The 144,179-nt window shown below is 32.6% G+C and overlaps 12 protein-coding genes and 2 pseudogenes across 15 annotated transcripts; 9 read left to right on the top strand and 5 right to left on the bottom strand.

Annotated features, from left to right (window-relative positions):
- Window positions 1–13,621: 13,621 nt before the first annotated feature.
- Window positions 13,622–16,127, top strand: LOC132953266 (uncharacterized). The gene is made up of 3 exons (XM_061025787.1): window positions 13,622–13,752; window positions 13,840–14,152; window positions 15,309–16,127. Exons 1-3 carry the CDS (start codon window positions 13,622–13,624, stop codon window positions 16,125–16,127), a joined length of 1,263 nt encoding a protein of 420 aa, XP_060881770.1.
- Window positions 16,128–28,983: 12,856 nt separating this feature from the next.
- LOC132953289 (putative nuclease HARBI1) lies at window positions 28,984–29,854 on the top strand. Its single transcript, XM_061025812.1, has 3 exons — window positions 28,984–29,080; window positions 29,322–29,460; window positions 29,531–29,854. The coding sequence occupies exons 2-3, from the start codon at window positions 29,335–29,337 to the stop codon at window positions 29,852–29,854; spliced, it is 450 nt and encodes a 149-aa protein (XP_060881795.1). The 5' UTR covers window positions 28,984–29,080; window positions 29,322–29,334.
- Window positions 29,855–55,015: 25,161 nt separating this feature from the next.
- Window positions 55,016–56,610, bottom strand: LOC132953211 (uncharacterized). Its single transcript, XM_061025735.1, has 2 exons — window positions 56,040–56,610; window positions 55,016–55,957 (listed from the first exon to the last, which is right to left on the bottom strand). Exons 1-2 carry the CDS (start codon window positions 56,595–56,597, stop codon window positions 55,814–55,816), a joined length of 702 nt encoding a protein of 233 aa, XP_060881718.1. The 5' UTR covers window positions 56,598–56,610; the 3' UTR covers window positions 55,016–55,813.
- Window positions 56,611–60,420: 3,810 nt separating this feature from the next.
- On the top strand, window positions 60,421–62,056 carry LOC132953275 (uncharacterized). 4 transcript variants are annotated; one of them, XM_061025794.1, is made up of 5 exons: window positions 60,421–60,696; window positions 60,796–60,945; window positions 61,039–61,125; window positions 61,182–61,378; window positions 61,725–62,056. In XM_061025794.1, the coding sequence occupies exons 1-5, from the start codon at window positions 60,652–60,654 to the stop codon at window positions 61,873–61,875; spliced, it is 630 nt and encodes a 209-aa protein (XP_060881777.1). In that variant the 5' UTR covers window positions 60,421–60,651; the 3' UTR covers window positions 61,876–62,056. The 4 variants fall into 4 exon arrangements, with proteins under 4 accessions (XP_060881777.1, XP_060881779.1, XP_060881778.1 ...); XM_061025795.1 differs by having other exon boundaries at window positions 60,423–60,696; window positions 60,796–60,933; window positions 61,725–62,055; XM_061025796.1 differs by lacking the exon at window positions 61,039–61,125.
- A 5,091-nt stretch (window positions 62,057–67,147) lies between these two features.
- LOC132953267 (uncharacterized) lies at window positions 67,148–68,605 on the top strand. Its single transcript, XM_061025788.1, has 6 exons — window positions 67,148–67,167; window positions 67,250–67,484; window positions 67,766–67,951; window positions 68,038–68,131; window positions 68,209–68,439; window positions 68,508–68,605. Exons 1-6 carry the CDS (start codon window positions 67,148–67,150, stop codon window positions 68,603–68,605), a joined length of 864 nt encoding a protein of 287 aa, XP_060881771.1.
- A 1,116-nt stretch (window positions 68,606–69,721) lies between these two features.
- Window positions 69,722–71,392, bottom strand: LOC132953268 (putative nuclease HARBI1). Its single transcript, XM_061025789.1, has 4 exons — window positions 71,159–71,392; window positions 70,415–70,735; window positions 70,212–70,356; window positions 69,722–70,122 (listed from the first exon to the last, which is right to left on the bottom strand). Exons 1-4 carry the CDS (start codon window positions 71,390–71,392, stop codon window positions 69,722–69,724), a joined length of 1,101 nt encoding a protein of 366 aa, XP_060881772.1.
- A 1,158-nt stretch (window positions 71,393–72,550) lies between these two features.
- On the top strand, window positions 72,551–82,590 carry LOC132953188 (uncharacterized). Its single transcript, XM_061025715.1, has 7 exons — window positions 72,551–72,601; window positions 72,711–72,869; window positions 73,003–73,104; window positions 73,183–73,338; window positions 73,613–73,745; window positions 74,041–74,172; window positions 82,277–82,590. The coding sequence occupies exons 1-7, from the start codon at window positions 72,551–72,553 to the stop codon at window positions 82,588–82,590; spliced, it is 1,047 nt and encodes a 348-aa protein (XP_060881698.1).
- A 646-nt stretch (window positions 82,591–83,236) lies between these two features.
- LOC132953269 (putative nuclease HARBI1) lies at window positions 83,237–86,074 on the bottom strand. The gene is made up of 3 exons (XM_061025790.1): window positions 86,061–86,074; window positions 83,603–83,777; window positions 83,237–83,518 (listed from the first exon to the last, which is right to left on the bottom strand). The coding sequence occupies exons 1-3, from the start codon at window positions 86,072–86,074 to the stop codon at window positions 83,237–83,239; spliced, it is 471 nt and encodes a 156-aa protein (XP_060881773.1).
- Window positions 85,539–93,477, top strand: LOC132953286 (uncharacterized). Its single transcript, XM_061025810.1, has 12 exons — window positions 85,539–86,405; window positions 87,152–87,319; window positions 87,392–87,540; window positions 90,171–90,375; window positions 90,451–90,591; window positions 90,686–90,775; window positions 90,870–90,956; window positions 91,055–91,144; window positions 91,213–91,296; window positions 91,357–91,625; window positions 92,494–92,653; window positions 93,279–93,477. The coding sequence occupies exons 4-12, from the start codon at window positions 90,180–90,182 to the stop codon at window positions 93,398–93,400; spliced, it is 1,239 nt and encodes a 412-aa protein (XP_060881793.1). The 5' UTR covers window positions 85,539–86,405; window positions 87,152–87,319; window positions 87,392–87,540; window positions 90,171–90,179; the 3' UTR covers window positions 93,401–93,477.
- A 3,719-nt stretch (window positions 93,478–97,196) lies between these two features.
- LOC132953270 (uncharacterized) lies at window positions 97,197–106,257 on the bottom strand (annotated as a pseudogene).
- A 1,361-nt stretch (window positions 106,258–107,618) lies between these two features.
- Window positions 107,619–111,398, top strand: LOC132953271 (uncharacterized). Its single transcript, XM_061025791.1, has 5 exons — window positions 107,619–107,745; window positions 107,810–108,001; window positions 108,069–108,231; window positions 109,587–109,743; window positions 111,162–111,398. The coding sequence occupies exons 1-5, from the start codon at window positions 107,619–107,621 to the stop codon at window positions 111,396–111,398; spliced, it is 876 nt and encodes a 291-aa protein (XP_060881774.1).
- Window positions 111,399–126,688: 15,290 nt separating this feature from the next.
- LOC132953184 (uncharacterized) lies at window positions 126,689–131,857 on the top strand. Its single transcript, XM_061025712.1, has 2 exons — window positions 126,689–127,255; window positions 131,801–131,857. Exons 1-2 carry the CDS (start codon window positions 126,689–126,691, stop codon window positions 131,855–131,857), a joined length of 624 nt encoding a protein of 207 aa, XP_060881695.1.
- A 2,227-nt stretch (window positions 131,858–134,084) lies between these two features.
- On the bottom strand, window positions 134,085–141,068 carry LOC132953272 (uncharacterized). Its single transcript, XM_061025792.1, has 7 exons — window positions 141,035–141,068; window positions 139,749–139,820; window positions 139,616–139,660; window positions 139,448–139,543; window positions 139,308–139,346; window positions 139,059–139,115; window positions 134,085–134,248 (listed from the first exon to the last, which is right to left on the bottom strand). Exons 1-7 carry the CDS (start codon window positions 141,066–141,068, stop codon window positions 134,085–134,087), a joined length of 507 nt encoding a protein of 168 aa, XP_060881775.1.
- Window positions 141,069–142,030: 962 nt separating this feature from the next.
- LOC132953145 (uncharacterized) lies at window positions 142,031–142,871 on the top strand (annotated as a pseudogene).
- Window positions 142,872–144,179: the final 1,308 nt, after the last annotated feature.

Consider the following 144,179-nt stretch of genomic DNA (forward strand, 5'->3'; position numbering starts at 1 on the left):
TGTATTTCTTTATATGAAAAAAAAAAAATATTATTTTTGGAATGAGATTGTAGTTTTTTATTTTTATTTTATAAATTATGAAATGTACATAAAAAGTATTTATATACTTTTTAGTGAAGGATAAAAATATACATAATTCTAGATATGGTTTGATGTTTTAAGATAATAGATCAATTAATAATAATAAAAAAGTGAAGTGTGAGCGCCGCGCTCACAGTGTAACAATCATGTTACAAACTATATGTGTACCAACGACGGGTTAAACAGCATTAAGTAAATCATACATTTTTGAAGTATTATGTAGAATACTTACTTAATAAATTTAAATTATAAAAAAATATAAAATTGTTTACTTACTGCTGTTGCTGCTTTAAACATTTTGTTTATTCGTGATCTTTTCATTGTATGACTAATACAGGTAATGAGGTAAATATAATAAAATATAACAAAGCAATTATTTTAAATATTAAAAAGAGAATTATAAACTAACAATTAACTAGTAACTTCTAACTATAATAACTATAATGATTAATGAGGAATGACACAAGTCGATCAAATTTCTAATCAGTAATACAATTTTGGAGGGAAATGGTAACATATCTCACATTGTAATGAAGTTAGTAACGTGATTGATATATTTTATGAAAATTTGAAATACACAGAATTTTAAATAAACGCATGGCATAAATATAATTATTAGCAATTAAATTAAATTAACTTAAATTAAAATTAATTTTCTTAAAATTATAATTAAAAATCAAAAAACCGTTTTGGGAAAAAAACATTTAATGACTCAATACAAATGCGTAGGAAAAGGAACGTTTTGTTTCATTATGGAAATAGACCTTTTTGACAAAATATGAAGGAAATAGTCAGTTGTGCAGTGAAATTCTATGTATAGTACACTATTAACATTGGAAAAGGTATATTTTGAAGTAAAATGGAAAAAGATTGTTTTGTATTGAAGGATATCTTTGAAAAGGAACGTTTTGCAGAAAACGCAGTTTTTCTATCATCGTTTACTAAAGGAAAAAGTCCGTTTTGGCTTATAATAATGTGACCATTCGAATCCCCATATAATTTATCATAAGAATCGATGTATAACTCAATTTTCTTAAAAATGGAAAAAGTACGTTTTGCATTGAGGCCCCTCAATTGAGAATTAATACAGTGAATCCTCTCAGAGGAGGAACGTATCTAGATCTACCTGAATATATAAAAGATAAAAGAGCAATTATAAATGTAAAAAATAACGATGCTAAATGTTTTAAATATTCAATACTATCTAAGTTTGATAATCGATCGAATAAAACTTATTTGAATAAGAAATATTTTAAAATGTTAGAAACAAAAAGTGGTTTAGATTTTAAATGTATTGATTTTCCAACACCAATCAGTCAGATGAAAAAATTTGAACGTACAAACGATGTATCAATTAATATTTATAGTTTAAATCATAAAAAACATATTTTTCCTTTGTATATTTGTAATACTGAAAGAAAAAAACATTTCGATCTTTTTCTGTTCAATAATGATGAAACATCACATTACTGTTATATAAAAATTTTTTCAAGATTCGTTAGAAGTCAGAAAACTAAAAATTGTACGAAGCTAATTATCTGTAAAAGATGTTTTACTACTTTTGGGAACAAACCGTGTAAAAGCAAACTTTGGGGTATGAAAGGATTGATTGAACATCAACATAATTGTAGAAAGAACCAATTAGGGAAACCTATAATGTTTGAAGAGGGAGATGATGATTTTATTTATTTTAAAAGTTATAAAAAAACTCAAAGGATACCAATTGTTATTTATGCAGACTTCGAATGTATTTTAACTCCTAAAAAACCTGATGAATTCATTCAGAGTTGTAAAAAAAAAAAAACATATATTACACATTTACATGAAATTATGAGTTATGGAATTTATGTAAAAGTCGACTATGATATTATACCAAAAGAGTTAGTAAAACAGTTGAAGATTCCTAGAAAGGTGGTTATTTATAGAGGTGAAAATGCAGCAAAAAAATTTATGGAAAATATGATTGATATCGGAAATAATATCAAAACAATTTACGAAACTGCTACACCAATGGGTAAATTAACTGAAAAAGAAGAAAAACGTTTTCAAAGAATTAAAAGATGTGAAAAATGTTCAAAACATTTAAAAAAAAATAATTTAATTAAAGTTCGAGATCACTGTCATTTTACTGGTAAATATAGACAATGTCTTTGTCTCGAATGTAATTTTCAAATAACTAATCCATCATTCATTCCAATTTTCTTTCATAATTTATCGTACGATAGCCATTTCATAATTCGAGAGCTCGGTTGCGATGATCAAAATATTCACGTTATTCCTAATTCATCAGAAAAATATATATCCTTCAGCAAGGAAATCGCACCTAAATTTAGTAAAAAATTTGTTGATACATTCCGTTTTATGAGCGAGTCATTAAGTGAACTTGCGGAAAATTTATCTGAAGATAAGTCGAGATTTAGAGAATCTCTTAAAATATTTTCTGCGGAAGCACTAGATTTAGTTACACGAAAAGGAGTCTTCCCTTATGAATATGTCGATAATTGGAGTAAATTAGATGATACATTTCTGCCATCAAAGCTAGAATTTTATAACTCTTTAACAGACGAGAAAATTAGTGATGAAGATTATATACACGCTAAAAATGTATGGCATACATTTGATATAAAGACTTTAGGTGAATATAGCGATCTTTATTTAAAAACTGATGTTAGCATACTAGCCGATGTGTTCGAAAATTTTAGAGACTTATGTTTATCTACGCTCGAACTAGATCCTGCTCATTATATGACTGCTCCCGGGTTTGCTTTTGACTGTATGCTGAAGTATACCAAGGTCAAATTATCAAGGTTCAAGGAGTATAACATGTTGCTTTTCTTCGAAAAATCAATTAGAGGCGGGATATGCCAATCAACCAAAAGATATGTTAAGGCAAACATACCAAATATCGAAGGATTGGACTATAATACAAATGAACCGATCACATGGATTACATATCTCGATTGTGTGAATTTGTATGGGAAGTCTATGTTAACAGAATTACCTTTTAAAGATTTTGAATGGGTTGACGATCTCAACATAGATGTAACTAAAATTGCTGATGATTCAGAAGTCGGATATATATTAGAAGTTGATATCGAGTATCCTAAACATCTACATAAATATCATAATGATTTCCCGTTTTTACCGTTTAACGAATTTCCACCAAATTCGAAAGTTGAGAAATTGTTAACTACTTTATCACCGAAAAAAAACTATATTGTACATTACAAAAATTTAAAACAAGCAATTTCTCACGGTCTTAAAGTAGTAAAAATTCATCGAGCTATCCGTTTTTCTCAAAGTAAATGGATGGCATCATACATAAAATTATGTACATCTATGAGAGTACAAGCTAAAAACGAGTTTGAGAAGGATTTCTGGAAGTTGCTAATTAATAGCGTTTTTGGTAAATGTATGGAGAATGTTCGAGCAAGAACTTCTATAAAACTGGTTTCTTCAGAACAAAAAGCAAGGAAATTAATGGCGAAAACTAGTTTTAAAGACAGAACTATATATTCTAAGAATCTCATGGCCATTCATCAGCATAAGGAAACAATTAAATTCGACAAGGCAATTTATGTAGGATTTGCAATTTTAGACGTTTCGAAAACATTTATGTATGACTTCCATTATAATGTAATGAAGAAAAGGTATGGTACTAAAATTAGTTCTTTATATTCGGATACTGATTCCCTGATATATGCTATCCAAACAACAATTTTTTTTGACGATTTAAAAAATAGTTTATTACCATATTTTGACACATCTAATTATCCTAAAGACCATTGTTGCTTTAGTGAAATTCATAAAAATCAACCAGGGTTCTTTAAAGATGAAATGAAAGGAATTATTATTAAAGAATTCGTTTCATTAAGACCGAAATTATATGCTTATAAAACTATAGATGGCGCTGAGAAAAAAAAAGCAAAAGGCGTAAAGAAATATATAATTAAAAATCACATGCAATTTAACAATTATATGAATATACTAAACGCTTTTATAAACCATAAAACTCTCAAGGATGAATAAACTCATAGAAAAATGAATTTTATCCAATCAAATAAACATGTTGTTCATTCGAAAATAATGAGCAAACTTGTTCTAAGTGCAAACGATGGTAAACGTTATATAATGGATGACGGGATAAATACTTTAGCTTATGGTCACTATAAACTTAATGACTCAGTTTAAAAGCGTTATCTAGCGGAACAAAATACAGCAGTATTATTATTTTCATTGATTTATTTACCACTAGATGACGCTTTTTGTTTTTATCGATTGTAGATATATATATATATATTATATATATATAGTTTTCAAAACAGACTAATGAGGATCAGGAGATCATGTGAAATAATTAATTCGACTTAATAAAAAAAACTGATATTTTATTTTATTAAAAAATAAATAAATAAATAAATAAATATTATACATAAAAAAACATTATTTTAAAATATCTGATGATGTTATCCATGAATTTTGACTTGAATCAAAACCTAACCATTTAACAAACATTTTATTCCCAACTTTTTTTACAATATGTTCAATAAGAAAGGTGTTTGGAAAATCAGTTAATTTAATTTCCTGTTCATAAAAACCACCTAAAATTATACTGCCTGTTTCATCCTTTAATTAATAAGTTACTGGATTTGTCTGTAAAACTTTTGAAACTGTAAATATTTCCGTTGTCCAATTTGGTGTATATCCTTTAGTAAATATATGTTTATACTTAGATATTCGTACTTTATCGTTAACTTTAAATTTTGGTTTATACAATGTTTCAGAATTTATATATGTGTTAAATTTAATTCTGTTTGTATCCATTCGAGCTTCACTAGGTGTACATTTGATTGTTCTGTGTTTTGTGTTATTATAGTTATGTATAATTTTTGATATTGTATTGTACCAATTCCATGTGCCTGTTGCAGTAAAATGTCTATATATATTATTTTTAAGAGTTCGAATCACACGTTCCGCGATTGAACATTTGATAACACTGTATGAACTGTAATGTTTAATTTTATACTTTTTCATTAAATCTTGGAATTGGACATTGTAAAATTCTGTACCATTATCTGTCTGTAAAAATTTTGGTTTAGCTTTTTTCAATATATTAAACATTCCTTTTGTACATTCTTTACCTGATTTATTTTTCAGCGGTTCCACAAATACATATTTGCTATATGTGTCTATAACAATTAATATGAATTTAAAACCATAATTTTTTTTAGAATGAGATTGCATATCCATTAAATCAGCTTGCCAGAGGTCGTCAATAAACCGTGTTACCACACTACGTCTAGGAAATATTTTTCTCGCTGGTCGATGTAGCTCATTAGCTATACTCTCTAAGGTTGTCATTATACTATAATATTTCTCTCACGCAGTTCTTCTAAAATAGATATAATTTCATTATTGACACCAGTATTACCAACACTTTGTGATGATGTCAGAAGATTTAATCTAGTTACTAGCTCATTCGAAACGTCATAATAAACTAATTGTGTTTGAGGTAATACATCTTTATATAAACCTCTGCCTGTCTTAGGATCAGGTGATGAAGTAAAATTAATCATATCTGTAGACATGTGATCTGCAGGTGAAAAACTGCTTGCTGATTGATTAAAATCAAATGGTTCAATTTCTTGTGTTATTTTTCTACGTTTAGCGTTAAATAACCCAAAAGGAGTAGAAGGTAAAGTATTGTTAAATGATTTTAAGCTAATTCGAGGAGTTGTATTCTCATTAATTTTAGCTATTTCTTCGTTAAACTGTTTTTCCTCCATTTTCATTCGATCATACAACGGTTTTACAACAGTCATCCATTTATGGTACCTCGAGGTTCTAGGTTTTCCATCTGCTTTTAAATGGACTCCAGAAGTTTTCAAAATATTGTAATAAGATTCTATATCTTCTATAGTTGTTTTTTTTGGTTCCTTCTCACATAATAAAGACCATAGTCCTGGTGTAAATTTATAATATTTATTAAGCAGCAATAATTTACCGTGACTATAAGGTGCAGAGTGTTTTCCTATTTTATACGAATCACTATCTTTATCATAATGCAAACCATAGGATTTATCATAACGTGTTGATTTAGGACGGTTATTTAAAAAATTTTCAAATGGTGAATGTAATTCGTTATCATCATCATCTTCACTAGTACATGAGGTTTCTGATTTATTTTCTAGCTCAGTTGACTGTGTGTTCCATATTTCATTTTGTTTTGTATGTGTACTCAATGGTTCAATTATTGGCTTAAATGCTTCACGGAAATAGTTTTCAGAATCTATAACACCGCGTTTCATTTCCATTATTTTTCGTTTAATATTTTTTTTTGATGTTATTAAATTTTCCAACAAGACTTTTCTTTGTTCATTGTAAATAATAAATGTAATGTACCTGTATCGTGTGACTACCGATAACACTATGCAGATAATTACTTTGTGACGGTATATTTATATATGAGTATAAGCATATAAAATTATCTTATTTTAGTGAACGTATGAAAACCACATCTATACCTTCCTTCATTCATTTCCCGAGTTTTATCGATGACCATAAATCCATAATCACTATGATTCCAACATAAATGAGAAATTTTGCGAAATTCTGAGAAATCCATATCTGTAGATGAATGATCGTTGAATATATGTCGTAAATTTGTATCATCTTGTTTCAGTATTATTAAGAAGTTTGCGTTATCTCTTACTAGCTGTTTGGTTATTTTAGAATATGTCTGTGCTAAATAAAATACAGAGCTAGAGGGCGTGTTCAACTCGCAAGTGTAAGTCAGACAAGACTGGAAAAGGATTAGTAAACTCTCTTATAAATAGTCTCCCGTTCGAAGCCCATGTTTCAGGCTATCAGTATTGCGGCCCTGGTACAAAATTAAAAAAGAGACTAGATCGTGGTGATAAAGGAATAAACCCATTGGATGCTGCTTGTCGTGATCACGATATTGTGTATGCAACGAGTAAAAATTTAGACGATAGACATAAAGCTGATAGTGTTAGAAAATCGTGCTTGGGAGAGATTTTTATCAAAAGATACACCTAGAAAAGAGAAATTAGTTGCGTACGCAGTAACAAACGCAATGAAAGCTAAAAGAAAAATAGGTATGGGCTGTAAACGGAAACGTGCTATAAAAATAAATGGTATACTAGCAGCGAAAAAAAAAAGAATCTCAAAGAAAAAGAATGGTGGTAAAAGGCTGATTTTAGCACCGAGACAGTCAGGAGGTGTAATTCCCTTAATACCTATATTTGCAGGATTGTCGGCACTTGGTAGTTTGATGTCTGGAGGTGCTAGTGTGTATAATGCTGTTCAAAATTCAAAAAGAAAAAAAGGCAGTGGTTTGAAATCAAAAAAAAATAGGTTAAGAAAAAAAAACTGATGATCACGCTACCTACAGACCGCTTTCGTCTCAAGATATTATAAAATATGTCGGAAAGTTGAAAATCAATCATTTCCGTGGAGTCTTTTCACGTGATAACTTACCTAAAAAACCGCATACGATTGAATGTGGTGTATTAAACTTGGATATATCTTCAGGCGACGGAAGTCATTGGGTATCGTTTTATAAAAATAAGGACAAAGTTGTTTATTTCGATAGCTTTGGTGATTTACCACCACTAATTGAATTACAACATTATTTTCATGAGTTTAAAATAGTATATAACTATTCTAACTATCAAGATTTCAATACATTTAACTGCGGTCATTTATGTCTTGAATTTTTACAATGTATGAATCTGTTACATTAAGTTTGACTGGAAATACAACTATATTATCAACGAATTATTTTCCGTCCCTAAATGTTTACGAGGATTCAGAAATAGCTTTGTTATGTTTACAAACACGTAATTTATTTCCAAACATAAATTCTACTAATAACCGGCTGGAGATAGAGGTAATTCCTTCAACAAGTAATAGATTTATTCTAAAAACGTTTATCTTCATTTTGGAAGAAAGGTGTTATGAAATTGAAGATATTAACAACAAAATTAAAAAAAAGTTATTTCACTTTAATAATGAATTTAGAACACAGCTAACATTCAACGTATCTATTGATCCTGTTGATTTTAGAACATACATTAAATGTAATGGAATACTAATGTTGGATATTCCAAACAGTATAGCATCTTTTTTTGGGTTTGAAAAGAGAACCTATAAACCAATGTATGAAGCACATCGATCGGGAAAAGCTGCTAATTTAAACACAATTAACTCTATAAAAGTAATGTGTAATATAGCACATGGATCATTCAACAACCAACTTCTAAGTCATTCAATATATGAGTTTTTTCTTAGTGGGAGAACTGGATCGAAAGTAGTTCAGTCACCACCAAATTTGATATATTACAGATTAAACAAAACAGAGATTAATTCAATAACTGTGCAGCTAGTTGATCAAAACAATAATCCGATCGACAACTTTAATGAGACATTGTCAGTTGTTCTGCATATTAAACGTTACGAGTCTCATTATTAAATTTGTATCTCAGATATCAGGATGTACGAGTCAGTTACTTTAAGTTTAACTGGGAACACAACCATATTATCTACAAATTATTTTCCGGCTATAAACCTTTACGAAGACTCAGAAATAGCTTTGTTATGTTTACAGACATTTAATTTATTCCCGAATATTAACAAAGATAATAATAAATTTGCTATACAAGTAGTTGACTATAATAATAATAATAATGATCGTATGTGGTGTTATATTAAACTGGAAGAGGGATGTTATGAAATTAAAGATATTAAGCATCGAGTTATGGAACAAATAAATATTTATAATGAAAAATTCAAAACTAATTTAACATTTGACATTTCGGTTGATCCTAACGATTTTAGATCATATATAAAATGTAATGGAATACTACACTTTGAAATTTTACATAGCATAGCACCTGTATTGGGTTTTGAAAAACGAGAATATAAGCCAGAATATGAAACTCATAGATCAGAAAAAGCTGTGAATTTAAACACAATTAATTCTATAAAAGTAATGTGCAATATAGCTCAAGGATCATTCAACAACCATCTTCAAAGTCATTCGATTTATGAGTTTTTCCCTAGTGAAACGACAGGATCGAAAGTAGTACAGTCACCATCAAATTTAATATATTACAAATTGAATAAAACAAATATTGATACGATAACCGTTCAGTTAGTTGATCAAGATCATAATCTGATTGATAATTTTGGTGAGACATTGACAATTGTGTTACACATTAACTTTGCGGGTCTTGAGATGGGATTAAATTTCAATATAAGCTCACTACATCGGATCAGTACAACTAGTCATAAGACTAAAGTGCTACCAGTAACATCAAATAAAATAAAAAAATTGACAGTGAAGAATAAAAAAATTTTGCAAGCTCTGGGCTATCAATTAAAGCAAAATGCCTGAAAGTGATATTTTGGATATAACTTCACAGTACGAAACGGATTCTAAGATAACAAAAATTGAATATCATTCATACACACCGTATATAGCATCATTTAATAATAATGACGAAATACGTATATCAATCCAGCAAACAGATGTTTATCCATATCTACATGAAAGCTTTATTTTTTTGGAAGGAAAAATTACTGATGCCACCAAAGTGAAACTATCTAATAACGGTTACTCTTACCTCTTCGAGCAAATACGATTGGAAATCAATGGGATAGAAGTAGATAGTACACGTGTTCTTGGAATCACTAGCTCGTTGAAAGGTTACTTATCTGGTACACCAGACAACTACAATTGTTATGAAAATTCTGGATGGAATTTTAAAAATGCAACGCAATCGGAAAATGATAAAGGTGAATTTAGTGATTGCATTCCATTGAAATATTGGTTAGGTTTGTTTGAAGATTATAAAAGAATATTAGTGAATTCTAGATTGGAATTAATATTAACTCGAAGTCATAGCGATTTAAATGCTTTAAGTTTAAAAACTGGTGTAAGTGCTTCTGAAGGTAAAGTCGTTTTAAATAAAATAGCCTGGATGGTTCCACATATAACTGTTGACGATGAAGAAAGGTTAAAATTATTGAAACTTATAGAAAAAGAAAAAAGTTTGTTTATTCCTTTTAGATCTTTTGAAACTTTTGAATATCCTGAACTCGGAACCGCTAAAAAAGTTGTATGGAATTTGAAAACTGCTTCAAAATTAGAAAAACCACGATTTATCATAATTGGATTACAAAAAGGACGCAAAAATATGTTATCGAAAGATTGTAGTATATTTGACCATTGTAATTTAACAAACGTTAAAGTATTTCTGAACTCGATAGCTTATCCACACAATAATTTGAATTTAGATTTTACTAAAAATAATTTCACTTTATTATATAATATGTATACATCGTTTCAAGAATCGTACTATGAAAAAAGTATTCGTAACCCGATATTGAGTCCTTCTACTTTTCTGACAAACGCTCCAATTATAGTCATCGATACTTCGAAACAGAACGATTCAGCTACTGCCTCGGCAGTGGATGTTCAATTGGAAATTGAAGCTTCAGAATCGCTTGCAGGTGTAACTGCTTACTGTTTATTAATTCATGATCGTATTGTAGAATATGTACCTTTTACTAGAGAAGTAAGAAAACTTGTGTAAATATAATTAAGAATTAATTTTTAACAATAAAAACTATTATTTAATAATTTGTGTTCTTTACATGAAATAATTCTTTTAGTTTTAAGATTTGCTAAAAAATTTGCTACATGAAGACAAAATTTGGTAGAAAATCTCTGTTTTGTGTTACACAGTAAATCTGAGTGCTCCAAGGGGGACATTCCCACTTGAAAAAAAATTTTTACCGTGGAAAAGCTGGCTGTGAACATACAATGTTATTATGGTAAAAACTTTGACAAAGTCAAAGAAGTTATCGACACATTTAACCCAAATGATGCAAAGTCTATTCAAAATGCACAACAATTATTTAATGATAACTCGATCAAAAATGAACTTTCGATAATTCTATCAAATTTCCAATGCATAACAGACACTATTACGTGTCTAGAAAAATCGGGTGTCAATCTTGGAAAAAGTCTAGAATCGGTTCAAAATGTAGAGAATAAATTGAGTGAAGGAGGACGAGGTATTGAATTTGCTAAAGTTAAGCTATCGAAAGTATTATCAAAAAATCCCGGATTATCACTAATAAAAAAAATTTCTGAAATTATAAGAGGAGAAATAAGAAACGACAATGAAGACCTTGCAGAGTTGTCACCAGAAGATATTTCTTGTTTCAAATACGCACCAATTTTGTCAGCAGATGTGGAAAGAAGTTTTTCGAAATACAAGGTAATGCTACGCGACAATCGTAGAAGTTTTCAATTTGATAATTTAAAGGCACATTTTGTTACATCATGTTGGTATTCTTTCAATAATTAATACAAATTTTTATGCTTTATACACATTTTAAAAAATGATATTTAAATTGTATTTTTTTTTTTCACTTAATACTATATTTTTTAATTTTTAAATTTTGTATTTTTAAACAATAAATTTTTTTGCATATTGTAGTAAGCCAGTTACTACTTAACAACACCATTGTAATATAATAGTAATTATACTATACTATAGATTAGCTATACTGTAATTCGGCATATATCGGATAATAGAAACGGAAATAAGGGTTCCTTCTGTTTATTAAATAATATTACATTTTAATGTCTTGTTTGAGAAACGGATATTAGGAACTCATTGAACCATATAATTTCTCTGTATACCACAATGTTCAATATATAAAAATATGAAACAGTAGAATGATTATTTTGATTACAACACTGTACGCAACGATAGTCATTATAAAAAAATATTAAAATTATATTAAAAATGATTATATCAAATCGAATACACAGAATTATACTGGAAGTCATAAAATGCGTGGGCTGGAACGATGGTCACACAAATCACATCCGTGAGCCGAGATACAGTAGCTATAGGCAAGGGGTACGGGGAACTTCATATATAAGGGAGCCCGAATCGGCCTGTTTTCAGACGTGTACTACCACCCATTAGTGCAAGCACCTTCACGCCACTCTGTACGAGCATATTTTGGACTTAGAAAAATTATCAACAATATAATAAAATTCACAATAAAACAACAACTGTCTTTTATTTATTATCAACCACGACTACAACATCAAACAAATTGTCTGCGACCTGCAACTATAATATCTCGGCAGCCACTTATCTACTATTAGTACTACGATAGTAGGTACCAAGCTACCGAGAACATAACAATATTATTTGCATATTTTTGAATTTTTGAGTGCATATATATGTGCATATTTAACAAACATTTTTGCATAAAAATCCGGGCCCTACTAATAAGTAACCAGTTTCACTTTTAGGTGTTGCTACAGTTATTTCTGTGTTGTCTGAGTATGTGCTATTTGCCTCTGAAATTAAAATATAAAAAAAGAAAATTAAAATAAATCAAGTGCCTATGACTCTATAATATACAAAATTCAAATAACTCACTTCTATTGTCAAAACAAGTTCCACAATTGTATAGAGTGTTGTTGTTTTCAAAGTAGTGTCGACCATAGAATACTGTTATTTCTTCTCCTACATTAATATGTCTTGTTGTAACAACTCCTGTCCTCTTTTTGTTAATGCATTTTAACACGGCATTTGATCGGCATGCGTGGTTACAAAATGCAGCTGGCCCGAGGAAAAGCATATCCTTTTTTAATCGATTGCTGTACACTAGTGAAAAGTCATTCTCTCCTGGATAGATGTATTCATTTTCTATGAGGTATGTTGCACCTACCAATCCCGTTATGATAGTGCCTATAATCAAAAATTACAAGATGGTGGAAATTAATGGATGTGTGGTGATTACGACGCGTTATCACCACTTACGCTAGCGCGTCCGTTTTCTCTTTGTGCCTAACTTTGAATTATATATCTTTTGTTTTTTGTATTGTCTTTGGCCGCGCTACGACGCGCCGCCGCAACTCTGTCTCCTGCCTCGCACGCCGACTTTTTCGCCGTTACGGGCTCGAATTCGTTTTCACTCGCCTCGCTTTTCACTACTTTTTTCGCTCTCGACTCGACTCGAGCTGCCTAACGTCTCGGCTCTCCGATTCCGACGACTCGACGTAACGCGCGCTAAGTCCGTACCACCAACCTTTATATTGTTATTGTTTTATTTTTGTAAAAATAAACTGATTAATTACACATCGTGCATCTTGACTTGTATTGTTTTCTTACAAAAAAAACCTTCTGTAACGAGTAACGTAGTGTTTTACCGAAGTCCCGTACCACGTTACGACCACGGCGCAGCCGCACACGGTAACACCACATTGGTGACCTCAATTAAGCCGGTGCTACACGATGCGTCCAATACCTTCAAACGTTGGCTCCAACATTGGCGTGCAAACGTTGGCTGAACATTGGAACCAATGTTTGACTGACGGATGCAGCTACACGTTGTGACCAACGTTGGATCGAGTGTCATGTTGGAATGTTGGATTCATACGTATACTCTCTACAGTTCGGTGTGAAAAGTGAAATAGAAAAAAATGGACGACGTGGTTGCAGCTGCTGCTACTGTAATTGTTCTATCTTGTAGTCAATTATTAATTGCGAAAAAACAGAAAAAAAGACGTGAAAGAAGGTGGTGGATGACGTCGTTAAACAGAAGTAGAGAACGGTAAATAATAAAGTTGATTCTAAAATTGATATTTCTATCTATTTTATGCAGTGTTAGTTATGAAATCGTATAAATTAAATTTACTAGATATAATGCCTCAGATATGCTGTTGGCTCTACGGGCAGAACCATCGGGGAAATTCCAAAACTTCTGTCGAATGTCGTCAGAAGATTTTGAATTTATTCTTACTAAAATTGGGCCGAAAATCAGCAAACAAGACACTAACATGCGGAAGGCAATACCAATCCAAGAGCGTTTGGCAGTCACTCTCCGATTTCTGGCTACAGGTGATAGCTTTGTAAGCTTGGAATACCTATTTAGGATATCACATCAATCAATAAGCCGCATCGTACCGGAAGTTTGCCTAGCTATTATTGATGCACTAAAAGATCAAATAAAAGTAAGTACCTAATTAAATTAATATTATGATATTAATAAATAAATTTAACACATTAATCTGTTTTTATGTATTTATAATTTATTTAATGCATTTTACATTACAATATTATGCACAGGAAATACATATTTATTTATTATTTTCCTCCTGTCTGGTTACCATCCACAAATTGCTGAGAATTTGAATAATATTCAAGGACAGTACCTGATTGTGTTTGTGGGCCAGTTACGTTTTGTTGTTGTGATTGGGATGGTTGTATGTACTCGTTTTGTTGTTGTGATTGGGATGGTTGTATGTACTCGTTTTGTTGTTGTGATTGGGATGGTTGTATGTACTTGTTTTGTTGTTGTGATTGGGATGGTTGTATGTACTCATGATTAGCAGTGAGATGTGGTGTGTAAGATGTTCCAGGAGACTGTAATTCATGTGTTGAATATGTCGATCCAGTAGAAAGAAAACTTTCCAGCGATGAACAGGGAGATGAATCAGTATTAATAGTTATGGGAAAATGACCTTCTGTTTTTGAATCCATTTCCTGGATTAGTGCTTCAAAAACCATGTTATCAATTTTATGTTCCAGTAGTAGACGATTCCGGGGAGATAGTTGACGAAGTTTCTCGGCTAATAGCTGTGCATATAAGTCAGGGCCATCTTTATTTTGCTGTGAATTTGGCTTCTCAACCAAACCCTGCAAAACATCACTTGCTTGTTTCAAGTGTTTGCTTATTAATTGGCTATTATCAACACTTCTTTGTTTTCTCTTCATTAATGGACTTTGTGGGACTGAGAACATATTCCTGTTTTCTTGAGTGTTTTCTCTCCTCTCATTTTGAATTCCATTGTCTCCAAGTGAAGAAGCTTCTAAACCATCTTCTTCAAGATTACTATGATCTAAATCTCCTTCGTTTTGCATGAGATCCTCTATTTCATTAATTTTTCCATCGGCAACATCCTAAAAATCACATCATTTTTATTTGAAAATTTAAAAATTCTATGCTATTTAGTACAAAAATTGTTACAGATTTTTAATTTAATCCCTCTAAAACTAAAAACTTCTATAATTAGATAATAGCTGTGGTTTATTATGATGGGTTAAAAAAAACAGTGATTCAATAATAGGTTCAGTTTTATGTGAAGTATAAATATTTGTATTTTACAGCTGCCAAAATCACAGGAAGATTGGAAAACAATAGCAAATGGGTTTCAACGTGATTGGAATTTTCCACATTGTGTAGGAGCAGTTGATGGAAAACATGTACTATTGCAAGCTCCATTTAACAGTGAATCTGAGTTCTTCAACTACAAGAAGTCATTCAGCATTATACTCATGGCATTTGTTAACTCAGAATATTGTTTTACATTTGTTGATGTTGGTGCTCAAGGAAGAATGAACGATGCGGGTGTGTATGCTACCACGAGTGTTTATCGCAAAATAATTCGTAATGAACTTCTCCTTCCACCACCTGAGCCCTTATTAGGACGACTGAAGAAGGTTCCATATGTTTTTATAGGCGACGATGCATTTCCCATGAGTAATACTCTTCTAAAACCTTACGGAGGAAATCATCAAAAAGGTAGTTTAGAACGAATTTTCAATTATCGTTTGTGTCGTGCACGTAGAGTTGTGGAAAACGTTTTTGGTATTTATGCATCAGTTTTTCGAGTGTTCAGATCACCTATGTTACTACAACCAGATAAAGCTGCTTTAATATGCATGACATGCTGTTTACTTCATAATTTTCTACGGAGAAGCGCAACATCAAGAAAAATCTATGCCCCAACTGGTACTTTTGATTATGAAGAGGATGGAGAATTGATTCACGGAACATGGCGCAACGATATACAAGGGATGACATCTTTCAATCCACTGGTAAAAAAACCTAGGAAACCCTCCGAGAAAGCAAAGGACATTCGGCGAGAGTTTACAGAATACTGTATGACAAGTGGAGCAGTAGAATGGCAGAATTATATTGATTAGTGATTTATACTTATTTTTGTTTAGTTAACTTTGCATTTAAATTTGTATTAAAGATTTGTAAGGATGAATTCTTAATTAATATTATGAAATATACCAGATAATTATCTATTAAACTTACTTCTGAATTCAGTGAGGGTATCTTCGTATTTTGGACTCGAATAAACCTATCTATTGCATTATAGGCGAACCAAGACGGATAGTACACATCTTGTGACCCCGATCCAGTAGTCTCTGAATCCACTATTTTCTTCCTCAATGTCCTGTAGGTCGACATCAGTGACTCTTTCTTCTTTTTCAACGCAACAACTGGCATTGTAACACTTAACTCGTTAGCTACTTCAGTCCATGCATCCTGCAGGGTGTTTTTATTCTTATGTCCTGGATAAAGACTGTTCCACAGAACTGGATGTTTTTCATACGCTTCCAGGAATTCAAGCGTTAGTTCATTATTCCACTCCATTTTGTATAATGTAATGTTATAACTATAGAAAGATAGGGTATTTATTTACACACGAAAAATAAAGAATAAATAAATAAAAGTTGAGATTAAATTTAAATTGAATATTGTTATTGACGTTATTGTATATTCAGATATAATCATATTATAAAATATAAGATATAACTATATAAGAATTAAGTATAGTTTCCTATTTATTTCTATTTAAAAATTAAACATAAAAAACAGATACCCTAATACCAGTTCATTTTCATATAGGTACCCACAATTATTATATTTTTAAATTGCAACAAAATGACTTAAATCGTTATTCTTCGAATAAAATACCAAACAGAATATAATACTTATATATTATATAATACTGCTGTGAATCAGAAATTTTTATTCCGGGCAACAGAAAAGTTAAGATAAATGTTGAACAACATACACCAAATATTAAATAACGAATTGAACAAAGTTTGAGTCATATAGAGTTGGTACATTTAACGGGCAACGAAGTGTACGGGATCAGCTAGTATAAATATATATATATATATATATTACTTAAATATAATACTTACCAGTTACTTTAAAAAAGTAGTCTTGTAAATATTAAAAAAAAAAGTTACAACTATACTTATTTCACACGTCACGGTCACGACTCCAATTCAAGACTGGTCACAACAGGACTAGACATGTCACGCCGTGTAGCCGTATACCAAATGCTGGTTGCACCTTGCTTCCAACGTTGGACACTCCTATGACGCGTGTCAAAAATACAAACTTTCAGCGGGAATCCTTCCAACGCCAATGTTGGACCCAACATTTGTCACTTGAAATATACATTTTCGGCTACACGATGTGGCAAATTATCGTGTGGCCAACGTTTGAAGGTATTGGACGCATCGTGTAGCACCGGCTTTACACAATACCGCCCGTTGTTTTACCGACCGAAAGTCCGCCCGCCCGCGAGTGCGTCGACAGCCACCGATTTAGCCGCGTGCTCCGATTCTCGACCCGACTCGCGCAGTCAACCGACTTTTCTGTTTTACACCCGACTTTATCCGCGTGATCCCTCGACATGTCGTCTGACACCCCGGTAATTTCCGCACCGCTCACCATCGTCCCTACGACGAGCAGCACCACGTCGCTCACCGACACGACGACGCCGATCACCCTAACGACGAGCACGAGTCCGGAGATCTCGTCCGTCATGCACGTGAGACTCCCGGGTTTTTGGCACAACTCCCCGACCCAATGGTTCACGCACGCTGACGCCATGTTTGCGAACAAACGGATTCGTTCGGACTTGACGCGCGTGAACCACGTGCTGGAGGCATTGGACGAGGAAGGCGTGCGGACAATCACGGATTTGTTGGGGCCCGACGCAACGTACGACTCCATACGGCAACGACTGATCACGGCGTACGGCGTCCCACAGGCCACGCGTTTCCAGCGGATGATCCAGCCGGGCGGCATAAGCGACCGTACCCCATCACGCCTGTTACGGGACATGCGGTATGTTTACCCCGACGGGATGTCGGATAATTCTCTGGTTGCGTTTTGGTTGAGCAAGCTTCCACCACCCGTCCGCACCGTCATCGCCGTTACAGTCGCCGACCGATACCCGTTGCCACACCTACACGACTTCACGGCAAACCTCGCCGGGAAAACCGTTTTCACAAAGCTCGATCTGGTGCGGGCATATCACCAAGTTCCTATCGCCCCGAACGACGTACACAAGACCGCGGTCACGACACCGTTCGGTTTGTTCGAGTTTCCCGTCATGTGTTTTGGACTTCGCAACGCTGCGCAAACGTTTCAACGCGTTATCAACGATATACTGCGCGGACTGGATTTCGTGTTCGCGTATATCGACGACGTGTTAATCGCCTCACGCGATGAGGCCGAACACACCAATCACGTCCGTACCGTTCTCGAACTTTTTCAAAAATACGGTATCGCAATCAGTCCGGCGAAGTGCGTTTTCGCGACCGACACTATGTCATTTCTCGGACACGTTATCGACAAAGACGTTTGCCGACCGAACGCCGAACGCGTTACCGCGATACACGAGTGGACCCAACCGAACACAAAAAAAGAGCTCCAACGATTTTTGGGTTCGATAAATTTTTACCTCCGATTCATCCCGAACGCCGCCGAAATACAAGCCCCCCTGTATAGCCTCGCGTCGCAAATCAAAAGTCGCGACGGACCTTTGCGATGGACCGACGACACCCAAGCCGCGTTCAATACGTGTCGTCAAGCCCTCGCCGACACCGCGAAACTCGCGCATCTTGAACAGAACGCCCCCCTACGTCTCAACACCGACGCATCTAACGTGGCAGTGGGCGCCGTTCTTGAACAACACGTCAACAACCAGTGGCAGCCCCTCGGTTTTTTCTCAAAAAAGCTCTCACCCACCGAACAGAAATACAGTACGTACGACCGGGAACTGCTCGCTGCCTTTTTGGGCACACGTCACTTCATCCACATGATCGAGGGACGCAAAACAACGTTACGTACGGATCACAAGCCGCTTACGTACATGTTCACGCTCAAGTCCGAAAAAACGATCGACCGGCAAGTGCGTCAAATTTCGTTCCTGTCGCAGCACATACACGACGTCGTACACATTCAAGGCACTGATAACATTGTGCCAGACGCGCTATCACGGATCGAGATCGCCGAAACAGCTGACCCGCCGACGATGCAACAGTGGGCCGTTGATCAAGCCGCCGACCCGCAGCTGCAACAGCTTATCAGTGGTATCACGACGAGCTCACTACGCTTGCAACCGCGCGTATCAGTCGACGGCGTAATCTACGCGGATTATACGACCGGCAACGCGCGTTTGTTCGTACCGTCCGTACACCGCCTTCGAGTTTTTAACACGCTACATGGTTTAGCGCACGGCGGAAACCGCTCCACGCTACGTCTGATCAGATCTCGATATTGCTGGCCGGACATGCACAAAGACATCACACGATGGACCCGGTGCTGCGAACCGTGTCAACGAACTAAGGTACATAAACACACCGTTTCCCCGATCACGCCTTTCGCACCGCCCGAACGACGTTTTGGACACATTCATGTCGACCTCGTCGGACCTCTGCCGCCGTCCAACAATTTCAAATACCTGCTCACCGTCATCGACCGATTCACTCGCTGGCCAGAAGCCTGGCCACTCGAAAATATGTCAGCTCACGCAGTCGCACAGTCGCTGACCGTGAATTGGATCGCACGATTCGGCGTTCCCGACACCATCACCACCGACCAGGGAAGACAGTTCGAGTCCGACCTATGCCACTCTCTTTTTTCAACATTCGGTATTCAACACTCGAGGACTTCACCTTATCACCCTCATTCGAATGGTTTGGTCGAACGTTTTCACCGAACGCTTAAGTCCGCGCTCACTGCACACGAATCAACGCAGTGGTCAACGAAGTTGCCGATCGTCCTCCTTGCACTACGCAACACTGTGAAAGCCGGTTTCGAACACACTCCGGCCGAGTTGGTCTACGGCGCGACACTTCGACTTCCCGGAGAAATTTTTCACGCTGCACCCGCGGAACCTCCACCGCCCGAACTGGTAGCGACGCTCCGCAACTACATGGCTGAGTTACGTTTCACTCCAGGTACCAACCACAGCACACGACGCGCTACGTTCGTACCGAACGATCTGAGCCAGGTCAGTCACGTTTTCCTCCGAATCGACGCCGTCCAGCCGCCGCTCCAGCCACGATACGAGGGCCCGTTTGCAGTTTTGGAACGCCGTGAAAAAACATACAAGGTACAACGCCATCGATCAACGACGTGGATTTCCATCGACCGACTCAAGCCAGCATTCATCGCACGTGAAGATCCAACCGCCGACCATACGTACGCCGCGCGGTCGATCGAACGCCCCCCAAAAAAACGAGTCCGTTTTTTTCCCAACGTGAGGGAGTAATGTGGTGATTACGACGCGTATCACCACTTACGCTAGCGCGTCCGTTTTCTCTTTGTGCCTAACTTTGAATTATATATCTTTTGTTTTTTGTATTGTCTTTGCCCGCGCTACGACGCGCCGCCGCAACTCTGTCTCCCGCCTCGTACGCCGACTTTTTCGCCGTTACGGGCTCGAATTCGTTTTCACTCGCCTCGCTTGTCACTACTTTTTTCGCTCTCGACTCGACTCGAGCTGCCTAACGTCTCGGCTCTCCGATTCCGACGACTCGACGTAACGCGCGCTAAGTCCGTACCTCCAACCTTTATATTGTTATTGTTTTATTTTTGTAAAAATGATAAACGGAATAAAGAATAAAAATCATAGTATTGTTTTAAAACCAGAATTCCAATATGTAGCGATTACAAAGAATAGGGAACAATACACCACGTTCACAGAAACTCAGCTTTTACATTGTACGGAAACAGAAATATTCACAATATGTCCAGAATTTTCACCAGTCGTTCACTCGAACAACAAAAATCCATGTGAGATAGCTTTATTCAAAAATCCGGATGTCTTGCCAGAAACATGCGAGACGGGAGTCCTAGTATTATCGAAAGACATATTTTATAAATTAAAACATGCAAACACCTGGATATACACAACAAAGGGTGAAACATTGACTATTGCGTGTAGGGAAAACTCGGAACCATACATTACGAAAATACGGAAGCAAGGATTAATTTGGTTAAGCTCAAAATGCAGAGCGTACGGAAACGATATCATTTTAAATCCGACACAAGAAATAAAATCAAAACACTATCTTAACTTTATACCCGAAGTAGGACAGGGAAAAATATCATTTAAAGTATCCGATAGAATAAAGAGTATGAACCTACCTAAGATAATGGTTAACCAAGATTCACATAAACTCGAAAAAATACACGAAATAGCACAATCGTTAGATAAGGTGCAACAACAAATCGACAATGAAATATTAACACAATCAGGACAGTTAGAAGTAAGCGATACGCGTAACTATTTATTTTATTTAACATTGTGCTTGATAGTATTCTCGGTCATGTTAATCATTTTTATATACATAACGTATAAATGTAGGCTTACTTCGTTGCGACGTCCGCAATATGAAATGGTACGATTAGGTAGAAGTAAACTCTGTACGGATGATATCAAAGTTGAACAAAAGTTTAATAAGGTAGACGAACAAAATACACTCGGAGGGGAGGATGTACCACCTCAAATAAAATAACCTATGAAATAATATTTTATTAGAATATATATGGTTAGGTTAGGTTAGGTTGTTATATAATTAGAATATATATATGTAGAAAGTATTAGAAACTTTATAGAAAATATTTACACAAGTAGTTAGAAATAGTAAAATAGAATAAAACACATTAATTGGAAGTTAATAATGACATTAAATATATTATCGACTTTAAATTAGAAGGGAAGTCAAGTTCGTTGTCATGGATTTCGAATTCACCAATATGAGGAGAACAGACATTGTGCTAATATCAGGAGCAATCTCGAACAGCTTAAACAAGTGTAAAATTCGTAAGCTCGAGGGGAAGCCGCTTCTCTTGCCACTCCACGAACAGATAAGAATTATGACTGTTCGTGAAACACAGTTGGCAGAGAAATCGATAAGGTGGATTTTTCACAACAAAAAGGAAGTGGAGACGACCTGCTTAGCGCAACTTAACAAAAGTCTGAATTCACAATTAAATAACTTAAATAACACCAGAATCCATAAAAAATTATATTTTGCGTGGAGATAAGATAAATGTAGTGGTATTGTTTGGGGGATCATACGATAGGAATATCCTAAGTAGATTAGGGTTAGAACATATAGAAGTACTAAACATTAGATGCTATGATCTGAATTTCGATGAGGACTTCTACATGATATTAGAAAAATTCAGGGGAAAAATAACTGAGAGAATTTTCGAATTTAATGTAGGTAGAATCCAGAAAAACGGTAGGCTGTTGAATCTAACGGAAGCACATAGCGGCGTATGTACACAAAAACATAAAATAACATACGCTCACGACCCAAAGACGGATGTGAGATTTACCAAATGCATATTCAACAGAATGGTTAAGGAATATGGGTACCAAAATTTGGTGAAACAATTCCAACCTATATAGACAATACCACGTACCTAGCACCACGTTGTAAAATATAATTTTTGCGAATTCATAACTTTTATTATAGCAAATAACAAAATAGCTTAATTAACACACTAAAGTCAATATATATAGAAAAAAAAAGTAACGCTAGATATTAATAATTAACTAATATAATACCACAAATAGTAATTTTAAATGCATTAATTTCAGAAAAAAAAGAGAAAGAAATAACATTAGGAATCGGGCGGTAAATAATAGGGGCTTATTTTTGTCTATTTTTATTGGAGACTGACAAATGGTGCACTATTATGCACCGAACGGTTTGACCACTTAAGGGAAAATGTTGGAATTTGATCGTTTGGTGATTGGTTGGAAAAATCGTGTGAATAGCAGATTTTTTTAACGGGATCACCAAGGGACCAAATGGCCATAATAAATCACAATAAGAAATTACAAAATCTTATTAGTTTAGCCAGTGTCGCGGGAGGATGCTTTGATTTGCAGCACACTCTGGCGACATGGGTTCAATTAGCAAGATGAAATCATTACGAAAATAGAATAGAATAGAATCGATTTAATACTAGTCTTGATCATGTAATAAAACTTGAATACAATAGTTTATTGTTGGTCTGGGCCTGTAGTAAAAAGATATAATCTAATTACAGTATAGGGATAGTAATATTAACTAGACATAAAATATAATGATATAGCGATTAATAGAAAATATATATATAGAAGCAAACGTAAACGTAGAATGAATGAAAAGAAAAAAAGGAAGTTAGGAACATATTAGCATATATTGGCGTAATTAACATGGTGATGGAATAAGAATATACTAATCTAACTTATTTAAAATATAATTAACATGCTAATGGAAAATAAAAATATAGTAAACACCACTATTTTATCATATAAATATATTGCACAAAAAAAAAAAATATATTGTAATAGATTTTAAGAATTCATGTTATATTAAAATATTATTACACGTATTATATTAACACTAAGATAAGATTATTGATGTAAACAAAAACACAAAAAAAAAAGAATATATTGTTAATCACATAAGATACTAACCTAGATAATAAGCAAAATATATACTGTAATATTGTGAATTATAATCTGTATTCTGTCAATAATAATTAATATGGTGAAATGTACCATATAATTATAATGATGTATTTAATGTAAAACATAAAATGTAAACATGTAATAATTGAATGTAATGTAATAATTGATATATGTAAAATTTGTAATCATAGGAAAGTGCTTGAACTAATGGAGGAAGTTTGAGTTAATTTTTCTCATTTAGACGATAAAAATCAACTTTTAAAGGGGGAGATGTAGTAAGCAAGTTACTACTTAACAATAAAACAAATTACACAGGTACATAATTCTACTATACTATAATTTAGATACTGTAATTCGGCATAAATCGGATAATAGAAACGAAGTTAAGGGTTCTTTCTGTATATTACATTTTAATGTCTTGGGTAAGAGACGGTAGATATTAGGAACTCACTGAACCATAATTTGCTCTGTATACGACAGATGTTCAAATATAAAAATATATACTATATGATTATTTTGATTACAACGCTGTACGCTGTACGCGACGATAGTCATTATAAAAATATTAAAATTATATTAAAAAGATTATTTCAAATTTAATACACAGAATTATACTGGAAGTCATAATATGCGTGGGCTGGAACGATGTTCACACCAATCACATCCGTGAGCCGAGATACAGTATCTATAGGCAAGGGGTACGGGGAACTGCATATAAAAGGGAGCCCGAATCGGCCTGTTTTCAGACGTGTACTACCACCCATTAGTGCAAGCACCTTCACGCCACTCTGTACGAGCATATTTTGGACTTAGAAAAATTATCAACAATATAATAAAATTCACAATAAAACAACAACTGTCTTTTATTTATTATCAACCACGACTTCAACGTCAAACAAAGTGTCTGCGACCTGCATCTATAATATCTTGGCAGCCACTTATCTACTATCAGTACTACGATAGTAGGTACCAAGCTACCGAGTATATTACACAAGTATGCCGTGCAAATATATTCTGAATTAACTAATTAAATAGTGAATAGTTGTGCGATCGACTTGAAACCTGTACCATTAGAATACATACGTTCCCAAGTACTATACTTGCTATTTTCATGTATAACACTCTTAAATATCGTTGGCCAGTAACAGACGGCTGGAGGATGGCCGATCACCGTGTATTCATCCGGCAGTTATGCTTATTTCGATTTCAAAAATTAATTAAGAATCGAATAATTGAGCGATCGACTTGAAACCTGTACCATTAGATTACATACGTTCCCGACTACCATACCTGCTATTTTCATGTATAACACTCCAAAATCTCGTTGTCCAATATCGGACGGCTGGTGTGTGGCCGATCGCCGAGCAATCACACGTATGCCGTGCAAAAATATTCTGAATTAACTAATTAAGAATCGAATAATTGTGCGATCGACTTGAAACCTGTACCATTAGATTACATACGTTCCCGACTACCATACCTGCTATTTTCATGTATAACACTCTTAAATATCGTTGTCCAGTAACAGACGGCTGGAGGATGGCCGATCACCGTGTATTCATCCGGCAGTTATGCATATTTCGATTTCAAAAATTAATGTAGAATCGAATAATTGTGCGATCGACTTGAAACCTGTACCATTAGATTACAAACGTTTCAGACTACCATACCATACTGGGCCTAATGCATTGCATATTACGATGCCATTCACACATTCACGACACGGACGTACACACGGCACAGTCAATTCATTTTTTTTCTGTCATTCTGCATGTTGTACGAGCACATACAATACTAACAATTATTATGGATGTCGATTTATTAATCTCACTTGTAGACGTTCGTCCCAGTATTGTGGGATAAAACATATAATATATATAAAGACATGATTGAAACAAAGAATGCCTGGAAAGAAGTGTGAATGGAATTGAATAGTGATTTCAGTAATTACGACGATGAGCAAAAAAATGATTTTTGTAAGTTTACTTATTTAATTTGTAGCGAGCTGTGACTGTTTAACCATTTATATAAAAATAAAACCTATTAGGCGGTAGATCAAAGTGTAGATCAAAGTAATCGTATATAGTAAGCGCCGCGTAATAATTACGTTAATAATAAAACTAGTTACAGTACGCATCACGAAAACGTGCGGATGACCGCAGCGCGCTGTGTGTCGGTTTTTCAGTAAACCAGTGGGCCTCAATATTTGATCCATCACAGGTGCGAGCCACTGGCGCGACGGGTACTATACGTTTTGAAAAAAAACAACTAACCTGCACCTTTAAAAATGTCCCTGTCTTTTGTTGACTTTAATATCATTAAATACATACACATAATTTATTAATATAAAAATACGAGTTTTAAATTTTATATTTGGCACGAAACAGTTTGGCCACCACCAACGAGAAATTGCCACTGGGCGCGCGGCGGTCATCCGCACGTTTTCGTGATGCGTACTGTAGTACATTAGTAATAGTAATAGCGTCCGCGCTGCGTGTGTAGTAGTACAGCGAATAACGACCATGAACGGCGCGCGTCAATCTATATATGACTACTTATATAAATTACTCGCATAAAATGTCCATATAAATCGTGAGTGTTATGGAATAAAGCACCGCGCGTGTACAATAATCATCAAGGTGCAGGTTAGTTGTTTTTTTCAAAACGTATAGTACCCGTCGCGCCAGTGGCGTGCACCTGTGATGGATCAAATATTGAGGCCCACTGGTTTACTGAAAAACCGACACACGGCGCGCTGCGGTCATCCGCACGTTTTCATGATGCGTACTGTAGTCGTATATTATAGTACGCGCCGCGTAACATTAATAGTAATAGTAATAGCGTCCGCGCTGCGTGTGTAGTAGTACAAACGAATAACGATCGCGCGACCATGAACGGCGTGCGTCAATCTATATATGAATACTTATATAAATAACTCGCATAAAATGTCAATATAAATCGTGAGTGTTATGGAATAAAGCACCGCGCGTGTACAATAATAGCATATATGTATGTTCAACTTCGTGCCGGGTGCGAGCGCGTGCGAGGCCACAGATGACCATATACGGTTATCCAGAATAAGTAATGACAGGGACAGACCCATCGAGGAGAGCTCATGGACAAGCGTTCATCAGACGAGCAACCGACAAGCTTAGGAACAGTCATCAGTACTATTGTCAAATCTCGCTAGCTTCATTCATTATTTTTGGACTTAGAGTAATTTTGTTATAATCAGTCACAGTTGAATAAGTTAAATAAATCAAACATATTATACTAAAAACTCGAGATTTACATTTATTCCATCATCCTTCAATCCTATTGACTGGGGCACGTTACAAATTTATTTTATATAATCAAAAATATCAGTTTTGGGTAGTATAAAGTAAATATGGTATATCCAGGTACAATATTAAATGAGTTATACAAGGTTTTACTCTCGAAAATGTACAAGTTATTTAGTAGTTAAATACTGTAACGTCTCCTCTTCACCTGGGCTCTTACCCGTTCCGGTGTCGTTCTGTTTTTATTAACGAGGTCTCGGAGACTCGACCTCGGTGTGTGATATTATTACTAGGGATCAGGGTTACCTTATGTGAAGCAAAGTACTCAACGTTATGTATATATATATATATATATCTGTTATTGATGTATTATTATTATTTACTACAAGTTACAACATTGAAAGTATACTTATAAATTATAACTCCGGGCTACCGATCGGGCCATGGTGTGTCGTGGGTGCCGATGTCCAAATGTGGGTTGAGCTGGTCGTCCGCAGGTCCTCTTCAGGTCGTTGTCAGTCCTCGAGTTCCACTATCGACCACCGACCTTGACTCTTCATTCTTGACCATCCAACTATCAACCGCCGACTATATTCTATCGACTACCTCACTGTAGACTCTATCATAACTGACTCCCGCCAGGCGTCCAGTCCAGGTCGGTTATTTACACGATGTGAGCTAATGATGGCGTCAGCATAATATATATTTCATATATATATACACATTTGTCATTACTAACACTCAGCATATTAGCCGTGCTCAACGTAGGGAGTAATGTACGATGTCGATTACGATAATCGTTACAATACAAAGTATTTAATATTTATATGTTAGTTATTTTATTAATATCTAAAACAAAAAATATTTTGCATAATAGTTATATACTATATACAAACAGTATTAATTATATTTAAGTATAACGTCTACAGGGTGATTTTTTTTATCGAAGAACACTCATTATTTCTGAAAGTAGACTTTTTACCAAATTTTTTTTTCTAAAAATTTTAGTTACATACTTTTCTACATTTGTATAACACTTTAATTTTTTTCACCCTTATATTTATTGGTCAAACTATTATCAACTTTTGATTTTCAAATAGCAACCCATAATAAAAATGTTATAAAATAATAAAACAATTTTTTTTATGAATTATAACGTTAAAATTTTCATTTTTTGATAATCCATCAGCGAGATATAGTGCCTCAAAGTTTGTTGGTTTTTTCATAAGTAACTGTGCTACTGTTTATAAGTAGATAGTATTTTTCATTCGTAAAGACCAGAAGTTATAACTTATAACTAATAAATACGATATCGCTCAACCCAAGGTTTTTGTACCTGCTATTATCATAGAACAATATAGAAGCGACACTCGATCAGCTGATTGGGGTATTGGTTACCTATGATCTGAAGTCTGAACCTACGAGAAACATGAAATTGGTTCCACGCACCAACATGATGTTAGACCCATGGTTACCAATATTATGAAAACGGTTCCAAGACTATGGCGGGATACGTTACGCGGGGTCGACTTGTTTACCATTCCATTATATCTTAGTCCGTGGGCATAACAAATTAAGATTAGATAGGACACGCCCACGGACGCTTAAACTGACTACTAAGGGCGGGTTGCATAAACGTCTTGTAGTGACTTACCGAACCGTTATCGCACTGTTAACCGCTAACGGCTCTGTAAATAAAAGTGGGTGTTGCTTGAACGCCCGATAGCGGTAACGGCTCTGTAAACTATAGACTACTGGACCTGTAAAATACAGATCGGATTTTGGTTCTGTAACTTACAGATCGATTAATTATACGAATGTTATCAATGTTATTGGTGACAATTTTGATACTGAATTGTTTATTTAATTATTTGTTTTGACTCAATAATTAAATATTTTCATTTTTCATTGTTTCTTTTTAAAATTAATAATCAATGGATTCGTCGGCTTCATCTTCATCTAGTGATGATGGATTATTTATTATTAATGTTTTACAATTGCTACCAAGACCACGATTTTTTCGAGACAGGTCTAATCCACTGGCAGATTATGATGATGTAAATTTTAAACTAAGATTCAGGTACTTAATATCAAAATATTTTTTTATTTATTAAATAAATACCTTTGTACCTATAGTAAAACGTTTCATATATAATTAGGTACTGTCCCTACAAATATATTAACATAGTCTAACTATCATTGACTCCTAACGACAATTTTTCTTTTCTTAATAATATGTTAATAATATATTATAATTTATAATATGTTGCATTAAAATATAGTAGTTAAATATACCTACATTATATTCCTGTGTTTATTAGATTGTCAAAACTTATGTTCATGGATCTACTTGACATGATAAGCAACAATATAACTCAAAATACACTACGAAATGTGTCACTGTCACCAATACTACAGCTTCTAATAGCCCTGAGATATTATGCTACAGGTGCTTTTCAGGTTTGTCACGATTATGTATTTAATATTTATTTAAAATTAATTCTGTGTAATGATACACTTTATATTTTAGGCAGTTTTAGGTGATCATATACATGTCCACAAATCCACAGTTTACCGTGTCATTAAAAAAGTTTCTGAAGCTATTGCACTTCTAAAACCTAAATATATAAAAATGCCAAGATCACAAACTGAAATCAACTTAGCACAAGATGATTTCTTGTTAGCACGTAATTTTCCAAAAGTTATTGGTGCAATTGATTGCACGCACATAAAAATTCAGTCACCCAATAGTGACATCGGAGAGAAATTCCGAAATAGAAAAGGATTCTTTTCTATTAATGTACAGGCAGTGTGTAGTAGCCATATGCAATTTATAAATATTGTAGCTAGATGAGTAGTAGTGAAGTTGATTTATAAAATGAGTTGGTACCTGAAAAGTTATTGAATAGTATAAATACCCTTCATATCTTTTGTATGCATATAAATTTTTGTATGCACATTTTTATAGATGGCCTGGTTCAGTTCACGACTCAACAATTTTTGACAATTCATTATTACGAGCACAGTTTGAAAACAATGAATTTGGAAATTCCGTGCTCGTAGGAGATGGGGGTTACGCTTGTAGAAATTATATGATGACACCACTTGGAAATCCTACAAGTGAATCAGAACTACGATATCAGGTTAGCAAAAAATAAATACAATTAGTGATAAGTAATACAAATTAAAAAAATTGTAAAGGGGCTGGTATATTTTAAATAAAACATTTGCTTAATTTTGTTTTAGAAAGCTCAAATTGTACTAGGAATGTCATAGAGAGAACATTCGGTGTATGGAAGAGGCGGTTCCCAGTTTTATCTCTAGGAATACGAACACAAATACAGACTACTCTTACCACAATTATTGTTACCGCAGTGTTGCACAATATGTTAATTGCAGCAAATGAACCACTGGTTATAGACGATGAAACACTACTTACTGCTGATATGGTGGATCAAGTTCCAGTATTGCCTGTTCGACAAGCTGGTAATGCAGTACAAAGACATTTAATTGAAACTGTGTTCAATTGATTGTATTAACAAATATTTTGAGTAAAATTAATAATTTGATAGTAAAAACGACTTTATTTTTATAACCAGAAAAGAAACAAAATTAATAATTTTATAACAAGAAATAAACATAACTTTTGTTTTATAATCATAATTAAATAAAAAAAACAATTGTTTAATAACAGAAACAAAATTTATAATTTTATAATAAGAAATAAACATGACTTTTGTTTTATAATCATAATTAAATCAAAAAAACAATTGTTTAATAACAGAAACAAAATTTATAATTTTATAATAAGAAATAAACATCAATTTTTAACGCTATTCAATGTCTAGTAAATTGAACAATTACAAATATTATATCACAAACTAATAATAAACTACTATATATAAGTAGTATGAAATATTCAATTATTCAACATTTTATGTTTTTGTAAGTTTAATATTTCCTCTTGAAGTAGCATTTGGTTTTTTTAGATTCCATTTCTATTTGTTTGGTTAAAAGTTCTGTTTGTAGTATTTCTAAGGTTACCTCTGCTGATTGTAGCTCTAATTTGGACTTTTTTAGTTTAATGTCATCTAACTCTGATGAAATATGTCCCTTTTCTTGCACTTTCTTAATTTTATTTTGGGTCAACTCTTCTAAACCATCACAAATTTTTTTTTGAGATGATCGTTTTTTAGTGATGGTATCTTTTAATGGGGTGATTGATGAATGAGAATTATATGACTGGGTTTTAGCTGTATTTGTAGTGGCATTATTTGTAATTAATTGTGGTGAGATATTAGTTGTGTCATGAGTTATTGTTTCAGGACTGAGATTATCTGTAAACAACAAGATATTGTACAGATAAGTTTAGTTTAATACAAATAATATGGTTAAAAATATTATTTCTTACTCCAATTAATTCTAGTACTGCCAGTATAACCCAAACTATCAAAAGTAACATCAAGTGCCTCAACGTTTTCATCAAAATGTACAACTTCCACATCCACATTTTCTAAGTTGTGATGATCCTTGAGTGTATATTCAGCACTCTTTTGGCCTTTCATAATTAAAAATTGCAAATAATTTATAAGATTGATCATTTTTTAAAAGCAAAAGTATATTTATGATTTAAGTTTGTGAATGTAACCTGGCACCTAATTTGGTTTCTAGTTACACTATATTCATGGAATAACAGACTATACAACCGCATTAAAGATTAAAAAAAAATACTACCCAGCTTATCTAGAGATGTCCAAAGCATTCAACAGAGAACAATGGAATTCAAGCTAAACATTTTTACCTGCTCCATACCACCTCATACTTAAATCATACCTAGGTTTTGATTTTTTGCTATAAAACACGGGCAATCAATCTCAACCTATCAGAATATCAGGAGCCTTGTATTTAATTTTAACACTTATTTACATTTAAAGATCTTTAAAAAGAGAGAAAAATTAGGTATCAATGAAATAAGAGCAAAAAAGTTAATACACTAAAAAAAAGTGAGAATAGTGATATATAGTGAGTTCATAGAACCCTGTAAAGAAAAGGAAAGTTTAAATTTGTAACTATCCCAGTTACTAGTCAAAATTGTATTCAATCAAAACAAAATTAAGTCCTTAGTAATATGCAAAAAGTAGGTACAAGACAGACTACAATACTACATGGACTACAAACAATGTTCATTGAACAAAATTTAGCTTATAATATAATATAATTACATTGTATACCTACCTACTAAAATAATTAATATAATATTATAGATGATATTGTTTGATAAAATGTAATGAATACATTTAACCTAACTTACATGTACTTCTAATATCTGTAGTTATATAACTAACGTCATCATCAAATTTATTTACAAGAGGTTCAGTTCTTTCAGTAATAACTCCTAAAATCTGTTCGCTGATACTTGTCATACTTTTAGTATATGTTCCTCCACCAGTTTTATATCTTCCAATCTGTCATAGAACATAATTTATTCATTTTAAGAAATATTTACAGAGTTCCTTGAAAACTATTATTCAAAATTATAATCTAAATGTACTACCCACATTTTAAGATACTATGGATGCAACGGTGATGAGAGTATTAATTTTGAATTCATTGATATCAAATATACAAAACATAAAATACCATAAATTAACAGTTCTAGTTATAATGAATCTTACCTTATCGGTACTATTTTCAATCTTAGCGGCTTTAGTCAAATGATCAAAAATAAACTTCAATTCCTCCATTACCCTTGGCCCTGTGGTTTGATATAAATTATACGTTTCACAAATATTTATCCATGCTTCTTCTTGTTCATATGGTCTACCAGTAAACTATGTCATATAAATATTTTTATAAAATGTACAAAATTGTTTTATGTAGGTACTTATCATTCTTTATTTTACTTAAAAAAACTTACGAGTTCTGAATGATGCGATTGTACTAGGTCCACAATTAAACATTGCTCTTCATGAGTTATTTGTTTCATTATTTTGTACATTATCACCTATTACAAAACATTAATCATTTTAATTATTGACATTATGTTAGTAACAAATAAAGATTTACCTTTTCATTACTGAGATTCTTTTTGGTTTGTCTTTTGATCATATCATAAAGTGTTTTAAGCTGCTGTACAGTTCTACTCCCACTTTCTACTCGATCATTAAATTGTGATGTGACAACTGCCCAGGATTGGTTTTTTTGTTTTATATTAAAACCATCAGTCTAAAAGGAATATTTAATACACACCAATATTGAGTATAATGCTATATTAATTAAGGAACATTAGTGAAATACATACTTTAATGTTTTCAATAACATGTTTATAAGGCGTTATTAATGTTATTAACAATTGTTTCTCCTGTTCTGAAAAGTTTTTTGTTCGTGTACGCTTCATGTCTTGTTTCGTAGTCATTGTACAACTTAATTACAAAATATATATCTAAATATCAACGGACAACGGTACTATACTACTATTGTAGATACTCCAGTAGTGTACAGTGGAAATAGAGTAGTACTCATAAGTCATAATAATTGTTATGAAATCATAATAAATTAATAATATGTATAATGTATAAGTATAACATTTTTGTTATCATTATTCAAATTTATCAATACCCTGGCCCATACATTACATATTTTGTGTTATCATTATTCAAATTAATCAAATAAAATGTGGTTTAATTTATTTGGTAACCACGGTTATCAATAATTTAATATTTTTTTATGCAACCCATCTTATAGTCTACACAATCATTAAACCTTACCGGACCGGTAAATTACTGGGCCGGTAACGAATTTACAGACTAATCTTTATGCAACCCGCCCTAAGTACTGATGTATATCCGTGGCATGACTAATTACTAATTACTAAATAGATTTTCTATTTTGTCATGGTCAGTGGTATAAGATTTTATAAGAGTGAGGTCTATAAGATGGTCTTTGATTATTACAAATTTGAAATTAAAATATGTACGTTATTATCATTTACGTGTCATGGTGGTATGATATTGGTTAATAATGGTTATTGACTATTGTCATTGTCAATGGTTATTGTAGTTAAAAGTTAAAGATTATGAATATATTACACTTGTAGGTAACGTGCGACAATTTTGTACCTATGTATTAAATATACAGAACACGACATGACACGGTGGGGTGTGAATCCAGCAGCTGGATCTCATCACTCCTTTAACTGTGGTTTTAACTAGCTGCTAGTGCTAGCTGTTCGATGGTTTATTAATTTATTATAATTAATTTACTTGAGTTAACCATGCTGCGTACAACTTACCAATTTGTTGTAGGTACAAGAAATACTTATTTGTAAGTATACAAATTTACATTAACTAGTATTTTTAACAGACTGTTTATTTAATATGCAAAACATGCAAAATATATACAATTAATATACCTAATACATAATATAATATTATAATAATAATATAATTATTTATATACATATATTATAATAGTACATAATATAAAAAAAAGACAAATATTTATATATTTTTATATTTTATTTTGTGTTCAAATTGTTTGCCATTTTCGGCTAAACAAATATCCAGTCGCTTCATTACCTCAGTGGATGTAACTTTTTTTTAGTATTACATTTTTAATTTTGTTACAACAGTCTTTTATTTTTTGTTCGAGTTCATCTACACTGTTGACCTCTTCCTTGTATACTTCATTTTTTAGATAGCCCCAAAAAAAGAAGTCAAGAGCACTCAAATCCGGAGAACGAGCTGGCCATTGAATAATGGGGCTGTGGGTTCCAAACCAGTTGTTCCCATATATTTTATTTAAATATTTTCGTACAGAAAACGTATTATGTGCTGGTGCACCATCTTGCTGCCAAATCAATTTCAAACGATGTTGAAGCGGAATATTTTCCAACAGGATCGGTAAATCATTTTTCAAAAAATCAAGATATTTATTGCCATTAAGATTTCCATCAAAGAAATATGGATCAATCAAATACTCATCAGTAATTCCACGCCAAACATGTATAGGTACCCCAACGAACTTGTCTATTGGTTTCATTCATCCAGTGGGGATTTAAATCACTCCAATAGTGATTGTTGTGGTGGTTCACTTGTCCATTATTATGGAATTTTGCCTCATCAGTCCAAAGAACCCTCTTTAAAAATTCAGTATCCCTTATATTATTTGAAAATTTTATTTTATTATTTGAAAATTATTTAAAAATGAACAACTATCCAAAATCTTTGGAAACCCTACAACTCAAATATGAGACAATTCACACAGAGGGTGAACATTTAAAACAAAAAGATGTTGAATTGGTAAGATAAACATAACTAAGTCTAAAATATTAAAACTAATAGTAATAATACAACAAATATTTTACAACAGAAAAAGGACAAAGAAGAAATGGTAACTATAAACCAAATTGATGAACTGTTGAACACAAAACTGGCAAAACTGGAAAATAATATTTTAAAACAACTTGAATCCCATGTTTCTGTGTCTAAGAAGTTTCCCGAGGTAAATTCAACAAACCTCGTAAATGACGAAAAAATCCAGTGATCGTCCAAAAACCAACGGAAAAAACATTTAAAGTTGAATGTATGGAGTTAGTCAAACAGGTAAATTGTTTACATTAAATAAATATTAAAACACAATTATTACACTGTTCTGTAAGTTGTCCTTAGCCTATTAAAAAAAAAAAATAATTAATACCTATGTAGTAAAAATTTATTATTTAAAAAGCATACTTACATAATATTTTACTACAGTGCACAGAATGGTGGTGTCCAGTCCACTCTGATTTTAAGGCATTGGTAAAATTAGCTAAATCAACATCATACGAAGATGATTTAATTATTAAGCGGGCAAAATCAAGATTTGCCTACTGGCCAAGAGGAAACACAGCAATATTAGTTGGAGTATATTTTTAAACTCAATATTAAACATACATTTATTGAATAATTTTCCATAACAGGTTCGATGTTGTACTTCTGAGCCCCAAAAATGTTTGATTTACCATCATGCTGGCCCACATCCATGCCTGGAGACATACAAAAATTGACGGATAATTTTAATAATTTAAATTGTTAACTATTATACGTCATACATACTTAGTAATAAAACCTATAATATAATATACTTACTTGATATATACACGGTATCTCATATACACGGTAGGTACCTTTTCAAAAACTAAATTCACAGTTGTCTCTAATAATTCAATATTATCTATTGGCAATGCCTTGATGTTATTAATTTGTATTAATACCAACTCATTACAAACAGTAGTTTCCAAATGTTTACTTATCAAATATAAAAAACTTGGCCATTGCGATACTATTAGGTATTATATCGTTGTAAGGTACACCGTTTTCGTGCTGTTCGACAGGATATGTCAGTAACATTAATTGGTTATATTTGGTTAAATGCGCATTGTTTGATATTACGTAATATTATCTATTGGCAATGCCTTGAAACGGTCAGTTTAGTGAAGACAAATTATCAGGTGATATACGATGTTATTAATTTGTATTAATACCAATTCATTGGGTTTGAATTTTGTGTAGTTTCTCATACTCATGTGGTTTAAACTAGGTAGGGTAAAACAGTGGATTATGGCTCATGGCGATCACCACTTAAAAAAAAACGCACCATGTGCAATGGCCCCTTGGGCGGTGTAGAACGATTGCAAAAATCTTGTTATGGTTATAAGGTAAAAGTCAATAGTCCGATAGTGATACTTACCTTTACTTGTTCTTATTACAGTGGTGCTGAAGTCGAGCTGTTGGTGGTGCAGGATTACACTTATATTGAAGACGTCTTAATTGAAGCTCAATAAGCTTATCAATTATCAGCGTCCCCGTTACATCTTATACATTTTTCGTTAAAACTATTATTCCTGCTTCGCATGTTTGTGGTAATTTATCCGAATTTCTTAATAATGAAATTTCGCAAGACTGATTTTATGATTGTATTGTATAGGTTGAAATTCTGGACAAATTGTAAATATTTCTGTTTCTGTGCAGTGAAGTAATTGTGTTTCGGTGAACGTTGTGTATTGTCTACGGTTTTTAGTTATGCCTACGTTTTGGTATTCTGGTTTTAAGATAACACTATGTTTGTTGCCTATAGATCCATTTTTTCTTGTTGTGACCTGATGTGGTATAGGTAAAATTTTATATAAAGTTAATTCTAATTCTGTAATTAATGGAATTCTTATTAAAAATACGATTTGGTTTCCACTATAAAATACGGCCATTTTTGTAATTTTTTTTAATTCATATATTTCGCTTGAGTTGGTTGTAAATTTAAATTTATTGGTAATTTTAGTTTAATTTGTGTTCAATGTTTTGCGAGTTCGCGCGGCGTGAGTATGCTCGAGTGGATTCCTCCCCCCCCCCCTTTGCGGCTTCGATAATCGTAATTAATGAACTGGTTTCGAAAGCAAACTGACTTAAAAGTGCTGTAAAAATGTTATGTACCCTGTTTGATAAGTTTAAGGTTTCTATTGTGTATGTGTTATTAGCTAGCTCTTTTTAGCGTGTCGCAAATATTTCTTTGTCGGTGGCGGCACCGTCTATACTTTGTACTGCCGTTTTTACTACTGCCCAAGTAACACCAATTGTTCTAGTATTAATCCTTAAATGTTCCATTCCTTCTTTGATTATTCTGGATGTTCAAAAGGTAATTTATTCTGAAGAGTTTTTATTATTTCATGAATATTCTTAATAATTTATTATAATCACAATCAATTAAAAAATAATATCAATCCATTCTTATTATATTCTTATGAAATATTATATTTATACATTATATTATATTAAGAATATTCAATTCATAATATCAACGATTATTCCATATGAATAATCTTTTATTGACATATTATTGTGATTACCTACTTAATATTATCAACAACTATTTATAAACTAATAATAATTTATATGCCACCGCGCGCGACTATAGATGACCACAGTCATTACGTAATTCCATTTTCCAGTCATAACCAACCGGCTATTGAGTATTGACTTTAACCTTAAAATTAAGTGATTTGCAATTTACAAATATTTTGAAATCAAAGTATCAAACGTGTTTTCAATAATTAGACATATATTATGCACTTTTCCTTCTGTACCAAACATATTAATTAGTACCAATAGGTACATGAATATAATAATATATAATACTGCAGTATTCAAACGTGAAACGGTTTTGTACTTCGATACCATAATATAGTAAGTACCTATTTAATATGTTAAATGTATACACATGAATATACTTATATAAGTGAATAAAATGAGTACCTATATAAAAATTATATAAGTATATAATAGGTATATGTAACCTGTAACTACAATTAATACAACATGAATAAGAAACTAGGAACTAAATGGAAACTTAATAGGGCCATTCAAAATTAATTGAATAATTTAACAATATTAAGAACTAGTAATAATAATGCTACTAATTATAATTCTAATTTAGCAAATAATAATAATATAGTTGTTAATAACATTACACAGCCAGTTAATCCCGAACTAGAAAACTTAAACCATACTGTAGAACTTCCATGTGAACCAACTGAATTAAACACTATATATTATGATAATTTTATTAATAAAACTACAACAGAGCATCAAAATACATAAACTAACTTTATTAATACAGAAAATAATGACGAGCCTAGAAATAAATTATTTGACAATTTGTCATTAACTGAACAAGTTATACAGCACCTTAAACTTTGGGCTGTAAAAAACAGAATCACCCATTTAGCACTAAAATAATTGCTACAAATTATATGTTTGGTGCCTGAATTAAAAAATATTCCCAAGGATCCTAGAACATTTTAAAACACACCGCGAACAACGATTACGCGTCATGTTAATCCTGGGTCATATTTTCATTTGGGGATAACGAATGGTTTGAATAGTATGTTTAAACATATTGATTTAATAAATATTCCTAATATTATTGAAGTAAGTATAAACATTGATGGTTTACCACTTTTCAAATCTTCCTCTAGCCAGTTTTACCCTATTTTGTGTATAGTTAAAAATGTGAAAATTCAACCCAACATTTTTCCAATTGGTATTTATCATGGTTCAGAAAAACCTAACGATTTCAATGATATGTTAAGTGATTTTGTCAATGAATCTTTAAAATTAACCACTGATGGTTTAATTATTAAAAATAAACATACAAAGCTTAAAATTACTATGTTTTTATTTGATGCTGTGGCAAAGGCTAGTATTCTTTTTATCAAAGGACATTCTGGATACTCCTCATGTACTAAATGTTCCCAAGAAGGGGAATATTTTTGTGGCAGAGTATGTTTTCCTGAACTAAATTTTACTAAAAAAACTGATTTTCTAGCAAAAATTCACTAATCATCACACAGGTACATCCATTTTAGAAAAAATTCCTGGTTTTCGTCTAGTTACTGATGTATCTTTGGACTACATGCATTTAATATGTCTTGGAGTTGTGAAGATATTTGTAGTTAACACTTGGTGTTTTGGTCGGCCCCCTCATAAGCTTGCTGCAAGAGAAATTAACATAATGAGTGATACATTAATTTCATTTACTAAGTTTGTACCTGTAGAATTTGCAAGGGTTCCAAGATCGTTAAAAGAAAGCAAACGCTGGAAAGCAACTGAATTTCGACAATTCCTTCTCTATACCGGGCCAATTGTGCTAAAAAGAGTTCTGCATAACACTAAATATGATCACTTTATAAGTTTGCATATAGCTTCTATTATATTACTATCTGAAAAATACCAACTTTACACTGATTATGCAGAAGAATTATTAACCCACTTTGTACTATCTACCAAGCATTTATATGGTCCAGAATTTCTAACACATAATATTCATAACTTGTTGCATATAACTTCGGATGTAAAAGAATTTGGAAATATGAATTTGTTTAGTAATTTCCCTGCAGAAAACTACATACAAAAGTTAAAAAAGTTGGTTAGAAATTCACATCATGTTTTACCGCAAGTCATAAGAAGGTTATCAGAAGAAAACGCTCAACAAACATATTTAATTAATGATAACGAGCAGACATTAAATAGTTATAAGTTAGTAACAGAAAATATAAACAATGATGGTATACTAATCTCTGGTACAAATAATCCTCAATTTAAGATGGCAATATTTTCAAATTTTAAGTTAACACTAAACAAAAAAAATTCGTGTTGCAAGTTATTTTGTAATTAATCGTAGAAATTTACAATTTTGCATTCAGTCCTTCTCTAAATAAAAATGTAATAATTGGAAAATAATATAATATTGCAGTTGACTTTTATGAAAAGCCATGTAAAATATCATTGTTTGCTATTTATTATGTAGATAATTTAAATGATGAATTTACTTATTGGCCTATGTAGTGATAAAAAACTTAAGCAAAGTTAAAATTTCTTGTAATTGGATAGCTTATTGGGCTATTCCTAGGCGTCAGAGGATATTCGATTATGTCGATTGCTCTAGGTGCGGTGGCTAAGCTTTGGTTTTCTTCATTTTGGTCGATGTCGTCCGTGCTCGTTTTTTTGTAGAATTGTAATTTTTTACATTTTGATAAGTATATTATTACAATTGCCATAAAAATAATACTCGTAATTACGTAAAGTACGTAATCATTTAGTTGTTGTGTATTTTTTAGTTCGTCGATCTTGTAGTCGACCTTGCGTTGTTTTTCAAGTTGTTTCTTCGAACCTGACACTGTATGTAGGTCGTCCATGTTGTTTGTTTTAACATGGTAATCTTCCATTAAGTTGTTATTGTCGGTGTACGGCATATCCATGACTCGTTCTATGGTTGACTTTGGGTTGAAATCCATGTAGTCGGATTTGTAGTCAACTTTCCCAGGTATGAGTACGTCTCTGCTGGCGTATCCTTTGCAAGTTTCGTTGAGGCGTAAAATGCCTACTCCCTTTAGTGTGTGTTTGGTTGATTCTTTGTCTTCGTCACATGTAATAAATACTACGTCGTAGTTAGTAACGTATATCCATTCGTTCTTGAATCGTTTTTTATGGAAGATGGAGGTTCCGATTTGAACGTGCATGATCTCGCAGCTTGTTGGAACTTTCATTGGTTCTTGTAGAAGTTGTACTTCACATATTGGTCTACTCGTACGTGGATGTAAAGGATTACCTTCAGGACATAAAAGGAAGTCTCTAGCGTGCTTACAATGGGTATAGTAAAATTCATCATACATGGCGTAGTGCTCGTTATTTTTACTTATAGCTAAATACTTATTACTAGGTTTTGTATAAACACAATCGTTTTCGGTGCACACTGGCACAGGTATTAAATTATATAAGATAAAATTATTTTGATAAATTAACGGTAAAGAAATTATAAACACTAAGTTGTCATTTGCATAAAATATAGTAAGGTCTGAGAGCTTTACTAATTCATAAATGTTTTGTTGTCTAAGTCCGTATTATATAAATAACCCATTCCTATGTATATAAGATAAATAATAATAATAATAATCTTGTCCCCATTAATAATAAAAAGAAATACGAATAATCAACCCGATTAATATATATATAATAATAATAATAATATTAATAATAATTATAATGTAATAATAACCCGTCTCCAAAATAAAATGAATATAATTGTATGACTTAATGTATCCTACAAATAAATGAAATTGTACTATTTTTTTTTTATTTGCTGTCGTTATCGTCGTAATAACGTTTTACGTTATTTTTATGTATACGATACTCGCGATTTCCTTTTTGGATTGTAATATTTTCGTTATCGTGTACTAATAGTACCTCAAAAGGTCCTTGCCAATTTAAGCTAAGCGCATTTTTCTTATTGTGCTCTCTAATGAGTACTTTATCTCCTACGTGTAATTTGACGATATTTAAAGTGCGGTCATAGTAAGTTTTATTAGATTCTTTTTTCTTGATTAGGTTATCCCTCGCTATTCTGTGTGCTTCCTGCATAAGGCGTTTAAGGTCGAAAACATAGTTATCATAATTATACTGTGGTTCGGGATTTTTGTTAAACGCGGAAGGAATGTTCGGTTTTCTTCCGAATACTAGTTCATAGGGTGTAAAATTAGTCGAGGTATGAACTGTGGTGTTATAACAGAAAGTTGCGAAGCATAATAGTTTATCCCAATTACTGTCTTTGTCAACAAAACTCCGTAAATAGGTTTTTAATGTTTTGTGCGAACGTTCTAGAAAAGCATTTCCTTGTGGATGCCAAGGCGTAGTTTTCGATTTCTTTATGTCTAAAAGTTTGCAAATGCTTTTGAATACGTCGGATAGAAAATTTGTTCCGCAATCCGTCAAAATCGATTCGGGGATACCGTATATACACACGAAACATTCTACGAAAGCTTGTGCTACCGTTTGCGCGTCCGTGGCGGATAACGCTACGGCTAGTGAAAAACGACTTAATTCGTCTTGCAAGGTGAGTATATACATGTTCCCTGCTAATGTTTTTGGTAAAGGTCCTACTATATCTAGGCAGACTCTTTCGAAAGGTTTTACTACTGTGCTAGTAATTAACATAGGTTGTTTGGTTTTAACATGTGATTTGTTTTTCTGACATAATTCGCAATGTTTAATATAATGTTTGACGTCTTTTTTCATGAGGCGCCAATTATAATTAAGTTTTAATCTTTTTACCGTGCGCGATACACCTGCATGTCCCCCTAACGGTGAGTTATGGTGCTCGTAAATTATTAATTTCTTTTCGTCTTCGGTTAATTGCTGACCCGTGTAAATTTTTACTACAATGTCGGTTGCTTTAAAAATATGCCGAAACATTGTTCGAATACGTAAGTAACTGGTGAGTGAGGTAGGCCCGTCTAATTTATTTGTAGAAAACGAGTTAATTTTATTTGTTATGCAAAAGGTTTTTAAATTGTTTATGGCTTGGTAAATGACCTCGGCTTCGAGTGGTGTTGTATACGTAGGCTTAAAGCCATAAATTATTAATAAATTCGGGTCTCTTTGGATAGTATAAAACTTGTTTTCATCGGAAAACTGTATTTGACCTACGTCAATGTTTTTTATTACTTCACGCACTGCCGGGTTGGTTATGATTTTGTCTTCCGAAACTAGTATTATAACGTTCTCTGTCTCTACGGCCCTGATTAAATCATTGTCGATTTCGATAATTTTTGAATTGAAGATGGGTTTGCTTTCCGCGGATTTGAATTCATTGAACCCGTTAATTGCGTTGGCCGGACCGGTTTGTATCATTCGAATTCGTGATAAACAGTCGGCGTTCGAGTGCTCGGGACCGGCCCGGTACGTAATGTCATAATCGTAATCGGCCAGTTGTAATCGCCAGCGCATTAACTGCGATGACGCGTCTTTAATGCCGAATAAATATGTTAAAGGTCGATGGTCGGTTATAATGTTGAAATGACGACCGTATAAATATGGTCTGAAATATTTCACGGCCCAGACGATGGCTAATAATTCCTTTTGAATAACGCTATAGTTACACTCTGCTTTATTTAATGTTCTACTGGAGTACGCGATAGGTTGGTCTTTAGGGACTTCCCCCTGAGATAAAACGGCTCCTATTGCATACTGACTTGCGTCTGTCATCAAATTGAATTTTCCCGCTTCCCAGTCGGGATAGACTAGTAACGGTGGGTTCATTAAAGCTTTTTTGAGTTCTTCAAAACTATGTTCGCAATTATCGGTCCAAACGAATGGTACGTCTTTTTTAAGTAAATAAGTTAATGGCTTTGCTATTTTTGCAAAATTATCGACGAAACGTCTATAGTAATTTAGTAGTCCTAAAAATGACTTAATATCCTTTGCATTTTTCGGTTTAGGATATTCCCGAATGCATTTTAATTTGTTCGGGTCCGGGGAAACTCCGGTTTCGTTTATTACGTGCCCTAAATACAATACTTCTTTCCGTAAGAAAGAACATTTATTAGGTTGTAATTTAAGTTTGTGTACGCGCAGCCTATTGAATACTTGTTCTAATTTTTTTCTGGTGGTCCATTAGACTAGATCCGTGTACTACAATATCATCTAGGTATGCAGTGCACATTTCTTCAAGTCCCATGAGTACAGATTTCATTGCGCGCGTAAAAGTGGCTGGAGCTGAGCTCAGTCCGAAAGGCATGCGTAAAAATTCGTAGTGACCGGATTTTGTAGAAAAAGCTGTTTTATGTGTGTCGGCAGGGTCTATATGCAGCTGATGATAACCTGCCGCCAAATCCAAAGTACTGAAGTATTTGGATGATCCTAGGGATTCTAATATCTCTAGTAAGTTTGGGAGGCCATAAGCTTCATTCTCGGTTACTTCGTTAAGTTTTCTGAAATCTACGCACACTCGCAGTTTGGGTTTCCCTGCCGGATCTAAATTTTTCTTTTTCACTACCACGAGTGGAAAATTGAAAGGTGATTTAGAATCACGTATGATATTGTTATGTTTCATTTCTTTAATTTGTTTTTCGATTTCTTCTTGGTATGCCCAAGGTAAACGATACGGGCGTATGTTAATTGGTTTTGTGCAACGCGGTGTGTTTATTGTGTGAGTTACGATTTCCGTGGCGCTAAGATAGTCACCTGGTAAATAAAACAGGTCCGCGTAATTACAACAGAGTTCTAAAATGTTTTCCCGTTCTTCTTTATTTAAATCGTCGATTTTAATTTCGCGTTTGATCTGTGTTATACGATCGGTTTGTTTGTCATCTATAAAAGATGCGTTAATATGGTTTCATTATATGGCTCCCACTCGATATGTTGTGTGGTAAGCTCGTCTATCACGAAAGGTTCTTCTGAAATATTTATTATATTACTAATAATGTTATTTTTGTTAACCGGACTGATACTGTTCGCGATTATTACGTTTTCGTTCACGTCTTGTTTTTTTATAGTTATATTCTCGTGACCTATGTTTTCGTCGTTTTTTATGAGAAGTACGCAATTGCTACGCGGCGGTAATATAATTTCTTTAAAACCAGTTTCTTCTGGTATTGTTAATAGATTTTGGCTATAGTCCATGATAACATTGTTTTGTTTTAAGAAGTTACGACCGATGATGCCCGACTCGTTTATTGGAAAATCGCCAAAAACGACGTCGAATTTGATGAGCACATCGACGTTGTTAATTTGCATAGTGGTTACCATAGTGCCTACGGTAAATATCGGAATTTCGTTAATGCCTTTTATCGTACGTTTCTCGGATTCGTCTATGACAACTTGTCCTTCTAGCGCGGTTATTTTAATGAGATTCATCTCCGCGCCGGAGTCGACTAATAATTTAATATTATGAGGTTGGAAATTATTTGATCCACACATTATGTGTTCTTCTTCGAAATTGGCTACAACTCTTACATGATTTTGGTTGATTTCGTTTACGGTACGGCTAGTGCTAGGACTTTCGGTTTCCTTACTAGTGGTTTTTTTACTTTCATTGTAAATGCGTTTCCTACAATCTTTTATATTGTGATTTGTTTTCTTACAGTACGCGCAGAACCTGACCTGCCCTTGATACTCGTGTTTTACTATACTGGTTTTATCGTCGCGACTGTTAATGGGATTCCTAAAATTCGCGCTGTATGAAGTACCTGTATTACTACGGCACTCGTTTGCATAGTGGCCCATCTTACTGCATTTATTGCATTTAATATTCTTTTTATTCGCGTTATTTTTCCCGTAATTTTTGTTAGTGTTAAAACGGCGATTAATGTGTTGTAAATCCTGTTCTTCTTCGGTTGCTATAGAAACGGCTTTTTCGAAAGAGGATACGTCGCGTGCTTTTAATAATGCTCTGATTTCGGGTCGCGTCCCGTTAACAAATGCGGTAAGCGCTCCCGTTTTATAAGATGCAGCTACTGCTGTGGCTGATGCTGGCTCTAGTCCTACAGTTAGTGCTCCTACTAATTCATGAAAATATTTTTCCGTACGCCCGGCGAAGCTACGTAAGTAGGTAGTATATGTAGGTTCTATCCCAGTTTTTACAATTACAGGGAGATTTAAAAACGGTTATCCACGACTTTCCCCCTTGAACGATCAGATTTGTGGGTGCTTACTACCCCAGTTTTTTACTGTTCCAGGGTGATTTAAAAACGGTTATCCACGACTTTCCCCCTTGGATGAACAGATTTTTGGCTGCTTTCTATCCCAGTTTATACTGTTTAATTTTTTCATCACTGCTAGATATCGCTTTTTGCTTAAAGCAGACTATGGTGTACCAGGAGAACATGTGAATTAAATTTTCATTGATGTATTTGTTCATTCACAGACTGTTTTTCCGGAGAAACTTAAATTTTACTTTTGTTGGTTGCACTGTATTTTTTATCAAAATTTGGTAAACAAATTATTAATAATTTTTAAATATATTCAGTTGCTTGCGATTAGCTGTTTTACCAAGTTGTGTTTTGTAGTTTCTAATTTCCTCGTCGTTTCTTTAATTTTTTAAAAAAAAATGAATTTCCAAAAATGTACAAATGATATCCGGTCATTGGTTAGTCAAATACGATTCAATTCAACACCGGCTTATCCAGAATTCACCGCATTTTCATCAAGGCTAAGATCATTTCAAACATACCCATCAAATACGGGCCAGAACAAATATAAATTGGCCCAGTGTGGTTTCCAGTATCTAAACATCGGGGATGCAGTTCAATGTCACTGGTGTGGGATAATTCTACATAATTTTGAAATTTTTGACGATTGTTTTATAGAACATACTCGTTATTCACCAAAATGTGTATTTCTATTATTAATGAAGGGAAATCAGTATATACAAAAAGTCTTAAGTAATTATTGTAAAACCGATGTTATTTGTAATTGTGAAACCGATCCGGACGACACCATTTGTTAAATCATGTGTTTTTGCTTATAATATATATTTTTTTTACATTTTTTGTATTTTTTATCCATGATTTTAGTATATAATATGTTTACAAACGATAAAAACTCACAGTTCAACGTAGGACTTCTAGCAGTTATATTTCACTTTATATTTATGCTTATAGTGGTCAAAATATTTTTAACTTATAAAAAAATTAACAAAATTATTTAACAATGGATTCACCAATAATTGTCTGTAAGTCTACTTTTGACATCCGTGCTTTTAGCAAGAAAAATATTACAGTGGGGTTATTAATTAATAATCAGATTTCTATTATTTTGCTATTGGAGTGTAAACTTTCAAAGAAAATTATTACATTAAGTTTGGAAGAATGGTTTACACTTATGTCTGAATCTAATTACAATTCAATTATGAATAATTTACATATCAGATGTAGACGTGTAAAAATAACAGATAACTTTTCATATTCAACCAATGTTAAACATAGTTTAATTACCTTGCATATAAACGACAATTACATTAGTTTGACGAACATTGACTTCGCCCGTCTCAAGCAAATACAAAATTTGATCGATTTGTATATTGTAGAAAAACAGAAACGTTTGTCAAGTTATCAGGTTACATTTGACACAGCTTACGAACTGATTAAAAACGATGTCCGCGGTCTTCCCATCACTTGCCAGAGGAATGAATTTACAAACCAATATATTCAAAACTATGACTTTAGTTATTATTCGCATCTACAAAACGATGACACATCATTTTTACATGAAATATTGCAATTTCATTTTAACACAATGTCTGATATGATATTACAAGACCTATTAGTATAATAAATTATTGTTTTTTTATAAATAAAACTTTTTTGTATACAATAATCAATCTTTTTTTATTTCAGGAGATAACCTATGTAAATAATTAATTTGCCTTGATAAAAAACTTTTATATTTTTTATTATAAAAAGTATAACATATAAAATATCTTTATTTTAAAATATCTGATGATGTTATCCATGAATTTTGGCTCGAATCAAAGCCTAACCATTTGACAAACATTTTATTCCCAACTTTTTTTATGATACGTTCAACGAGGAAAGTGTCTGGATAATCCGTTAACTTAATTTCCTGTTCGTAAAAACCACCTAAGATTTTATTGCCTGTTCCATCTTTTAGTCGATAAGTTACTGGGTTTGTCTGTAAGACTTTTGAAATTGTAAATATTTCCGTTGTCCAATTTGGGGTGTATCCTTTACTAAATGCATGTTTATACTTAGATATTCTTACTTTATCATTAACTTTAAATTTCGGTTTATATAATGTTTTATCATTTATATGGGTATTAAATTTAATTTTGTTTGCGTCCAACCGAGCATCATTGGGTGTACATTTGATTGTTCTATGTTTTGTATTATTATAGTTTTGTATAATTTTTGATATTTTATCATACCAATTCCATGTACCTGTTGCAGTGAAATGTCTATATATATTATTTTTAAGGGTTTGTATAACACGTTCACAAATTGAACACTTGATAACACTGTATGAACTAAAATGTTTAATTTTATATTTTTTCATTAAATTTTGAAATTGAATATTATAAAATTCTGTGCCATTATCTGTCTGTAACAATTTTGGATTAGCTTTTTTCAATATATTAGACATGGCTTTTGTACAATTTTCACCGGACTTATTTTTCAGTGACTCAACCCAAATATATTTTGAATACGTGTCTATAACAACTAAAATATATCTAAAGCCGTGATTTTTTTTAGAATGAGATTGCATATCCATTAAATCAGCTTGCCAGAGGTCATCAATAAACCGTGTTACTACGCATCGTCTAGGAAATATTTTTCTGGCTGGCCGATGTAGTTCATTAGCTATACTATCTAAGGTTACCATTATACTATAATATTTCTCTCACGTAGCTCTTCTAAAATAGATATAATTTCATTATTAACACCAGTATTACCCGCACTTTGTGATGATGCTAAAAGATTTAATCTAGTCACTAGCTCATTTGGGTCGTCATAATAAACTAACTGGGTTTGAGGTATTACATCTTTATATAAACCAGCACCTTTATTATTAGTCTGCGGTGTTGAAGTAAAACTAAACATATTTTCAACAACAGGTTCTGAAATCATAGAACTGTTAGCTGTTGGTTGAAATTCAAACGGCGCATTTCCCATGGTTGTATTATTATGAATATTACTACGTTTAGCGCTCAACCTAGATATATGTTCGTTAAATGGTAATAAGTTAATTTGAGGAGTTTTAGGGGTATTAATTTTAGTTATTTCTTTGTTTAACTGATGATCCTCATTTTTCATTCGTTCGTACAGAGGTTTTACAACATTAATCCATTTAAAGTATCTTGAGGTTTTGGGTTTCCCATCGGGTTTTAAATGAACATGTGTTGTTCTTAAAATATCATAATAAGATTCCATATCTTCTATAGTGTGATTTTTTGGTTCCTTCTCGCATAATAACGACCATAGCCCTTTAGTCCATTTATAGTATTTATTAACCAACTGTAAATTACCATGACAAAAAGTTATTGTGTGATCTCCTATTTTGTACGAATCACTAGCTTTATCATAATACATACCATAGGATTTATCATAACGTTGTATTGTCTGTCGATTATTAAAAAAATTTGAAAATGTTGAATTTAATACATCGTCATCTTCGTCACTAATATGCGAGGTTTCCGTATTTTTTTGATCAGCTGGGTGCGAGTTACATTGATTATTTTTTTCTATACTTGTACTCAATGGTTTAAATGCTTCACGGAAATAGTTTTCAGAATCTATAACGCCCCGTTTCATTTCCATTATTTTTCGTTTAATATTTTTTTTTGATGTTATTAAATTTTCCAGCAAAACTTTTTCTTTATCCATTGTAAATAATAAATACAATTTAACTGTATCGTATGACTACTGATATCACTATGTGGTTAATAACTGCGTACTATGGTATATATATATATATTTATAAAGTATTTTATTAAAATAATATTAAGGTTTACAATAATTTTTACAAAGTTCATCATTAAATGGCTTGTAAATTATAATATCAGAAAATTAATGATATGTATGTTAACATAATACAATACTAATTTATCTTATTTTAATAAACGTATGAAAACCACATCTATATCTTCCTTCATTCATTTCTCGAGTCTTATCGATAACCAGAAACCCGTAATCACTGTGGTTCCAACATAAATGGGAAATTTCCCGAAATTTTGAGAAATCCATATCTGCTGACGTATGATCGTTGAATATATGTCGTAAATTTGTATCATCTTGTTTCAGCAGCATTAAAAAGTTTGAGTTATCTCTTACTAATTGTTTTGATATTTTAGAATATGTTTGTGCTAAATAAAATACAGAGCTAGCACCTGAATGTCTTCCAATGCTGAAGTATTCTCTGATTACAGATTGTGGACCACATATTACATCATCAAAAATTATAATAGAATTTTTTTTAGTCAAGTTCGGTTTTATAACCTTATCAGCGCTTGTAAATATGAAAAAATTAGCACCTTGTATATCATCTATAATTTTTTTTAATAAAACATATTTTTCTTGATTGGAGGTTTTCGAGTATAAATAAATATTTTCAAATCTTAACCCGTTTGCGTGTGTGATCAGATTATACATTATATTTGTTTTTCCTGAACCGCTGGGACCAACTAGTATAGCACGTATAGTATCAGGAAATAACGAACCGTGTCTTGATGGTTTTTTAACTGTCCGAACATCCACATTTATAACATCCAATTTATCTTTCTGTTCAATCAAATCCATTTTTTCTTATAAATACGCTAGAATTTTCCAATTTGTAATCAGTTATCGATGACACGTTCAACTCGTAAGTGTAAGTCAGTCAAGACTGGAAAAGGATTTGTAAACTCCCTTATAAATAGTCTCCCGTTTGAAGCCCATGTACCAGGATATCAGTATTGCGGTCCAGGTACGAAATTAAAAAAGAGGTTAGATCGTGGTGATAAAGGAATAAACCCATTGGATGCTGCTTGTCGCGATCACGATATTGTGTATGCAGCGAGTAAAAATTTAGACGATAGACATAGAGCTGATAAAGTGTTAGAAAATCGTGCTTGGGAAAGATTTAAAGCAAAAGATACTCCTAAAAAAGAGAAACTAGTTGCGTATGCAGTAACAAATGCGATGAAAGCTAAAAGAAAAATAGGTATGGGTTGTAAACGGAAACGTGCTATAAAAACAAATGGTATATTAGCAGCGAAGAAAAAAAGAATCTCAAAGAAAAAGAATGGTGGTAAAAGGCTGATTTTAGCACCGAGACAGTCAGGAGGTGTAATTCCTTTAATACCTATATTTGCAGGATTGTCAGCACTTGGTAGTTTGATGTCTGGAGGTGCTAGTGTGTATAATGCGGTTCAAAATAGAAAAAGAAAAAAAGGAAGTGGTTTGAATTCAAACAAGAATAGATCAAGAAAAAAAAAAACTGATGATTACGCTACCTGACAGACCGCTTTCGTCTCAGGATATTATAAAATACGTCGGGAAGTTGAAAATCAATCATTTCCGTGGTGTCTTTTCACGTGATAACTTACCTAAAAAACCGCATACGATTGAATGTGGTATATTAAACTTGGATATATCTTCAGGCGACGGAAGCCATTGGGTAGCGTTTTATAAAAATAAGGACAAAGTTGTATATTTTGATAGCTTTGGTGATTTACCACCACCAATTGAATTACAACATTATTTCAGACAGTTCAAAATAGTATACAACTATTCCAACTTTCAAGACTTCAATACATTTAACTGTGGTCATTTATGTCTTGAATTTTTACAATGTATGAATCTGTTACATTAAGTTTAACTGGAAATACAACTATATTATCCACGAATTATTTTCCATCTCTAAACGTTTACGAGGATTCAGAAATAGCTTTGTTATCTTTGCAAACATACAATTCATTTCCAAATATTATAAATCTAACTAATAACCGGCTGAGAATAAAATCAATTCCTCCAGATAGAAAAGTAAATATTCAATTTTTTGTGCCAGTCGAATGCTGTGACATAGAAGATATTAACAAATATATGGTAGAAGAGTTACCTCAAGCTAATAAAGTCTACGGAACAAAGCTAACATTCAATGTACGTATTGATCCTATCGATTTTAGAACGTATATAAAATGTAATGGAATACTACGCTTTGAGCATCCGTATAGTATAGCACCTGTTTTTGGGTATAGAAAGAAAGATTGTGGACCGTTTTATGAAGAACATCGATCGGATAAAGCTGCAAATTTAAACACATTTAATTCTATAAAAGTAATGTGTAATATAGCACATGGGTCATTCAACAACCAACTTCAAACCCATTCGATATATGAGTTTTTCCCGAGTGGGAGAAGAGGAACAAAGGTTGTTCAATCTCCGGTAAACCTTATATATTACCGATTAAACAAAACAGATATTAATTCAATTACTGTTCAGTTAGTTGACCAAAACAATAATCCAATTGACAATTTTAACGAAACGTTAACAGTTGTTCTGCATATTAAACGTCACGGATCTCATCATTAAATTTATATCTTAGATTTTGTAATGTATGAGTCAGTTACTTTAAGTTTAACTGGGAATGCTACCATATTATCTGTAAATTATTTTCCACCTATAGGCCTTTACGAGGACTCAGAAATAGCTTTGTTATGTTTACAGTCATTTAATTCGTTTCCAAATATTAATGATAATAATAATAAATTTTCTATACAAGTAGCTGAGAATGAAAACAATAATGATCCTATGATATGTTTTATTACATTGGAAGAGGGTTGTTATGAAATTGAAGATATTAAGCAACGAGTTAAGAAGCAAATAGATACCTATAATAGTAAAAACTTAACCAATTTAACATTCGACATTACGGTTGATCCTAACGATTTCAGATCGTATATAAAATGTAATGGGATACTACACTTTGAGTATCCGCATAGTATAGCACCTGTATTCGGTTTTGAAAAACGAGTATATAACCCATACAATGAAATTCTTCGATCAAAAAAAGCTGTCAATTTAAACACAATTAATTCTATAAAAGTAATGTGTAATATAGCTCAAGGATCATTCAACAACCATCTTCAAAGTCATTCGATTTATGAGTTTTTCCCGAGTGAAAAAACAGGATCTAAAGTTATACAGTCACCACCAAACTTAATATATTACAAATTGAATAAAACAAATATTGACTCGATAACCGTTCAGTTAGTAGATCAAGATCATAATCCGATTGATAATTTTGATGAGGCATTGACAATTGTGTTACATATTAAACGTTACGGGTCTTGAGATGGGATTAAAATTCAATATAAGTCCACTACTTCGGATCAGAACAACTAGTCATAAGACTAAAGTGCTACCAGTAACATCAAATAAAATAAAAAAATTGACAGTGAAGAATAAAAAAATTTTACAAGCTCTGGGTTATCAATTGAAGCAAAATGCCTGAAAGTGATATTTTGGATATAACTTCACAGTACGAAACGGATTCTAAAATTACGAAAATTGAATATCATTCATACGCACCGTATACAACATCATTTAATAATAATGATGAAATACGTATATCAATCCAGCAAACGGATGTTTATCCATACCTACACGAAAGCTTCATTTTTTTGGAAGGAACAATTACTGATCCTACCAAAGTGAAACTATCTAATAACGGTTACTCTTACCTCTTCGAACAAATACGATTGGAAATCAATGGGATAGAAGTAGATAGCGCACGTGTTCTTGGAATCACTAGCTCGTTGAAAGGTTACTTATCCGGTACGCCAGACAACTACAATTGCTATGAAAATGCTGGCTGGAATTTTAAAAACGCAACACAATCGGAAAATGATAAAGGTGAATTTAGTGCTTGCATTCCATTGAAATATTGGTTAGGTTTATTTGAAGACTATAAAAGAATATTAGTGAATTCTAGATTGGAATTAATATTAACCCGAAGTCATAGTGATTTAAATGCTTTACAAGTTAAAACTGGTGCAACTGCTACTGAAGGTAAAGTCGTTTTAAATAAAATTGTCTGGATGGTACCACATATCACTGTTGACGATGAAGAAAGATTAAAATTATTGAAACTTATAGAAAAAGAAAAAAGCCTATTTATCCCTTTTAGATCTTTTGAAACTTTTGAATATCCTGAACTTGGTACCACTAAAAAAGTTGTATGGAATTTGAAAACTGCATCAAAATTAGAAAAACCCCGATTTATCATAATTGGATTACAAAAAGGACGCAAAAATTTGATAACAAAAGATTGTAGTATATTTGACCATTGTAATTTAACAAACGTTAAAGTGTTTCTTAACTCGATAGCTTATCCGTACAATAATTTGAATTTAGATTTTACTAAAAATAATTTCACCTTATTATATAATATGTATACATCGTTTCAAGAATCGTACTATGAAAAAAGTATTCGTAACCCCATATTGAGTCCTTCTACTTTTCTGACAAACGCACCAATTATAGTCATCGATACTTCGAAACAGAACGATTCAGCCACTGCTTCAGCAGTAGATGTTCAATTGGAAATTGAAGCTTCAGAATCACTAGCAGGTGTGACTGCTTACTGTTTATTAATTCATGATAGAATTGTAGAATATGTACCTTTTACTAGAGAAGTAAGAAAACTTGTGTAAATATAATTAAGAATTAATTTATAACAATAAAAAAACTATTATTTATTAATTTGTAATATTTTCATTAAATATTATTTCAGTTTTATAGTAAGGTTTGATAAAAAATAATTTTGACTATAGTGTAAACATTTGATGTATATACACTAAATAATTTTGTGTAATGAATAAATAGGTTTACAACATGTGTGTAATCTCAGTAATGTGTGTCTCAGTAAATCGGTGACCCCCCGGAGGGATATCCAGATTAAGTCTTAATCATTACGTTACAACACGTCAATGAACTGTAAACATACAGATGTATACTACTAGCACGGGATAATAAGCGATCAGGTTTATATAAAAATTACACAATTGGTTAAGTACAATATTGTTTCAAATGATTTAGTTATACAAGATTCAAAAAATTAAAAACATAATTTTATAAGTTATAACACTAAATTTCAAAATTGAATGATCAAGTATAAAATGCATCATTATTCTATATATTATTTATTTAATTTTATTTAATATTTACAAGGCCAATGTTCAATTACAATATAGAATAACGATATTAACAAAAGTATAATAATATTTACCAATTATAACATATTTTAAATAAATCAATATAACTAAAGTATATAAACATAAATAGACTTCTATATTTAATATAATAGGATCAATAAAAAGTAAAATTATATACATTTTGCTTCATCATCTTCATAGAACCGGCATATTACAATTTTTTAATTTATTATTAAATAATTACAGTATCATAAATCATATTACTTACAATTTAACATAATGAATCTCGACCAAAGTCAATCACAATACAATTATGTATATTATTATTTAATAATAAAAAATAAATAGAAATGAATCATACATAAAAGTTAATGATCAATGTTAGAATATTAAAATATATACATAGTTTTAACAAAAAGTTTGTAACCAAATTAAATAACATACATTTTCCATTTTTACAATTTATAAAATGTTCAATGAATTAAATATTATAACACTTTTAGAAATATTAAATTTGAAAAACAATGATTATTGTTATATTTTGTACATTAATATATTATAATATAAAAATTAAACAATTTGCTTCATGATTAGGTTACTATAGCTCCCTTAATTAATTTTATCATCGATAACGATTTGTCGAATAGCTAATTAGTTAAATGATTTACTATTTATAAAATACGTTTGTAATAAAACATATTCATAATTATTTTTGATTAGTTTAATTTATAATGTCCGTATGGTAAAGTGCAAATACCACCTTTTAATATGACACGTTTATCGTCATTTGCACTCAATACTATTTTTCTGGTTGTTTTGGAATAAACATTATGTTTTGTTGCCTGTATTGAGTTAATATCACAGTATGCATTAATTTGACTAGATTCACCATTTTGTGCATCCAAATGTGAGGAATTTTGTATACTGAACTTTGATAAAATATCTAAATAATGATTGACCGTCATATACTTGTCTCTAACATACTTTTTTACACCTTTTGCCTTTTTGTATTCAATACCACTTACTGTATAAGCATATAATTTGGGTCTTAGCGTTACAAATTGCGTCATAATTTCACTCTTCAATTCGTCTTTAAAATATCCTGGGGTGTTCTTATGTTTATCACTGTAACAAAAGTGACTAATTGGAAAATTAGAAGTATCAAAATGACTCAATAAATCAAATTTTAAATCATTAAAATAATTATTTGTTTTAATACGATATATTAATGAATCGGTATCAGTGTATAATAGTGATATTTTTTTTCCGTATTTATTTTTCATTACGTCATAATGGAAATTATAAATATAGGTTTTCGATATATCTAAAATAGAAAATCCCACGTAGATTGGTTTATCAAATTTAATCTTTTCTTTTTGAAAATGTAAAGACATTAACTCATTGCTATATATAGTTCTATCTATGAAATTAGGTTTTCTCATTAGCCTATGAGCTTTTCGATCATCTGATACCAACTTTATATCCAATCTTTTACGCGGATTCTCCATACATTTCCCATAGACACTATTCACGAGTAATTTCCAAAATTCATATTCAAACTTGTTTTTTGCCAAGACCCTCATACTAGTGCATTTATCAACATAAGGGGTTAACCATTCTGATTGATCAAACTTAATTATTTTATGAACTTTTACAACTTTTAATCCGTTGTGAATTGCCTGCTTTAACAATCTATAATGAACGACATAATTTGATTTATTATTTAAAGTTGTCAGCAGTTTAATAATCTTAGAATTAGGTGGACAACTATTGTGTGGCAAAAAAGGTAAATCGCTATGAATATCATGTAATTTTTCGGGGTAATCCACATCCACTTCCAGTATATAACCAATAGGTGCGTCGTCATCTATAGTAGTAACGTCTAATGTCAAATCATTATACCATTCAAAATTTTTGTATGGTAAACTTGCAAGCATTGATTTGCCGTATAAATTTACACAATCAAAATATGCCAAATAAATGTGTGGTTTTTTTTTGTTATAATTAATCCCATCAACATCTGGTAGATTAGCTCTGGCATAGCGTCTTACAGATTGGCATACCCCCCCTCTTATTCCATTCTCCATCATGAGTAACATCAAATAATCTGTTAATCTCTCAAGTTTAACTCCAGTAAAACTTAACATTGCGTCAAACGCAAAACCAGGTGCTGTCAAATAATAAGAGGCGTCTAAATTAAAAGTTTTCAAACAAATATCTCTAAAATTTTCAAATACATCAGCCAGAATCAATATGTCCGTTAATAAATATAAATCACTATATTCACCTAATGTTTTTATATTAAATTTCTCCCAAACATTGCATGCATGCATGTAATCTTTTTTTGAAATATGATCATCTGTTAACGAATTATAAAATTTAATTCTAGGTGGTAATGAGGTATCTTTAAGTTTTGAGTTGCAGTCTACATACTCATATGGAAATACACCTTTCCGAATAACTAAATCAATGTTTTCTAAAGGAAAATGATGGTTAATTTCACGGAATCTTGTTTTATCTTCGGCTAAATTAGTAGCTAAATTAGAGAGTGATTCTGACATGAACATAAAAGTGTCTACAAATTTTACATAAAATTTATCAAAAATTTGCTTACTAAAGGTCAAATATTTTTCACCCGAGTTTGGAATAATGCGTATGTCATTATCATTACAGCCTAAGGTGCGTACAATAAAATGACCGTCATACGATAAATTATGGAAATATACTGGTACAAATGATGGGTTTTGTGCCGAAAAATTACAATTTAAGCATAAAGCCCTTAAATATTTCCCTGTAAGATGTGAGTGGTCTCTAACTTTAAATACGGTTTCATTATTAAATGATCTCAAACATAGTTCACATTTTTTCGAATTAATATATTGACCTTCTTCCTTTTTTGTTAATTTATGCATTGATTTATTAGTATTATATAGATAATAAATTTTGGTAGAAATATCAATTATAGTTAACATAAAATGCTTTGATGCATTTTTGCCTCTATAAATTATTGGATTTTTAGGAATTTTAAATTGTTTTACTAATTTTTTTGGGACGATGTTGTAATCAATTTTAACATATAGCCCATAACTCATGGGCTTATGATAATGCGTGTTTTTAGTATTGACCGTTATGATATTATTAGTGGGTTTTAAAAAGCATTCAAAATCGGCATAAATTACAATAGGAATTCGGTCAGCCCGATTATATTTATTAAAATATATAAATTTGTCATCATGTGGATCAATCATTACAGGCTTACAAAGTTTATGTTTTTGGCAGATTACTTTATGCCTATCGAGACCATGCTGCCCCCATGCCTTGTTTTTATTTGGTTTAACATTAAAAGTCGTAAAACATCGCTTGCAAATAATTATTTTACTTTCATGTTTTGTTCTTTGTGATCTAATCAGTCGTGAGAAATTAGCTATGTAACAATAATGTGTTGTTGGTTCATTTGAGAAAAAAAACAAATCATAATGATCGGATTTTTCGTTATTATTTATATGAAGTGGGTAAATTTGATTTTTATCATCACAACTATAAACATTAACGGATATGTTATTAATTTTTTCAAATTTTTTTATTTGATTGATTGGTGTAGGGTAATCAATACAATTAAAATTAAGACCACTTTTTTTTTCCAAAAAATTAAAATATTTAATACTAAAATTATTTTTATTTTTTTTTTTTCATTAAATTTTGATAAAATTGCATATTTAAAACATCTATTGTCATAATTCATTACGTTTATTATTGCTTTTTTATTATAAATTGATTGGGGTAATTTTATAAATGAGGAACCGCCTAGTAAATTTACTTTATTTGTTCTTAATTGGAGACCATCTAAACTAATTTGTCTCCAAGAAGAACCCTTCAACAGAAATGACTCTTGTTCATTTAATAATTTATCGAACATGTTTTTAAAAAGGGTAGAAAAATTTGAAGTAAAATAACATAAAACATTTGTTGTTTTAAATGCAACATCCCGAACTTCTCCCGTAATTAAATTTTCATATACTAAGTCTACAAATAAATTAAATTTATATGTGGATGAAGAACATAATTCTTTTAGTTTTGATTTTAATGAAGAAGAAGTAGAATTTAAAAATGACAATAAGTCAATAAGGTTTTCGTTGTTTTTATAATAAAAAGTTTTTGAGCGATTATTTTTAAATTTCTCAATTTCTACTAATTTTTGTCCAGTGATGTTTAATCGATTAATTTTTTTAATGCGGTTAAATTTTGGCATTTTTAACAATTAATTCAAAACCGCATTAAAATAAAATATATAATAACGTATTAAAATAAAATATCACTTATGTAGTTATGTATGAACTGTTGATTGAAGTAGATTGACGGTGCAATTGGTTATTGGAAATACTTGTATTACATAATCCTCTTCGGGTTCAGCATATAAATTGCGATTGTCACAGACAGTGACGTATTTTTGGCATGCCAAACACCTTCGTCTTTGACAATACATTTGTAGCACATTTATATCCTTAAACATAACATGGTACGCTTTTAAACTTAAATTTACAAGATTCGACACAAAATACGCCTGATTGATATAATTGGCACATTCGAATGAGCAAAATATATCGATAATATTATCATCAAATGAATATCGAACTTCCCTCACGACAAAAGCGAAAAAAACAGCGACAAAAACACTGGCGAAAATATTCATAAACTTCACGTTCACTGTGAGTAAATGGATATTTTGCAATATGTTGTATTGTGATCGGTGGTATATGACTAATTACATTATCGAGGTTGTCGTCAGGTATCATATCTTTGCTAAAAATGAATAAAATGATTATATTTTAAAAATTAAAATGTTATAATTAATTAACTTACAATGAAATATTCTGCTCGCTGCATGCGGCGTTCTTGCATACCAGCTTGTTGAGTATTATTATTATTGATCTAATGAACCCCACTATTTAAGTAACATGGAAAAGCAGATTATAAACTGTATGCCAAAAATCGTTTGATATATCCATCACTTATTCGCACGGCACTATTTTTATTATTAGCACCTTATATGTTAATGTAAACATGAAATGCGATCAAATTTAAATTATAATCATTGATGTACAAAATACTAAAAATAAAAAATAGTGCAGTGCGAATAAGTGATGGATATATCAAACGATTTTTGGCATACAGTTTATAATCTGCTTTTCCACACATTAGCCAATGTCAAATATCTTTTAATTCCTCTGTTAATCGTTAAAAACAATGTGTATATCAGTTTTTATTTATTACCAACACGGCACCTTATATCTTAATGTAAACATAAAATGCGATCAAATTTTAATTATAATCATTGATGTACAAAATACTAAAAATAAAAATACTGCAGTGCGAATAAGTGATGGATATATCAAACGATTTTGGGCATACAGTTTATAATCTGCTTTTCCACACATTAGTCAATGCCAAATATCTTTTAATTTCTCTGTTTATCGTTAAAAACAATGTGTATATCAGTTTTTATTTATTACCAACACCATGTGTAACAGGCATTGACATGACTATTACTATATATCATAGATATTAATTTATATAAAATAAAGAGACCTAATGTGAATTTCATCAATTAATTTTAAGCAATACGAGTGCATAGTAATAATGTCCGACATGAGTGTACAAAATTCGGCCGATGAAGAAATCAATGTAAGTACATTATTATAATAATTATAATATATTATTAATATACTTTAATTTAACACCATTTATTAACAATAAGTTTAAAACATAATCATTTAAATTTAGGATCATTATTCATATCGAAAAAATGTGCAAATGCAGAATTCTAAAAAACCCAAAATCACTATGAAAGCTAAACCAAAAAAACAGAAATTAATAATGGTCAACACAAGCGATCAAAATTCAGATGATGAAGAAATTGATGTATGTGCACCGGTATTATTATTATTATTATTATATCATAAACTTTTTTCTTAATTTCCTTACATTACACATCAATATGTTAAAAACATGGGTATATAAATTTAGGAACTTTATAATCATCGGAAAAATGAGCAAATGCAGAATTCTAAAAAACCTGAAACCGTTATAAAACCTAAACCAAAAAAACAGAAAGTAAAATATTCCATATTTTAATAATAATATATTTATCAATTTAATATTGATTTTAGTTTCAGTCGCATTTATTAAAACTGGAACAAGAATATAATGGTTTAACAACTATGGTTAATGAAAACTGCATACGCGTAAAAAAATCAGATGGTGGAAATTTTTGTATCAAAATACCCGAAATCAAAACAGCAAGTGATTATTTGGTTATTCAAAAATACAAAACATCGGACATGGAAAAAGTAGAGTCAAAAGACAGGTAACTATTAATATTTTGTATAAACAGAGTATATTAAGATTTACACTAGGTATCATTAAAATGAATAAGAAAAAAAAAAAATTAAGTACAATATTTGTAAATTATTGGGGAAACATATCATGCCATAGTACTATTTTATAACCTAAATAGGCACGATGCTTACAACCAAGCAATTTTGTGAATATAGGTATGATGATGTTTCGTCGTTGATACTAATAATATTCACACAGTATGTAAAATATTTAACTGCTCAACAATTGTGTCATCTAGTTTATTTGATAAAATATTTATGATAATATGAAAATATATGCATTTATAATATACAATCATTAATTTGTTTTAATAGATGGAAAACCTCAACGTTCAACGCAAAAACTATGCTGAACGAAAAAGATAAAGCTGACAATACAATAATATCGGCATTTAATAATTTGCAAGATTTATTAATGGATAAATTTATGTGTAACAACAACAAAAAAATTGAATCTTATAAATAATAACTATATGTTTATATTATTATAGTTTCACTAAATGAAACCCGTCATTAATATTTGTGTATTTTTTATTTATTACCAAACGGTTAAAATATTTGTATTCAATTTTATTTTAGAAAGCTTACATTTGATTCAATAATTTATACAATATGATTATATTATGGAAAATATTTTGGTTTATTTTAACCAGTTAACATTTAAGATTATTTATAATATATAATATATTAATTATATTATTATCATTTATTATTAAATAATGGTATGCATTTGACAAAATAAATAATGTTTATTATGAAGGTATAATCTAATTATTAAATAGTAAGCTTGTCGTATATCATGATTATTTTGGTTTTATTGGCTGGTTATATCAGGCTTTAGTATAATGTCTGCAAACGTTTCGTGATGGATTTGTTGTAATTCAAGTAAAAATGACTTTTCTTCATCCTTCAGGTCATTCATTTTGAAATTATAATCTTTAATATATGTACTGATAAAATCACTTCTAATACAATCAGGTGATAAATATAAAATATCATACTTGATAATTATACATGCATTATTGAAAACAGTCTGATACGCCACTAATTTATTTGATAACTCAATGATATTTGCATTTATACATGTTTCCAATAATTTCAATCGATTTAAATTATCACTGGATAATGTGATTCTGTTATTATTATGATGTAAATTAACTGATTCAGATTTTGCACATATTTTATAATAAAAATTATTATCTAAATGTAATCGTTTTGAATGTTGAACAGTGGATAAAGAACAAACAATTATATTAAAACTATCATCAGATATAAACTTATTCCATTGAAATACATTTAGTATTAGATATCGTTTAGTTACGTTACACATGAATAAAATAATAACAGATAAAGGTTGATCAACTAGGTATCCAATATAAATGTTTTTTTTATTCTGTTGATGTATGCTGAATATTGATTTGACTACTACGGCGTCCATGATGTGTGCAGTATTGATTTAATTATTGAATTCAAGATGATAATATTTTGGTTTGGATTTCAGTATAGTGAATCTTCTATGTGCCTTCAATGTTTGGCAGAGTTGACGTACCTATTGATTGATTTTTATCGATTGAAATATATGTTCCAATTTTAATTAAATTATTAGTACCTTAACAAATAAATAAAATACAGCATAGTCAACACTACTACACTGTAAAAACACAACTAAAATAAAATCAAAAAAAAGTCAAATATAGTGTGTTGGATAACAGTTTGATCACATTATGAAAGTTAAAAAGTGATTATTTAACTAATGATTTTTGTTTATTGATCAATATTTTTTTCAAATCGGTAAACAGATAATTGATAACAATGCACAAACATGTATCAGGTCCGCAATCACAATTTTGATTTGACCACGCACATAAAGTAAAATGATTATTGTTTTTTTCTGTTCCACATTTAATAGCGTGGCTTTTTAATTTTGATAATAATGTATACAATTCAGCTAATTCCTTGTAACAAAAATGTGATGGATGAATTATACCCATTTCTGAAATGTCTCTTTCAATTTCTTTTAATAAGTCCATTGTAAATAATAACGCACAATTCAACGGTTACTAATAAACTGATACAGATTAAGTTGTGCGTTATTATATAACATATTATAAACAGTTATTACAAAATCTAATAACCCGAAAATTGAAACATAATATATTATAAAATTAAAAATTACAGTTTATGAATAAAAACATGAAAAAAAAAAAACAAAAAAAATGTAGACCCATGGTATAGTGGACTATGACACTGGGTGTAGTATTAACATACATACTTACCCTAAATTTAAATTTATCAAACTCTACACTCAACGCCTTAGCCCACTAGGCCATGAGTCTACAAGTTATTTAATTACTATTTTTGTATATAAGTTAAAATAATGAAAAAATTAAAAAGTAAGATAAAAATGGAAACAGTAAATATATTTGTATGGGCCAAAAAATAATAATAATCACTTGTTGTGAAACTGAGTAAAATTTGAATTGAAAAAATTAAGCAGTATAAACTGGGATAGAAAGCAGCCAAAAATCTGATCGACCAAGCGGGAAAGTTGTGGATACACGTTTTTAAATCTCCCTGTAATTGTAAAAACTGGGATAGTAAGCACCCACAAATCTGATCGTCCAAGTGGAAAAGTCGTGGATATCCGTTTTTAAATCTCCCTGGAACAGTAAAAAACTGGAAACAGTAAATATATTTGTATGGGCAAAAAATAATAATAATCACTTGTTGTGAAACTGAGTAAATATCTTTTTTTTTTTTGGGTAAAATTTAAATTGGAAAAATTAAATAGTGTAAACTGGGATAGAAAGCAGCCAAAAATCTGTTCATCCAAGGGGGAAAGTCGTGGATAACCGTTTTTAAATCACCCTGGAACAGTAAAAAACTGGGGTAGTAAGCACCCACAAATCTGATCGTTCAAGGGGGAAAGTCGTGGATAACCGTTTTTAAATCTCCCTGTAATTGTAAAAACTGGGATAGAACCTACATATACTACCTACTTACGTATGTCTTCGTCGGAACGTTGTTTAATATTGCTCATTTGCGATTGTAAATAACTAATGGAATGCGGTGTTCCAAAAACAGCTCGAAGGTGGGCTTTAAGTTCGGCCCAGTCAGCAAAATTTCGGTATCGGGCAGACTGGAAAGCGGTCCCCTTTAATTTAGCTACTATATTGTTAAAAACTACCGTTTTAAGGTTTTCGTGAATATTGTTCATTACATAGTCACATTCGATTATGTATGAGGCTAAATCTGCCTCAGTGCCCCCGCTAAATTTAGGTATGCCGCGCAAGGCGGAGTTAATTCCTAATGTTACGCTCATAATTGTCGTGTGTAAAGTTTGCGGGTTATATCTAACTACTGACCAACACCTATTTGGACTCTCAGACATATACTATATAATTGCTTAAATAACAACTTACAGTGCGAAATTCATTGCTCTTTTGTCCGGTCCTAAATGGTTGCGTGCTGACGGTTCTGCTGACTCGTCGCTGATGCTCTGCTTGGCTAGTTGAGTGAAGGTGAAATGTTGAATGCAGTTGAACTGTTGATTGCAGTCGAAAATGTTGAATGTAGTTGAACTGTTGATTGCAGTTGCAAATGTTGAATGTAGTTGAACTGTTGATTGCAGTCGCAAATGTTGAATGTAGTTGAACTGTTGATTGCAGTCGAAAATGTTGAATGTAGTTGATGGCTTGGCTCGGTCCTCCTATTGTCAGCAACGTGGTTGAACTCGAGGTCCGCTGATGTACTCGATTCTAGGTTGGATACTAGAATTCTTCCTTCAGGTGACCCCACACCTGACACCAAAAGACGTGTAGTGATCCCTCACTAACGCTTATATTTTTGAGTTGTGACGACATTGCTGTATGTGGTAGGATTTGTATTGACAGAGGTTCAAGTCACAGGTTTCAACAATTAGTTATAATAGTTTATTTAATAAGATAAAGTAATTTGTTACAATAAATGTTATAGAAATTTGTGGACAGCACGTTAAGTTACTGCCCGAGAACTAGTTAAATCTACGTAAGATTACTGGAAATGTACTTAGTCTGGCGGCGGTGTAGAGTGCGCGGACTCTACGACCAGGTAAGTACTACATGTAGGCTATGAGACTAATTCTAATTCTGCTATGGATGGAGACTCGTATATATACCAAGTCTCCCTTAACGATTAGGTACACGGTATCGACTTAGGAGGTGGATCGGAAGAGCACCGGCGAAGGAGTAACGAGTACCGACGCAGGTGTGAATGTTGTTGCCAAATCCTTGAGTTGAATAGGTACCGGATTATTTGTGATTCTCAGAATCTGGAGACTTGCAACAACAACCAGGCGTGGTACGAGGTTTAATTTATAGTGAAGTGACTGTCGTCGGTTTACTACACTATTATAGCTGTGGGTATTAATACATCCCTAATATTTGATGCGGTCCTATGAGGAGCCGCGAGGATGAGGTGGTGAGGTGTCAGGTGACCACAACAAAATTATAGACACAAAACAGCTTTTGAGGGTGAAAGTTGATTTTTTTATTAACGCGGACCAAAACAAAAAAAAACAACCATAAAAAAAAAAAAAACAAAAAGAGAACAAAAGACGATGGTTGCGGGGACGGGTCAAGAGAAGTTCCGTCTCGTGCGGGTCGTCGGTAAAAACTAGTGACATTACAATCCGGTTCCCTCAACGGCCGGCCGACGGTTCACAGCGCGGGTGTCGCGCGCCGGCGTCGTCCATCGTCGATTGGCGGTTTGTTTGAGAAGCGTTGCGCGGCTTTCCGCGTAAAAGGCTATTTGAATTCAAACAGCTATTACGCGGGACCGCGTCATATTGTTGAATTGCACTATTTTGTGACTAGGTAAAACAACTTGTTGTTTTCACCTTTGCTCTATGTTTCCTGTTATTTAGGATTATATTAAATACCTACGTTTCTACTCATAAATTATACTATGTATAATTTATTATTTTACTTATTTTATTTAAAATAATATAATGGCTTTTGGGTTTACTACACTTACTTTTCCTCTTGGGTTTTTTTTGGCAGGAGAAACATCTACGACATCCATGTTGTACTGTATTAAAAAACAATTAAGTGCTTAAACACGAAAAAACTGTAAAAGTTGTGTTCACGCAAAAACGAAAATGTTGTGTATGTACACAAACACGTAAAATTATGCAAACACTATAGTACGCGCTGTATACAAACACTGTCACAGTGTCAAGGTCGGCGGCGGCGATGGTGGCGGCGGCCAGAGTTGACGGCGGCCAGCGTTCGGGAATGTTTAGTGGTGGAAATGCGCGAGATCGGACGAATTTTGGTCGCCGCCCAGCAGATCGATTCTGTAACTCGATAATATAGTATCGAATTATAACGATAAATATTCGTTATCCAGTATTCCATTATGTATCGAAAACCGATATCAGAGTTGCGATTCTATAAAACACTCTATCGATAAAACATCGTTACATAATTGGTTATCGAATATTCGATATGAATTTGTCAGCCACCGTTGAAGCAATGGGAGATTATATAATCTAGCCAATGAAAGCAGCCCGTCATTATCATTTTGAAATTATATTAATTATTATCATTAAAGTGTTATCATAATTATTGTAATTTGAATTTTTATTACACAATTACACATTCCGACATTCTTTATAGCAGTTATAAACTTATAAGTATAAGTTATAACTTACATTTTCCACAGTATTTTGACTTAACTATCTCATATACGTATTTAAAATGGAAAATTCCCAAAGCAGGTAACTATTGTAATTATTATTTATTAATTTAATTTATGTATTTATTTAATTGTTTAAAATTATTTATTTATGTATGTTGTAGCAGTAACCAGAATCAAGACAAGTTCATAATAAAGTCACGACAAGGACGTAGAAATGACAAGCAATCTTTGTTTTTAATTGACTATATGGTGCAACATCCACATGTAGCTAGTGGCAAATTTAATTGCATAAATGGTAAAGATAAATTAAATGGTTCATGGGAAGAGTTAGTGAAACAACTAAATAATTTCAGAAACCCGGGCATTAAAGAAAAGGATGTAAAATCGTGGAAAGAGGTTAGTATTGAATAAAACAAAAACAACTTTTTTTCAATTTAAAACAGTTTTACAAGAAATAAAATAAAGAAAAACTATAAACAAAAATAATGATTTTGTATGATATACAAAAACAAAAACATAACATACGCTTCATGTTTCAAAAAAATCTTTAAGTGAAAAGCTGCCCCTCATTAAATAATAGTGTAGCTTTTAACCATCCTTCTTAATATTTATAATATAATATGTTTTTGGAAATGATTACCCTTTATGAGTACCTACATGTGTATTTTTTCTTGTAGTCATGGAGAGACCTAAAAACAAAAGTCTCCAAACAAGCATCAGCCCTGCGGAATGCTAGAAGGCAGACAGGAAATAAAAAAATTAATATCCAAGAGTTGACTGACTCAGATAAAAAAGTTTTAAGTGTTATGGGCTATGACTATGTAGAAGGGACATTATGTCCAGATTCTTGGCCTGAAGAACAAGTATTAAAATATATTTAATTTATGAAATTAAAAAATTTTAATGTAACACAAAATACTATATTATGCACATTTACTATATTATTTAGTCTGAAGATGTAGAACTGATGGCTGTAGGAGATATTACCATTTTAGATGCAGTACCTATTAGGTTAACCATGAGACCGGATATTGATCACGACAGTAATTATTTACTCGTTCTTAGAAAACAATATTCTTTAAGGACAATTAATTTCTAAGATATGTATCATTTAATGTAGGTCATGATGATAACTTCTTGCTTAGTGAGGAAAACCTAATCAATGTTGAGCAGGAATGCATTGATTTTGATGAAAATATTAATGTCGAAGAAACACCATTCATTGCACCTATAAGTAGTACACTTCTGACTCCTAACTTCAGTATACCTTCCTCATCTAATTTAAAAAGAAAATTATCGCCAGTATTCAAAACACCCAAAAGAAAATTGTCTCAAAATGAAAATAACATAGGTAGTAGTAATTGTTTTTTTTTATTTTAATTTTATACTGCAATTATTACTATAATAATTTTGATTTAGTTCGCAAAAATTTGAGAACACAATTAAGTGATGCAAGAGATACGTTTACAAAGTTGGCTGAAACCAATGCACAAAATACAGAAGTATATAATAAATAAATATGTATAAAAGTGGCTCAAAAAATTAAGTTTTCTTTTGCTCTGGTATTAATTTGTTTTTAATAAAATGTGCATCGATACTAGACACTAATATTTGTACAGTATGCATTTATTTGCATTAATTTTAATTTCTTAACTACACCCTTGTCCCTCATTTTACATAAAAACACAAATTAATTTTCAAGTACTAGATAATAAATATTTTAATATTATTTTAGTAGAACATAGGTATAAAATATTATTTAATACTTAGGAGTATTTGTAAACTTTACAGAACCTATCACAATCCATAACCCAACTTGCGAGTGCAATGGCACGAATGGCAGACAATGACGAAAGGAGAATAACAAATGATGAAAATTTGATTATTATAATGAAGCAATTGATTGAAATAATAAGTAAAAAATAAATCAATAAATAACAAGAATTGAATTTCAACTCATGAAAATATGTTAGTAATTTTTTTTTTTATGTCACTAGACTTATTATAATTATTTATATAAAAGTTTTAAGTATCAATTTCTTTTTTTTTTCAATTGCAAAAGTAGTTTTGTTCAAGTTTTTTGTTTATTAATTAATATGTTTAAAGTCAACTATTACTATTGAATGTTACTTAGGATAGTTTTTTGTTTATCAGTTTACTTATTAGAGTGATAAATATTATTTATATAAAAATGTTAATAGTTAATTTGTTTAATGTGTAAAATCTATAAAAAGTACTTATTTATATAAAAGTTTTAAGTATCAATTTCTTTTTTTTTTTCAATTGCAAAAGTTGTTTTGTTCAAGTTTTTTGTTTATTAATTAATATGTTTAAAGTCAACTATTACTATTGAATGTTACTTAGGATAGTTTTTTGTTTATCAGTTTACTTATTAGAGTGATAAATATTATTTATGTAAAAATGTTAATAGTTAATTTGTTTAATGTGTAAAATCTAAAAAAAGTTATGTCATAAGTACTAAGTCAAGGGAATAGACTGATTGTATATGTATATATTTACCAAATAAATAATTTTTATAGTGGTTTCAAATAACTTTTATTAATTATTTATTGAACACCTATAAGTATATTTATGAATATAGTTTTAAAATTCTTTTTTTAATTAAGTACAATTTATTGGTCTCCATCGATATAATCTGGAAACCAGCTTGCCATCAATTGTGTTTGAATTCTCATCGCAACTATTCTCGGTCCTCTTCTTTCAATTATTTCATTATGTCTTTCAATATTTTCATATTGCTGTTCTTGTTCAATATAGCCTTCAATTTGTTGAATAGGTAGACGATACTGAATTCGCATGTTGTATATAACAGCACATGCATTTACTATTTTTCCTGCCATTTCAGGTGTATACATCAGCACACGTTGGTATGACAAGCATCTCCACATGCTCTTAAAAACACCAAAAAATCTCTCAACAACGTTTCTTGCTTTGCAATGCTTTCTAGTATACATATATTGTCTTGTTCCTTCAGGAGTTAAAAGCCAAGGCTCTAGAGCATAACCAGCATCTCCTTCAAAATTAAATCAACCATAACATAATTTAAAATGTAATATAATTTAATAATACCAAGTACAATTCATATTATTTTAGTTTTATTACCAATCAACCATGTCTGTCTTTCCCCAAGATTATAATGGTATTCCATTGCCCTGCGAATTGGAGAAGTACTCCATATGTATGAATCATTCCTTGCCCCAGGGAATCTGGCATTAATATTTAATATTTTCAAACCAGGATCAACAATCTAAATTTAAAATAAATTAGCTGTTTGATTTACACAATTAATAATATTTTAAACAAACCGCTTGGACATTCAGGGAATGGTTACCATGATGATTCATGTATGCTTCCTCATGTTCATTTGGGGTAATAATATTAATATGCGTGCAGTCAATAGCACCAATAGCACCTTCAAAGGCATTTACAAATTTTTGACGAGCATTTTGTCTTTCAACTGCAGTCATGGGAAAACGTACACATCTCCTCAAAAGTGTATTGTTTATAGCATCTGTTACACTGTGAATGCACCTGCTGACTGAGGGCTGACTCACATTCACCACAAAATTATCTCCCGTTGCTCGCTGATAACCACCTTTTGCGTAGAAATTTATAACTACTAATACCTAAATGAAACAAAACAATTTTTAAACATTTTAAATATACCTATTGTAGTAACACTTAAACAGTGGTGGTGCTAGGGGTTTCCACACCCCCTAAAGATTTTTTTGGCATAAGACAATTGTTTCAAAATTGTTATAGAAGAAAACTTTAAGGCCTTGCCTCAATCACCGAGAGTTAATATTTGAAATCAATGAAGTGATTGATGAATTAGTTATAGTAAAAAAGAAAACTTTATTTTATTTTATAATTGTATTATGTACCTACATATGGATCATTTAATAATCTTTTCACCCCTTTAAACATAAGTAGAAAATACGCCACTGCACTTAAATATATTTTGTACACATTATAATTGAATCGAAAAAGTATTATATTATACTGCATTACAATGTAAGAAGTTTATATTTATCCAAAAATATAGTTACTTGAATTTCCTCTGGAAGTCCTGTACTGCGTTCTCGTTGAAGTTGGTCACGAATTTCATTAGTTAAGTCCATAGCTAATTCTGGACTAACTCGAAACATATTCAAAAACTCATTTCTTGGAAGATCATAAGGATTTTGCGAGTCCCTTAAAATTCTTCTCTCTATACGCCTTTCCAATATATGTACCCTTTCCTCCAATGCCAACAAATCCCAACCAAGATAAAATAAAGCCATATTAATTACTATTACCTATTAGCTTACAGTAAAAAACTACGAGACACAAGTTAAAAAATTTTTATTAAATAATTAATATCATGTTTAAACAAAATTAAATATATGATAACGATTCGATAATGCTAACGGCCATTCCTAATCACCCGATACGATATCGAATATTTTCGCTATCATTTCGATACTTTAACGATAAAATTCGTTACAAAACTGTTACAGAATCACTATATTGATAACTTTTCTATAGTAATCGTTTCGTTAGCTTAACGAACCGAAAGTTGTCGATAACAGGTCTTATCGAGTTACAGAATCGATCTGCAGTAGCGTTCTTAGAATGGACGGACTATAGTATAACATCATAACTTATGATCATTAAAAATTAATAATTGTATGTGCACTAATAATGTATGGTGTGCATTTAATTGTTCTTTAATATAATAAATTATTTATGATTTTTCTCCTATATTTTATAATGAATATTTTTTATAGAAGAAACTCTAGAAGAAATAAACACTTCAATAATTTCTATGCAAAAAGTAAATCCAAATGAAAATTTGAAGGGTAATATTCGGTCTCTTCTTTATTCCTTATAATATATGAATAAATTATATAATAAAATATAAACTACAATATAAATTAACTAATATTATTATATTGCCAAAATCTAGAGTTTCAAAATCAAGTATTAAGACAACTTGTGACATTGAATGCTCGATGTAAAGAATATGCTGAGTACTTGCACGTCTTAGGCCCGGTTGCATAAATAGCAGTCTGTACATTTGTTACCGGCTCTGTAATTTACCGGACCTGTAAGGTTTTAATGATTGTGTAAACTGTAGCTAGTGTTGCATAAGGAAATATTAAATTATTGATAACCGTGGTTACCACTATTATTAATACTATTATTAAACCATTATTTTTGATAACAACACCAAATAAAAAAATCCTTATCATAATTCATAAAAGTAATAAAATTAATAAAAATTATTATTTATTTCATTAACATATTTGAATTTCGAATATTTGTTATTGTTTCATAATTCATAGACCATTAGCCCCTGATTGCCTACAATAATTTAGTTTAAAATGCCATATCCATATGTTGAAAATGAAGTAAAAAAGAATTCGCGAACAAAAAATTTTACTAATGAAGAAAAAAAAATGCTAGTTGAACTAATCGAACCCTACAAACACATAATTGAAAACATAAAGGTATGTATGACAAATTTAGTTAAATAAACAAGACAATGATATTAATGTAGGCACCTACTTATAATATTGATGTATTAATTTGTTTTACACCTATTCAAATTTGTTTTAGACTGATGCTTTTAACGTAAAACATAAAAACAAAACTTGGGAAATTATTGTCTCAGATTACAATAGCCAACAAACATCTGGGATTAGAACATGTAAGCAATTAAAAACCGCGTATGACATGGCCAAAAGGCAAGCAAAAAAATCAATGAGTGATGATAAAGTAAGTTAAAAGTAAGCCTTGTGGTTGTCAGGTAGCCTGACATAGTTATGTATACATAGTTATGATAAAACTATAATATAATTTACTGTTTTAATTAAATTAAAAATATAAGAAAACATTGTTTTTAAAATAGGTGTTAATGTATAAACTTACAAAACAATTCACGGATGAAGAACAGTCCATGGTTCTGGACTTGGTCAAAACTCATTGTTTCATCTATTGTAAGTTGTCTGTAGTCTTGTAAATTATATAGACACTAGATAAAAAAAAGGAAGCTCATATATTTGATAAAATTGTTTGTTTATTAACATAGCTAAGTGGGCATCAATTTGAAAAGGATGAAGCATGGTCAAATATTGTTGAAACTTTTAATTTTCACCAAACATCAGGTACAAGAACATTAGATGAAATCAAATATTTATTTGAACATTTAAGTAAAACGGCCAAAAGTGAAAATAAAAATGATAAAGTAAGACCCAATATTACTTTATTAATTATCCTATCTCCCTCAAAATAACAATTGGTGATACACTGATATGTAATATGTAAACCAGACTGCAGAGTATTCATAAAATAACAATTGGCTTTTGACACTCAGTGAAAGTTTCGATTTTCAAATACGCGCCATTAATTACAAATTTAATATTTCTGTCAACCCAAATTACTGTTAGGCAGACTATGCAGCATGAATTACTGACCTAGACGTAAAGTGTATTACAACTATGTTTATATTTGGATTACAGATTGAAAGATTTAAAACTGGCGGAGGACAGTACAAAAAAAGTATGAACCACTTAAGCGAGCAAGTAATTGCAGTAATTGAAGACCGAATTACTCCATTATTCAATGCACATGATGATGATTATGGCTATGCTGGTAGGTCTGAGTAACTAATATTTAAATTATATAATGCAAATAAAAATTAAGTGGGTTAGACTCTGATTCTGAGCAAAGACCTATAAGCCAATATTAGTGAATAGTAAATAAATGATAATATGTTATATTTATTTATATTGCTGTATTAAAGTAATTTTATCATTTACAGAAATTCTAAAATTAAAGGATTGTAGTAATTCAGAAACAGAATCAAAAACTATGAATACATACTATATTACTATTGTATTAATTCCAAAATGGTTTAATAATTGATATGAGTTTTTTTACATTTAAGATCCAATGAACGCTGATAGATGTATTCAGAATGTACAAGATGATGTGGAAATTGTTGAATTTGTGGATGGAGTTGAAGAAATCGATATCACAGCAGATAACTCACTTCCTCCTTCTCGTGAATTCAATTGGGGTAAATTTATTTAATTTATGTTTTACTACTGGGATTTACCTATAGTCTATACCAAATAAGAGCGCACCGGGCGGCGCACAAAAACCGGTCATATCACGCGCATGTCAGAGAGCGCTACCGTCGTGCTTTCCAGCGCCACCAGGGTCAACCGCTTATACAGAGTGTGTTATATTGTCACACCATTTTAACGGTCTTTAGCGGTAACACGTATTTTTGTTTTTTGTGCGCATTCGCTGTTTATTGAATTTTTCTTGTTGTTTAAAAAAAAAAACAAAAAAAAGGTCTATTATTTTACTATGTAATACGCGGTGGCGCAATGTAATACGTGATAGCGCATTGTTACTACAATTTTGATGCGTACCTATTGGGTGCCGCGTGGGTGAGGTGATGCTGAGATAAAAGGTTAACACGACAAAAAAAAAAGAAACACAGATTTTGCAATGTGAGGGTCAACTTTATTTCACGGATGAACCACAAAAAAAAAACAACGCGATTGTGGCCAGGGTTATTTGCCCTGTCGGTCACTGAACAAAAAAAAATCAAAAGGAAAAAAAAAGAAAGAAAGACGATTGGCACGTCTGTGTGTCCGTCTCGTGCGGGTCGTCGATCATAAACTAGTAACTTTACAATCCGGTTCACCCAACGGCCGGCTGACGGTTCACAGCGCGGGTGTCGCGCGCCGGCGTCGTCGGTCGTCGATTGGCGGTTTGTTTGAGAAGCGTAGCGCGGCTTTCCGCGTAAAAGGCTATTTGAATTCAAACAGCTATTACGCGGGACCGCGTCATACTCCCCCCCCAAACCGCCAACGGCGGTGGTGTTCCGGCCGTTGCCGGTGTCGTCAAAGGGTTGTGTGGAGGGTGGTTGTGGTAGACACCTGTCCGTGGGTACGCTTTTCCAGCTATGTTCAGCGGGCGTGGCCCTGGTGGTGTCTAGGCATGTTGGGGGGACGTGGGGGGACTGAAGTACATGAGGCTGACCTCCATGTCTTCAGTTCCAGCCATGCCTGCGTCCGTCTCACCTAACAGGTCCGCCTCCTCTTCCGGGGATATTTCCATATCCGCGGTTTGAGGGTTCGCGGCTGTTAGGTTTTCCGCGGTTCCGGTTGCTCCGGAAGTGTTAGTCACTTCCGGTACCGTGACCATGGTGAGGTCTGGTGTCGCAGGCTCTGGCTGTGGCGGGACGGGGGCTGGTGTTGGCGCCGGTTTTTCCAGGCGGTGTTGCTGGGACGTCTGCTTCGCCTTGTATTCCCGCATCCGCTGTTTGTTCCGGCGCTGGCGGGCGTTGAGTGAGGCCGGTGGTGTTGTGTCGGTGGTGGTGTCCCTTATTGGCAGCGGATTGACGGGCATTCCTAGAGGCGGGATGGTCGACGTCCTTGGCGCCGGTACCGGTCTCTCCATCAGTGGGTGGGGTGGCAGTCTCGCCGGTGCCCGACTTGTTGTCGTTGGTGGCGCCGGTCGAGTTCGGGTCGCCGGTCGTGCCGTGGCCGTCGGTCGAGTCACCCGTCTGGAGCTGCGCGACCTATTGAGCCGCATTGCCGTTGCGGGTTCGCCGCTCGTCGCCCTTTGGAAGACGACGGTCCGGTCTTCCCACCCACGCGTGTAGGCGGCCCACAGTACCGGGTCCCGCTGTAACTGCGCTGTGGTCATCTGGCGGACCCGTGCCGCCGTGGTGGTGTTCGTGCCCTCCTCCAAGCTGGCTGACCTCAGCAGCTGCTGGCTGCGTTCCAGCAGTTCCGCCGCTTGTTGGAGGGTGCTGGATGCCGTCGATGGTTTACGCTCCATTGGTGCTATTCCGACTGAAATTAAGTACACCAAATGCTATTGTGGATTTATGGTTGGGATGGGGGTTGGGTGGGGGGTGTTTTGGGCGCTGCGGTGTTCGCGCGTTTTAGGCAGGACACGTGAATTTTGCGTGCTGGCTGTTGGTCTGTGGTGAACACACCTTTGCCTTCGCGTTTGTGTAACTTTACCGGTCCCCACCATTTCGGTGCGAAGCCGGCGTGAAATTTTTTGTGCGCGTTTGACAGGTGGTGTGCCTTGTAGTACACCGTGTCACCTGTTTTGTACTTTGTGTCCGTCGGCCCACCTGTTACCGGTGGTTCGGTCAGTACATTGTTTTCGCGACTCACCCTAGCCATGTTTATTTGTTCGATCGGGTTGTCCGCTGTCCGCGACAGTATCCAGTCCCCCGGCCTTTTGCCCTCTCTCCCGAGGACGAGTACCGATGGTGGATATCCTGTCCGGTCGTTACGCCTGTTCCTGATCGAAAAAAGAATGGGGGCTAGCTTGGTGTCCCAGGTATTGTGGTTGCCGTCGATGAGTAGCGCGCGTAGACCTTTTTTTAATTCCTGGTTACGGCGTTCGACTGGGTTGGCCCTCGGGTGATATACCGGAGTTGTCCAGCCCTCGGCCCCCCACTGCTCGATCGCTTTACGCATATCGTTTGCTACGAACTGTGGGCCGTTATCGCTTAAGCACACACGGGGGTATCCGAAACGTGAAAAGAATTCTCGTTCAAGCGTTTCGGTTATTGTTTTTGTAGTGGCTGTTCCGAGGGGGTATGCCTCGGTCCATCTACTAAACAGATCCGTGGCGACCAGTATGTATTGTTTTCCCCTACTCGTACGCGGGTAGGGGCCCATGAGGTCTATGCTAACCACCTCCCAGGGGTGTCGGGGTATTCTGGTGGTCGCGGGGTCATCTGCGCGCGTGTTCAGTGGTTTGGTACACGCGCATATGTGACACGACTTGACGTACAGTCGGATGTCGTTTTTTTGTCCTTTCCAAAAAAACCGTTGTTTTACCGCTCTGTACGTTTCTTTCCAGCCCGGGTGGTTTGCGAGTACGTGATCGTGGTATGTCCAGATCACGTTCTGCGTCTTGTCCTTTGGGATGACTACGGGTGTGTGTTCGCCCAAATTTATCCGCAGAAGACCGTCGGTAAAAATGTATTTATTTTTTTTATCCGTGGTACTTCCGGTATTGTGCGCTGGGTTGTCCGTTGTCATGTTGCGCGCTGTGTCTCGTGTATTGGGGTCATTGGCCTGCCATGTCACGAGCGTAGCGTGTGTGATTTTGGGACCACTAGTGGTGTTAGCCGGGTCCGTCGTGGCGAACAGATTGTCGGCCGGTGAGCTAGTAGCAGTGGTGAGTGGTGAGGTGGGTACTCCTACTAGTCGTTCCTCGAGGTGTTCCTCGTCTACCGGTGGCCCGGTGGTTGGGTTGCGGGATAGCATGTCCGGCGCCTCGTTCTGTACGCCGGGCACATGTGTGGTTTTGTAGTCCAGGTTAGCCAGCTGTAGTGCCCACCTGGTTAACTTGGAATTTGTGTTTTTGGCTCGGTGGAGCCATGTGAGTGCCGAGTTGTCGGTGAATAGGTCAAAGCGGCGGGCCTCTAGGTATGGTCTAAACTTGTCGGTTACCCAGATTATCGCGAGGCACTCGCGTTCTACCGCGGCGTACCTTGTTTGCGTATCACTAAACTTTTTGCTTGCGTAGGCGATTATCCGCCTTTCGTCCGGGCTGTCACCCCGTTGGAAAAGGACGGCACCTGCTCCTATTTCGCTAGCATCGGTTTGTAGGCAAAACGGTTTTCCGTAATCTGGCGTCGACAGTTTTGGCGAATCGTACAGGGCGCGTTTTATTTTGGTAAATGCGGCCTGTTCGGTTTCGGTCCACGACCATTTGGTCCCCTGTTTGAGTCTATTCGTTAGGGGTGCTATGGTGTCCGCGTAGTTGTCGACAAACTGGCTGTACCAGTTGCAAACGCCCAAGAACTTCCGTAGGTCCCTCAGTTTGGTTGGTGGGGGGTAGTTTATCATCATAAACCCTCTAGTTTCTCCGGTTGTTTGTCTATTCCTTCGGAGGTGACTAGGTGTCCGAGAAATGAAATTTCGGTGGCTCCGAATTTGCACTTTTCGGGGTTGCATGTGAGCCCGTGCCTCTGTAGACGTTCTAGAACTTTGTCCAAGTGGCACTGGTGTTCGTCCACAGTGTTCGAAAACACCACTATATCGTCTAGATATACGCGGACGAACTCGTCCAGGTACCCCCTCAGGACTTCGTCCATTAATCGCACGAAGGTCATGGGGCTGTTTTTGAGGCCGAAGGGGAGGACTCGGAATTGGTATAGGCCCCGACGCGTCCGGAATGCCGTGTATTTTCGCGCGTTTTGGTTAAGTGGGACCTGCCAGTAACCCGACTTAAGGTCCAGGACGCTGAATACTTTTGCGCCTCTCATCTGACGTATCAGCGTATTGAGGTCGGGCATTGGGTAAGCGTCGGACTCAGTGATATCATTGAGCCGCCTATAATCAATGCATAGTCGGGGTGAGCCGTCTTTCTTTTTTGCTAGAACGATGGGTGCGGCCCACGGGGATGTGCTCTGTTCTACCAGTCCCTGCTCTTCCATGTCCCGTATCATGGTGTCGATTGTGGCCTGTTTTACCGGTGGGTAGGGATATGGTTTTTAGTGCTATGGGTGTTTGGTTTTTGAGGAGGATGTCGTGTTCAATTAACCTGGTGCGTCCTACCCTACTGTTGAATACGTCCGGATAGTTGCGTACTACTTTGGCGAGTTTCGCGCGTGTGTGGTGGTCACCGTTTATTGTTAATTTGTCGACATCTAGTGCTGGGGTTGGGGTGGGTGTCCGCCCTTTCCAGCACGCTGTTGTTCTCCTATCCGAACCTAAATGGATAGTGCTCGTTGTGTAGTCCCAGGTGACTTCGTTTTGTACGAGAAAGTCGTGACCTAGGAGCATGTCGCAGTACAAATTTTCCAGAATAGCTGCGTTGAAGGTGACCGTGAGGTCTCCGATTCTGGCTACGAATGTGGAGGTACCACTTGTCATTGTGGTATGTCCGTCCGCCATTCGTACCTGAGTTGGTTGTCCGTGTGGGGGTGTGCCATATTTATGTGCTATGTTCGGGCTTACATACGATTTTTGTGCTTGTGAGTCGAGTAGAGCTGTTACGGGGCCTGACCTAAATTCGAGTTCGACCGCGGGGGTCGGAATTTTGTCGGGGCATACACGTTTAGCGTTATTCGACGGTGGTTGTGATGTATAGCTGGGTAACTGGTTCTTAACCGCGTTATCGGTACTATGGGGAGCAGTTTGCACCGCCATTACCAGAGCATCCGTTTCGGTTACCTCTGTGCTATGGGTGTGTACCGTATGAGTACGTGTTAATTCCGTAGTAGGGGTCGTTGTGTGTGGTGATGATGACCTGCTACTTAACGGAATTTTAATGTTTTTGATGGGTGATATATCTGATGACGCCGAGTTTATCGATGCGCGTTTGATAGTTATATCCCCGTCTGTATTGCCGAGTGTTGTGTGTGGTGGCGTGGTTGTATGTGTGTGTGTGTGTGTGTGTGTTTGAGGCGGCGGCGTGGACAATTGTCCGTCGACTCATTTCCCGTTTCCCGAACGCGGCGTGTTCCCGGGGCAGTCACTGTTCCAGTGAGGACCTCCACAGTACCTGCACGGGTTGGGCGGTTGCGGTTTACCTGCAGTACCGTCCCGTGTACGCGGTTGTGGCTTCGGTTGGGGCGGGCGGGTTTGGGAATATGTTTTGTACGCCGGTTTCTGCTGTTGTTGTGTGGGCGTTTCGTCTGGTGTGTATTCCAGGATTCCAGCGACCCGGCGGAGGTCTCCGAAAGTCGCTGGTCTCTGCAATCGGATATGCGTGCGGTATTCGTTGCGCGTTAGACCGGCTATCGTACCGACTAGCTGTGTTTCAGATAGCCCGGTATTGACGCGGCGCGCGAGTTGTTTTTTTTTGTGTCACGAACTCCGTAAGCGATTGCGTTTGTGTTTGTCGGACGGATACTATCTCGGCCCGCAGTCGTGATTGTATTTCCACGTTGTCGAATTTTTCTACAAATTCGGCGCGGAACTCATCCCTGGTGAGGTCCAGTAGTCTGATGGTGTTCCACCATGTACTGGCTGCACCCTTCAGCTGCTGCGTGACAATATTAGTCCAGGCCCACCTATCTATACACGTTTGGTACAATATCGATTCCGCCTTGTGTATGAATCGTACCGGGTCCTCAGGCGTTGTTCCGAGGAACTCCGGCAGCGAATGTTTCGCTGCACATACGTCGTCGTATGGTATCAGCGTCGATTGTTGTGACGCATAGGTGTGTGTGGAGGAGGGGGCATGGTATAAATTAGGCGTGTCATCGAACCGTACCGAACGGTCGGCGTGCTGGTTACCCGCGGACGGCGGTTCGCGCGCCGCGGAGTACCTCGTACCGTATTCCGTGTGGTCCGATGTTACTGTGTGTTGGGGGCGGGTCGATGCTGTCCCTTCCGGTTGGTGTTCCGGTGCTTGGCGTGCCATACCCATTTCCAGGCGTCGCATTGTCTCTGCAATGCGACGTTGGTCGTCGCCAAAGCGGGCCATGCAGTCTTCGAGCATGGTCAGTCGCGATTCCAGACTGTGCCCACGCGCCGAGTTTTCCGCCGCTTGCCGTACCTCCTTAATTATGGACCGACTCGCTTGAATCATGTCCATAGCCTGTTGGTGTGTGGGTGTGGGTGGGTTATTGGTGGTGATGTTCGGTGGCTGGGCGGGTGATGATTCTACCGGTTGGTTTTCCCTTTGTCCGGCGTCCAACATCTGACCTGTTGGCAGGTTGTTCCCGGTATGTCCGGCGGGTTCCATAGGCGGAAACCGGACTTCGTTGGCCTGTAGGTTCAGGTCCGTGAAGTGTTGTATCAACCAGATTTCGAGATCATCCTTCGCGCCCGTATCCGACAACTCGCGCTGCCTGCATTCGTAGCGTAACTCCGCGGCGGTCAACTCATTAATATATTTTCCCGGCATGACGTCCGGTTGTTTTTCCGGTGTTGTTTACGGGAAAATATAAAATGTGGCTGTTGTCGGTGGAACGGTCGTCGCGTTCCTTCGATCAGCTGTGTTGACCGTTTATCGGTGTTTATTTGCGTACGGAATGTAGGTCAGTGGGTTGTTATTGTTTTGTTATTGCGCTTGCCGGGCGATCACAGTAACCGGTTTTCGCAGAGTGTTGTCATGGATGCGCGTGTGTGCGTTATCCGGCCCACTACTGCGATTAAGGAAGACGGCGGCTGTCGCTTTGAGCGGCGGCGGCGGCAGTCCGATTATGTGGTATTTCTGTCCCAGGTAATCGCGTGTTGACGTTATCGGTGGTGGTGCTGGGCGGTGGTGGTGTGGCCCTCTCGCGCTCTTGCGTTCCTACCTACCTACGTCGTGTGTGTGTGGACTTTGGAGCGTCGCGCGCGGTGTAGTCGGTGCGTCCGTAAATCGGGCGGCGTGGCTGGTCGTTACGTCCTTATGTAATATATTACGTAACGCCGGTTTTTCCGTTTTCGCCAGCTAACCACGTTTTTGTCGGAACGCGTCGGGGACTTTTTTCCAAGTCGCGCAACGGGAAGGGTATATGATGGTGGTAGTAAGGGGTAAGTTAATAAGTTTTCACTTACCGGTGATTCCTGTACGGGGAGCCAGTTGATGCGTACCTATTGGGTGCCGCGTGGGTGAGGTGATGCTGAGATAAAAGGTTAACACGACAAAAAAAAAAGAAACACAGATTTTGCAATGTGAGGGTCAACTTTATTTCACGGATGAACCACAAAAAAAAAACAACGCGATTGTGGCCAGGGTTATTTGCCCTGTCGGTCACTGAACAAAAAAAAATCAAAAGGAAAAAAAAAGAAAGAAAGACGATTGGCACGTATGTGTGTCCGTCTCGTGCGGGTCGTCGATCATAAACTAGTAACTTTACAATCCGGTTCACCCAAACGGCCGGCTGACGGTTCACAGCGCGGGTGTCGCGCGCCGGCGTCGTCGGTCGTCGATTGTCGGTTTGTTTGAGAAGCGTAGCGCGGCTTTCCGCGTAAAAGGCTATTTGAATTCAAACAGCTATTACGCGGGACCGCGTTAATTTCCTGTATGTACGGCGGCGTCGACCATAGCTAATAGACCCGTCCAGGGGGGTCCGGACGTCGCTCCGCGATTCATTTGTATGCGCCAGCGCGGTGCGCTCTTATTTGGTACAGACTATATGTGAAGATCTTATATATTTATAAATGTATTAACTTGCCTATAATTTGTTTAAGCTATGTTTAATATAGAAACTGAAACATCAACATTACCAAATAACAGTTACCAGTCAACAGCTATAAATGAGTTAAATCAAATAAAAACAACCAAAGATACTGCGGTTAAAAAAGGTTCATTACAAAAATCTGTCTGTGATGGTCTACAAGAATTTGCCAAAAAAAAAATTAATAAAGTATGTGCTCAACAAAAATTTTCACTAGATATCCAAGATATAAAAAATAAAAAAGCAAAGAACACTGAACTTACTTTCAAAAAAATAGAATTTAATTCAAAAATAAGGCAACTAGAATATTACAAGAGGACATTTTAAATTTGCAAAAACAAAAGCTATCAACAAGTTAGTTTTTAGTGAGTCTGTTGTTATTATTTAAACCTAAATAAAATATGTTTATAATACTCTAGAATACTACTAAATTTTATTCATACTCAAAAAGGAATTATGTTTTTTTTATTATTAAATATATAGCATTGTTATTATTTAAACCTAAATAAATTATGTTTATAATACTCTAGAATACTACTACATTTTATTCATACTCAAAAAGGAATTATGTTTTTTTTATTATTAAATATATAGCATTGTTATTATTTAAACCTAAAGGAATATGTTTATAACACTATATTTATATTATATACTATATTCATACTCGAAAAGGAATCATGTTTTTGTTATAATAAAATTATCAGTATTTGTTATTAATTATTTATTTAATTAATTAAAGCTAGATGAGCTAATAATAAACTATTTATGATTTATTTATGTTTTATGTCTATTATTTTCTGTTGTTTAATTAATCAATTAATTTTGTTAGTTCTTAGTTATTTATTTATGATATTGTCACCCCTCTAGGTTCTGATTGATGGTCGCCCTTGGAAGGAACATATAATAATGAGTCTCTTGTGGCATAGATTAAATCATTTATTAAAAATCACATACACATTGTCAGTGGTTGTATTTAATTAAATATAGTATCAATTAATTTTCGGCGTGCTATATTTCCAGTTTGTTGAACAGGGTAAACTGGAACTTGTTGAAGCACATTTTCATTAAGCAGAGTGTCATCTATAGGTAAGGGGTCATTAGCTTTAATCAACATATTATGTAACACTGCCGTAGCGATAATTGTGAGCAAAGTAGTTGGTATTTGTGTCCGAACACCAACAGATAATACAGGGAACCGCCTTTTCCACACACCAAATATTCGTTCTATAACATTTCTGGTACCAATTTGGGCTTTCTAAAAATATTAAAAATGTGTTGCTTTAATTAGAAGAACAACTAATAATGGTTGTCATTTATGAGACACGTTTTGTTTTCTAACCTGATAACGTTTTTTTGCTTCGGTAATTGGATTAGCAAGAGGGGTCATCAAATAGTTCCTACATGCGTAGCCTCCATCACCTAGAAGTAGAGCATCTCCAAATTTATGGTTTTCGAATTGTGCTCTTATTAATGAATTATCGAATATGGTAGAGTCATGTACCGAACCAGGCCAACTATTAATATTTGAATAAAATGTATACAATTTGCACATAATTAATAAATTACAAGTATTTTTCTATATGTAGTATATTTAATTAAAGTTACTAACCGAGCCACCCCACACAGCAATTGTTAATCAATACGATTGTATAAATATTTTTATTTGATTTAAATTCAAATATTTAAAATTTATAGTTGAAACAATATTGAATATATATTAATTTTTATTGATTGTAACCAAAATATTTATCAATCATTATTAAATATTTAAATAATCATATTTTATTTTCAATTAATATATGAGGTTTAATAAGTTTTAAAATTTAATAATTATTAAATATACTGTGTTTCAATAACTATTTAAAATTAAAATTAGACGTTTATCCAATATTTATATTTAAAATTAATTGTTGGTTTTGTGTTGTTTGGAATAAATATTTTTATTTTCAACTACTATTTAATGTTTAAATATCGTTACAAATTAATTTAAATTAAATATTAACATATTATATTGATATTAAGTTAAAAATGCTTCAATTTCTATGTTATATAATCAGGGCTGTATTTAGAATTTAGGCGCCCGGGGCACTTATAAAAATCCACCCCACCCCATTTTGTGGCAGAATGAGGAGGGGGGACAAGGCCACCCGCAGCGCGGGGGGGGGGGCTGAATAAAAAAGTCCATTAAAATTTATCGCCCCCAAAAAATTTCACGAGAGGGGCAATTGCAGCCCACCCTGGCCCCCCCCTAAATACGGGCCTGTATATAATTATAAATTGTAGTCGCCTATATATAGGTATATATATATATATATTTTAATTATATTACCTTTTATCTATGATAATAAAAGGGAATGTTTGCACTTTGCAGGCGTATGTTTAGCCGTATAGGTACAATCGACTCTTACTATTAATTTCTATTTTATATATTATTATAATTACCTACTCAAAGTATAGTAGCTGGTACCTATATAATAACTGTATAAATATATATTTATATTATACAGAAAAATCTATCTTTTTCTTTTTATTATGTTTTATAATTTTTAAAATTATGTAAAATTTTTATTATATTATATTTTGAACAAATGAAAATATATAAATATATTGATATAATTATAATATTATAATAAAATCATAGATGGCAGCGATAGAGATTAATACAAAATATAATGTTTTGTCGCAATAATTTAATTGATAGACATTATTTTTATTATTAATTTTTAATAACCCTATCGATTTTTGATTGTATTTATACAATTTAAATATATAAATCTGATAACCTGCTGCAAGGATTGGGACTTTATGAATTTGCATATTTGTTCATTAGGTGAATATAGAAAAAATCTGGTTCGGTATAAAAATTTGTTTTGTGTTGTCTGGGTTTGAAATTTAAAGTTTAAACATTATTACAGTGAATATTATTGATTTTTTCTATTAATATCCATATTTTAATATAGATTTATTGATTTAATTATTACTATACTAACTGCGTCATAAAGAGTTAAGATACTTTATCTAACTTAACAACTTTGAGTTGGTAGTTTCAAGTTTGGTACATTTAATATCTTGATACAGACTTGATCTAGACGTTCTAGTACCTAAGACCTAAGTATTTTATATAGTTGTAAAATATGTAAGAGTAAGACCTACCTCAGGTTCCTTGTGATTTTATTTAATTGGTTTTAAAACAGTACCTATAGGTATTTTACTTATTTTATGATCTCTGTATCAGTAGTTGCAGACTACGTGTATCAAAGGTAAGGAATTATTATACTCGCTATTATTAAGAAATGCAATTAACTAAATGCAGGTTAAAAGCGTATAGAATATTAGAATCTATACTATAGATGCGGATTGTTCTACATTTGTTTTATTTAAATGTAGGTATCAGAATATTCATTGTTATTTTTGTAAGTATTAGCCATTAAGACGTACAAATTATAATATTACAATACAATATTCAAAATTCAGTTTGTAGGAGATGATACTGTTTAAAATAGTTGTAAAATATAGTAAATTATTAAGCTGCGTACACTGCATTAGCGAGCCGAACCTCTTGCGAAGTGCGAACTATTTGCGAACCGTTCGCACGAATCCATTTACCGTCGGTTTTTTTTGACCAACTTCTAGCAAACTTGGTACAAATTTGGACGTCACAAACGGTTTGCAAAAGGTTCGGCGGCTTAACAATATTGTCTATTTTAAGTTATAAATATAGAAATCTGTTGTTGTTGAATTATAATTTATAAGTAATTTGCGGGGAAAACCATAAACGACCGTTGCGTCCACCGTACTCCGCACTGCCCATGTTTATCGTTCGGGCACGGCGTTCGTTGGCCGTCGGCCGTCTGTCACGCACTCACACGACAATCGACAATACGACATCGGACATACATATTACATACACTGATACAAATGTCAAATAATTACAATTACATTGCAGATTTAACCAAGTATTCTTGTCTAAATGCATTTTACATTTTAACATAAAACATTCAACATACGTATTCGTCACTTGTAATAATTAATAATTATTATACTGTACGTTTTATTGTGTCGTTCGTTTTTTACGATGGAAGTCATAATATAAAAAATATCTGCAGTTTACAGTTCACGAACACATGTTTGTCTACATTTTGGTAAGTATACTTAAGTTTTTATTATCGTGCTCATTATTGTTAATTGTTATTAATATTAGGTATAAATTATTGTAATCACCTACTAAAACGATGTAGACAGAATCAGAATGAATAGTTAAGCATAAAAATAATAAGTTATTTAATATAAACAAATAGGTATTACATTTTGTATTACGTATATTGTTATTTCTATGTAATATGTTATAAATATATAGTGACGGGCCAGTTTCATTATACTGCAGGTGATATTATTAAGTAATTCATTTGTTTTACTAAGTATATTAATATGTAACAATGTAAAATTATATAAATTAATTATTGTGGTTGGACTCCCTACTTTCACTATAAGCTTATTGTTTGTGTATTAACTTTGTTGGTTACCTACACATTTTGACCGTTGCTACAATCTGTAAAATATGTAAATACAAAATGTATATAATATAGTGTTCTTAAATTGAATTAATTTAAATATAAAATATATTAATACCTATTGGCTATTACTTAAGCAAGTTGTTTGATAACTTATAAATATATAATATACCTAAAATGTTTAAGTACTAGCCATGGTGGTGTAAGTAGCTGATAGTGTAATAAGATTATAATATAATATATAAATCATATTATGTTCAGAATTAATATTAATGATAGGAGTTGGAATAGTCTGCTATTGGTAACAATACTCTGGACGTACAAATTTTTAATTACAATTTACAGTTAACTATAAATTTGTTTTTCCTTTTAAAAAGGTTATTGGATGAAGTAAAAATTGAGATATTCGCAAGTTGACGATTGTAATGTACCTATAAACATAGTACATTTATGTCAATAATTTATATTTTTAACAACTTAAAAATTATAAATTTACAGCTTCAGACGCCACGATAAATTATTAATTTATATCAATTGGGATTTTGGTAAGAATAAACAAATTAAATTTACAATTAAATATTAAGTAGATAATTTTTTTTTTTTTTTTAATAAATTAGTTACCCTAAAGAAAATTGCAGTATACTGTTGCTGATGAATTCAATGCTTGGTATTGAAGTATAATTATTATAGAAATTGTATATTAGCATATTATGCTTTTATCATTTATTATATTTATATAAGTTTCCAGACGCCAACAAAAATATAGGTACACAGTATTATTTTTATATTATTTTCAATGTAAATTTTATTTAAGTTAGTAATAAGTTTAATTTATTTGTTTTACAATAAATTATTAATAGTTTGAAGTTAGCTGGTAGGTAGTAAAGTGTTTTCATATCTACTATTATTTACACTAGTAGGACTTTTCTATAATATATTATACATATAATAATAGTCATTCTTTTATTTTATTTTAATGACAAATATGTCTAGTAAATCTGAAAGTAAATCTACTAAGCGTAGAAGATATTTGAACGATATGGAAACTATTGATTTTATTGTTGAAAATCAAGAACAATTAAACTTTTTCCCACAATCAAGTACATCCCAAGATAATGGTAATAATTTGGTTGTAGAAAGCCATGCTAGACCATCTCCCAGCGTAATTGGTAATGATGATCACCTTTCTAACAGTCTTAGTATTGATACATCTACCTTTCCTTTTTCAAGTATTAATTTTGATAACAATAATGTAGACATATCTGATTATGGTGATCTACAAAATGAATCATGTAGCTCCGATTCAAATGATGAATGTTTAACAAATGCTAATAATATTTTATATGATGATCAATGTTCTATTCTTAAACTTATTGCTAATTGGACAATTGAACATAATATTACATTATCTGCACTATCTTCTTTATTAAAGGTTTTAAAAAATCATAAATGTTTTAGTTATTTTCCTGTTGATGCTAGAACGGTGTTGAAGACACCTAATAAACCTAACAAAATTCAAACTGTTCAATCAGGATATTATTACCATTTTGGTATTGCAAATGGTTTAAAATCTCATTGTAATTTTTCAATTATTAAAAAAAATATAATTAAATTGGTTGTTGGCATTGATGGTTTGCCTTTGACAAAAAGTTCCTCAAGCGCCTTTTGGCCAATTCTCGCATATGCTCGGTACAGTTCTTTTAAATCTAATGTGTTCATAATTGGTCTTTATTGGGGGAAAGAAAAACCACAAAACAGTAATTTATTTTTAAAAAATTTTGTTGATGAACTTAAACTTTTAGCAGAAAATGGTTTGGATACTGGTTATGGTAAAAAGTATGTGAAGGTAGATACATTTTGTTGTGATACTCCAGCCAAGAGTTTTATTTTATGCACCAAAGGTCATGTTGGATATTATTCCTGTCCAAGATGCACCGTTGAAGGTGAACGTATAAATAATACCATGTGTTTTCTAGGTACAAATTTTCGCAATAGAACTCATTTAGATTTTATAAACCGTATTGATGATGAACATCATATAGGCAATACAATATCAATTTTAACTGAAATACCTTATATAAATATGGTGGACGATTTCAGTATTGATTATATGCATTTAGTATGCTTAGGTGTTGTTAAGAAATTGATTTTATTATGGTTGGGTATATTTAAAAAATCTCCTGTACATGTTCGCATACAAAGCCGATATGCAAATATAGTTACCAATCGTCTCTTATTTAATAAAAAATATGTAACTGTTGATTTTTCAAGAAAACCTCGGGGATTAAATGATGTAGTGAGATGGAAAGCAACCGAGTTTAGACAGTTCTTACTTTATACTGGACCTATAGTGCTAAAAGGAATTTTATTGGATGAATGTTATATTCATTTTATATGTTTACATGTAGCCTTTAGAATTCTATTATCTTCTAATAGTACTGAAAAGTTGGTAAATTTTAGTAAAAAAATGTTGATACATTTTGTTGAAAAGTTTGAAGAAATTTATGGATCTCAATTTTCATCTCAAAATATCCATGGATTAATCCATATTGTAGATGATTATAGGAAATTTGGCTCCTTAGAGGAATGCTCTTGTTTTCCATTTGAGAACTACATGAAGTTTTTGAAAAAAATGGTAAGAAAACATGAGAGACCACTAGAGCAAGTAATAAAACGCTATCAAGAATTTTTAACCTTTAGTGAATGTAAATTAAACAATCCATGCAATGAAATAATATACAAAAAAAAGCATGTTAATGGACCTTTACTTGAACACTTTACTACCTCTCAGTTCCAAATAATTGTTAAAAATAGAATTAAAATAGATATAAATTCTGTTTCTGATTGTTATATAGGGTTTGATTATGATAAAAAATTATGTATTTTTAAAGTTATAAATATTTGTAAAGATTCTATTAATGGTAGAAATGTATTTTTGGTTAAACAATTTAATAAAATTTGTTGTTACTTTAAAAAACCTATTAATAGCTTAAAGTTAGGTATAGCATTAGTTGATGAATTATCTGAAGATTACACAACAATTGATGTAGAGTTAACAGAATTTTCTAAGTATATGATATTAATTGATAATGATAATAATAATGTAGCATACCCCATTTTACATACTCTTGATGTTATTTGATTATTATTTGTAATACAATTATTAATTTTATGTGTATGTTATAACATATAACCATAAATAAATTGATCTTATTATATATTTTATTTACTTTTTATTATTACAAATTCTGAGTTGATAAAATACTTAATATAATATTTATATATATTGAATAATTGATAATATCTAAATAATATGTATAGGTATCCTTATAAATTGTAATTTATGCTATGATATTTATTGTTTAACAAACATTATTTATTGTTGTATTATTATAGTATTAGAATATGGCAACCTATTCAGTAGTTCACTTTTATGGTGATGACTCTGTAGAACCTGTACCCAGTTTTTGGTTCACAAAGAATGGAACTTGTGCGTGGCCAAAAAACAGAGCTTTGATTAAGAAATTTGTACAACTTAAAACTATTCCTAATGAAATTGAATTTGATTACCATGAAGCAAGAATTCTTAAAAAAAATATCAGTAAAAAATATTATTTGATAACAAAATTCCTAACTATTAAATACTTTTAAAATTTGATACCTTTTTATACTATAGAATCATTTGGAGAAGCTAATAATTTGGCAGAAAAAGGGTGTAATCAAAGTGACCTGTCAGATATTGGTGAATTAAAGTCTAAGAGAAAATTAAAAGTAAAAACCAATAACCAGTCATATTCAGATTGTCCCGAGTATTCAGGTTATTAATTTTATTTGTTCTCCTAATTAAATAATAATATATCTGTATATTTTAATTTATAACACTTATGTATCACAATTATTATTTTATTTAGATTCTGATGATGAAAAATTCAATAAAAGTAATAAGTCTGATCGTACATTAAAATATGCAGGTTGGTCTCCTTCTCCAAAAAAGTTGAAAAGTAAGTTTTTACTTGTAATGTATTATAATAAATAAATAAATATCTATTGTATGTTATTTTGTACGTATAATATATATGAATATTTTTTTTAAAGTGCTGAAAAATCAACAAAGACCATCGATAGTTAAACAGCTGTCTTATGACATACCATCAAATTTGACTGATAAGTATAAGAATGATGGTAAGTCATAATGTATTTGTTATTCACTAATAATTGCTACAAATGATTTATATCAATAGGATAGATGTATTATATATAATCATGTTTTGTTTTTACAGTACCAACATTTAATTTAAACTATTATGATAAAATTAATAGTAATGAAGAAATCATTGAAATTCAATTAGAATCTTCTGATGTTCATCTTGGTAAATATTATTTTTTTTAACAATAAAGTTATTATTTATTTATTTAAATTTCAATTATATTTTAACAGATGAAAGAAGTTCAGAAGTATGTATCAGAACACCTAAACTATTAGACATATCTACAGAAGCTGTTAAAAATAGTACACCACTAGGTAATTCTTCAGTTTGATTTAAAAATATACTTTATATTTATATTTACAAATTTCATACAGGCACAGATTATCAAAAAGAAACTTTACATATGTTGACATTTATCAAACATGAATTAAGACGTATCATAAACAATCAAAGGGATATGGCTCAAAGACTTGATTTTATTGAAATACGTTTAAATAGCATGCCAACAAAAGATTCTTCTATGAATGGGATATCCTCATCATTATTAAATGATATGACTTGTCCGTTACCCATCGATAATATGGCAGATCTTGATACATTGGAAAATAATATTTTGGGAGAAGGTACATTCCGCATAAACTTGGTAAGAAACTAAACTATCTTTGATTTACTTATAAAATGGTTGAAATATTGAGTTTTAATTAATTATAATTTAATTTTTGTAACTAAATAAGTATAGTAATTTTAGAGTAATCGAAGAAACAAGTAAAAGTTCTGTGCTAAATAATATTATAATACGCTAGGTATTCATAATAATATTATATAATACTATTAAAAATACTAGCTATTATTTTATACCTATAAATATTTCTAAAAAAAGCAACTAAGTAAAATGATTATCATGGATATATTTGTCGTATAATTTTAGAGGATGCTACCCATGCATTTGTTGTCTCTGTCTTACACACGTACGACATATCAAAATTGTGTTCACTAGTTTCTATAGTTTTGATATTAGAGTGAATTGACCTTTTATACAATTTTTAGATAATAACATTATTTGTGCTTAAGCGTTGGCTTTTACTAAATATGTATTTTAATTTTCAAGAGAGATATGATCATTTTTAATTTTTGATATTTCACATACCCATATTTTGCTTTAAAATGAAAAAATTTAAAAATCGCCAACGCTTAAGTACAGAGAATGTTCTTACCTAAAAGTTTAATAATAGGTCAACTCACTCTAATATCAAAACTATTGAAACTAGTGAACAAAATTTTGGTATTTCGTATGTGTGTAAGACGGAGACAACAAATGCATGGGTAGCATCCTCTTAAGGACTTGGAAGATCATGGCCAAGTTTCTTATATGTATACCTACTGTCTAATATTTGTTTACTCAGTTATTAAAGTATAAAGGATAAGTTGTTTTTATTTTCATTTATTTCCTTAGTTTTGAAATTTGAGAGTTTTGCCTTTACAATTATTTTAATATATTTACATATTTTTAGGTGAATGAACTATCTTATATTGGTGGAAAAAATGTTAAATCGATGGTAAAAAGGCTTATGGCTAAGTTATTTAAAGATGAGTTACTGAAAGACTTCTCTTATACAGGGAAAAAAGGAAAACAGAAATTTTCAAATTTAGCAACTTGTTCAGTAATATTTGGTAAGATGCATAATAATTATATAATATAACTATTGATTTTATTGTGTAGTAGGCAGTGGTGTAGGGAAAAGATGATTATTTTTAAGCAATGGTTTTTAAAAATGTATGGGTGGGTGTACCCATGATGCTTAATTTAGTAAAATTTGTAAGTCAATAGTGCAGATAATACATGCTCAGGCTACATAACTACTATAATCATTTATTAATATGATATTTTATTATCAGGTACAATATAATAATAACAATGTTCATTTATTATATAAATATAATTCATTTTATAACTAAAATAAAATGTGTAAAATATATCTTATTAAATCAAAATTTAAGATAACTAATAGTTTACATGCAATAAAATAAATAACTATAATAATGTACACACATAAATTTTAGTAAAACTATTTGCAGATTTGTAAACATATAAATGCATATGTTTTAACATGTTATATAAATGGCCATCAGGAAGAATATATTATATATCCTCATTCAACATAAATATAATCTTTTCTCTTAACCAAAAATAAGTTAAACACACTAATGTGTAATTTCTGTTTAGTTATAATGTATAATGAATACTACTTATATGCTATATTTACCTATTATTAAAACTTTCTTATTTAATTTTTAGATGCCATCAAAACTCAAGAAAAGTTTAAACACAGTACTCAAAATGAAATGGAAGATATTATTAAGTATGTACTTGCTCAAGCTCCATTTAATTTGAAGAGGCAAATTGAAAAAAAAAACTAACCTTTATATTTTTTATCATCCATACTAATTCTTTTATTTAAAGCTGTATCAATTTTTTTTTAATCCAAGTTGGAATATTTTTTTTTTAAGCGATTTAAATATATTAAAACTTAAAAGTTTAAAATAAATAATATATTTTATACAATGATATATTGAATAATATTTTTTTTTTTTTTTAGATTGGAATTTCTTTTATTTTTAACTGTTTATTTTCTTTTTGAGCACATATACAGTGCAGGTTTATTTAAAAAAGTATTTATATATTATAATTTACAATACCTAGACATTAATTCCTCATTTAATTTTTATATTATGTGTACTTAATTTTTGATTGTATAATATTAATTAATGAAAATAAAATGTTAATTATTATTAATTGCAGTTGTTTATTTTATATTTATTTAACATTTGTTTTCCTCGTATTCAATGTAAGTTAACGTTGATGGTACATTAATTAACCATTACAAAATCATAAATAAATATAAATTTATAAATATTAATTATTTAATATTGATTAAATATTTTTTTTTTACTTTGATTAATAATTATACAAAGGGTTCAACCAATATTTATTAGGAATTATATAATATATAAAAATCTTTTATCTATGAAAATTTAACATTTGTTTAATATTGAATACTTTTTTGAAATATTTATTTAACTTTGTATAAATATATCATTGCTGTGTGGGACAATATTTGTAAATTGTAAATTACTTTTACAAACAGCCTGTACATTTATGGAAAAATATCCTTTTCGGTTTCGGAATGTTTCTCCAATATTGCTATTGGGAGACTGTATTCTTATATGGGTACAATCAATTGCACCAATAACATTAGGAAATTGACGCAATTGATTGAAACCTTCATATACGGATTGTCTCTCTAGTTCTGTTCTAGGCATTTGAATGAATTGCGGTTTGAGGGTTGCAATACATGTAGACACTTTTTTAACTATACGGCAAACTGTTGACTTATGTATACATAAATGGTCCCCTAGAACTGCCTAAAATATAATATAATATGTAAAGTTTATTTCAAAGATCTAATAAAAATGTAAGTGAAGATTATTTAACATTAAAAAAAAATTACCTAAAACGCACCAGTTGCATAGTACCTAAGTGCAATAAGAAGTTGAAGTATTGGGGATAAAGACATATTCCGGTGTGTATTATGCTGAAGATGATCTTGTATCATGTTTAACAACTCAATGAACATAATTTTAGACAACCTCAAAAATAAAAACATTACTTTGGTAAATACCTACCTACATATTATAATACTCTTTTTTTTTTTAATCTTTTATATACCTCTGTTTGAATTCCATATCATCATACTCAGTGAAAGGATTCGTTCTGTCCCGAAAATACCGTGGTCTTGGTAATACCTGCAACACCTCAATTATAAAATCCTCGTCATTAGATGACGAACTAGAGGATGAACTACACGAATCATAATATGCCATCGAAATTATTCAAACACAATTATAGGTACATTAGTTAGTTTAAGAAAAAAAAAAATTAAGTATAAATTGAATAATAATATTGATAATATTGATTATTGATTATTGATAATAAAATGTGTTTTTCTTATCAAATATTATATTATTTTAACCGATCTGTAAGTAGTTACAGATGCAAAATCCTGTCTGTAGTTTACAGGTCCGGTAGCCAATAATTTACGGAGCCGGTAACTTTACCGAGCGTTCAAGCAACGCCTAATTTTATTTACAGAGCCATTAACGCACTTACAGATCTGTAAGTCGTTAAAGAACGTTTATGCAACCCGGCCTTAATGTAAAATATAAATGATATTAAAGAAAAAATGGATGGAATTATTAATAAATCTTCAACACCAGCTGATTTGAATAGCACTAATAAGGCAGTATCTGATATTTTTTCAACATTTCCAATTTCTAATAATGACGAATTAGAAATAATTACTAATGCAATTAAGGAGAAAGAAGATAGTCAAAATAAATTGGTAGGTAACTGTATATATTTTTATAATATATATAATTACATGTATATATAACTCTTATTATCTAAATTTACTTATTATTTAAGTACGTTTATTTTTTTTTGCCTTCTTTAGACTAGCTAACATATTATATAATTAGAATTTTAAGTCATATATAGTTTTCAAAATTGAATTTAGCCAGACATATTTCCGTCCAGAATTGGTGATTACTCCTTGGTATCAAGTTGCATAAGAAATAAAATATGCTTACCAATTTTTAGTGAAAACCTTAATTTATTTTAGAATAAAACTGGATATTATGTTTATAACTGAAATCACTTATTAATAAATTACCTTACTAAAACATTTCTGTGTATGACAATCGCAATCAACTTGCTGACATATTATAATAATTAATAACACTTAGTAAGATCTTAAAACCCAATAAATTTGAAATTAATCATTGATGATAGTAATCAATAGTAACTAAGGTAAAATGAAATTAAGTATGTGATAATTGTTATCTTTTCCATACAAAAAATTTAATTTATTATATAAAATTAACCAACATTTGTTCTTTAAATCAAAATTAGTTAAAAAATAATTTAATTTAGTTTATGAATGTCTTTTATATATTCATATATTATATAAAATAATATGTTATAATGATTAAAAATTGAAATATAATTATATTTATTCATCTTTAACATTATATCTGTTGTGATATATGCATTTTATTTTGACAATGTATATATATTGTACACATATTTATATATTATAAGTAAATAGAATTTTATAATTTTTGATAATATACAGGTGAATATGTTGGCTTTAATGGGTGGATCTGACTACAAAGAACTGACCAGGAGGATTCTTAGGAAAATTATTTCTGATCAAATGGCAACTACATACAGTTTTACTGGACATAAGGGCAAAGGATTAAAGTTAGCCTTCAATAAAACAATATTGTCAACATTACTATGCAGTAAGCAAAATGTATATTTTGTATGGATATCTTATCAATAACTTATACACAATTATATTTTTGTTTAATATAGAAGCTGTTCAAAGTAAATTTACAACAGCTACAGTCAAGGAAGTGGAAAATGCTGCCAGTATATGGTTGACAAAAGCATCTGATCGATTAAAAAATAAATTATCCTAGTATTTTTTATATCCGTGTAATATCTAACTTAAATTAATTACACTAATAACTGTATATACTCACATATTATAAAGATAATAATGTGTGTTACTTTTTAAACTTAAATTAAAAGTTTTTCATCAACTATATTATTTTAATTGTTTTAATTTATATAATTATAAGGTACCTAGGATACATAATATTATTATAATATGACTACCTATTAATTATAGGTATAAATAAATTATCTATTGTGGTATGAAAGTATTATTATTACTTAAGGTATGAATTAGAGTATGAATTAATGGTTTAAAAATTAAAAATTTGATATGGAGATCAAATTATTTTCATGTATTCCAATGTAGTAAAAATCTTCAGCTTTTTTAAAGGGGAGATGAGCATAGTCCCTCAGCTCCACGTCGATAGATAAAAAAATTCCTTAGGTTTTATGTCAGTTGACTTATATATATATAAAACAAGCTCTGCAGACATATTTATTAAAATTTCTTCAATGAATGTAAAACAATTATTTATCTACCTTTATATTAATTATCAGTGGGTATGTTAAAACTGATTTAAATATTGATCACATATATAGAATAGTTTTATCTATTGATCTAGGTTTGTATTCTTTGATTATTCATAGAACAATAATAAAATCCAAACAATAATTCATTTGTTCTCTTAAAATAGTCTATGATTCTGAATGGAATAATTTTAAAACATGCATTGATTATTCATATAACATTACTGGAAGGTAATATTCTTTGGTTCTGAATGGAATACATTTCAAGCATATTCATAGATTTTTAATAAGTTATTCTTATGATTATTCACATCTTATTTAAAATGGGTGCACGGGAATGATTGTTTCATGAGTTATGGAGGAAATCGGATGATTATCAATTGAATAATGAATATTACAAATATTCTTAAGTATTATTCTATCAATATTCTAATATCCATTTTGTGTTACTTGGGTGTAGTTCTTGAGCCGAGTATATGCATCATTCTTAAGTCACAATTATTAGTCTGAGTGACGTGAAGATGCTTGTGATGGAAATGGGTGAACACGTCTGATTACAGGCCGTTTTAGGTCTGCTTTTATAAGGTCTTCTACTCTCCGGTGTATTCCCAATTTAAAGAAGTACAGTTCAGTTATAAAAATATATTACATAAGTTAAATATTAAATATTACATAGTCGTTATAATAATAAAAAGTAGAAAATGTAATTTTAAATATATAGGTATCTGGTATAATGGTCATAATATTTTCCAAATCCAAAATGCAGTATCCAAAATATTAAATTTTACATAATCGTTATAATAACAAAAAGTATAAATAAAAATAAAAATAGTTATATGCGAACATGATATTTTATAGTATCAATTAGAGTAATTTCGTTTTCTACTAGTATAGTATAGTATAGTATAGTATAGTATAGTATAGTAATACTATTGGAGAAAACAGATTAAATAGTTTAGCACTACTAAATATTCATCGTGAAATTATTTTAACAACAGATGAAGTTCTTAATGACTTTGCAAAAGACTCAAGAAAAATAAGATTGCTATAGCTTGTAATTTATAATGTGAAAAAATATATTAACTTTAATATAAATATTACAATTTAAATTTTTTTTTATTTTCTATTTTTACTTGTTTATAATAATAAGTCAATAAGTATGTACTGCGTGTTTAATATTAACATAAATAAATATAATTATTATTCACCTTCAGTTAATAAAAAAAAAATGTATTACTAAATAAGCGTATATAAGCGTATAACTCGGTAAATTTTAGCGCATTTAGTTTTACCACTCCTGAACAATATATTTTAGAGTTGAGCAAAAATAAAAGTCATTAAACCCCCCCCCCCCCCCCCCCCCTCGGGTAATTCCAGGCTACGCCACTGGGTCCAACATTCATCAATTTTGTCTATAGGGACTAATGCTAACGCGCATATTCTACGGACAGTTAGTTTAACTTCGGCATTGTTTTTATACTCCTCAGATAGTCCTACGTTCTGTACTTTGCGCTATATAGATTGTCCAAAATGAAACAAACATCCTTTTATTTAAGTTTGGTGCCCAAATATCTCCTTAATTGCCATAATCGTTCCAATTTCAAAGTCAATTTGAAAACATTTAGGACGGAATATTAAATCTATTCTATTTGTGGCTTCTTTAATTAATTTAAACATTCGTTTGTACGTTGCGGTAGTCTTGTTTGGTAAGAGTGCATACGCATAAATAAGAAGGTTAAAAGTTAAATATAATGTTTGTTAGGTAGCTATTAACTTAAGCCGGGGGAGAAGTAGTATGACCAACAATACCTCCCTGTACATTTTATTTTATATAAATTATTATAATTATGCAAGGTAATTCTTTTATCAGGAACATCATTTCGCAAAAAATAACGTTTTTGAAATATTTTTTCTTACATTTTATAATTGTATAAAACCATCACCTCGTATAACCAAATATTTGTTTATTTATTAACACTATTTATTAATACTTAAATAATTACCATTGGTACCATAATTTCTTGCACAAAACAATGTAACGTGTAAATCTGAAGTAATAACTTAAGTGCCGATTTAAAAGTACCATCCATAAAAATAACTTCAGCCATGCAGATTCTTCGGTACCGAATATAACTATTTTGTCATCATCTCCGTCCGACCCTAAGAATAATATTATGATACTTATATTTTAATTGTATTTACATTACATTTATTTATTATGTACATTATATCTTTATACCTAATAAAAAGTCTCTCCCGTCATTAGTAGATCGCCATTCACCATTAATTATCAAGTCCCGTAAGTTGTTAGGTAATGTGGGAATAAGTTTCATTTTTTATGGTACGCTGAAATTCGAACACTATATAACGTAGGGATGGAATGATGTACTTCATTTTGAGATGATCCTTGTAATCCTGAACTTATAACTGATCTTCTTTGTAATGAAAACAGACGATTGTCGTTTATGGTATACTTGAATAATTCGTTTATTTTCATCAACTAATATTTTAACAATATTTTTGATCCAATTTTTACAATATTTTCTTTTACTGATCAATATTAATACTCAAAGAGTTTAGAAATACAAATAATTTATTTGGGAATACCTTTAGTGGTGGGAATCATACATTGAACTCACTGTTTTGGTCCGTGGATTGGTATGAGGTGGACGTCTGTGGGGCAGCCTCGTGGATGTAGTACTGCTCCGGTCGTCGTGGTAAAAACGGTGTAAAGTCGGGTGACGGCGGCAACTATGGCTCGGCGTGCTCAACAACAGAGGTGTGCAAAGGATCGGACGGCGGCGGCAATGGCTCGGCGTTCTCGATTAAAACTCGCGTAACGGGTTGGACGGCGGCGGCGACGAATCGGCGTTCTCAACGACGATAGCGACACAACTGGATCGGACGGCGGCGGCAACGGCTCGGCGTTCTCGATCAACGTACGGTCGGACAACGGTGTCGCGGACACGGCGTTCTCAAAACTGAGAGAGGACAGGGTAGCCAACTGGACTTATGAAAGTCACTGGTTGGTGGGATTAGTCTGCGGCATTACCGTATCTACCGGTCATTAAATACCGGCCGGCTTCTGCAGACTGGAGGCAAGGTGCTGTTGAATCGTTTGGCGGAAGTTCCCGTGTATACCGGTAACAAAGTACCGGCCGGTTTACTAGCTCGCCGCACTCAGCGAAGGGGACGAAGGTACTTTTACTGTGCTCGTTGGCCTGTACTTATGCTAAGTCTGGCCGTAGCGATAGGGGTTGTGCTATGGTAAGGGTTTTGGTATCTTTGGTTGGTACGGTCGTACCTAAAACCACTTAAAATATACTGGGAGATAGCTATACTGGTCTGGATTCTGGATTACTTTCAACTTTGGTTTTAAGTTGAGGGGTTTTTATTTAATAAGCGATTTTCCGGAGGGCGGCAGGCGTCCGGAAATCGGGTGCTGCACGTGCGCTATCTGTAGCTGTGTGGGGCGATTGTGTTTGGGCGTTCGCCGGTGTTTCGCCGATTCTGCCATCGCAAGAGCGCGCGGTAGTCTTTGTGTGTGACGGTGTGGTAACGGGCCACGAGAGTGCGCCACCTAAATGGACACTCCGTTTTATCCCGTTACATCTTACTTCGTTAAAAGCTTGAGGAATTGGTTTCGTTGGATTTAGTGTAACAATATCCTGTTGTGTAAAAACAAAAATATTCTTAGTTTTTTTAATTTTGTGAAATACTTAAAAAAATTGATTTCTAAGTCCATGTCTTAAAATTAATTTTAAAATCGATTTTAAATTTTGTAAAATATAACTAATTGAAGTAGTTATGAGCTATGAAAATTTACTGCATGTAGGTAATTGCTTATAAAAATATGAATATGCTTTATATGAGAATATTTAATACAATTATTATTACCTTTAATTTATTTCGGAAACCACGTTTTGCCAATTAAAGACCATGTGGTCCGTTATTATGTGTCTTAGACATAACTACGACGTTTGAATGGGAGCGCGTAAAATAGCCGAAAATATTTCAGCCGACCCGTATTTTGGCCGAAAAATATTTCAGCCGAAAAATAATTGATTGGACAAGTATATTAGCAGAACCGTATTTTAGCCGACAAATATTTCAGCCGACAGTATTTTATCCGACAAATATTACTGCCGACCGTAATTTAGCCGACAGTATTTTATCAGACAAATATTTTGGCCGAACCGTATTTCAGCCGACAGTATTTTATCCGACAAATATTACCGCCGACCGTATTTAATTAAATTAATTATTGTGAACAAATAGCATGACGTCAGAACGTCACACATCGTCTCTTGATAAGACTGACGGTTCAAGTTCAAAATTCTAATCAAACTGTTATCACGGCCATTTCAATAATTCAATATTTCATAAGAAATACAATGAACTATTATAGGTAGAAAACAATGTTAGAAAAAGATAAATTTTTTTGGTGTTTGTGTGTTTTTTTTTCTGTAAGCACTAACTTTTAATACGTGTTCTTTACAAGTTTATACATATACACCGACCAAAAATATGAATCTAAACCCTTTTTTTCGTCGATACAAATAATTTATAGTATTTTGGACCATACTCATTATACGCAAATCATTCAGTTAAGTATTAAATATTAATAATATCTACTATTTTACTAATATATTATACTATTGCAATTCATAGTATTCACTGTTTGTCCTCCAATTTATGCTGGTGTACACAATTTTTATAATTATTAACCATACCTACTAATGAATATTTATTTATTGTGTTTTTCTTTTTGAGCCATCTTTTTGTACGTGTTACAGGGACGTTTGCTTTTGTCATCTGCGTGTCAACGGTGATCAATGGTAATCAATGGTTCTCAATGGTTTAATAGTCCATTCAACAAAATGTGTTTCAATATCTAATAAAACATGTTTGCCAGAGTGTGTTAAACTAGAAAATGTGAGGAAATTAAAATACCTTGGTTTAATTCTTTGCTATAAACTCAAATGGGATAGCCATATACATTTTTTAAATACTACTTTGTGAAAATTCTTCTTCATATTTAAAAAAGTTAAATATATAATTAATAATGAACAAAAAAGAATTATTTATTTATCCTTGGTACAATCTATTTATACTTATGGTATTTGAATTTGGGGAGGAACTTTCAATAATCATCTATCCACATTAATAGTAACTATAAACTGCATAATTAAATATCTACATAATTTATCAATTCATACAAGTACCACATTAATTTATAAAGAACTAAAAGTAAATGATTTTAGGTTTTTAATTAAGTTGAACTATAGAAAAATAAACATTTTATACCTATTCATAATAGAGTTTTGGGTCAAATGAGTGTTATATAATATAATGGTCTTAAATTATGTATTCTAATAATATTGTATTGATAAGAATTGCTCCCCCAGCACAAGCTTTGCTTATATGGGGTGCTGCAATCTAATTTATACTATATTTTTCTATACAATGTATCACTGTTTATTTTGCAAAATATATATTTTATTATTATTACTTATAATTGTTTTATCACAAATAAATGTGTAGTGTAGAATTGGGTTAGAATAAAGCTTTTCAGCTCGATAAGTAAATGAATGAATAAGGAAACATAATTATATGATACTTGCATATTTGTATTGTTAATTTACAATTATATTGGTATTAAAAACTAAAATTTTACTTCTGTTTTAAGGCGTAAAAAAGTAAAAAATACATAATTTTCACAGGAAAATGAAATATTATTGAAACAGAAACAAATATTAAAACATCCAAAACCAGTGTAACTCATCAAGCAGAAATGTATTTAATTCAAAAAGAAATTGAAGATTTAAAAAAAGAAGAATCCTTCCTAAGAAATCATCCTTTTGGTTACCATTCTCTTGAATCTCATAACATATTGTTTGAATTCTACTATTAGTACTTAAATTAAGTATTAGTACTTAAATCTATGTTTGATACAATTATTGATTTATGTTCAAAAATTAATTTTAGTTATTTTTATAGCTGGAAAGTTGAAAAATTCTGTCTTAAAGACCAAATTCTCATGTTTTTAATACAATTAAGATTGAATTTAGCTTAGCCAGATTTAAAACTAGTGAATCCATTGTTGGTAGTACTATTTTAACATTAATTAGTGTTATTCATGACATTTTTTATGTTAACTTCAACCAAAATTATTGCTTGCCAGAAGGTTTCAATAATTTTAAAAATTGTAGAATAACATTAGACTGTACTGAAATTTCATTCAATATTCCTAAACTACTACTGGACTCTTTTGGAGGGCCCAGTAAAAGGAGGTTTTACTGTATTACTACTAGGTCAATATAAGTATATTAATATGTACATTATTATATATTTTTTGGATATTATATACAATTTAAATATAATACAAGGAGAAATTGCCTTCATTACAAATTGTACAGCAGTAGGACTGAGATCCTAAATAGAAGTGAATACTACTGTATATTATCATAATATTAAGTTGTAATTTGAACCAATACTAGGATTTCAAAGGTTTCAAGAATATAGTACTTTTTTTGAAGGATTTGGTTTTTCAAAAATCGTAATTTATCGAGCAAACCTAAAAACTTCAATATTGATTGTATCGTCTTGTTATCTTCGAGGCTCAATGCAGTGACACCTCTAGATCAAATTTATGTTCTCAAAAAAACTGTGTATCGTGTTTAAGTTTGAGAAATTAGAAAAACAAAATTTCTCGCCAATTTTTTTTTTTGAATAATTCAAATATTGAACACTTTATTTACCTACTTAATAATTGAGATAAAAAAACTATTACTGGCTGGCGAATGATCTAGGTACGCTTCTGCTTCGATCCTTGAAGGTTTCATAACGATAGGACTTTTATTGAAGGATTTATGTTTTTAGATAGGTTTTTAAATTTCGTATTATATCGAAAACCTAAATCATTCAATATAAGTTCTATCGTTATGAAACCTTCAAGGATCGAAGCAGAAGTGTACCTAGATCATTTGATAGCCAGTAATAGTTTTTTTATCTCAATTATTAATTAGGTAAATTACGTGTTCAAAATTTGAATTATTCAAAATAAAAATTGGCGGGAAATATTGTTTTGCTAATTTCTCAAACTTAAATACGATACACGGTTTTTTTGAGAACATAAATTTGATCTAGAGGGGTCGATGCATTGAGCCTCAAAGATTACAAGACGATACAACCCATATTGAAGGTACTAGTACTTCAAAATGTATATCCAATGTTGTGTTGTTTGCTCAAATATATATATTAGAGTGAATTGATCTATTATTTTATAGGTTTTAATTTGTTATTCTTATATACCTATCGATTTATAATAATAAATAATGAGCTACACGCCTACTAAAATAAATGCGAAAAAAAGTTCAAAATATTTATTACTTAAAATGTTATACAGACGTATACTATAAGAAAACGTCTGGTTATACGAATAATCACTTAATGTATTTTTCAACTTTTTGCTACTCCGATTACGGGCGAAAAAATGATCGCACGTATTTCGACCATAGACCATTTTAGTAATCACTGTATCTTATGAAAAAACCAGTCTGTTTTTGTTCATGTACAAAATGTATCTGAACCACTCAGAACCCCCTGCAAAAAAGTTCTAATGCTGTGCCTGATAGTTATTAACATAGCATAGTGTTTACTGAAATAATTCAGATTTGTTTGTTTAATTAATATAGGTAGTATTAAAACAATTTTGTTAATTTAACACAAGAAATCGATAATATTTTTAATAAAATTAACTTAAACTATAAACTCAGTGGTTTATTTTATTATGATTGCTTCTAACAGTAATTCAAGAAAGATAATGTGTTTAGTGGTGAAAATGTATGTCTTCTTGCCAATTATATAATATTAGGTTGCTGAGTAGGTATAATATTACATATAAATAATAATGTTTATTTTAGTAGCAGTAAAAAATCTGTAGGAGGGATACATTTCCAATTTGTTCTACACTTGTGGGCTGTGTCATTATAACTCAATATTTTTGTGATATTAAAAATATTTTTAAGTACGGCCTGCAAATGAGTGTGGTGGTAGTGTAGTGGTAATAGTAATCTATGCATAATAAGCCGTCTAAAAACACAAATATCACAAATTTGATACAATCAGAATTCAATTAAAAGTTTAAAATTAAATGTCATACCGGAAACACGTATTATAAGATGTTACAACCAATAGGTATTAGGTAGGTACGTCGGTAGTATACAACTTATGCAATTATTATATTAATTTATTTATTTTTAAGTTAGTATTGCTAACTTGTAGTTATAATTTATAAGCAGTAGTTAGGTTTTTAGATATTTTATATTAAGATTTTTGTATTTGTATGTTGAAAACGCTGTTATTTAATTTTTAAATATTCGAGAAATTTATGTCTCTCTGTTATCAAAATCTGTAATTCTGTTCCAGCCACAACCCGACAACCGTGGTATATACATAGATAATAAAGATATCTTTATTATCTATGGGTATATAGCACGATTTAAGATAATATTATACAGTATATATAGTATATTATCTTAAATCGTGGTATATAGTTTAAATAAAATATAATTATTATCAAATAATATAATAATTATCATTCAGTGGAACAATGATGAAACCTCACATACAAAAATATAATTTTAAGAAATTAATTGTTGGCCACACATTTTATGCCGCCGTCTTTCACCCAGGTCTTTACCATTTTATATTTTCAACTATAATATCTTATCACGAATATTTGTCGGCTAAAATATGGTTCTGCGTAAATATTTGTCGGCTAAAATACGGTTCGGGGTAAATAATTGTCGGCTAAAATACGGTTCGGTGCAAATATTTTTCGGCCGTAATATTTGTCGGCTAAAATACTGTCGGCCGTAATATTTGTCGGCTAAAATACTGTCGGCCGTAATATTTGTCGGCTAAAATACTGTCAGCTGTAATATTTGTCGGCTAAAATACTGTCGGTTGTAATATTTGTCGGCTAAAATACTGTCGGTCGTAATATTTGTTGGCTAAAATACTGTCGGCTAAAATACTGTCGGATTTAATATTTTCGGCTAAAATATAGCCCCTCGTTTGAATGTCTTAATATTGCACGGCCGCCGCAATTATCCACACATTTATAATATTCGTTGTCTTCACGTATCCCGTCTATTATGTGTAAATATTTGTCCACTACAAGTAAGTCCTGATTTTTTTCCGACTTGAATTTAAACCATTCCATAAAGGTGAAAAAAAATTAAATATGTAGGAAAGATTTTTTTGCAGTACCTACCTCACTCAAACTACAAACTAAAATCATAATCATTATTTGAAAACCACAGTGGACTTGTATGTATATTGTATATTTATAATATATTGATAGATGTCAATTATCATGTGATAGGTACCTATAATACTATCTTATACTCACCATTAAATAAGTTTACAGATATCATAACTTAGCCGATATAGATATATACAGGGTGATTTTTTTATCGTGAACCAGTTAATATCTCGGGAAGTATAAGGAATTTTAAAACAATTTTTTTTAAACTTTCTATATTTTACTATTATACACTGTGTTACAATTTTGATAATTTTAACTCCCTCCCTTATTTGATAAAACACTATCAACTTTCGATATTCAAATGGCAATACCTATTTTCGATAACGAAAAATCTATAAACATGCTGAAAAATTAATTTTGACGTTTACAGAATTTAATTTGAGGAATCCGTTTGCGACTTATTAATGCCTAAATATTCGTTAAATTTACTGCTACTGGGCAATTTAACAAACACAACAGTAAAAACCGGTCAAAGCGAAATTTTATTTCAATTTAACAATACCCATAACGGTCATAATCGATAATAACAAGATATATCATAGATAAACAATACTATTAAAAAAAAATTTCTTATCATCACTCCCACCAGAACACCGAGTGTCAGTGAACGACTGTATCAGCTATAAACAAGGACTAAGATATAATGGACTGGAAACCGGTTTCGCAGGGGTTTTTTTTATAAAAAAAAGTATTTATATCCTGTGCACACAACTATGTATATACATACTAAATATTAATACCTACGTATCTTATATTAAATCTAAATTGGTACAAAACTATAAAATATATTGGTAGGGAGCTAATGTAACCCGTAGGTACAGATAAACAGTAACTAAATAGTAAAATACTGTATTATAGACATTTCAAATTTGATATATTTAGGGACGATTGTGTGCTGGGTGTATGATATTTGTTGTACAAAATAGCGTACACAAATGCAGTGAAAATCATTTAAAAGAAGATACGGCTGCAGGAAGTATGTTTAAAATACTAGTTGGTTAAATTTAATTGAGACATAAATTAAACTGGTATGTCAACAACGGTACAATTTTAGGATCAGTTCACCCACCCCTACTTTTGCCCATCCTAAATTAACCACTTTTTTGGTGTGCACAGGCACATAACTGGTGTTTTGACTTTGTGCCATTATATTTCTGATGAGTATCAAAAAGTTGTTGACTCACCTATTTAACTTGTAGATACAATTTTTATATAAATTAACACAAACAATTACAATATTTCATTTTATAATATTTATGTATTTTCAAGTAGAAGTAAACAAGTATAAGTTGATAAAGTCAAAGGATGATGAACCAAACATAAATAATAGTTTAAAAACGGTTAATAAGAAACTACCAAAAAATACAAATTCTTTAGAAATTAGTAATATTTTTTTTAATACTAATAGTATAATAGTATGATAGTACTGTAAAAACAATATGTTTAGGTGATTTTAATGATGTGTCAGCTGAGAACTATAAAAAGTCTGAAGAAGAAGGTGTTGCTAAAATTGATATGCCAAAACTCATTGAATTAATTGAACCATGTGCACCGCTTTGGAACTTCAAATTGTCACTGAGTGAAGGATCTGATACGATCAAGAGTAATCTGTGGAATAGTATATATGTAAATTTTAATGGTAAACCTAAAAGCAATTAGACAATTTATAAAATCCAATTACTATTATAATCGACTTATTTAAAAAGGAAAATATTCAATTCCTGCATTAAAAAAAAGTTGGGAGTACTTAAAAGAAAAGTACACTAGGGAGAAAAAAATTGCACCATCTGGCAGTGCATCTATAAAAAGAGAGTGGCCTCATTTAAAAAGTTTACAGTTTTTAGATGACGTAGTATTATGTCAAAAGCGGTAAATATCAATTTATTAAAAATAAAATATAATAATTTTATTTTTAATACTAGCGAAGAATTTGATATAGATGAACCTTCAAAACGGAAAAAAAGTATGTATTATATGTTATAAAGATTATTATCTATGTAGTAAGCAAGCTACTACTTAATAGTAAAACAAATCCCACGGGTACATAATCATACTATACTATAATTTGACGCGGTACGCAGCGGCCACCAGTACAAAGTACAGGTACCGCAGCGACCAGTCTACACTTTTCGTCAACCGCCACTACGGGCTACAGCGCGACAACGCCAACTCCCCCACCGCGCCACAAAGGCACAAGGTGGGACGGGAAGGCGAGTCGGGTAGAACGAGTACCGGCCGTCGTAAACTCGTCAGTTAGAGAAAAACCGTTCGTCTCTAAAAACCACACACACACGTTGTGAGCACGTACCACGACCACAACCAGAGATATATATATATTTTCATATAGCCCGCCGTCATTTGTTCTTTTTTTTTGATATATTTCTTTGTTACATATATTTATATATCTACGTGTACCCGGTACGGGGTAAAATAAACCCAATCTTCGATACCCGAAATTGTGTTTGTTTTTTTACGCTCGAGTGTGCCACCCAATATACCACACCAACGACCGGCTCTCCGCGGACCATCCACCACCACCGTCGTAGCCGCGTCAAATTTAGATACTGTAATTCGGCATATATCGGATAATAGAAACGGAAATAAGGGTTCCTTCTGTTTATTAAATAATATTACATTTTAATGTCTTGTTTGGGAAACGGATATTGGGAACTCATTGAACCATATAATTGCTCTGTATACCACAATGTTCAAAGTATAAAAATGTGGAACAGTAGAATGATTATTTTGATTACAACACTGTACGCAACGATAGTCATTATAAAAAATATTAAAATTATATTAAAAATGATTATATCAAATCGAATACACAGAATTATACTGGAAGTTATAAAATGCGTGGGCCGGAACGATGGTCACACACATCACATCCGTGAGTCGAGATACAGTAGCTATAGGCAAGGGGTACGGGGAACTTCATATATAAGGGAGCCCGAATCGGCCTGTTTTCAGACGTGTACTACCACCCATTAGTGCAAGCACCTTCACGCCACTCTGTACGAGCATATTTTGGACTTAGAAAAATTATCAACAATCTAATAAAATTCACAATAAAACAACAATTGTCTTTTATTTATTATCAACCACGACTACAACATCAAACAAATTGTCTGCGACCTGCAACTATAATATCTCGGCAGCCACTTATCTACTATCAGTACTACGATAGTAGGTACCAAGCTACCGAGAATATTACACTGGCGCAGTCGAAAAAGGAGGTTCAAGGAGTTTCAAGACGAGGCGAGCAGTCGAAGCGGTGGATTTAAATTTCCAAAGGCGAGTCTAGCAGTCAAGGCGGCTATATTCAACTTCGGAGATCCAGTACCGGCGCAACGGCTACACCACGTCAGCAGCTCCACGGAGGTAACAGTTGAGGTCTGATCAACCAAGGCGACTCCAGAATCAACGAACAATTCAAGACGGGCCAGCAGACAATCAAGGAAAATGAACACAGCAGTGGCAACAACGTTGTTGTGAGTATATTAATTAAGTGAAGATAGATAATTAAAATTAAAATTGTATAGCTTGAAGTGCACGTCTCACGTTGATACATATATATCAGCGTTTATTTTATACTTGGTGGTGGTGTAAAATATTAGGGAAAAATATTCGAATAAAAATAAATAAAGAAAAAAAAATAGGAAACAAGCTTGGGAAGAACTATATACGTATTTTATGATAGACAGCTGTAGACTGATCTAGGATTTTTATGGTAAATAGACGGTAAGGACCGATCTAAGATTTTTTTGTGATAGACAGCTGTAGACTGATCTAGGATTTTTATGATAAATAGACGGCAAGGACCGATCTGAGATTTTTTGTGGTAGGCAGCAGGGACTGACCTAAGTATTTTATGGTATTTTGTGATAGGCAGCAGGGACTGACCTAAGTATTATATGATATTTTGTGATAGACAGCGGGGACTGATCTAATAAATTAAAGTAGACGGCGATAGGCTGATCTAGGAAATTGATGCACGCGCGTAGCATTTTTGAATTATATATGAGAATAATTGATTAAAGTGAAATATTGAATTTTGAATTGAAATATAATTGTTGAAAGAATTTAAGTGATATATATTGAAAAAAAAGAGATTTTGAATTAAAAGGCAGTAGATGACCTTGTTAAAGTAATTGACGTCAAATTTTGAAAAGTTTTGGAAAAAAAAAAGAGAGATTATATATAGGGGCGCCCTAGGATAAGAAATAGTATAACGTTACTAAGAATAAGTTAATAGAATAATTATTAGAAATCAAAAAAATTGTTAGTGTTTAGAAGATTAAATGGTAAAGCGCGTAAATTAGGAAATTAAATCATTTAGGAAAAATTAGTAATAGGACTTTTATAGTTTATAGTCTACAAAAATAAGGGATAGGAAGTCGAATATTATTAGAGGGATTTACGGAGTAATTAACCGGGGATTTTTTGTTATAATATTACTTTTAATTAAAAACATTGTACAGTCATTTAAATTAAATAATATAATATTATATTATTATATTATGTGACATTAACACTATTATCATTATTACTATTATCGCTATTATTATTACTATTACTATTATCACTATTATTATTACTATTACTTTTATCATTATTATTATTATTATTACTTTTCCACTCATGTTAGAGGTTATGTTTAATATTCGTAGTTGTTGTTGTCGTGTGCGAACGTGGGACGCACATCGTTCCTAACTTACTGAATTATTATGTATGTGTATTGAAGTTATTGAAAGTAATAAATTGTTGTAAACGAAAGTATTAGTTATTTCTTACATCAGAAGTGGGATAAAGAACGAATGTTAATTATGGATGGTCAGATGAATGCGGATAAAGAACGAATGTTAATTATGGATGGTCAGATGAATGCGGATAAAAATGTCGACGGCGAGACGCAGTACTCTACTGATGAAGTGAATCGTGTGATCTTCGGCCAGAGTACTCGGAACACTCAGAGCCATGTAAAGGAAGACGGGAACGCGATTTTGATGCAGACATTACTCAAACAGAATGAATAACTAATGAGAATGTTAGCGATAAAGGAGAAACCGCCAGAGGAGGTATACGCTCCACCGGCCTTGTCAAAAATACTACCAACGTTTGATGGTAAGTGTAAGCCCCACGAAGCGGCGGATTGGTTGAGCACGCTCTGTGGAGTGGCGTCATTACATCGTTGGTCGGATGCACTCAAGTTGGAGGCGGCGAGAGTAAACGTGGATGGTCCAGCCCGCCAATGGTATATTGGGTGAAGATTCAATTCATGGGCAGAATTTGAACAGCAGTTTAAAGCAACGTTCTTCAGAAAGGTTAACACGGGCAGTCGATGGAAGGCATTGGCAGCGCGGGTGCAAGGTAAAAACGAAAGTATTCTAGACTACTTCCACGAAAAGGTTCGACTTTGTCGAGATTTGGAATTAGATTTGTTTGATACCAAGGAACAGTTATTAGACGGTATCCAGTCGAAAGAATTATTTCAATATTTGTTAAGCCGTACTCATAATGACTAAAATGAGTTACTATTTGACATTATGGACTACATGCGGTTAGTGGAGCACAGAAATGTTCGATTTCAAAATAAAATAGTTTTGTCCAATTCAAATGAGAAGCAGTGGCCCAGAGGAGAAAGTCCTAAGCCCAAAGCAGAAAGTTCGAGTAGGAGTCAGAAGGGTGTTGAGTCAGCAACAAGCCGGATATGTTACAACTATCGATCCAGAACACACATTGCGCCAAGTTGTCCCAGTCCAGTAAGACCAAAAGGAGCATGCTACAGTTGCGGTTCAACAGCACATCATCGATCAGCGTGTCCGGAACGTGATCAGAAAAATAGGAATGACACAAATGAAGAATCTCGGCGACAGAACGAGCGGCAACATAGTGGATCAGCAGGAGAGATCAGACTGTTGGAGCCAGCATATAATGTAAGGGTAAGTATAATATTATGTAAGGAGACTGTTACTGTTAATGCATTGGTAGATAGTGGTAGCCCAATTTCTTTGATTAAGTCTCATCTTATCCGGACTTGTGAACGAAAACCGTTTAATAATGATATTTTTATTTCGGGTATCAACGGGTCTCAATTGAGTATTGAAGATGTTACTGATGCTACGGTTTTATTAGTTGATTATGATTTAAATAAGAAACAAATATTTTATGTGGTAGATGATCAGACTATGTTATCCAAATGTTTATTGGGTAGAGATTTTATTAAGGGGATGAATATTTGGTTTGGTGAAGATGGTAGGATTATGGTAAATTCGAAGCAAGAACAGTGTAATGGTAATGACTTCTTGGTTGACTTAGGGTTAATAGAGTATGAGTTGGGAGATGAGGTGGAGTTGAACATAGGTGAGGTGTCATTTAGTGATAGATGTAAGTTAAAAAAAATATATGATAACTGTTACTCAAAGGTGTTAAAGCCAGAGACTCCTGAGATAAACTACGAAGTTAATATAAGTTTGAAAGACCACACTCCTTTTAATTACCAACCTCGACGATTATCATATGTAGAGAGGAACGCAGTGAAGGATATAATTTGTGAGTTATAAAGGTATTATAAAGGAAAGTAAATCTGAATTTTGTTCGCCCATAGTATTAGTCAAAAAGAAAGATAATACATATCGAATGTGTGCGGATTTGAGAGAATTAAATAAAAGAGTTGTGAAAGAACATTACCCGATTCCACATATAGATGATCTATTAGATAATTTAAGAGGGAAGATCTTCTTCACAAAGTTAGATTTAAAGAATGCCTATTTCCATGTGAAAGTATCGGAACAGTCGTCCAGATATCTCTCTTTTTCAACATTTTTGGGGCAATATGAGTATGTCCGATTGCCTTTTGGGTACTGCAATAGTCCCTCAGCATTCATGAGATATATTGAAACAGTATTTAGGGAATTAATAAGGTCTGGAAAGTTATTAGTTTATTTAGATGATTTGTTGATAGCCACAGAAACTATAGCAGAAAATTTGGAAATAATAGAATCGGTATTAATAGCATGTTATAATAACTTGCTTGAATTGAGGGAAGATAAATGTTTTTTTCTGCAGTCGAGGATAACATATTTGGGTTATGTGGTGGATAAGGATGGAGTTAGACCGGATCCGGCTAATGTAGCAGCAGTGACACAATTCCCAATACCTAAATCAATAGCCAATGTACACAGCTTTGTAGGACTAGTCAGTTATTTTAGGAGATTTATTGAAAACTTTTCCATTTTGGCAGCACCACTGTATGCGCTGTTAAGGAAGGGAGCTCAATTTAAGTTTGGGGAGAAGGAGTCACAGGCCTTTGAGTTGTTAAAGAATATGTTGGTGCAAATGCCGATTTTGGCATTATATTCTCCGTCAGCTGAAACCGAGGTGCATTGTGATGCTAGTGCATTGGGTTATGGAGTGATCCTATTACAGAAACAGAAAGACGGTCTAATGCATCCAGTATTTTATTATAGTAAGAGAACCACTGAGGTAGAAGCTAAATATCATAGTTATGAATTGGAGTGTTTGGCGTTAGTGTATGCAGTGAAGCGTTTTCATGTTTATCTCAATGGTATTAAATTCAAAGTGTTCACTGATTGTGAAAGTTTCAAGTTGACTATGAACAAGAAAGATATGAACCCTCGGATTGCAAGATGGGCGTTATTATTTCAGAATTATGATTTCAGTATTGAACATCGTGCAGGAAGTAAAATGAAACACGTTGACGCATTAAGTCGGAATACCAATATGTTAATGTTGTATGAAAATACTTTCGAGCAAACGTTGTCGATTAAACAGATTGAAGATAAAGATATTAACAAGTTAAAAGAGCGGTTGAAGAAATGTGAGGATAAGTACTTTGAAATGAGAAATGGTTTAGTATATAGTGTAACAATTATCGTCATCGACATCGTACATTACTCCCTACGTTGAGCACGGCTAATATGCTGAGTGTTAGTAATAACAAATGTATGTATATATATGTATGAAATATATATTATGCTGACGCGATGTTTAGCTCACATCGTGTAAATACCGACCTGGACGCCTGGCGGGAGTCAGTTATGATAGAGTCGACAGTGAGGTAGTCGATAGAATAGAGTCGGCGGTTGATGGTTGGATGGTCAAGAATGAAGAGTCGACAGTGAGGTGGTCGATAGTGGAACTCGAGGGCTGACAACGACCTGAAGAGGACCTGCGGACGACCAGCTCAACCCACATTTGGACATCGGCACCCACGACACACCATGGCCCGATCGGTAGCCCGGAGTTATAATTTATAAGTATACTTTCAATATTGTAACTTGTAGTAAATAATAATAATACATCAATAACAGATATATATATATATATATACATTACGTTGAGTACTTGCTTCACATAAGGTAACCCTGATCCCTAGTAATAATATCACACACCGAGGTCGAGTCTCCGAGACCTCGTTAATAAAAACAGAACGACACCGGAACGGGTAAGAGCCCAGGTGAAGAGGAGACGTTACAGTTGGTGGAGGCGCCCGTCCCTGGAGTCCCGATTTTTTTTTAGAAATTATATTTTGTTTTTTCTCGAGAAAAATTTCGATTCTAAGGTACACCCCTTGTGTTGTGATATTATTGTTGGGTGTCATGTGAATCTTATGTGAAGTTATTGGCCTAATAATTCTTGATGGATGTCAAATTTTATATTAAACGAAATACTAATAATCAGATTGCTAAAGTAACAAAATTAAATATTTTATTTTTAAATGAACACTTCGATTCAAAAATAAATGCAACAGAATTGATCGGCATATTACGACAAATCGATGAGAATAATTTAGGAGATTTTTTTGAAAATTCGAAATTTGGAAAGATACCTTTATCGGCTAAGTTAGTTAAAAAATTTACGCTTTGCACATTATACGAAGTCGAATGTTTAAGTAAAGATGAATTTAATAAACTAACACCAGTAGAAAAAAAATTTGAATTCATAATATCTCAGAAAACGGTATCGTGGATACTTTTGTTAGATAAATCTGAAGTAGTCGGTTTTTTAAAATTTTGTAACATACATTGTGAAGAATCGTCAACTCTCTTACACTTAAGGGATCTCGCGAAATCAGCAATAAAAACTTTTAGAGTTGGACTTCTTGATACCGAAGATAAAGATAATTATAACGATAGTACTGCAGATCTTACCTTTACTGAAAATAAGTTATCATTAGATTTCAATAATAGCCTGAAAAATCATTGTGAAAAAAATATTAGCGAACCAGACTCACAGGTAGAATTAGAAAATAAGGGTACCGATACGGTTGGACCTAAAGACGTGGCCCAACAGTTAGAAAATCTCTTAATAGACCAATCACTTTCACCAATTAAAAATACTGAGCAACCGAATAATTTAAAATTTGAATCCGTAGAGGTAAATCAAAATAATAAATTGAACGCTAGTTCAAAAATTGATAATATAGTTAAATCAAATACGAAAAATAAAATGGCAAGACCTCAACAATTTGTACCTAATATTTTCAACGGTTCGGGCGATGAATGCGTTTTAGAATTTTTCGAGTACTTTAACGTGGTAGCTACTGCTAATGAGTGGTCTCCGCAAATAAAACTAACATACTTGCCATTATATTTAAAAAATTCCGCTTATAAATTATACAAGACATTAACAATTAATAACTTATATCCGACTTTTGATGAAATAGAACAAATATTTAAGGAAAAATTTGCATCGCCGGCTAGGAATCGTATGTTAAGAAACAAATTACGAAATAAAAAATTAAAATCGACAGAAACAATATCGGAGTTCTTAGCAGATATTTTATACTTAATCAGTCAAACAAATTGCACCATTCCTGAAACCGAGAAAATTGATATAATATTAGAGGCACTAACACCAGAATATTATAACACTGTAACTATTATGAATAATGACACTTTAGACAACTTGGAAATTAATTAAAAGAAAATAGAAAATTCGAAATTGATGCACACAGATTTTCAAAATATAAGTTCCGTAGATATTAACACTCTTAGGAAAGAAAATGAATTTTTAAAATCTAAATTAAATAATATTAACAATGGTAATAGACATTTTAACCAGAAAAAGAAATTTAATAATAATATGCATGTGAATAGTCCTAGCCCATATTACAATCTTCAAAATAATCCAAACAATGCATTCAATAATAATATTATGTGCAATTACGACCCATGCAATAATAACAATAATAGTTATAGTAATCAAAAACAGAATTTAAATAATTCATTTTATCCAAACAACAATTTTAGTAATCAAAACTATAGTTCAAATAATTCATTTATTCCAAACGATTATGTTAATAATCTAAATTATCACCCAAACAATACTTTTTATCCAAATAATAATTACAACACAAATAATGAAATTAGACAGAATCAATATATAGATCCTAATAAACACTTCCATCGAAAAAATACATATAACCCTCCAAATCATTTTAATAGTAATAATGGCTATACACAACCAAAGTGGGGTGATAGGTATAAAAATAGGCCTAACCAAAAAAGTCAGCAATATTATAAAAATAATGTGTATAATAGTAATCAAGGTGCAAATTTTAACGAACAAAACGTAGGCCAAAATTATCAAAATCCATCGCATGCTACAAATGGTATCAATCAAAATAATGTAGACGTAAATAACGTGATGAATCAGCACACTATCGGTCAGGTGCCTGATAATGATACACGTAATTTGAATAAAACATATTTTCATAATAATCAAAAAAACTATTAAGGCAAGAGAGAGTGGTTAGACTCCCTCTATGCCAGCAAAAAAATTCTAACGATACCATTTCTAGTACAACATTGTTGGAAACAATAATAGCGAAAAAATATAAAAATGACGAAACCTTATTTCCAATTCCAAAACAATTAAAAAACTTAAAAATTAACGATAAACATAATGAAATTGATATTAATAAAAACACTGACATAGACGATTATAATATAGATAGTTTATTCAATGAAAAAAAAGTAGCAGTCATGAGTGACCATAATATGCATCACAAATTCGCAAGTAAAAATTCAGTAACTGTTGAAAAGCAAAAAAATAATGACAATACGATACAAAAATGTATAACGACGTGTAATCCGACCTCGCTTCCGGCAGCATTCGAACCAGGTCAAATACTTGAGGTAGTAGGCAAAATTGAAAACATAGAACATAATTTTGTAATAGACACAGGGGCCACTGCGTCTATAATTAATGCTGACAATTTACCAGTAGGAATCACTCCAAAGGCAATCGATTGCGTAAAGCTAATTACGGCAAACGGTTCCGATTTAGAACTACTTGGTATTATTAATACAGTTGTTGTGTTCGAAAATATTAAATTCCCTATTAAATGCATGGTAGTTAGGAACTTAGTTGGACCTAGTTTAATGGGTACAGACTTTTTAGAATTATATCAAGCCAAAATAAATTTTGTTAATAAGCAGATAGTTATAACAGGTGATAAAGGTTTAGTTGTTTTGGAATTCGATCAAAAACGTAGAGCGTCAGATAATATTAAATTGAAAATTGAAAAAATAGTTGATGAAACTACATTAAATAGGGATACGGATAATGACAACAAAATTGAAAAAATGAGAAATTTAAAAGTATAATTTGATTGATTAATTAAGTTAGAAAAAAAAATTTAGTTAATTTAATTAATACAATTGGTAGTAGTCACTATTTAAGTATAAATGTCCTAGGATTGATTAATTAAGTTAAAAAAAAAAAAGAAATTTGAAAAAAAAAAAGGGTTTTAATAGAGAATATAATAACGGTGTTATTATTTAATTGTCCATTTGTTAGTTATACGAATTTAATATTTTGTTTAGTATTTATTCACCGCTGCTATTAATTGTATATTTAATTATTATAAACGATTTAATTTATTTTACGCTAGTGTGTCACTTATATTTTGATTAAGTTTAAAAATTATTATAAATTATTACTATTATTTTAACTAGAATCCTATATTTATTTAATTAAATTATTATGACTATTAATTAATGAGTCAAAAAGAAATTAATGTTAACCTAACTGAAAGCGAAACCGAAAGTGTTCAATTAATAGATCAGGTTAAAGTTTCCGTAAGCACTGAAGTAACAAGTGATAGTGAATTAAATAAGGGAACTGACAAAGAAAAAGATACAACAAATAGCGATAATAAGGATTTATTAATCGATTTAAGTACAGACGAAGGGTATCAATATTCTGTAGATTTCGATAGGGAAAAATATTTAACAGCTATCAGGGAAAAGAATTTGTTGAATACAAGTATAACACCGATATTAGTTAGCATGTAGCAAGATGTAGGTGCATATGCACGACGCGTAGAACAACTATTTTACAATTTATGCATAGCTAGTACCAAAAATAAGAGTACAGAACAGGCAACTACCATTCGCGATCAGTTAAAAGATCAGACATTAGTAGTATTTATTAAGGGATTAGTACCTAGTTTAAAGAACATAGTAAAACCTCAAAAGCCACCCACTTTAGAATTAGCTATACAGGTTGCTAAGGACGAAGATATTGAACTTAAATCTGAATCGGAAGCATACCAGTACTACGGAGGTGATAACCCCCGTAGACAAGCAAATAATTCTAATCACAATAATTTCAATAGGCAGAATAATTATTCTAACAATAATAATCGTAACCACAATAATAATTATAATCCACCAAATAATAATAATAATAGACCGAGTACTAATACATATAATAGGCCACAATATAATCAGAATCCGAATTTTAATAGGCCACAATACAATAGAAATCCGAATTTTTATAGACCCGATATAAATCACGGTAATAGAAACAATCAATACCAGCCTCGAAATAGTAACAATGGTTTTAATAATAATCAAGGTAGTAATTATCGAAATAATGCCATACAGTGTTACCAGTGTGGAGGTAACCATATCGCGCGAAATTGTAATCAAAATTCGCGTCCGTCCAACAATAATTTTACGCGACAACCTACTAATTATAACGCACCGGTAAACCTTATGTGTAAATATTGTAAAGTTCCTGGACACGACGTCACCAAATGCTTTAGAAAGCAGAATAATGATAGGCGTAATAATAATTCGGGAAACTTGCCAAGATCGGACGACAGGAGTGGCGCTCGACCGATAAACTTAATAGCCACAGTAGAGGAGGGTTACTAAAACGATGTCTACACATCATGTCAGTCATAAACAAAAACCATATTACTTGTCAGTCTGCCAATGTAAAAAAAGAGTTCATGGAACTATTAATTGACACTGGAAGCGACGTTAATTTAATAAAATTTAGTACTTTAACTGGAGACACACTAGTGCAGGAAGATAAAAATATATATTTAAAGGGTATTAACGATAAGATCGTGCCAACAGTAGGATTAATAAAAATAACCTTAAGATTTAATGATGTTAATATAGAAACAGAATTTCAAGTAGTACGTGATTCGTTCCCTATACCTAAGGATGGTATTTTGGGACAACAATTTTTAATGGATAATAAGGCAGTAATAGATGTAGCAAACAACACATTAGTAATAAATAATAAGATAGTTAATAAGATAATTAAGGATAAGTTATGTTTTAAGTTGGAACCAAGAACTGAAACAGTTGTGACCGTGCCAATTGCCGATCCGGCTATGGAAAATAAAGATGTTATAGTTCTTAAACAAGAATTAATTAAGGACGTATACTGTGCCAATGTGGTAGGAACAGTAAGGTCGGGAAAGGTTTTAGTCAGTATATTAAATGTTTCTGAAGTAACTAAAGAAATTAACGAAGGTATTATGAATCGAATATTGTATGATACCGCTACGACCTATAGTATACATGCGGTACATACTGAGATTAATGATGACAATCGAGTCAATAGAATTTTAAATTTAATACGAAGTGACCATATGAGTATTGATGAGAGACAGTCCATATTTGAAATATGTGAACAATATGCGGAAATATTTCATTTAGAAGGCGATCGATTAACTTTTACAAATGCAGCCGAGCATGTTATAAATTTGAACGTTAACCAACAACCCATTTATCAAAGACCCTATAGGTTGCCACATTCGCAACAAGCCGAGATTAAACAACAGTTGGATAAGATGCAACAGGATGGAATTATAGAACCATCTAGTTCACCTTGGAATGCTTGGAATGCACTTGTTAAGAAAAAGATAGATGCCAGTGGAAAAGAAAAGTTTCGTATCGTGATAGACTTAAGAGCTTTAAATCAAGTAACATTAAATGAATTTCATCCCTTACCTAATATCACGGAAATACTCGATAATTTAGGACAATGCAAATTGTTTAGCGTAATTGACCTCGCTTCAGGTTTTTACCAAATTCCGTTATCAGAATCTTCACGAGAGCTTACAGCTTTTTCAGCTAACAATGCACACTACCACTTTAAACGAATGGCGATGGGGATGAAGACTAGCCCCTTCACATTCCAGAGACTTATGGATAATGTAATGTCAGGAATTATTGGGATAAAATGTCTAGTATATCTTGACGACATAATAATCTATGGGAAAAATTTGGATGATCACAACAATAAGCAATTTCGACCTTATCTTTATGGAAGGAAATTTACTATCTTGAGCGACCACAGACCATTAGCGTGGATATTTAATTTAAAGGACCCCTTATCAAAGTTGGCTAGATGGCGAATACAATTAGAACAATACGAATACGTCATTAAATACAAACCTGGAATTCAGAATGCTAATGTAGATGCTTTGACACGAATGTATACTATACAGGATATAAAAGAGGAAAGCTATAATAATTTCCTTGTAAAATTCGAAGGCACATTGATAACCAATGGTAACGTTAAGGAGGTACATGGAGAATTGTTGGAGTCACCTCCTGAGTATCATATAGTTACTGAAATAGAAAAGTATTATAACTTCAGGTCAGGAACCAACTACGAAATAAAACAGAAATTTGGGGATACCGTTATCTTGAAATCCAACAAACAAGTAGGAGAAGTAACAAAGGTTAAACATAAAGATAGGTATATAATATTCTTAATAACCAAAAGTAAGTCTAAGCAGAACACTACGTATGAAAATCTATATACAGCTTTATTGAATTAAAAACATTTTAGTGAAAAGCATTCTTTAAAGAAACTCATAATGAATCAGTTAGGTCGAAAGGATGGATTAGAATGGGACAAGGTTAGAGCTATGATTAGATATATATTTCGAAACACAGGAATAGAAATTGTAGTTTGTTCAAAAATGGAATATACAGAGCTAGAGAAATTGATTATATTTAAACAGTTTCACGACTCAGTACTTGGAGGAAATGCAGGAATACACAAAACCATTAGGAAGATTAAACGTCAGTTTAATTGGCCAGGGCTAAAGTTAGATGTAAAAAACTATATTACGAATTGTGAGTCCTGCCAAAAGAATAAAGTTACGAATAGGAAAATTAAGCAACCCATGGTAATAACCACCACAAGTTCAAAACCATTTGAAAATATATTTTTGGATATAGTAGGACCCTTAGTCATTACCGCATCTGGAAATACTTATATTTTAACAATGCAAGATGATTTAACTAAATATTCATTGGGAGTACCATTACCAAACCACACAGCCAATACTGTAGCTGAAGCCTTTGTAGTACATTTCGTTTGTATTCATGGAATACCAGAGACCATATTAACTGACCAAGGGACAGATTTTCTAAGTAAAACATTCGCAGAAGTATGCAAACTTTTAAAGATTAACAAGATAAACACCAGCCCTTATCACCCACAAACTAATGGGGGGTTGGAAAGATCACATAGACCATTAGCTGAGTATCTTAGGCATTATGTAGACAAGGATTTAAATACTTGGGATCAACTATTACCTTATGCCTTATTCGTTTATAATTCGACTGAACATTCAGCCACAAATTATCAACCATATACATTATTGTATGGGAAGGAACTAAATATTCCAGTAAATTTGAAAAGTAACCCCGAGCCTATATACAACTACAATGATTATCTATATGACCTGAAACAAAAAATGCAGGAGTCTCATAAAATAGCAAGAGAAAGGTTAATAAAGAAAAAGATTAAATCAAAAGCGAATTATGATAAAAACGCTCATAGTGAAGAGTTGCATGTTAAAGATTCAATACTGTTACGAGATAATACACAAAAGAATAAGTTAACACCATTATGGAAGGGACCATACGAAATATTAGAGGTGTTAGATACTGAGTATATTGTTATTCAAAGGGGAAGAAGGAAGGTCACGGTACATAGAAATGATGTGAAAAAATATCATGAAAGTTCCAGTTAGAGAATTAAATAAGATAACTAAGATAGATATAGTTGTAAATTATTGAGTAAATAACGTAGGTGATAAGAAAAATAATTTAATTTTAGGGAAAAGCAGAAAAATTTCCTGTTGGAATTAGAACGGGCTATCGGAAGTGAAACCCACCATTATAGCATATTACGCCCAGATGAATTACCCAAATGTTTAATAAAACATATAAGCACAGCAAATCATAATTTAACTGAACCATTCTCGAGATCCAAATTAAAGGAATACACTAAGAATATAGCAAAATTTTTATATGATATGACAGAAAATAGGGGATGGTTAGATGAGTGTTGTTGTGACACATTGATAGATTTCATAGAATTTATACCTGAACCAGGCGATTTGCTGGAATATAAAAGATTAGAAGCTAACGAAATGATTGCTTTATAGATTAATTGGTTTACTGGAGATTCATGGTCAATCAGGGATTCCGGAAGAAGCAAAGAGGGAAACTGAAATATTGTTTAATGAAACTACACCACTAGGAGGGCTCATGGTACAAAGTGTAACAAGTATCCAGGATAATAGAAAAGTTTACCCGAGATCTATGAACACAGATGTAATTTACGATTTATACGTATAAAATGTAATGGAATGATTGACAGCGATAAGGTATTCCGACAAGGACAGATTTCATTATCTGTGTATGTGGGAAAACATTGTTCAATAAATTTGCTAGGACCAGAAGGAATAGAATCCGAAGGGATAGTTTCCACACAATTCGGTTTGACAGGAGATCAAGTATTATTCGAACAAAGATTGCTTATAGAACCCATACCTCTTCAAGATTTTCAAAATAAAGATAACACAACTAGTGCAACAGAGGTAGAAAGAAAAGCTGAGATAAGATCCTTACCTGATATGTTAGAAACAACCACCAAGTTGAATACCACAGAATATCCAATAACATTATCAACAACCCACTTAGATGCAGATGTAATCACTAATAATTCAGTTAATACAACCGTACTTTAGGAAACCACCAAGGCCAGTAATCTAAGGGAAATCACCGAAACCAGTGAATCAATAGGAACCAATACTAAAACAAATAATCAAAAAGGAAAGGAATTAGAATTAAACTATATATATGTAATATGTGTCATAATGGGAATAGTTATAATAGCCATAATTATACTAGTAATTAATATAAGTCAACATTACGAATTGGTGGAAAGAAACCGATTCAATTACTTAAACTCAGTAAACCTTAAATCTCATACATGTGACGATATAGAGTTAGCAGAAACTAAAATGTAATCAAAAGTAAAGTAGATAATTAATAACGTAATATTGTATATTTAGTAAGATAATAAGATAAGTATATTAAATGATAGAAAATAATAAGAATTCAAAGAAGTAATTAATAGATATACTGAAAGGATACGAAGTTCCAATAGTCATTAATTTAAGATATTTAGTTAGTATTATTGAACCGTTATTATGATATTAAACACTTATCTGTGAACAGAACCGGAAACAGACCTGTGGGAATGGCGACTATGGTAACGAAATATACAGACCCACCGCAACTCACGGGAAGGGAGAATAAGAAGGAATTGATTGCCATGAGAAATTTAGCATTACGAGTGTTAGACTACGCAGACCATGCAAAGATAACGAAGAGCCCTTGGGAAGTCTTCATGGTTAGGTGTATGACGAGGATGACAAACAAGAAACGAGATTAATTAGAAAATGCCAGTTCAATTGTTGGTGTATTAGAATTTAAATTTGAAACATATTTACTTGACCTTTAGTAAACTGTAACTTGTGACAAAAGTAAATTGTAAATTAACATTGGAAAGACAATAAACGTAGCAATGAAGTAATTTTGATGATTATGATCGATTTTGTTCTTTGTATAGGTTGTTATGCATTCCCATCATTCAAGGACAACTACCGAATTATAATGAAGAATTTAAAAATGAAACAGCTATATTTTTTGAAAATCAAGGTGAATTAAGAATTGTAGGAGCACAATGGGAACTAGTAACATACATACCGTTAGAGAATTATGATAATAGATATGACGCTTTATTAAATGAAATTAATAATATGACAAACCATTGTAAGCATATATTATCTGAATATGAGATATGTTCAAGGTTCGCACATGTATTAAAAACAATGTTTATGGAAATAGCTTCACAAAGGGAACAAATGTATGAATCTATAGGTAGATATATAAATACCGATGATAAGGAAACAGTAATTAGAAAAAGAAGAGGGTTAATAAATATTGTAGGGACTGCGATGAAAACTTTATTCGGGGTGTGCGATGATGATTGCACCAAAGAAGCAAATAAAAATATCGAAAAAATGGAAACTAGTAATGTAAACATGTTACATATTTTAAAGAGCCAAACTACAGTAGTAAAATCAGTTGTACAAGGAATAGGGAACACGACCATAGAAATGAATAAGTTATATGTCGAGTTAGGAGAAAAACAGGGGGAAATATACAAAAAATTAAATGAAGCAGCAAATCATACTCATACGTTAGAAACCTTGATACTTAGCAATAGAATACACAGCATATTCACTGCATTAATTACACAATTTTCTTATGAAACCACCACTATAAGTGCTATAATAACAGCAGCTAGAACAGGGATTCTGCATCCAAGTCTAGTGACTCCAAGAGAATTAGGTAGGCAATTGACCCAGATTAAATTAAACTTACCAGTTAATTTGAATTTACCCATGGGAACTAAAGCAAATGAAATATATGAGTTAAGTAAAATAACTAAGATGGCCGTGTATTACAGTGGAAATCAGATAGTGTTCTTAATTAAAATACCATTGATAACAGAACTAGAACTAACATTATTCAAAATTATACCAATTCCACATAGATTTGACTACAGACATAGTGTAATATTAAAGCCAGAATTTCAGTATGTAGGAATAACTAAGAATAGGAGACAGTTTACAACCTTCACAGAAACACAATTGTTAAGCTGTATAGCTACCGAAATTTTCAATATATGTCCAGAATTTCAACCTATTCAACATGAATCCGTTAGACAACCATGCGAAATTTCATTATTTAAGAATCCTGATGTGTTACCAAGCAACTGCGAAGCAGGAATCATAGTGATAGCAAAGAATATTTATCATAAGTTAAAGTATGCAAATACACGGATTTATACCACTAACAATGATACATTAACCATAACATGTCAAGGGGAACAAGAGCCACATATAGTACAATTAAGGAATCAGGGTTTAGTCAACTTAAATCAAGAATGTAGGGCTTATGCTAGTGATATAGTTTTAAACCCCACGCGGGAAGTAAAATCCAAATATTATTTGAACTTTATACCTAAACTAGGAATAGGTAGTTTGAATCTTAATATTCTAAAACTAAACACATTAGCAATTCCTAAATATACCCAAGGTCATGATTTACTAAGGCTAGATAACGTTCACGAATTAGCTCATTCCCTGAATGAAATACAATCAATGGTCGAAAAAGAAGAAGATAGGCAGGGCGGAAAGGCCGACCAAGCTAAACATTATTTGACATATGTTTTAATAGGATTACTATCATGTTCTTTAATATTAATTTTATTGATATACGTAATGTATCTATACACTAGGACTCTAAAAAGAAATAATAATGCTATGGTGGTCAGAACAATTAAAAAACCACTTGGTAAAGGTAAGTTCTGTAAACAAACAATTTATGAACCAATGAGGAAAAATATATCATACAACGAGCATGGACCTATAGTAAACCGTAAGTTGTATGAGAGTAAAGAGGAATTACAGGAAACCTCATTTTCAGATACTAATGACAGGAATATAGGTATCAATAATACTACTGCTAGTAATTTACCAGCAATAATAAGTAATTAAAAAAAAAAAAAATTTTTATTAATTAATATAAAATAAATGTAATGTAGATATTATAGTATAAGTAAGGAACTAATTATTATATTTGTATATAGAGGAAATACCCACAAGTTCGTTATAATGGATTTCGAGTTTACTAACATTCATAGAACGAGTAAGGTCCTTATATCTGGAGCGATATCGAACAGTTTGGACCGGTTTAAGATAAGGAAGCTAGAAGGACGACCGTTATATCTGCCAGAAAACGGAGAAGTAAGACCGATGAAGGATCGAGAGGTACTAGTAGCACAAAAGGCATTAGCACGAATTTTTAAGGCAAAACCCGAACTCAGGGACATTTGTCTAGACCAACTGAATCAGAGTCTTAGAGCACCAGTAAATAGTTTGAATGCGACCTATATAAAAAACTATATACTGCGTGACAATAAGATTAATGTGATTGTGGTGTTTGGAGGTAGTTCCGACAGAGAAATTTTAAAGAGATTAGGAATTAATTTTCCATTATTAGATATGCGCTGTTACGATAAAAATTTAAACCGACAATTTTATTTACAATTAGAGGACGTATCAAACAAAAGAATTATTTTTGAAATAGAAGTAGGGTATTATGACAAATCGGGAAGGATATTAAACCTTACCGAGTCACACAATTTAATATGTAAAAAGAAACACAGTCGCTACGCGAATGTCGTCCGTTACACATGTACTTTATCTGTTGAACCTAAATCGTTTTCTTTCTTAAACCCGAGTTTACGGAAAAATTTGATTTTACTACAGCTGGATGCAGGTGGGAAGTCTGATTCAACCCGAATTTTCCTCGTGTGAATATATCACTTCTCGACTAGAAATCTACAAAAAACTGGTAATTATAATTAATCTGCCACACACACACGGTTTCCCTGACTGTCACAGTCGGCGGCAGCCGTAATCTCTTCTCTTACGTAACCCGATAACGAACAATGTCTAAAATTGGTAATGCTAATCTTAATCGTAATAATAACAGTTCAAACCATACCAAATCCAATACATCTCGTATACAGAGTGCTTCAAGTGACGATGTATTTTCGAACTCCAACGAAAACAACATAAATATTTCTGAATATAAAATAGTACAGTCCAAAACTAAACGTAATCTATCCACTGATAGTTCATCGTCAAATTTAAATAAAAAAAATATCAAATCTATTTTTGCATCAACAAATAGATACGCTATTCTCGACAATGAAAATAATGAAAATAATAATACTGATTCAAATAAGACTAAATCTGATGAAAATTCCAATGCTAACATAGACATGGACGAAATAAAAATCAAACCACCCCCATCCATTTTCGTCCGCGGATTGTTGGACTTTGCCGCATTTCGTACTGTTTTAATCAAGTTAGTTGGAATCAACAACTTTTTTGTCAAATCAACTTCCAAAAACCTAAAGATACAATCCAGCAACTCTGACACTTACAGATTGATTATAAAATACTTAAAAGAGTCTAAAGCTGAATATCACACATTCCAAGCCCAGGAAGACAAATCATTCCGTATAGTTGTTAGAAATTTGCATCCGTCTACCCCAACAGTTGACATAGGTATTGCAATTCAGGAAATTGGATACACAGTTCGTAGTGTTACAAACGTTTTACACAAAACCACAAAAAGTAAACTTCCGATATTCTTCGTTGACTTAGAACCAACTGAGATCAACCAAGACATTTTTCATCTAAACTCGATACTTAACACAAAGATTAAAATAGAAAAACCATACAAAAGACGGGAGATTATCCAGTGTATAAACTGCCAAGAGTACGGTCACTCTAAAACTTATTGTGCATATCCCTCAAGATGTGTTCGCTGTAACTCCAACCACTCAACTTCAGCTTGTAACAAGACCAGCGATCAGCCACCTGTATGTGTACTCTGTGGTGGCGCTCATACTGCAAACTATCGTGGATGTCAAGTTCACAAGAACCTGCAGAAACTCCATCACAGCAAATCCAATTCAAACAATAAATTCAACAAAAAAAGTAATATTAACTATAGTAATATTGTAAAGGGGAGGGAAGGCGTTAAAAGTGATAGCACCCATATTTATCCTCCTGATTTAACAGACACCTCGTCATTCCCTCAATTAAGTCAAAAACCTCCTCAAATTAAATCCAAAAATAATACCTCTCAAAATAGCAATGAGAATTCACATGAATCTATAGCAATCCAATTATCCTCGTTCATTTCTGAATTTAAATTGATAATTAATCCTCTCATATCACTCCTCACAACAGTTATAGATAAACTCTTAAAATGATGGTCAGTCATCAACTTAACTCTAACGTAATTAAGGTATTACTTTGGAATGCCAATGGTATAAAACAAAATGAAGCAGAATTTTTAAATTTATTACAAGAAAAACAAATTGATTTAGCACTCATCTCGGAGACACACTGTAAACCATACACTTAACTATTTTTCCCGGCCTATACGGTTTATAGAACTGATCATCCTGATAAAACAGCTCATGCAGGATCTGCTATAATAATTTCATCTAAAATCAAGCACCTTCTTCTTCCGGCTAGCCAAACGCCTACTATACAAGTAACTAACATCCAAATATCGTTGAATCATATACCAATTAATATTTCATCTGTATATCTTCCTCCATATCCTGCTATTAACTCAAAACAATTAGAAGAATTTTTTAAATCCCTCGGTCAAAAGTTTTTGATTGGTGGTGACCTAAATGCCAAACACTCCCAGTGGGGCTGCATATCTAATAACTCAAGAGGTAAAATATTACAAAAAATAATTAACAATAACAATTATACACACATATCCCCAATTGGTCCCACCTACTGGCCCCAACACCTAAATAGACACCCAGACATTTTAGATTTCTTCATCTCAACATTACCCAGTTATATTAATTTCTCTGTCACCAACTTAAACGATCTTAACTCTGATCACACTCCTGTCCTGCTCCAACTAAATGTAGCTCCAGATCTAAACCCTATGCATCCTTCTTTATTACAAGGTCCAATAAAATGGAACGAGTTCGCTGAGATCATGCAAAATACCACCAATTTAAAAATCTCTCTTAAATCAAAAACTGACATAGAAAACGCTGCCCAAGTCCTCACAACCTCGATACAATCAGCTATATACAAATCATCACTCCCATATACTCCAAGGAGTATGAATCAAACAAATAATCAAATCTTACCCATCCACATAAGAACTTTAATCTCTGATAAACGTCGTGTTCGTTCTAGATGGCAAAAGTATCGATACCCATCTGATAAACAAATATTTAATCACTTGACAAACACCATCAAAAAATTAATATCAAAACATAAATCAGAGTTTTTTGAAAAAAAATATCAATCCCTTAACACAAATGACGGCTCACTATGGTAAACCACAAAAAACTTACTTAATATAAGACAGCAAATGCCGCCGATAATTGGCCCTAACAGATCCATAGCTATTTCTGATGATGAAAAAGCAAACCTTTTTGGCGAACATTTCTCTAACATTTTCAAACCTCATACTGATATACATCCCAGTAATGAACACCTTGAAAGAATCAACTAATTTATAGACAGTCCTCTTCCAATGTCACTTCCAGCAAAACATACCTCACCAAGTGAAATCAAATTTCTAATAAGTAAATTAAAAGAAAAAAAAGCACCCGGTTATGATCTTATTACCAACAAAATTCTAAATAATCTACCGAAAAAGACAATCATCCTTATAACTTACATATTTAATTCCATGTTACGGATTTCTTACATTCCATCGATATGGAAATTATCAACAATAATTGTTATTCCTAAGCCCAACAAACCCAAGAATGAAATCACGTCTTATAGACCTATAAGTTTACTGCCAACTCTTGCCAAATTATTTGAAAAAATCATAAGACTAAGAATAAGACCAATACTCCAAACCTTCAACATAATTCCACATTCCCAATTTGGCTTCAGAACGGGTCACTCCACTGTACACCAAATTCACAGACTAACTGATCAAATTTCATCCACATTTGAAAAAAAGCAATATTGCCCGGGAGTGTTTTTAGATGTAGCCCAGGCGTTCGACAGGGTATGGCACAAGGGTCTACTCTTTAAATTAAAAATGTTCTTACCTGCCCCGTACTTTTTGATAATATGTTCATATTTAGAAAACCGTACTTACACAGTCCGGTATGGTAACTCTGTCTCGTCATTCTATCCAATTGAAGCAGGAGTTCCCCAAGGTAGTGACCTTTCCCCTGATTTATTTAATGTCTACACGGCTGATATTCCTAAAACCCCAAATACTATTATGGCCACCTATGCTGACGACACTGCAATTCTCTCACCTGGTAATGATCCTGTAGAAACTGTACATTTTTTACAAACACATTTAGACTTAATAGACAAATGGTCATCCAACTGGAAAATCAAAATTAATCCTGACAAATCAATTTATGTTCCATTTACACTAAAAAAGTCCATACCCCTTCCCCTCTATTCTCAAGGAATACAAATCCCAATATCCTCAGAAGTAAAATACCTCGGCGTCCTAATTGACAAAAGACTGACCTGGGGTCCTCATATCAAGTCAAAAAGAAAAATTCTTAATAGTCGACTCCACTTACTTCGGCCAATTCTGAAATCAAAATTACCCTTCCACACAAAAATAATCATCTACAAATCCTTATTACGGCCTATCTGGGCTTATGCTATCCAAATCTGGGGATGCGCTAAACCATCTCAATTACGTACCCTCCAAGCCTTCCAATGTATCACTCTCCGAATTATCTCTTCCGCAACTTGGTACGTATCAAACTCCACTCTCCAAAATGACTTCCAAATAGAAACAGTAAATCAATTAGCAAAACATAACAAAACATTATAAAAAATTCCACTCTAAATTACAATGTCACTCTAACCCTTTAATCGCTGAACTTGCTTCCAACTCACTTCCTAGTAATCCTCCTCGTCGGCTAAAGAGAAATTAGTGTCGTGACTTATTAAATGATTGATGGCTCATACCATCTAAGTTTAATTTATTCATATTAAGTCAATAATTGATAAATAATTAAAATAACTTTGGGTTCTATCACTGGATGGCCTCCCTCCTCATGTGTTCATGTTGTAAAATAAAAAAAAAAATTGTATGTATGTGTTCAAATTTGCTTATTATGCCTATTGTAGCATAGATTGTAAATATTCTATTAAAATAAAAAAAAAAAAAAAAAGAAACACAAAATAACTTATGCACATGATCCACGCACAGACGTCATATACACAAAATGAATATTTGACTATGCCATCAGGAACTACAGATACGAAAATTTGATTAAACATTTCACTTAAATTTACAAGTAATACGAATTTATAATTATAGGAACCACTAATCTAAAATGGATAGGAATGAACAACTATTGCAGGAAATAAACATAAATATAGCAATTGAAAAGCACACTAATACAGAACTCGGAGAATGGTATAATTTTACGGAATGTTTTGATTATCATATAGTTTCAGCCAATAATTCAATATTAGTACCTTACGAAAGTAGAGAAATTCTAGAAATAATTAAATGTGTAAAACGTTTCATGACAGATATGGTTGTAGAAAGAGATTTGGCAAATCCAATTTGTTTGGATTTGGCCAGATATATTAATATTGTACCTAGTGCAAAAGATTTACTGTTTTACGAAAGATAATTAATAATATAATATAATCCAATATAAACAAATTAAAATATACACTGGTCCCATATATACCAATGGAGATTTTAAATACTAATTATTATTTTATTGTAATCAAATATATATATGTATACTAACATAATTTAATATATTGTAATTGTATAATCATTGTACTATTATTTTAATCATCATTTTATCATTTTATCAATTACAAAATACATTATTCATACTATTTTAATCAAATTACTAATAACAATTTTTATTGTATTTAAATTATATAATATTATGTTAACTAACAAAAATATCAATCGAATCAATTGTAATACTCTATTCGAGTAATAATAAAAAAAAATATAATACAAAAAAAATATGTAACTAATAATGATTATCATGTAAATTATCGTAATAAGACAATAATTAACCATTTTATCTATATACTATTGAATTATGTAACTATGTATAATGTAAACAAATTGTAAACCTTATCAATGTAAAATGTATTGTCTGTGTAAAGTTTTCAAATTTTAAAGCTTTTTGTAGTTCTACAAATTGTAGCCCTACAAAAACCTTTGAAAGGGCGGTGAGGTGTAGCGAGCTGTGACATTTTAACTATTTATCTAAAAATAAAACCTACTAGGCGGTAGATCAAAGTAATCGTATATAGTAAGCACCGCGTAATAATTACGTTAATAATAAAACTAGCAGATGCGCTGCCATATTACCTAATATATAACACTAATTTAGGCGGTGTAAATGTGTATACATACAGTACGCATCACGAAAACGTGCGGATGACCGCCGCGCGCCCAGTGGCAATTTCTCGTTGGTGGTGGCCAAACTGTTTCGCGCCAAATATAAAATTTAAAACTCGTATTTTTATATTAATAAATTATGTGTATGTATTTAATGATATTAAAGTCAACAAAAGACAGGGACTGTTGGGTACACAACGATAATTCAAAAATTGCGCGGTCGTATGCGATAGGCATATGTTGCAATGTTGTCACCCTGCTGTGCCGCCACCGAAACACTGTGCGAGTGAACTTTGTACCTCCGAAGAAGGGGACGGTACCGTCGCGGTCAAGCCGACGGCCGCCAGCACCCGCCGCTATACTCGTCGTCGTTCTTTCCGAGCCGTCTAGGCAAGCTCATGTTCATGTTGCGATCCGGTGCGCCGCCGCCGTTAAAACGCCATCTTGGTTATTTTGTTCCGTGCACCCGAGCCTCGCTGCTCTTTAACTCGTCGCAAACGCCCGTTTTCGCGTTACGAGTATCGGCCCGTTTGCCGACACCACGGCTCCTTGTCTTTTGTCCGTCGCCCGCCCGATTCGATCGCTGCGCGACCCCGAGCCGTGGTCACCCACGTATCCACGTGTTTTGTCGTCAAAGCGGTTCGCGCTTTCGACGCTTTCGTGTCGCACCGCCCGATTGTGCACACGAATTTGTGTAATTCGATCTCCCGTGGTCAGTACACTTATCGTACGTCGTCGCCCGCTCGTTTTTGCCTACGCAGTGCGATTTAGCCGTGTTCCCACGTGTTCACGCGCCTGACCGTTCATCCGCCGGTTCCTTTGATTGTGTGCGCCGCATTTACGCCGCGTCGCCACCGAGGTATTGGTGCGATTCGAACCTCGCTATTTTGTCACCCGCTCGACGATCGCCGTGCGATTCGAGTTCCGCTCGCCCACGCATCCACGTGTTTTCCCGTCCGCCCGCCCTACATCGTGCGAACGGGTCAGCCGTGACGTGGTCCAGTTTTGTCGTTTGTGCCGCGACAACGGGCACGTCCAGTGCCGATCGTAATTTGGCCCGCGCCGGCCTATTCGATCTTATTCCAACGCCTCCACACCATCGTCGACCACCGGCCGCCAATACGCGGTGTCGTCGACCGATTCGCCGTTTTCGACGGAAGTACCCCTGTCGTATACCTCACAGACGCGAGCAACAGCATCATTGTCGTTTTCACACAACCGCTCCGTCACCACGTTTTCACCTGCTATCAACGTCAACCTATCAGGTCGTACACACGCGTATTATTTTGTATTATTATTGTATTGTCATAGGTCTCCGACGTGCATATTGTCGCACTATTATTCTAATTTGAATTATTATTCGTCGTCGTCGTCTTCGACGGGCGTTGTGTATTATTATAGTATTTTTCGCCGATCGGCTTGTGATCGCGCATTTATTACCACTAACATTAGTAAATAAGATTTTCGTACTGCAGAATGTCATAATAAATTGTTTGTATATTTTAGACCGCGAACAACTGTTTTATATTTGCATTACCGCATTAGGTTAGATACCTCACATCATCATAATAAATATAATTCCTATTTGCAATCAGCTCCTATCATATTTTTAAATACAGTCCACTTCTCTTCCCTCCCATAGGGCTATCGACTAAGGTAGGTAAGTATCGTCACACAAGACGGGTTGCGTGTTGGCCGCCGTCCGGGCGCGCACTCACACACACGCACACTCGTAACCGGCTTTGCATGTGCAGCCGTCGTCCGCACAGGGACATTTTTAAAGGTGCAGGTTAGTTGTTTTTTTCAAAACGTATAGTACCCGTCGTGCCAGTGGCGCGCACCTGTGATGGATCAAATATTGAGGCCCACTGGTTTACTGAAAAACCGACACACGGCGCGCTGCGGTCATCCGCACGTTTTCGTGATGCGTACTCTGCCCTGCTACCATGAATTGCAGTAACTCCAAAAAGTGAAATGTTGGGAAATCGTGTTTAAAGGTTTTTTTAATTTTTGACCCAGAAATTATTATGTTTTAATGATTTTTTCTATAAATCATTTTTAATAGATGTTCAAGTTATTTGTTGATATATTTTTTTTTGTACTTTATTCATTTTTTGTATGTTTTTACCACTTTTAAACATATTATAGGAGTTACTGCATTTTTACTTAGAAAATAACCCACATTAAATTTACAAAATGCAGTAAATCCATTCCTATGATTCTTAATTTTTATATTATGTGCACTCTGCAGCAGCCTTCTACTGAAACATTAAGTTAAACTAAAATATAAAGTTGATTAAGTTAATAATCTTTTCCCAATAAAAAAAGCCTATTAATTATATTTATACAATTAATTAATCACCCAAGTACAAGAAATATAAATACTAAAATATCATAATTATACCTAACAAAAGTATATTATTGATTGATTTGTAAATTTATTAGATAAAAACACTAATTAGTAATAAAACATTTTAAAACATAATTTCTTTATTATCTGATTTATGTAAATAATAATAATATTAACATTAATAACAACAAAAGTAGTGATTAGATACTGACTTGTATCAAGATATAAAGGTAGATTAACAAAATATTGTTATAACATAGGTTAGTGGATATAATAAAAAAGTTAATAACAATAAAAACACTAAATAGTGACTAGATACTGACTTGTATCAATATAGAAAGATAGGTAGATTTATATAAATATAAAATATTGTTACAACATAGATAGATTAATAAAATATTGTTTTAACAGGATAGTGATTAGATACTGACTTGTATCGAGATCCATAAGTTAGTTAATAATAATATTATAATCACATATTTTTACAATTATTAGAAACTGATCAATTGCTATTTATTGATGGTAACTTTTTCCAGAATGGTTTTCGATTTTCTGGCAAAACCTGTTTTAATTGATCAAGGATATCTGTTTTCTTAGTGATCGGAATACCACATGGTTCATTTTTGTGTTCTGGCATGGCAGTCTTTTTAACAAATTATTTTGGAATGTTGGTAAAATCGTTTTAATTAAGTAATACAATAAAACAATTACCTAGTTTTTCTAACTGTACACTTTTTTTTGATATTGGTTTTGGTTCATCAACTGTTGTAAGAATTTGTATAGCATCATACTTTAATTTTCTTCTAGGCACGACTTTATTTAACATTTTTAAAACGCGTTGTCTAGAAGTCATTTTAGTTATTAAAATTTAAGCAATAAATCAGTCAATATATTATTTAAAACCAACTTCATTAAAAGATGTTCAGGAAGTGTGGAACTCGTGTAACGACGACTCGTCACTCGTGTTGTTTTGTTATCAACCGCCAAAACAGTGAGATAGTATCATATTTGTCAGTTGTTACTTGTTAGATTAGAAATAATCAATCTTATCTAATCAAATACAATATTATTATGAAGTATAACCATGGTTAGAACTTAGAATTATCTAAATTCAAAGATCCTGAAGCCTATGTTATGTCAAAAAGTTATTTTATGGAGTTACGGCAAAGAAGCCATTTGAACACACAATATTACTAAGACAATATACAGTAAGAGCATGTAAAACTTCTAGAAATCCGATTCCTAAGAAATTATGCAGTAAATCCATGGACTTGCTGCTTTTGTTCTTAGTATATGGCGTTACTGCACTTTTGCTTAGTATTTTACCTGAATTCCAGAATATCTTTGAAATAATAATCGATTTTCAAAGAGTTTATAGTGGTTTTTAGTGCATTTTACCTTAGTAAAAAAAAGACGCGGGATAGTTCAATTAATAAGAATATTATATAACCTCACTTTTCACAATTTTGGAGTTACTGCAATTCATGGTAGCAGGGCAGTACTGTATTCGTATATTATAGTACGCGCCGTAATAGTAATAGCGTCCGCGCTGCGTGTGTAGTAGTACAAACGAATAACGATCGCGCGACCATGAACGGCGTGCGTCAATCTATATACGACTACTTATATAAATAACTCGCATAAAATGTCCATATAAATCGTGAGAATAAAGCACCGCGCGTGTACAATAATAGCATATATATATGTTCAACTTCGTGCCGGGTGCGAGCGCGTGACGAGGCCACAGATGACCATATACGGTTATCCAGAATAAGTAATGACAGGGACAGACCCATCGAGGAGAGCTCATGGACAAGCGTTCATCAGACGAGCAACCGACGAGCTTAGGAACAGTCATCAGTACTATTGTCACATCTCGCTAGCTTCATTCATTATTTTTGGACTTAGAGTAATTTTGTTATAGTCAGACACAGTTGAATAAGTTAAATAAATCAAACATATTATACTAAAAACTCGAGATTTACATTTATTCCATCATCCTTCAATCCTATTGACTGGGGCACGTTACAGTACTCACAATATTTTTAATATTTTGTACACTGTATTTCGCTGAACTACTTGATTGATTTATATTGTATTAATGGTTGAGACATTACTTAATTTTATTAACGTATTGACATATTTTTATTAATTGATTTACTCATGATTGAGATTGTATTACTATTAGATTTTATTACTATTTACTTACTATATATAAATGTAGTTATTTCAATATTTATATAATTGACATTGTATTAATTGTTTTGCTCAGTAAAAGAGTATTTGTTTTGTGTTAAACACCATTTGTTCAATAATAATTTTTTTTAAATACACAGTAAATTCATAAATTAAATACTTTATTTTGATAACAAATGCTATAAGCACAACAGTTTTGTCCTATTTGGTACATGAGTAGAACCTAACCTAACCTAACTAATATAACTAAAATAACAATTTAAAAAACCATTGATACTGTACACACAAGTGGATATCTTAATAACAATATTTAATAGACAATAATGCATTATAATTTATTATTTAAGATAATGTGTAATGCAACATTTTGTACACGTTACAACACTGTGAATTGCTGTTGATTATTTTTTTTTATATTATTATTTCTGTTTTACATATTAAAACACCATTGATGATACTATTTTATTCACTAAAAACTATAATATTATGTAGTGTGCTACTACATACTAGGTCACCGTGAATTGATATAATTTATTTTGCCACTGGATCAATTGCTATGAAAAGTAACCCTCGGATGAGACGAAAACACATATATTATTTACTTTTTTAAGTACCATTCAATAGTTGTACATATAGTGACTTGGTACACTGCTAATTTATTTATTTTATTGGAGTAATGTAATTGTACAAATATTCAATAGTTGTGTAATTAGTTTTATATTATTATTACACATGAAATTAAATTACTTTAACAATGGAAATATTTATACAATTTAGGTTGTATTTGTTTTACTCATTATAGTATATTGATTCTAAAATCTTTAATTTTGTTACATGCAAATCTTTAGACATCCCATGTCATTAACTTCACTGACATCCTTACAACCATTATAACTATTTATAACTCTTGTTTGATCCACACACCACACATATAATTAATTATTGTGTTGTAATAGTATGAACTAAATTATGTATTGGTAACTAATAGAAATTTATAAAAATCCTTCATACTGTACCCAAAGTACACACATAGTAATTTAAAAATATCCAGTAGGAGAGGAAAAGGAAAATAAAATATAATTTTAAATGATATAGTCATGTTTTTGTCATAAATGTCATTATTTTATTGATCATCTGAAAAAAACATAACGAATAAACATAGAAAAATTTTTGTTGAGAAAAAATGTTCCTGTTAAAAACTCACTTCTTTTTTGGGTGTCTGCTATCGGTACCTGAAAATGATATGTTTGATTAGAATTATTAATTTCAAAAACTAAAGTATTTATATTATATCCTTACATCTTTTTGCCCCGGCAATATAGGAGACATCACTCATTTCCTGAAAATTATGTGTTCAATTAGAATTATCAATATCAAAAACTTAAATATATAAATATATCCTTACGACGTTTGGCGGTGGGGTCTCACTCGCAGTGACGTAGAGCTCCTGTAAATAATGTGTTTGATTAGACAAAACTTGAAGTTTTTTTAAATATATTATATACTAATATATCCCTTACGTTTGGCGGCTGCGGAGTTCCGGCGGTCGTCTGATTGAGGTCCTGAAAAATTTGTTTAATTAGATTTATAAATTTCAAAAACTTGATAATTATTTTTAATATATTAATATATCATTACGTTCGACGGCCTCCGAATTTCCGTCTGCCTACGGTCCTGAAAAATTTGTTTAATTAGATTTATCAATTTCGAAAACTTGAACGCTTTTTTTAAATATACTAAATATATATCCTTACCTTCTTCGGCCGCGGCGAGGCCGTCTTCATTAGACCGTCCTGAAAATAATTTGTTTAATTAGATTTTTTGATTTCGAAAACTTGAATGTCTTTTTAAATATACTAATATATCCTTACGCTTGACGACGGCCGCCGCCTACCACCATCACCACCCCTATTACCTCCCCTCCGCCTACCGCCATCACGACCCCTGCCACCGCCACCGCCCCTTTTTGACGGGCCACCTCTGAACTTGGCTACAATATAAATTACAATTATATACATAATATTAAGACTGTTATTAAGGAATATGTAAAGTAAACACTCACCGCAATCCCGGGACATATGCCCATGTTTTCCACAGTTATAACATTCTGAAACGGGTAGATATCATTTTAATCGTTTCTAATTGTATACAATATATATATATTAACCAATAATCTTATACAAATTTATGCTTACGTCGGTCGCGACCTCCACCGCTATCACCATCACCACCACCGGCCCCTTTCGATGGGCCACCTCTGGGCTTGGCTACAATATAAATTACAATTATATACATAATATACATAACAGTTATAACATTCTGAAACGGGTAGATAATATTTTAATCGTTTCTAATTTTATTATAAAATATAATATATATATTAACCAATGATCTTATACAAATTTATACTTACGTAGTTACGTCGAGCGCGGTCTTGCCCGTTGTCAATATAGACGGTGCACCTCCGACTAATGTTGAAGACGCTCGTTCTAAATTTAAAAAGACAGTTGAAAAGAACAATTGATTGGTCTGCATTATTATGTTTGTGGCATTATAAAATATTCAGTTCGTCTAACGAAATGCATAATATGGTGCACACTAAAACTAAGCCAGGGTTCGAAAATTTATATGGTATAACAATATACATTACATTAATTGATAAATACGATCGGCGGTTACCGTGTTAAAGAACAATCTAAGAAATCTTAGAAAAATATTTAGTTTCACAGAAAGCATGTGTTGCAGACAAAACTAAGGCTCGATTTTCTTCGCAAATTTATATTATTATTTTATTATTAATTCATAAATACGATCCGCGTTGAGCGTGTTAAAAAACAATCTAATGTATCTTATTATACTCATTCGATTAAAGTCGATAAATAAAAAAAAAAATAGAGAATGTGTATAGTAAAACACTTATATTATTATTATAATAATATCAATTAATAAATTATTATATACGATTCGCGTTGAACGTGTTAAAAAAACAAGGCCCTGGTGTACGCTTGGCAATTGCCGTTAATGTTTTAGACTTTGTTACTCATTCTGAAGTTGACAAATAAAAAGCAATAAAGAAAGTGTATAGTAAAACAAACAATAAGTGATCTGTCGGTATTATTATGTCGATGGTATGATAAAATATTAAATTCGTTGAACGGAAAGCATGTGTTACATTATATTGATTGATTCATACCTACGATCTGCGGTCAACGTTTCCAAAAGCAACAAATTAAATTAATAATACAATATTACATTGTATACTCACGTGTTTTCCGTTAGTCGATCACGACTGTCGGATGTTTAATAACGGTTATAGTCGGACGTCGGCGCAGTCCATTGTCTTAGAACGGCGACAATAACAAGAGTCAAGGCAGGTAACCCACGTGGGTGACGATATCGCACGGCTGATTAATTAATTTATTGAATTAACATATTATATCGATATTTTATATTTTTATTATTCATTCGAACACAGCATTACACCTTACACTTTTGACCATCATTCTTTTTTTCATTTTTGCAAAAAATTTTCATATAGTCATAATAATGCCAGGGTAATATACGATTGCGAATGGAACGATTGCGAACGGATCTTTTCCGGTAACACGATTGCGAACGTTTTTACCTGCCTTTAATCATGCGGTGTTGTCAATAACAAATTTTTAAAATTTTTAAAATTTTAAAAATAATCATATAAGGATTTTCTGCTATTACGCCGGGCGATAAGATAGATAGGTACGATGTAGAATATCTATAATATTATATCTTTATTACCAACTGAATTCGTGTAGTCTGATAGTCGTGTAGTATTATTTGTAATTCAGTCGTATCGTGATCGTTTCGTTTCGTTCTCTTCAATATGGAAATTCAAATAATTATGTCCGAGAAAGGCAAGGAGTTGGTTCTCTTAAATAAATTTAAATACTGTTTTGTTAGAAAACGTAAAGATGGGTATATTAAATGGATCTGTACAAACAAAAATTGCACTGCAAATATTCTAACAACTGCAGATAAGAAGTCTCTACATCAGTCAACTGGTGAGCATAAACATTTAGTCAACAAAAAATTGAACGACAAATCTTGAGAGAGAATTGTAAGAGAAAAGCCGACGATAATATTTCTACCAGGCCATTAAAAATTATACGAAATGAATTAATTAAAAATAAGCCGACTGACATAATATATAGTGATATACAATCTGTGCGTAAAGCGATGTACGATAAGCGTCGTAAAATGTACCCTGTTTTTCCCATATCATTAAACGAAGCAATTTCTCAACTAAAACTGGTGGAATATAATTGTTGTTTATTTAACGGAGATCAATTTGTTTTTGTTCCGGAAAATGACGAATTTGTTTGTATAACTACAAAAGAAAATTTAAAATTTATGACAACACAAAATGAGTTTTTAGGAGATGGTACATTTGATTTCGCACCAAAATTTTTTTTACAACTTTATACCATACATTCTTACACAAATGGTTTTTATGTGCCTATTGTATATTTTTTTCTTGCAAATAAAACAAAAGAAACTTATTTGAATATGTGGAAATATCTTTTGGAACTATGTCAACGATTTTTTACTTCAACTTTCGATGTTCAAAAACTGCATTTGGATTTCGAATCTGGAGCTCATGAAGCTGCAAAAGAAATATTTCCGAACGTGATGATTGTAACATGCCGTTTTCATTTAGGCCAAGCTTGGTGGAGAAAGGTAATATTTAAAATCTAATCTTATTTATAAATTAATACTATTTACGACTTTGAAACATTTTTTTTAATAAAATAAAATATCTACAGATTAATGGAGATTCAAATTTGAGAAATGCATACAAAGATAACAACAATGAATTAGGTCAATGGCTAAAATTATTTTTTGGCTTACCGTTTTTACCCAGTGACGAAATTGAAGATGCATTTTTAGCATTAATAGCCGAATGCCCCAGCCTAGAAGAAGGTCATGTTTTTACAGACTATTTAGTATCAACATATATTGAACCTGATTCATTATTTCCCCCATATCTTTGGGCACAACAACCCTCAGTAAATCCAAGGTATGATTTAAAAAAAATTTAAATTAAATTCTTGTTCCTTCCTACTTTAATTTTGAGTGTATTATTATGTATAATATTATTTTTTCATTCAGAACTCAGATCTATGTATGTATGTATTATTATATTTATTTTTAAGTTTCTAACGTAAAATGAACACGTACATTTTGTAACAGTATTATTAATATTTATACAACGAAAACAGTTTTAATTAATCAACATTTTAAACATAACTTATTATTTTGTATAATTTTATTTTAGTTTGTAACGAAGAGTTGTTGTCTTAATTGTATTATTATTACCAATAGTTTATATTTAAAAAAAAAAAAATGTTTTAATTGAACTCCCGAACAAAACATATTCAGAAATATAAACTTGGCAACGTAGTCTATAAAAACGTTCGCAATCGTTCGTTTTTCGGCTAAAAAAACAAATTCTCTGATAAGCGTCATTCGTTCGCAATCGTGTTATAAAAAAGGTAAAACGTTCGCAATCGTGTTGTACCCATAATGCCATAGGATCATCACTCGAATTCATTGATACACACGCAAACATGGTTTTCAAACATTCCCGCCTTTGACAGAATACCGCAATAAGGGTTGGTCTTATCACCGACCGTTTATCTTCGGGTTGGGGGCAGTTGTCCGAAAAATGATAAGGCAGTATTCCTCTCGCTATCAGCGAATGACTTACAGTTGTAGGCGCGACTTTTAACAAGCCGACCCCGCATAACGTATCCCCAGATTACACGATACGGGAGACCTCGGGTCTAACATCATGTTGGTGCGCGGAAACGTTTCCGTGTTTTTCAGAGGTTCGTATGGGAAATAGAACCCCGATCCGCTGATCGAGTTTCGCTTCTATATTGCTCTACTCCACTACTCAGCTTATGACGACAAAAATTATTAACGTGGCCGCTCGAAACTCACATAATATTTCCAATATATAATACGCATGGAAATGTTTAATGTTTTTGTAGATCGTATTGGTTATTATAATATTATATGGGTTTGCTTATTATGTACCTAAAGTTTATTTACATATATACATGGTATACATAGTACCTATATACATTATACTGCATATATATAATTATCCGGATAACTGAGATGACTGACCTAGTGACCTGCTAGACACCCTAAAAAGACGGCGGCTATATGATTTACATGGACGTCCGAAATGTTTTACACTTTCTTTTCATGTAATTTATTACTTAATTTTACGTTTTTGGCGACAGTCATGAACGCTGTCCACGATTCGACGCAGTCCGATTGCATACCTGACGACGTGACCCGGCCGTCGCACATTGCCCGCTATCCGACAAAGTCGGATTGCCTACCAGGAACACTGAGGTGACTGACCTGCTAGACACTCCAAAAAGACGGTGGCTATGTGATTTGCATGGACGCCCGAAATATTTTGATTTTTTTTACCTAATTTTGAGTTTTTGGTGACAGTCATGAACGCTGTCCGCGATTCGACGCATACCTGATGAAGTTACCAGCCGTCGCACATTGTCCGCTATCCGACGAAGTCGGATTGCCTACCCGGACCACTGAGGTGACTGACCTGCTAG

Source organism: Metopolophium dirhodum, unplaced genomic scaffold, assembly GCF_019925205.1.
Source record: "Metopolophium dirhodum isolate CAU unplaced genomic scaffold, ASM1992520v1 scaffold1, whole genome shotgun sequence".
In the NCBI taxonomy this organism is placed as follows: domain Eukaryota; kingdom Metazoa; phylum Arthropoda; class Insecta; order Hemiptera; family Aphididae; genus Metopolophium; species Metopolophium dirhodum.

Excerpts from the sequence above, each read along its gene's own strand:
- LOC132953266 (XM_061025787.1), top strand. The coding sequence starts at position 13,622 with ATGGACGACGTGGTTGCAGCTGCTGCTACTGTAATTGTTCTATCTTGT. Across the intron at positions 13,753-13,839 it reads TTAAACAGAAGTAGAGAACG|ATATAATGCCTCAGATATGC; the intron begins GTAAATAATAAA and ends TAAATTTACTAG. Across the intron at positions 14,153-15,308 it reads CACTAAAAGATCAAATAAAA|CTGCCAAAATCACAGGAAGA; the intron begins GTAAGTACCTAA and ends TGTATTTTACAG.
- LOC132953289 (XM_061025812.1), top strand. The coding sequence starts at position 29,335 with ATGTTCATGGATCTACTTGACATGATAAGCAACAATATAACTCAAAAT. Across the intron at positions 29,461-29,530 it reads ATGCTACAGGTGCTTTTCAG|GCAGTTTTAGGTGATCATAT; the intron begins GTTTGTCACGAT and ends TTTATATTTTAG.
- LOC132953211 (XM_061025735.1), bottom strand. The coding sequence starts at position 56,597 with ATGAGGGTCTTGGCAAAAAACAAGTTTGAATATGAATTTTGGAAATTA. Across the intron at positions 55,958-56,039 it reads CCAAATTATATGCTTATACA|ATATTTTATCAAAGTTCAGT; the intron begins GTAAGTGGTATT and ends ATCATTATTTAG.
- LOC132953275 (XM_061025794.1), top strand. The coding sequence starts at position 60,652 with ATGTCCGACATGAGTGTACAAAATTCGGCCGATGAAGAAATCAAT. Across the intron at positions 60,946-61,038 it reads AAATTGATGTATGTGCACCG|GAACTTTATAATCATCGGAA; the intron begins GTATTATTATTA and ends ATATAAATTTAG. Across the intron at positions 61,126-61,181 it reads CTAAACCAAAAAAACAGAAA|TTTCAGTCGCATTTATTAAA; the intron begins GTAAAATATTCC and ends TATTGATTTTAG.
- LOC132953267 (XM_061025788.1), top strand. The coding sequence starts at position 67,148 with ATGGAAAATTCCCAAAGCAG. Across the intron at positions 67,485-67,765 it reads ATGTAAAATCGTGGAAAGAG|TCATGGAGAGACCTAAAAAC; the intron begins GTTAGTATTGAA and ends TTTTTCTTGTAG. Across the intron at positions 67,952-68,037 it reads ATTCTTGGCCTGAAGAACAA|TCTGAAGATGTAGAACTGAT; the intron begins GTATTAAAATAT and ends TATATTATTTAG.
- LOC132953268 (XM_061025789.1), bottom strand. The coding sequence starts at position 71,392 with ATGGCTTTATTTTATCTTGGTTGGGATTTGTTGGCATTGGAGGAAAGG. Across the intron at positions 70,736-71,158 it reads GACTTCCAGAGGAAATTCAA|GTATTAGTAGTTATAAATTT; the intron begins GTAACTATATTT and ends TGTTTCATTTAG. Across the intron at positions 70,357-70,414 it reads ATTCCCTGAATGTCCAAGCG|ATTGTTGATCCTGGTTTGAA; the intron begins GTTTGTTTAAAA and ends TTTTAAATTTAG.
- LOC132953188 (XM_061025715.1), top strand. The coding sequence starts at position 72,551 with ATGCTAGTTGAACTAATCGAACCCTACAAACACATAATTGAAAACATA. Across the intron at positions 73,339-73,612 it reads GTGAAAATAAAAATGATAAA|ATTGAAAGATTTAAAACTGG; the intron begins GTAAGACCCAAT and ends TTTGGATTACAG. Across the intron at positions 74,173-82,276 it reads TTCTCGTGAATTCAATTGGG|CTATGTTTAATATAGAAACT; the intron begins GTAAATTTATTT and ends AATTTGTTTAAG.
- LOC132953269 (XM_061025790.1), bottom strand. Across the intron at positions 83,519-83,602 it reads AAGCAAAAAAACGTTATCAG|AAAGCCCAAATTGGTACCAG; the intron begins GTTAGAAAACAA and ends TAATATTTTTAG.
- LOC132953286 (XM_061025810.1), top strand. The coding sequence starts at position 90,180 with ATGGCAACCTATTCAGTAGTTCACTTTTATGGTGATGACTCTGTAGAA. Across the intron at positions 91,297-91,356 it reads TAAAAATAGTACACCACTAG|GCACAGATTATCAAAAAGAA; the intron begins GTAATTCTTCAG and ends AATTTCATACAG. Across the intron at positions 91,626-92,493 it reads GTACATTCCGCATAAACTTG|GTGAATGAACTATCTTATAT; the intron begins GTAAGAAACTAA and ends ACATATTTTTAG.
- LOC132953271 (XM_061025791.1), top strand. The coding sequence starts at position 107,619 with ATGTATTTTCAAGTAGAAGTAAACAAGTATAAGTTGATAAAGTCAAAG. Across the intron at positions 107,746-107,809 it reads TACAAATTCTTTAGAAATTA|GTGATTTTAATGATGTGTCA; the intron begins GTAATATTTTTT and ends CAATATGTTTAG. Across the intron at positions 108,232-109,586 it reads GTAGTATTATGTCAAAAGCG|TCGAAAAAGGAGGTTCAAGG; the intron begins GTAAATATCAAT and ends ACACTGGCGCAG.
- LOC132953184 (XM_061025712.1), top strand. The coding sequence starts at position 126,689 with ATGGATTTCGAGTTTACTAACATTCATAGAACGAGTAAGGTCCTTATA. Across the intron at positions 127,256-131,800 it reads AACACAGTCGCTACGCGAAT|AAACACAAAATAACTTATGC; the intron begins GTCGTCCGTTAC and ends AAAAAAAAAAAG.
- LOC132953272 (XM_061025792.1), bottom strand. The coding sequence starts at position 141,068 with ATGAAAAAAAGAATGATGGTCAAAAGTGTAAGGT. Across the intron at positions 139,821-141,034 it reads GATGGTCAAAAGTGTAAGGT|CCAAGCCCAGAGGTGGCCCA; the intron begins GTAATGCTGTGT and ends TTTATATTGTAG. Across the intron at positions 139,661-139,748 it reads CGGTGGAGGTCGCGACCGAC|AATGTTATAACTGTGGAAAA; the intron begins GTAAGCATAAAT and ends TACCCGTTTCAG.